The sequence below is a fragment of the Heterocephalus glaber genome, unplaced genomic scaffold (genome assembly GCF_053883595.1).
Source record: "Heterocephalus glaber isolate CG9 unplaced genomic scaffold, H.glaber_assembly_v1.0 deba00000546, whole genome shotgun sequence".
Taxonomy (NCBI): Eukaryota; Metazoa; Chordata; class Mammalia; order Rodentia; family Bathyergidae; genus Heterocephalus; species Heterocephalus glaber.
This window is the reverse complement of record NW_028258147.1, coordinates 31,434,337-31,557,590: the sequence shown is the minus strand read 5'-3', so window position 1 is coordinate 31,557,590 and position 123,254 is coordinate 31,434,337. Positions and strand designations below refer to the sequence as shown.

Genomic DNA, 123,254 nt, shown 5'->3' with positions numbered 1-123,254 from the left:
ACATGATAAACTAAGATGAGTTTTACCCTATTTACTGAATGTAAAGTGAGACTATCTGACCACAAAAATCACTGTAGCAAATGGACAATGTCTAAAAATGTAAGATTTATTAATAAAGTAATATAATTTCTATACAAATCTTAAGCAATACTACATTTCAATTTTGTGAAAGGTGAAAATAAAATATTCCTAACATTCTCTGACCATTAGATTCTAACAATTATCCAATTTCATGTATCCTGTCCTGCTGGAGGAATAACTAACACATTTTGGCTGGTTGAATGTTCAAGTGACATAGTGATAGCCCATTTTCTCATCACCTCCCATGGCTTTGGTGCCAACTCATACCCAGATAGATGACTTATCAGTCATAGTGCCAACCAGAGCTTCAAATTCATACACCCCTTGGCCTCCTTCCCTTGGTTTCCTCAAAACCAACTCCATTTCACCTTGCCTAAAACTGTACTCCTGTTGTGTTCCTCAATCCTGGTTCACATCCAGTATTATCTGTCACAATAACTAGTACCACTAATTGGACAAGAAAAACCCGTACATCTGATTGGCCCCCTTCAGTTCCTTAGCATGCAATTTCCAAAGTAGCAATGTACCAACAACTGGGGTCTATTTTACTTTCTGAGTAGCTCCTGAGTCCCCTCCCCACCCTAGTCAAACTTACCATTTCTCCAGCTGTATCTGTAATGGACTCCTGACCGGTCTATCCTCCCCAGTCTGTTTTCTCTATTGTTGTTAGCTTACTTGCATAAAAACCCTAAACATGACCACATAGCCATCTTTCATTCTTACAATCCTCTGGACTTCCTTTTTCTGCCTTAAATTCATGCAGAGGTTGGTCCTCGATACCTCTCAGGTTTCGCCTTCTCCCACACTTGACCACCATCCTTACCTCACCTCTGGACTCTGGCAACTGGACTCTGACGCAGCCCTGTGCTCACTGGGAACTCTTGTCCTTAAGGGATTTAGACACACTCTCTTAATTGCTTCAGACACTTTTTCTTTCTCTGAAACTGACGAATTTCTATTTAGGGTTCTTGCTTCAGCAGGAATTGCTTTAGGGAAGCTTCTCCGACCTTGCTGGTTAGGCCAGGTACCCCTGTGATAGGTTTTCAGAGCACCAACAACACGGCCTCATAGCAGTTGTTACAATTGCGGCTTGACAGTATTTGTGTGAAGTTTGATCAGCACCTGTCTCTCCTACTAGAATGTAAACTCCATGAGGGCAGAGCCTGTTTCTTGTCTGGCTCACTGCTGTATCCTGAGGGTACCGCCTCATTCATATTAACACATCAGACATGCAACAAATAACTAAATGGTAGGAGTGTTCTATGGAAATTTTCAAATGCAAATGTATCTTAGTATTTTTTGACTGTTTTATTTAACCACTCAATTGGTTAAAGTCAAGACATGGACAGTGACAGCTCAAATCTTGGACCATTGTCCAAAGGTCATATATCTCACTGACTTGCTGCATCTGTGCTGGGAGGTATTGGCCTTGATGTTACTTTCTAATTAATTGTCTTCTAAGTATTCTTTTACCCTCAAGTTTAGCTTAACATTTTAACTGCTGCTCTCTTCTACCAAGACAGTAAGAGTTCCATGAAGAAAACAAACATTAAGGTAGACATAAAGATATGAAGTTTTTAATGATATTTGAACTTAAATAAATGTTTAAGGAACTTTCACTTTCCTTACTGCAGATGGTACCTGTAATCACAGATCAGCAATTCCTTACTGCTCTATGCCCAGTAATACATACTATTTAGCCTCCAATGTCCAAGGTAAGAGGTGATGGACGAAAATATAAACACAGAAGTTCAGTAGAAAATGGCCTTATCCATGTCAATGTTTTCAAGAATCATGGTTCAGTTCTAAGGAACTGGTTTATAGACTTTGGACTTGAGGGACGATGACAAATCTTGCAGCTTCAGGAATATCAGAAGGACATTGAACATAGATCTTTCTTTAAAGATAGGTAGTCAGGGCCAGGGATTTAGCTCAGTGGTTCCACCACCTGCCCTGCAAGCACAAGGACCTGAGCTTGATCCCCGGTACCAAAAAAACCCCAAACAAACAAACAGGTGGTCATTTCTATGGGTGACTATAGTTTGGAGGAAAGAAAAGTCACAAACTTTTAGGGGATATCTGGAATATAAAATGCAGAAAACCACTATCTTTTTTTTAGGGCAATGGCTCACAGGGACAACTGAAAAAGGGTTTTTTGTTGTTTTTTTAAAATTTGTTTGTTTTGTGGGACTAGAGATTGATCCTAGAGTCTTTTCTCTGAGCTACATCCCCAGCCCTTTTCAAATTTTTTATTTTGAGGCAGAGTCTTACTAAATCACTAAATTGGGCTCAAACTTGTGATCTTCCTGCCTCAGTGTTTCTGACTGCTGGGATTACAGGGATGTGCCACCATGCCCTCCTGAAAAGGTGTTTTAAATTTACTTTTGGGACACAAAAATCACTATGCAGCCATTCTCCCACTTTGAGTGTGTATAATTGGGACAGAAATCCTCAGCAAGTGGCAGAATTCTCACTTTTTTTTAACCCATAAAGGAAGGATTAGGTATTAGTGACCATTAAGGGGAAAGTATTTGGACTCTCCCCCCTTCAAAATAGTAACTCAGAGGCAAGGTTTTTCTTTTTTTTTTCCCTGAAGGATTTGTAGAGATTAAAGCTATTATTGATTTGTGGGATGCTGGAGAATGATTTCATCCCTGTTAAACTCCTCAATATAATCAGTGCAAAAACCAATGCTAAATCCAAATGTGTTTTCCAGCCCTCAGCACAGCTCTTTACCAGAATAGATGAGTTAAAGTTCTGAGTGGCAGCTCCCTGTTTGTAACCATGCATGACCTTGTTCTCGCTCATTTCGATGACCAGAAAATTTGACTTCACTTAGCAGAGGCTGTGGTTTGTCAACTCTGTCTCTGTGTCACAACTTAGTCTTCTGGACCTGAAAGACCTTTACTTCCTTCTAGGATCTGACCTGGACATGGTACACTTACAACTTCAAGCTGAGCACTCCTGGAGAACAGCAAATGGCAATGCCCTACCTGACTTGGAAAGGAGTAAGAGTTAGATCTTTAAGAAATACAAGATTGACTTCCTCTGTTAAGTTCCAGCAAGAAGTGGGGAGAGGGGCTCTAAAACCAAAGACATAGAGTATCCCCCCAAATGGAAGGCAAGGTGATGCACACATTAAACACGGGGATTACTTTCAGATTTTGGAATCTGGTAGCATTTGTGTGACCTCTGACACAATTAATAGGTAACAAAGAAATTTAATTGGACCTCTGAACAATTAACAGGCAGTACAGCAATTTTCTCAGACCAGAGCAGGAGAAGGTTTTCTAGCTGGCCCAGCCTGCAATAAAAGCTGCCCTGCTAGCTGACCTGATGTATACTGCTCAAAGTGTCCACAGTTTATGAAATAGGCAAGCATTGCATGAGGAATCTCTGCTACACTTGGAACACAGAAGTTACCACTGCAGGGACCCCCACAGCACTGATTCATGTTGTTATTAGTGACTGTTCTCTCTGTTTAACAGCTCCTGACATGAATCTAAGGCAAATATCTGACTATGAAGTCAAGTGAACACACAACCCGAGATGCCCTGATGACTTGGATGTTATTGGTTCCACAATTCTTAACACTGGGTTTACTCTGAAACACTTGAAAAAGTGTGATACAAACAACAGGCTTTCCAGTCAGCAAGGATTAGATTATTTAAATGCATTGCTTACTTGAACACAGAAGCAAAGACAATTTATATATTCATTGGAAGCACTTATTAAAATCTTGTTGAATGAGGATACATGCAGAACCCTGATTCTAGCAACTAAAACATTCCTACTAAATAGGAGGCAATCAAATGCTTTCATTTCTGCAGTAAATTTTACCAGACATTAGGCTTCATTAATATTTATTTTAAAGATCATCTTTTATTGTAACAAATATAAAGTCATCAATGTCTTACAAATTGTCAAAAATGTTTTAAGTACAAAAAAATACATTAGTAAAATGAAAGTTATGCTGTATTATTTGGTACATACTTAATACTGTCAACATGCACACCAGATGCCAGAAGAATTCATGCATTTTGGGGAAAGAAAAGAAATACACATCACTGCAGTATTGTCTGGTTATAAATTCATTGCCTCGGTCAGTTTCCTTTCTTCAGGGATACCATTTACCTGCAATGTGGAGGAACGAATATGAGCATGAGTTAGGTAGGCCACAGATATTTTCAGGTGCTGCACAAAACAAATTGTGGCAATGAGAAATTTTCCATCTCCTTAACATAATTTAAAATAATTACATGGCACATTTTCTGTACTTTTTTAAAGAAGTGGAAAAATTCCTAAATTAGTCCTTCCTTCTTGAACCAATGCTGCAATGTTTTATATTTCTCAAAAGGTATGGCCTGAAACTTTCTTCCACAGTAAACAAATAGAAGAAGGTTGACTGCAGGCTGTATGACCATATCTTTTAATCATGGCTTTTAAGAAATACCATGTGGGTTGGAATGGTAGAGAGAAAAAATGAGAAAACCTGAAGAGCATTAAACCTAGAGGTTTGGGCCTCATCCAAAAGGCTATATTACTATCAGCTTTTAACTGCTGTATTATCCCAGCTAGTTTTCAAGCCCAGGAATATAACTCCAATAGCTTTTGTACTTCTTAAACTTTATATAAGAATTTCTTTTAAACTACATGAAACAAACTTTAAAATCTAGACTCCCTTGATAACGTCCACATAGGCTGCTACAAATAAAATTACTTGCCCTCTGAGAGACAAACTCTGTGTCTATCTCCATGAAGAAAATTTTGACACTAGCATAGTGCTTGGAGGGACATGAATAAAGCCAGTACTGTTTCATGATAATCATGCGCAAATGGAGCCGCCTCATTATGGCACTAGAATAACCAAGGGAAAAGAATGGAGCAACTCAACTGTATGCATGAAAATACATAAATGGCACTGAATCTGAACAGCCAGAAAAGAATAATTTAGAAATGGAGAAACAAACTTCATTTTTCCATTTAAATGAATAGAGTGAGAATAAAGAATGCAACTGCCCATTTAGCATCCCTCTCTGGGAGGCATGACTCTACTTAGCTAGAAATGTGTGAGATGCAAAAATAAAGCAATCTTTCATAATTACACAAAATGCTAGGGTGGTCTCTATACCTTCAGCACGCAAGGTACTGGAGATTCGATGATAAAACAAGAGGAACGACAAAACAACCAAGAGAGACTACACTTTAGTTAACAACATGATCTAAATTGCAGAAAAATGAAAGAAAACAAGAAAGTAACAAGCTATCACACTAACTAAAAAGGAGATCAAAGTTTTCCTGACTCAAGCAAAATGCCTGTTCCCCAAAACCTGTTTTAGGAAAATAATTTAGAAAATCAAGTGGAACAGCCTAAAATTTCCCCAGGGAAAGTGTTTGGCTTTTATTTGTTCAAAGCATAAATTCTCCTTGTATTTGTAAAAGCTCCCTATTACTTACATGAAACACTAACAAGTTGATTTGCTAAAAGTGTGTGGGACTATAAAACATATCATTCTTTAATATCATCTTTACTATCATCTATGCAAGTTTTCTATTCCTCCTAGTCTATAAATATGTAAAATCTAGGTTTTCTAAATATTAAAAAAAATTAGTATTTTTTCTAGGAATTGTTTTCTTCTGACTCACTCCAATCCCTATACAATCAAGAATCAGGAGACAGATATCCCAGGAGAGATAGAAGTCTATGATATTATTAAGGAAGAAATTAATACCTATTGTAAGGATATTCTTCAAACGTTTTTCTCTTTAAAAAAGAGTAGCCATGAAATCAGTGGTAGTAAAGATTCATTTTTTTCTCTGTTGGTGACACAGGTTTTAACAAAGTTTGTTTCTTCATCACTCTCTTGAAAGCTTACAAAGTAGCACCAACACATCAATATATTGAACAGTCTTGCTGAATCACGTTAGCATTTAATTAAAACAAGTAATCAAAATGGGGGGGGGAATTCAGACAAACATTATCTCATAATTAAAATCTGATGAGAAATTTTATTATACTTGCCTCAAATCTTTGAAAAGTTGTCAAACGAAAATCTCCTTAAATTCCCGAAAGCAGTAATAGAGAAGATAATTTTTGAATCAAAACATTCAATACATTTCTATATGTGCCTGACGGTTTTAAAGAGACTTTCTTAATAGCTTCCCTGACACAATGCCACTATTCATACTTAGAATTCCACACCCAACTTACATTTTTTAAAACTTCTCTTGCTTTTCCAAAAGAGCTACAAAGGCCTTACTGGTTGCCTGGCAATTAGAACTAGGAATCAACCACTAATTAGAAGACAATCATGAATAAGTAATCTACTCAGTACTGAAATGAATGAAATAATTGGCTGTGGAAAATTTTTAGGGACACTTGAAGTAAACTTAAAGAAAGCAAGTCTAAAGGAAATAGAATAGTCCAGGGAGAATTGTCCACCATCTTGTTGTTACTGGTCATGTTACAACAGCTTTTTAAAGCAGCTTTAAAACTAGGCCAACCATTTTTCATTTATCCCCCTGAAGCCTCAGTGATTAGTCACAATGGCTTCCTTTTGTAAGAGTCAGTTTCAAGCTGCTCACTTACTGAGACAAATCCTGGATGCATCCAAGCTAAAAATCTTTCATACCAAGGAGAAGAATAGGGAGCTCCACCGAAGGATGAGGGTTTTATTCAGTCTTCCTTAATTAGACAAGACCTACGTGGATGTTTTTGCTCTAAGATCATTTGCTCTGTGTTTATCATTCTGATGCCAATCTATGCAATAATCTAAGCTATTATTCTGAGGTTTTAGGTCTGATTAAAGAATGATACAACTGTTTTGCCTTACTTGGTGAAGCTAAACCTTCACAAATTATACAGGGCTATAGTTGTCTTTTAATCTGTTAGCATCATTCATAAACATCAGGTTAGTATTTTTAGTACTCACCTGTACTCTGCTGTTGGGGAATCTGAGTTTGATGCGGCAAGTTCCTAGAAACGATTAACATGGTTGAGTAACAGTGTGTTTACATAAATGTAAATAGAAAGCAGACATATTAGAATGAAAATCTGCAGATCATACAAGCCAGCACAACTCCTCCAGCCCTTCACAAGTTTACGGATGAGGAGACTGAGGTCTGAGGAAGATAAGAATTATATTTGCTAATGTTTATGGAATTCTCACTACATGCTATGTTCTAAACTACCTTGTAACAAGCCAAAGCGGTGGATATTATTTTTCCCATTTTACAGATGAGGAATAGCTTCAGAGGGCCAAAGCCATATAGCTAGGAAGCATATGATAAAGATGTGAACACAGTTATTCTAGAAATTATGTTCCCAACCTGCATACTTTCAGATCTAGGACCATAACATACAGGGAAGCTCATACTTTGTCACTTATCACGTCATAAGAGGCTTTTAAAGCACATTACCACCTTCTTTCACTCTCAGACCTGTGGTCTTTTTCATCATGTCAGGGAATGGCCATCCATCCACCCAACTGCACTGGTCAAAATGTGGAAATCATCCTTGATTCTTCCTCTCTTTCAATACCCACATTCAATCACTTGGGGATTTAAACCATTTCTCCTCAATCAACTGGACTCTCCCCTTCGTCACTACCTCCATTGCTGGCTTGGTTGAAGGTGTCCTCATTTCTCACCTGCATCCTTATACCTGACAGATTTATCTCCTCACAATTCTGCTCCCTTATAATCCACTCTGTGTGCTGCTGTCAGCATGCTCTTCTAAGACACAAATCTGATTATGTCATTCAAATAACATTTCAATATGCCCTTACAGCTATCTGCAAAATAAGTTTCACATGCATTCATGCTATTCAAGCTGATTGTTATTGTATTTCTCTGTGATTACTATTTAGTTACTCTAAAGTGCCTTATTAGTATGAACTATCCAATTTTTTCACTGTTTCCAACAGGAAGTGTATGATATTTTTGAATGAAAATGCAAAAAAGTGAAGGTATTTACAAAGACTTACAAAATACACATTATTCATTAACATGCAAAAATATCCACTTGGTGTTTCAAATTCTGATCTTAATATTACGTTATGGAAATGAACAATTTAGGTTCTGTGTGGCTAAAACTCTAGGAGTCAGCCCTTTGCTACAAAGGTTTGATACAAGCCAGGGATTCCCAAGTTTTACTTTTTCTTCAGTAATGAAATTCCTTTTAATCGAAATCCTCAGCCCAAATCTGATCTACAAAAGAGAAATGTGTGAGTTCCCTGGGTTGAAACAAGGGACTTAAGAATCCTGCCTGCTTTGTTTCCTATGTCCCACATGCTGGCCCCTAAGGCATGTTTAAGAAACTTCCAAGAAACGAGAGTCTGAAAATCACTGATCTGAGTCATTTCAGCCAGGCAAAGATTATGTTTCAAATGCAATGATCTAAAGCAAAAAACAGTGCAAGCTAGTTAAATACTATTTAAACTCAATCTCTAGTGTGTCTGAGTATTTAAGAAATCAGTTCTATTTTATACTACTAAGAAAACAACAAAATCAACTCTTATATGACCAACTATAAAATGTATTATAGATACATAGGAAGTAGAGAGAAATTCATATAATTCCCCAAATTATCTATTCTGTTGTTTCAAAAATATTTTAATATATATGCTAATTTGTTTCATTTATACTAGTAGTTTCACTTAGTTCATTGAAAAGACAGTCATGCTATTATCTGTTTCTTCTTTATAAGAGAGAATCTTTTTTTCGATGTCTTTTACTCTGAGTACTTTGAAGATAATGATACAGTGTATTAACTATTGTCATTCTTATTATTGTTATGACATTTTGTTTTAGTTTTCACAAAAAGTCAATTCTAATTCAATTTAAGGAAAGTAATAATTCATCCCAATGATCACATTCTTTTTTTGCTATTATGTATTAACCATACTTATCTTCATGTGGTCTAAGGGTGTACTGTATTTCTTTTGATCTGCTCCTTAGTATTTCACACAATGTATGCATATTGGTTTTGGTAATAAAAGTAAAAAGATGAATTTTGAAACTACACAGAGGAAATAAGTTCTAGATTTAAAAATGGAAAGACAAACACCTTTATTACAAAAGTCAAAATATATTTATGTCAGCATCTTGGGGTGGGATGGAAGATGCATTTTATTTTAATGACTCAGGTATATCTGATTTCAGTCTATTTTGCACTCTAACTGAATACAGCAGTTCTATGTATCCACACAGGCCATACACAACCACATTCTCCTCTGTCATCTCTAGCTCCACCTAGTCTACTAACAGATTTAATCATGTTTTGACGAAAAACAGGAGAAGAAGGAGGAGGAGGAGGCAGAAAACATACAATATCAATGTTCTCACATAGGCAGTAGTTGGTAAAACAAAGACACAGGTTTCTCAAAAGCCCTAGGCCAAGACTCTCCTACATTCAAGACAGCATCTGGATGAAACAGATGGGATCCTCTCTTGTTTTGTTCCTTCCAACACATCCTTCTGTGGAAGACTAGTTGAAAACCACTGACCAAAGTCAACCTATGTCCTGTCAATTCTTCTCTAGCCTCCAGTTTTTCCTCCTCCACTACACTGCCAAGCTTTCAAAATCATATTGGGCTTGGCTAGTTGATGGGAGATGGTTGTTTGAGAAAGTGTTGTACACACAGACTACTAAGAAACTTTAAAAAAGATGTGTGAGAAAGCAATTGTGTACATTACATTGATGTGGTGACTTAAAAGTACCTATAGAACATATGTGGTTGGCTAAGTTTGAACAATGCACATACATTCCTTTTGTTTTCAATTGAAACTTTAGAAGAGTTATATCAAACATGATTGTGTGTACAAAAGAGTGCTCAACAAAAAAAAGTTGAGATTCTACTTCCCCCAAGTCTTCAAGGTGTGTACACAAAGCTCTTAATTTTGTGGCTGCCCGAACGTGTGACTGTCTGTGAGCCAGTGAACATTAGAGTATAATAATTCTATGATGGACGTATTTGAACTTGCATATTCTCTTAAGAGTTAGAGTGGTACCTCATAGGAGTACTGCTACCGGAACACTGGAAATACCAAACTATACTTGAATTAAGATGCAGAAAATGCAGAAAGAGAGTGGGGGGTTGACTTCAAATAGAGACTTTATAATCCCTCAAAGAAAGGACCATTATTAAGTCATAAAACTACTTAAAATAATTAAGTTATTAATGGACTAACTGAAAGGTTATAATGTGTAAACTGTGCCATTACATAGAAAGTTAAGAAAACTGTAATTTTCTAAATTACTAGCAATAATTATTTTCTGATTTTATTGCCATTAATTACAAGCATTTAAGTAGAACATTGTATAAATTAGTCATTGCACAAACCTCATTCTTTGAGAAAGCAAAGGCAATAACTTGCAAATTAAGAAATAAGTGATTTGGGGAGTATACAATTATTTGTTATTTGTAAAACTCTTTCAAGGTAATTTGACATTCTTGGATACCCTGTAGAGTAATTTATGAGTAAGGTGGATGATAACCATCTGATTATATTGTTACTTGCTTGAAGATTTGAAAGCAAACTGATTTGCATAAAGCCACAGAATGTATGGCAGAGCAGAAGGAAAATGATATTAGTTAGGAAGAATACCAAAATTTTTTTTTTAACATAGGATGGAGATATTTAACAATAATAAATAGTAATAATATTTCAGGAATTTCCCATTATTATAGTAAAACTGATATTGCCACAACTTTTTTCTCTAAAAACTATGATTTGGACCTTTAAATAGTTTGTTTTTGAACCCAAGGACTCATATATGCTAGACAAGAACGCTCCCACTATATGCTACATTCTCAGCCCTTTTAAAATTTTTATTTTGATAATAAGATTTCTCTATCAATGCCCAGGCTGGCTCTGAACTTGTAGTCTTCCTGCCTCAGTCTTCCTCCCTAGTAGCTGGGATTATAGGTATGCGATACCATGCCCAGCTGGGACCTACAACTAATTTTGCTGAGGAATCAGGTCATTATTTGCCAGAAGGAAAGGAGGAAGGACAGAGAGAGGGTCACAAAAAATTGGAAATATCATAATTTTAAATTTCAAATCTTTAATTTTCCTTATAATCAATGTAGTGCTCTGCGTGCTATCAAAAGGGAAAGGAGCCATTTTACCTTGAACTGCACAAAGCCAAAGAAAATCTATCACAGCTTTAAATCAAAGCAATTAAACTTATAGAACCAAAATCCATAAAGCAATATTATACCTATCACCTACCTTGCTGGATAAAAAATAAATTTTAAAAGTTAATGGCTCTGAAACAACCTTGGCTGATTGACAGTTCTTGTCAGCAAGAAGCCACTATTTTGGTCCCCCAAAACAGTTTCTGCAAACTGATACTTTTATTAAGCTTTAATTCCTTATTTATGGAATTTTATCTTAAAGTTAGTTCTCATTATTACCAAAGGGAAGACAAAAGAAAAATACTTAAATAAAAGTCAAAATGATTAGTTATTATCTTTAATTAGAAGATTTAATTCTACTTTTGTACTTGTTAGTTTGCAAAAGATTAAGCAAAACCTACTTCCTGCTTTAAAGGACATCTAATTATCCTGGATTAGGTATTATGTTTAGTATAATGAATAAGGAAAAATTTTGAATAGCCAATTAAAATCTTCATGGAAAATGTGTGGGTCACTTTCCCGCAGTATTCATTACTTAAGGGTCCCTATAAAGATCCTTGCTACTAACAAAAAAAATCAGCCAGTGTATATATTGTTTTAAGAAAACAATAATAAGGAGACAGAATTTCCCCCTAAAAGGCAACACAATTCCTCACAAATTTAACAACGCATTGATTTTTTAGGAAATTGAATATTTGGGATCCTCTTGTCAATGTCTTTTCACCAATGCATAAAATTACAGACTACACTTTCCAAGTGATTTTTAGCTTTCCAACATTTAGCATTTTTCTCTCCCATTGAAATAATGCTTTCTTTTTTAAATTCATTAAGCTTATTGGTACATTTTAGGTATACAATATGATGACGAGGCAATGCCTTCTGATTAGCACTAATTTCTTTTTCTTTCTTTTTGCTGGTACCAGAAATTGAACTCAGGACCTTACACTTGCCAGACAGGTGTGGCGCCACTGAGCTACATCACTGGTGAGCACTAATTTCTTCACATCTTTAGGAAGTTCAAGGAGGTGTGGAAAAGTGTACCCCTCATCAGAAATGCCAGATATTCTAGATATTCCCCATCTTAAAATGTTAAGTCCTTTAAATCAGGGATTCTCAACAGTTTTTCTGTTTTTCTCTCTCCCATAACATGCTCTTCTACCATCCTCTAAAACCCCACATTCAGGGCCTTAGGATCTGCACTGGGTGTGCTCCACAGTGACATTGACGTAGAACGCAGTTTGGGAACAACTACATTAGACTCTCAACTTTAGAACTTAAAACTCTATGACTTGAATGTTTTTCATTTAAATAATCGCAAAAGTTTATCTCTGAGGTACACCTACCAAATCTGCGATGGGTTTTTCATGTTAAACCTTGTGTCACTAATATAATCCCCAAACACAGCAATGATTCTTTGGGAAAAGGCCATTTACATTTAAGAATATTCTAAAATATGATTTATAGAGATAAACTGCAATAAAGGAATTGCCTTAGAGAAGAAAAATTTCTTCCTACTATCAATGTTAATATTTATTCACTGAGCTACAAAGACAGAAGTAAGTACATAGAATAAAGACTGACTAGGTAAGGGAATGGGGGGCAGTCCACAGAACCTACAGAAGCCTACAGCTTCCAATGCTATCCAGGTCATTGCACATGAGGAAGGTCTAAGAAACTGTTCAGACCAGAGGAAACTAGGGACACGTGATGATGATTATGTCCTAGACAGAATCTTGGAACAGAAAAATAATATGTTATAAAAACTAGTGACATCAAAGTCTGAGTCTAGGTAATGGTAATGACCAACACAGCATTCTTCATGGTGACCATGTACACACACAGGAACTTACCAATAGTATCTGAGGACTCCCCATAGTATCTCTGTAAATTTCTTGTACCTCTAAAATCATTTCAAAATTCAAAAATACTTATTAAAGAATACATTAGCAAAGATCAAATTATGCTGACCTTACATTTTTAGACTATGTGACATTAACAGCCTGTTTATATTGTCTGTGATTTGAAAAGCAAAATGAATGGTGTACAAAAGGTATTCTCCCTCCTTTTGGAGCAAGGGTTATGCCTGCCAGTTCTACACTGGCTTCTCTTTCTGTATTTATTTTGCTTGTAGGTTGTATCAGAGATGCATCTGAGGTCAATGACTGCACTATCAATCCCTGAGAAGGTATCAGTATAGGTAAATAATCTTATCTCAGTGCTGACCTAATTTAGCTTTGTCTCTTATCAGGATCTCAAATTTATTATCTACAAATGATTAAACTTTTTTTTTTTACTGGATAATTTATGGTGCCAGTCTGGAGCTCTGTGAAGCATTCTCCCAAAAAGAAAACAGACAGTGTAACTAGTAACAGTGGTAGTCCCTCATTATACAGCAGCTGAAAGTTCTCTATACTTCTGAGGTGGATTGACTCGTTTAAAAGACCAAACTAACTTCTATGCAGCTTTGAAGGAAATCTTTCAACCTTCATGAGTCTTACTTAGGAGCCCACATAAATGTTTAACCACGTTCTTATACTTGAATGTTTCTGGTGTCAAGTCTGAAGAATAAACATGAAGTCCATAGCTGGGCAATTATTTATGAATGATAAACTCAGTACATGTAGTATGAATATGTGAAGATGAAATACATATCCTTTAGGATGGGTTAATTATAGTTACAAAGCAACACTATCTAAGTATATACCTGATAATAAAGTATTGTAATGCCTCATCAAATATAATATCTCATTTTAAATGTGAAAAGTTCAGTTCTATCCAAAAGACCAAAATATTTATATGTGTCTACTGGGAGCTGAAATAAAACTTTAAAACAACAACAACAACAACTATATTTTTCAGTGAAAGTGTAAAAGCTGAACTTGCATAAAGGGTAGCTATGATGAACCTGATACAATAAATTCCCTATTATCTGGCATGGTTGGAAAATGAGGTTAATCACATATTCTGGCTTATAGGGAGTTACCATAGAGACCATGCACATATTATCCATTTCCAAGAATAAAAGAAAGATAATATACACTCAACACTGAAACAACACCAAATGTAATTTAATTTTCCTCTGATGAGTCAGATGTACTTGATGATCCTGCAGTGCCTCAGAATAATCACTGTGAACATCATCAATTACCCATGAAACCTATTTCTATAGTTGTGCTAGTTAATGGAGCTTCTCCATTAGCAGGAATCTGAATAATAGGAAGGTTTTCTGGACTTAAAAAACACATATATGTTGAAATTGTTGCAAGTTCAACATTGCATTTGCAAATAGGTCTGATCAACATAATGACAGATTTGATGGGGTTATGGAGGGGCCAGAAAGATGCATTTGAGTGTAAACTAGAGAGAAAATTTTATTTTGTTTGTATGTTAGTAGCAACACTGCAAAATGCTAACCTCAGGGAATCAAAACAATTTTTCAGGAGCTATTCTTACTTTCAATATATATGGTTAGAAAGAGTTATCTTAAACAATGACAGGTTTTTTTCCTCCCTTAAACTTCACCAGCAATAGTTTTACTGACAAACACATTCAATTTCTCCCACTTACTATAACAGCTTTGTATTCTAACTTTATAGCATTGTTATTTTGTCAATAGAAGCATTTCTCAAACTCTGTTCTCTGAAAAGTTAGCTATTCTGACCTTTTCCCAGGGATTCAAAAAATATATCAACACGCAAGATGCTCCAAAGAACTCTTGAATCTTAAAAAACATACAAACAAAACCTGGTTTCCAAGTATATTTGACTATTTCATTTTTGAAGAATACTTATAAACAGTTCACTGGTACACTAAACAATACAAGAGATGCTGGTCTTAAAGTAAAATTCCTTTTCATTTTGAAGGTGAATGACAAGGTCACTCATAATTTTCATCTCAAAAAGGAAGGAAAGTTTGCTAAATTGTGCACTATTATAATATTCTTAAAATTTTCCTGATGCATCTCATCAGTATCTACTAAATAACCCAGGTCTTATGATGACTCACAACAGTTGGGTCACTGACCATCAGAGAGCACAGAAATTCATGTTTTCCATTCACTACAACTAAACTCTGTGAAACTTAAATATTTTTATCTCTGGTATAATATTCCAAACGCAAATTTTAAATATATATAATTTCCCTTTACCACTGAAAGGTTCTAGATGAATTACACGCATGTGCACGCACACACTCACACACACACACACTTCTGGCCTATGCAATCCTAAGAAAATGATGTTAGAGCGCTTTAGGAGAATACTTATAATATTTTGGGATTTTGAAAGTATTTTCAGCAAATTTGTCTAAGCTGATAGCTTACACTACTCATCTCAATTATTGCTTAATTTTCAAATTACCACATACATTTTATTTTATTTATTCACTTATTTTCAGTTGTTTTTAATTACTCACTATGTAGTTCAGGCTGGTTTTGAACTCACAGTGATCTTCTTGCCCCAGCCTCCCTAATGCTGGATTTACAGAACGCATGGGCCGCATGCCCAGCAGACCACATATATTTTACCTAATGACATAATAAGCACTCTCAATAGGAAGCGCTTTGTATACAGCATGTTTCCCAGTTCTGTTTTGTTTTTCTGTAGTGCTAGGGATGGAACCCAGGGCCTTGCATATGCAAGTGATCTACCAATAAGCTATACTCACAGCCCCTCCAGATTAGAGTTTTAATTAGTATTTACTTTTATATCACATTTTAAAATATGCGCATGCATCTCTGTGTTGAGAGAGAGAGAGAGATTTTCTTGCATAGCCATTTCATTTACTTTGAAAATGAGGACTTCAAAAGTAATTTTATGACTTCCAGTGCTTAAAAGAAAAAAAAAAGAACCATGTTCTTAAAAGTAAATGACAGTTTTATCCAATATTTCATGTATCGCAATTTAGCTTCTAGGCATATAGGTTCCTCAACCTCTTGCCCTATCCTTAAGCATTACAAAGTCCTCCTCCAGGCCTTCTAACCACAGTTTTCCAGCAGTAGAGAAGGCTGCACCAATAAAATACATCTTTGTAGCCCAAATTGGAACTGCGCATTTCGATACACGAGCAGATCATACAAAAATTAAAAACCCTCTGTCCTGAAAAAAATTTTATTACATAGATCTGTGACAGCTAAAAGAGGTTAACAAAAACAAATAATTCTAATGACATCTCCAAAAAATTATGATTGCTGTGCTTTAGTATATGTTTCTCTTTTCACAATTAACTCATCCCCAAACAAACATATAGGGTGGTTTATTATCAGTGTCACTTTCTTAAATATTAAGGCAAATGTGGTCTTGTTTGGATTAGTGAAGGAAAAAAAAAAGAATTTCCCAACAATAATTCTACTGTCTTTGTGTCAGGCCAGTGGGGTAAGGAGCTACATTATCAATTACCTAGTAGGATTTTTCTCTTCTAGTTATAAACATGCAAACAAAAGTAACAACAATCAAAAGCTGAGTCTTTACAGACATGGATTAAACTATGCATGCACAATACTAATCTTGGCTATGAGTGGATACTTACTGCTGTGTCTGCATCAGTGGCATGTTGGTGCCATCATAGGTGTCTGTGTGCAGAGGCGGAATGATTTCCCCAGTCACCGGGTGGAACACAGGCAGTGTTGACAGGGGCCATGCTATCTCTCTGTTCTTGGACATATCTCGGAGCTCCTTGGTAGATTTCTGAATAGCACTGTGATGGACCAGCTGAATGCTACACCAAAGAGAAATAAATAACATACACTTCAGATCGTGGATTAGCCTAATGGGTCATCAATTTGAAAAAAATGTTAAATTCTTTTTCTTTTAATATCATAAGACATTATTGCACTTTGGGCATTCTATAAACTATCTCAGGAAGACATCTGTCTCCCATACTTTTAACATAGCAGAACTGAAAATTCAAAACTAGTTTTGAAGTATGTAAGCCTCAAATTAAACTAAGCTATGAAGCACTGTGCTAATATTACAGCCCTAAGAAACAAATTAGTTTTCTATTTATTTTCTATGATTAAGATAAAACTACCATGCTTTTATATTGTTGCTTTTTGTGGGGCATATTTATAAATACTCACAGAAGTTTCATTTAATGGTAGGTTATTACTGTAGATTCAGGAAAACTGGTATGAAAGTTCTTTTCATCTGTTCTCTGGTTTATAAAAATGCAGATTGGGAAATCACATAATACAAATGGCAAGTTAATATTCTGAATCTGAAATATTTTAGGTTTAATTTTTATCTAGGTAAGGTTCATTTTCAAACCCTTTTTAGTTTTAGTTTCGATCCCTCCTACATGACTCTATTTAGAAAGCAGCTTTCACATTTATGAAATAAACTATGAAAGATGATGAATGAAAAAAAAGCATGACAAACATGTAAAGAGCATCATGGGCAACTGAGAAATGAAAAAATGATAAATAACAGGAAAGAAGACACTTACTCTGGTGTTTGCATGTTTCTCTTTTCCCTAGAAACAAAACAAAATTTATGAATTAAATAATAGCATTGATATTTGGAACATTAAGACTCTATGCTCATGGGACATTGCATGATGTGGAAATGCTGATGCTGTTCCTGTCAAACACAACTAGGTAGCATCTGCCACCAGGTTCATGGTATTACTTGGATGAGTACACACACAGCGATGGAATACGGATGAGAGTACACACAAAAAAATGGAAAAAAATGGAGCTTAAAATCAAGCTCTTGATTGAAATAAATTTCATGACATAATGAAATAAGGCTACATGTAAAAATGGAAGAATTTGTTACTTGCTGCTTTATTAATTTTTTATCCTTTGCTTTGTTACTCTGACTTCCAGATAATCTCAGGAGATTACCTTAATTGACATAGATGTCCTGAAAGTACTAACTATTCATGAAGCAAAGACTCATTACTCAAATTATACCTTATTTTCATTAATTTACTCCTAAGTTTTTTTTTAAATATATTTTAAGCATTTAGATTGTGACACCCTGTTTGACAGCAGAATGATTCCAGGAAGAATTCTGACCATCACTTCTGGTAAAACTGACTAGGACAATTTGTTTATTTAAAGTGCAATTACCATGTCAATAGATTCCACAGTCTGCTCACACAAGGTGGCTTGTGCAACCAAAGTATCTAGCCTCAATTATTCCTGGGACCGTTTTTTCCAGCATGGATTTACATCTAGCCTTAATAATATTTGAATAAAGTAATTATGGTCCCTAATTTGATTTTTTAGATTCAAAACTATTTTAATTCATTTTAAAGGAATAAAGTACTGCAGTTGGACTTGAACACAATTTCAATTCATTTATGAAGTGTTTTATGAACTAAATGAAACTTTGCTTTTAATGGAATCATTTGTGTTGTTATCTTAGCAGGCTCTCTAATTCTTTATTAGTGTTTGAAAGTACTCACACTCCTTCCCGTCGGCAGCACATGATATAAGCAAGTATTAGAAAGAGGACCAGTGCTACTGCCGAGGGCACAGCCAGTGTAATTAGGAAATCCGTGTAATAGTCTCTGCTTTTCAAAGAATCAGAAGGGGGTTTGTACTCTCCACCATCAGGTAAAATCCCCTCTCCTCGGATCACTTCCTGATAGGTGGAAACTTGCTTTGTTTTATCAACCTGATACAAGAGAAGATAATTACACATTAAATTAATAGCTGCAAACATTATGAGATTTTAAGATCTTGATACAACAAAACATTCTTTGAAAAATTCCCTTAGAAATCCATCTTTTCTGATTGCTTTATCACTTTAAGTTTGCAATTATTTATTGGAGCTAGGGAAAGTTAATGAATGAAAGTAACAAAAGTCATTCTACTTTTGGCTATTTTCCATGTCTTCCCTACACTATAGATAATTTACACATGTACACATACATACATAATATAGGTACGTATATAGTTTTTGTCTTCTTCCAAAATAGGAGTCTTTCATATTGCTATGTAAATTTCCTGTTTCCCAGTGATAAACCTGTGGTATGATGTTAACAAGCCACAGACCGGCTGATAAACAGGTACGCAGGTATGGTTACTAAAGTTAGTAAAAGTGGAAAAAGAGAAGAAGCAAAAAAGGACAATTTCAAAATGTCCTAGTCCTCATCTTTCTGCCATCCAACTGACAGAAGTAATATTTGGAAAAGATAGCTGATGGAACATGGAAACCATTCAATGCTACAGTTTTGCTGAATTCTATCTCATGATGAAAAATGCATACTCGGACTATGTCAATTTACTTCCAAGTTAACTGAACTACTTTCATGGCCAGGCATGGTGCTGCATTCTTATAATCCCAGTACTTGGGAGGCTAAGGCTGGGGGATCGCCATGAGTTCAAGGCCAGCCTGGGCTACATAGTGAGTTTGAGGCCAGCCCGAACTACATAGTGAGACTCTGTCTCTGAAAAACAAAACAAAACAAAAAGTTGAACTGCTTTCATGAGTTGCATTTAGGTACTCAGGTTTTTATTAAAAGACACTAAAAACGTTATCATAGTTACACTTGTGGTCATAAATGTGTTACATCTGTTGTCATGTGCAATTTGTTACATTTGCCAACAAAAGTGTGCAAGGAAGCATTATGTGTGGCATTAGTCAATATTATCTCCCAGAAAACTCCACTTGAAGTATTATTCAATGCCAGTAAAACCTTGACTTTTCGGCCAAGGAACTGATATTCTATTCTTTTTTTTTTTTTTTTTTGGTACCGGGGATCGAACTCAGGTCCTTGAGCTTGCAAGGCAGGTGGTGAAACCACTGAGCTAAATCCCCAGCAAGGAATTGATATTCTACGTCTTTTAAAGAACTGAATGACTGATGAATTTTCTTTTTTCATTCCAGACATTAGAAGGTTTAATGATCTTATACTTTTTTGGGGTAGAAAGAATTTAGGTCTCAATTTTTCCCTTTTTAGTATGTTACTTACATTTATTATGCCACCCTATCTCAAGCCCCCTGCAATCTTTTGTGGTAGGAGGTAGCATACAAATACATACATGTAAAATTTAAAAATGAAAAATTCCAGCTTGTCCATTGGTAACGCCTTACAACAAAAACTAAAATCTTCAAAGCATAAGTCATTTTTAAACTTCTAGAAATTAGATAGCATTCTCAAACATAAATGCATGTTTCAGTACAAGCACAAGTGAAATGGCGTCCATCAGGCCTACCACCTCCTGATTCCGAATCACCTAGATAGAGGGTTCTATTTAAGCTACAGTTGTTGCTGCTCCTTCACACCCTTGTAAGATTAGCACCATAACTGAAATTGTGAGCTTCATACATTCAACTACAATGCGCATACAGTACAACAGAATAATTTTACTTGATCTCAAAAGACAAAGAAAGGGCACTATTTTTCAAAGATGCAAAGGATGGGAGAAGAGTCCAGGGCACAAGGCCAGAGCAGCACTAAGTGCTGCAGCCTGAATACAGTGTTCTCCAACACTGGATCCTGGAAAGCTGCCTGCAGTTGGCTGGAAGACATGAAGTGACAGTTGTGTTTATGCGTCAATAACTTTGTTCAAATGTCACCCTTAAACTTAGATCTAATACACTCACTACCAATCATAGAAAGTTGACTGAAGTTAAATCTAAAGGTCACTATAGAATTAAAACAACTTTCCTATTTTTCAGATATCAATATCAAAATATATACAGGGATATGTATTTAAAATATTAAACATAAATATTTAAAAATATTACATACATCTATCTTACCTATATATGAAATCTCACATTTTCCTATTTTAGCATATAAATTAAAAAGTGTTTTAGAAAAAATGTAATGCCTATGAATTTATTCTTAAGACTACAAGATACTAATACCTCACTAGGAATTAGTTCTTGTCCCTTGAATTTTTCCTACAAGTGATGTTTGAAGGACATTTATGGTTTATATTGAGATGCACATTATTGTTCTCCATTCTCACCTTCTAAAGTGAGAGACTGGCTGCACATTTCAGAAGAGGCTTTCTGCACACTGACTCCTCATCTGTGCTGATTTAACAGCACCTGCGTGTCCAACAGGCTCATTTGGACCACCTACCAAGCTAATCCAGCTCCAGCCACTAATCCAGGGTAGAGTGAGTACAAAGGTTAGAGATACTCTTTCCTAAATGAAGGCGCCATCGATGAAGTAACCGAATCTGTAAAGTTGAGGAAGTGCACTGCAGTTAACAAAGTAAATTGGGGCTTTTTCCTAAAAGCAATTCAGGATTCAGTCCAATGTTATGTCCTGCCACACCACTCCAAATTACATTTGCAAAAACAAAATAAAGCAGAAACTCACCAGTGAAATTTTGCACCAATCAATGTAAAATTGAGTACGAAACTTTTTATCACAGGTTATTACAGGCTCCATTTCTTGGCTGCATCTCAATTGATTCTGTGGATTTTCAACTTCTCGTAAACAAGAAGAAAATGGGACATCGGCACCAACCATGACATAAACACTGTAAAAATGTGAAACTCTCAAGTTATCCTTTAAGAGATTGAAAAAACAATCTAACCTGAAAGCAAGGTTTATTATTTTGATTTAAGGGATTAGCTAGAATCATCCCTGAGGTAGGGACCTGGTTTTAAAAGCAGTGATTCATGTAGGGGGCTTCCTTTCCTTCCTTCTCTCATTCAACCAATATTTACTTAGTTCCTAAGTGCCCCAGACACTCTCTTTAGTCTATGTTAATTTCTGAAAAATTTTTTCATCCTTTTTAATTCAGTCATGTGTCATATTCTGTTATTATATTTAGTAGACTACTTACATTTAAAAATATTACTAAGGGAAATTGGAGGACAATTCTGTTGTTAAAAGAATAATAATTATAAGTAAGATATCTTCACTCGATTTCAATACAAGATTCTAAAATTACACTGTTGGAGATACAGAGCTCTAGGTAAGCACTGTTATTCAACCCAAGAGTTCTGTGGGTCACTTTTTCTAGTACCCAAACTACTATGTACTTGGTCTGTCACTAGAAGACCTCTCAAGACCCTTAACTTCCTTTCATCAAGGAAGTTAGAGGAAAACTATTTTTTGTTAATCACAAACAAAAAAAATAAAATTTCTATTCTTGATTTGTAACAGCAAATATGAGGAACTCTCTTTAATTTACTGAAAGATTTCATAATAAAACAAAAGGTAATGACGGCAGCATTTAAATAATCTTAGAACAGCTTGAGAAGATGGGACTCTCACTAGCCTTTCAAAAGAAAAGAGAAAACCAGAAATTAATCTAAATATTATTTCTTAAGGTCATCTTATAACTACTTATAAAATGAAATAAGACCCTTAAAATTCCAGCTGTCTTCTTTGCAGATATTAATAAACTGCTCCTGAAATTCATATGAAAATTCAAGAAACCCAGAATGGCCAAAACAGAAAAAAAATGAATAAAAATAAATTTGGATGATTCCCAATTTCTGATTTGAAAATTTAGGCAAAAGTGTGATAGCCAAGATGGTGTAATACTGGCATACAGATAGATAGATCAACAGACAATTATTATCTGACAATTATTATCTGATAAATAGAAAATTATTGTCTGATTATTGTCAGAGATACCAAGAAAATTTTGAAATACATCAGAATATTCTGTTCTTAACAAAGTCTGCCCTCAAGAGAAATTGACCAAAGCCCAGCATGAAAGGGTCTTATCAGAGGCTAAATGAATTGGGGAAGGGAAATACCCAACTCTAGCCAGCTCTGTCCTTCACCATCTTGTCCCACATAAAGGGTGGTTCACATGAAAAACACATCTGATGTTCACAGCTCAGAGGCACAGGGTCACTAAAAGACCGAGTAGTAATCATGTGGCTGGAGAACACTTGCTCTACCCCCACACTTGACCATTGCCTTACCATGAGCAGTTCTAATTTATAGCAGTTCCTTGTACCCAGTATTAGTCTAGATATCAAGAAAAAATTACAAGACATATCAACAGTTTAAAAAAATGGTCCAAAGAGACTGAACAAGTATCAGATTCAAAGATATCAGGGATAATATGCAAAAGGCTCTAATGAATAAGGTAGATTTGTCTAAAAACATTCTTTAGAGAGACAGAAAATGATATAGGTCAGAAACTTAGATCTTCAGAAAGAAAACTGGAATATGGGAGAAAAAACAAGGAAAAGTAAAGTGAAAAATTTTTCTTATTCTTAATTGATCTAATAGATAACAGTTTATTCAAAATAATAACAGCAATAATATATGCATTTAGGTATACCTAAATATTTATTTGAATATATATATATATATATATATATATATATGCAAAATGAACAACAGCAATGATACAAGCGACCAGAGGAAAAAAATGGATTATTTTGTTTTCACAAAGTACTCACACCACCTGTAAAGTGGTTTGGTGGTGCTTGAAAGTGGCTTTCAATTAGTTTTATGTGTATATGAAAATTCTGAGGCAAAACTAAAATAGGATAAAAAAAGAAGTACAATTAATATGGGAGGAAAGAAAATGAAATCACATAAATGCCCAATTAAAATCAGAAAAGGTAAGAAAAAGAAGGGAAAATGAAAAATTAACAAAATACAAGAGTAACAAGTAGAAAACAGTTAACAAATATGGTAGATGGCAATTTAGTTATAGCAATAATAACTTTAAACAGCAATGGTCTAAATTAACCAATTAAAAAGGCAAAGACTATAAGATTTAAAAACTAAGTTATTTTCTACAAGGAACCTACTTTAAATATAAAAATACTGGATAAAAGTAAATGTATGAAGTGAGATGTGATGTGCCAACACTAATAAGAAGAAAGTAGAAATAGGGCTGGGGATGGAACTCAGTGGTAGAGCACATGCTTAGCATGTGTGACGTCCTGGGTTCATCCCTAGCATCAAAAGCAAAACAAAGCCAAAACCAAAAAGCAGAAATATCTATATTAATTTCAAGCACAGCATACTTCACAGCAAGGAAAATTGTGAGGGATGAAGATATACTAATCAAAGGATCAATTCTCCAAGAATATAAAACAATACTTAACACACATGAGCTTAATAACAAGAGTATCAAAATACTCAAGGCAACAACTGGTAAAACTGCAAGGAGAAATGGATGAATCCACTATTATATCTAGAGATTTCAGGAACCTTCAATCAGAAATGGACACATCCAGCACATGGAAAGTCAGTAAAGACAGTTAAACTTAACAATATCACCAATTAGTTTAATAAAAACCACTTGACCTCTGCATCCAATAATAGCAGTAAACATTACTCTCAAGCTCATACAGAGCATTCACCAACAGTCTGGGCCATAAAACACCTTAACAAATTTAAAAGAATAGAAATCATGCAAAGTCTGTTCTCAGACCACAATGTAACTTACTAAAAATCAATATCAAAAGATAACAAAAAATCCAAAATACATGGACATTAAACAATATACTTCTAATTAATGCATAGGTCAAAAAAGAATTCTGAAGCAAAATTTAAAATATTTTGGATTAAATGACAATAAAATTGTAACATCAAAATTTGTGGGATGCAGCAAATGTATTGTTTAGAGGGAAATTTATGGTATTGAATGCATATATTAGAAAAGAAGAATCGCTTCTCAGCCTTTTGGCTAAGATCAAGTGTAGAAAAGAAGAAAGACTTACAATCAATTATCTAAGCTTCACTTTGAAAAATCAGAGAAAGTACAGCAAGTTACTGTAAATCCAAAGTACAGAGAAGTAAAGAAACAATAAAAAGTAGAGGAGAAATTGATGATATTAAAAATGAATGGTCAATAAATAAAAAATCAAAGTAATGTAAAGCTGATTCTTTGAAAAATATCAATAAAACTGATAAGTCAAGCTAATTAAAAAGAGAAAAAGAAATCAGAAAGTATCAGGGCTAGATGGATTCACTACTACATATTAAGAAATGATGCCAATTCTGTACAATCTCTCTCAGAAGATAAAAGTCAAGAGAGTGTTTTCTCTACCGTTCTATAAAGCCTGCACCTTAAGACTAAAATGAGATGAAGACATTATGGAAAAGAAGACCAATATCTTTAATAAAAACAGGTGCAAAAATTCTCAACAAAATATTAGCAAATCAAATTCAACAATAAAAGAAATTACAAATGATAACCAACTCAGATTTATCCCAGTTATGGGGGGTTAGTTCAACAGTTGAAAATGAATTAATATAATTTATCATATCAATGAGATAAAGAAGAGAACAATCACAAGTTCTTTTTAAATGATGCAGAGAGGCATCTGACAAAATCCAACACTCATGTATGATTAACTAGGAATAGAGAACTTCTTCAACTTACAGGTCATCTACAAAACTCTAGAGCTAACATTATACTAAATGGTGAGAAACCCAGAGCTTTCCCACAAATATCAAGAACAAGTCAAGAATATCATCTCTCATTACTACTTTTCAATATCATACATGAAGTCCTACCTAATGTAATAAGAGAAGTAAAGGACATAAAAGGTATACAGATTTGGGAGGAAGATATAAAACTGTACTTGTTCAACAGATGATATGATCCAAAAGAATGGCCAAAAAAATCTCTTAGAACTAATAACCCATTATAGTAACGTTGCAGGATATAAAAAGTTAATATATATTTTCACTTGTTTTCCTACATACCTGGATGAACAGGTAGAACTTGAAATTGAAAAAACTATACCATTTACATTTGTATCCCCCAAAAGGAAATATTTAAATATAAATCTAATAAAAATATATGAAGAACCCTTTAAGAAATCATATAAAAACAAAAAAATCTGACTTTAAAATGGGTCAAAGATGTTATCAGATACATCAAGGAAAATATGCAGATAGTATATGAAAGATAGCAGCATATGAAAGGATGCTCCACATATCATCAGAGAGATGCAAACCAGAACAATGAGGTACCACTGCACTCCTATAAAAATGGCTGAAAATCCAGAACACTGTCAACACAGAATGCTGCTAGCAAGGATATAGAGAAATAGGAACTTTCCTTCACTGCTGATGGGAATACAATATGGTTCGGCCACTTGGGAAGACAGCTTGGTAGATTCTTACAAAACAAAACATACTTTCTTTATGGTCCAGCTATCCTTCTCCTTAGTATTTACTCAAACAAGCTGAAAACACAGGCATCTGTAGCAATTTTATTCATTATTGTCAAAACTTAAGGGCCACCAAGATGTCCTTCAGTAAGTAAATAAAAAACTGTGGTATGTTCAAAAAAATAAGATATTATTCAGCATCAACAAGGAATAAGCTCTCAAGCCATGAAAAGATATGGCAGAAACAAACACATATTACTAAGTGAAAGAAGCTAATCTGAAAAGGATACTTACTGCATCATTCCAGTTATATTGACATTTTGGATAAAACAAACTATGGAGACAATAATAAGATTAATGGTTGCCTGGGACAGAAGTAAAAGGGGATTAAGAGATGAAGCAGAGATGATATTTAGGGCAGTGAAATTACTCTGTATAACACTGCAATGGTATATACATGCCATGACATGTTTGTGCAAAACCACACAAGAGTGAGATCTAATATAAACTGAGCATTAGGGTGATGAGATGACAATGCACATTCATCACTGGTAAGACACACACCATGCTGGTGGAGGATGCTGACGATAGGGGGATCATGCACGTGTGGGGACAGTGGGGATATGGGAAATCTTTGCACTTCCTGCTCAATTTTTCTATGAGTCTAAAACTTCTTTAAAAATAATTTACTTAAAAATATATTTCAAAGACTTAAATCTAATTAGTAAAATATTAAACTACAAGAAGAAAACAGGAATAAATCATTGTGAACTTGAATAAGGCAATGATTTCTTAAATATGGCATCAAAAGCTTTGGCAGTAACAGGAAAATATAGATAAACTGAGTTTTATCAAAATTAAATAATTTATGCTTAAAGAAACAACATCAAGAAAGTGAAGATAATTTACAGAATGGGAGAGAATGCCTGCAAATTCTATATCTGATAAGGGACTTGTATTTGAATATACAAAGAATCTTAGAACTTAAAAAAAACCCAGATAATCCAACTTAAAATGGCAAAGGATCTGAACAGACACATCTCCAAAGAAGACACACAAATGTCCAATGTGTATATGAAAAGTTGCTGCACATTAGCCATCACTAAAACAGAAATCAAAACCACAATGAGATACCACTTTACTCCCACTAAGATGGTTATTATAAAAAGACAGATAGTAGCTAGTGCTGTTAGGGATGTGAAGGAATCAGAACCTTCCTACTCTGTTGGTGAGAATGTAAAGTGGAATAACAGTTTTGGAAAACAGTCTGGCAGGTCCATACAGTGTTACCATATCACCTAGAAACTCCATTTCTAGGGATATAATTGAGACAAATGAAAATATATATGTATGCAAAAACTTACACAAGAATGTCCATAGCAATATCATTCATAAGAGTCAAAAAGCAGAGACAATCTAAATGCTCTTATGAATGAATGCATAAACAAAAGGTAGCTTCTATACATACAAGAGAATATTACTCAGCAATAAAAAGAAACGAAATACTGATTTATTCTATAACATGGATGAAGCTTGAAACATTATACAGTGGACCCTCAAGTTACAACCTGCCTGACATATGAACAACTTGGGTTAATTAGGTTAGTGGAAGACTCATCTACCTCTTGTTATCTGTAGCGTGTCCCCAGGTAAACATCCAGATCTCAGATGTATGGACTTATAGTCAACTTGAGCTACAACCAACCCTCGGGAATTAATCGAGTTTGTAAGTCAAGGGTCCACTGTACTAAATGAAAGAAGCCAATCATAATGAGCACCATATTGCATGACTCCATTTTTATGAAATGTGCAGAATAGGAAAGCTTTCTAGAGACAGCATGCAGATTAGTTGTTGCCGAAGGTTGAGGTTTGTGCTAAGTGACTGCTAATGGATGGGTACAGAGGTAGGGGTGGAGAGTTATGAGGTGATAAAAATGTACTAAAACTGATTAGATAGTGGCTGTACAACTTTGTAAATTCCCTAAAATCCAAAATATTATACCTTTCAACCAGGTATATAAATTATACCTTAATAAAGCAGTTATTTTAAAAAATGAAATAAAAGTGTAGCACAAAAATTCAAGCTACAACAATGTGAGTATGAGGTTACAGTCAAGCCTGAGATGACAACTGTCTTTCAGAATACATAAATTCCTTGGCTTTTTCCATCAAATTTAGACTAGGACATATGCTTCCTTTGAAGGAACAGTTTTGAAAATGATGGTACTAAAATTTTAAAAATTTTAAAACCATGGATAAAGTATTTAAGTGAGCAGTGAATATAAATAATATAATATAATCCATTTTAAGCAAGTTATTACTTATAAGTTTCAAATAAAGCCAATTTTATCCCTTTATTAATTGCCTGGCTAACACTATATTTTTTCTTGATGAGTGTGAAATATACTGTAGAGACAAAAGAATGTTTCTTACAACTGTTAATAGCCCTCTTAAATATGACAGTGATTTGCATAGTAAGATTTTAAATTAATTCATTTAAAGATAGCATAAATGGGCATAAGAGTACTGGGTGTTTTGAAATTTTTTCCCTCAAATTATAAAAGCAATATAAAAACATTACAGAAAACTTGGGACATAAAACCAGAACTCATTTATATTACCTAGATAACCATTTTAATTTTCAAATGTACCTTACAGAATATTTTTCAAATGCATATATTGTAGCTTAATTGCAATCATCTCTAAAATGTAATTTTGTATCCTGCTTTTTCACTTAATGCATCATAAGCATTTTCCATATTGTAGTCTTTGTAATTATAGTTTTACAGCAATATAATTTTCTAAGTACAAATGATTTATTCAGCAGTTATTTCAGAGTTGGATGCATAGTTGCTTCCAATTTTTGATGTTATAAATAATATTGCAAAGACTACTTCTGTGCATATTCCTTAATGTTAAAAGAGATGCCTAGAAGTGGAAACATCCTTGTAACAGTTGACACATACTGCCAAGTTACTTCCATCTCTACTTGGATGATCCATAAACTTCTCCAAGTAACTATGTTTTGAACTCTCCTCATTATCACCCCACCTTCACCTGTTCTACCTTCTGTCTCCTTCTCCTCAGTTACTGGCAGTTCCAGATGCTCAAGTCACAAACTCGAGCACCACCATTTTTGCCTCCCCTCCTTCTCTCCATGTTTCAGTCCATCAGCAATCTCTGACATTTGTCCTGAAAGAACTCTCATACACATGTGTCCGCTTTGCTCCATTCACTCACTGCTCCAGCTCCAGTTTCAGTCACCATCATCTTCTACAGGGCGTGAAGCAACACCCCTTACTATACCTGAACCCTGTCTTTGCCATTGTCCTCAGAGCCTATTTGGTGGATGAAGGAATGGATCAAAATGAATAGCACTATACCAGTTAAAAACAGAGTGCAAATATTATGCTCAAGAGCAGCAGACATTGTTTTTCTTTTGAGGTTAAAAAAAAGGGTAGTATTATTTTGTAAAATCAGTAAGTTTGAGTATGTTGGCTTTTTAAAGCATGTAATTTTATATGAGACCATATGCAATAATAACTGTCTGCTACATAAGCTAAAATTATGTATTTCATAATGTTTTCCTTTTAGCCATGAGATACTATTTATATATAATGAATTTAAAATTTTTACACAGCAAAATGAAGATGACCTTTACCTTTTCAACCTTAACATGTTTTCAAAATTTCAATTTGTGTAAACAGTTGAGACAGGAGTATAATAACAAGCACAGGTCTCTCGATGAATGTTAATAAAACATAGTCTTCCAAAATGTTAGAAATTGGTGTGCACTAGATAGAATTGTTTCCTGCGAAGAATTTTTTTTCATCCAATTTGAACAATTCCATCTCTCTTCTTTGAGGCAGCATGTCTTCATGGAGGTCTTTAAACATATAATATGAAGGACCAAGTGACTGGCAAATAATTCAAAACTCTGCCTTTTGTCAGCAGCAATAAGATAAACAAATTCAGTGACTATGTTTTCCCTATTTGTGACTCATGAATATATTTTATTTTTTATTTTGGGTGCATACGAGATACAAGACAGTCTGAGAAGAATGTGTCCATGTATGTTACATGTTGCCTGGTATTATAAATAACATTTGAGCTCTCAAAAAAGACAGCACCACACTTCCCACCTGTTGTTTCATTCCTCTTCTTTTTTCTGCAGATATCTCCAGTTAATCCATTAAAGATAAGATAAAAATAAAGAATTAAAGATTTATGAGATGATAACAAAACATATATCATCAAATAAACAATGACAAAGTAACCAAAAAAATCGATGGGATCAATAATTCTGTTGTATCCAAATCAAAATAGAAAAAACACCAAAACTGTAAAAAGGTATCATAGTTCTCATTACTGAAGCAAGGGATGTGACTTTCCTACAGATGTAAAAGTTTTAGGGGCTTTAAATTCTGTAAGAATTTACTCATCTGTTTATTCCTCTCACTCCTGCTGTCAGGTCCCCTAAAATTCCAATATGTAGGACCATGCAACATCCCCTCCATTCAGCCTTTCCTTTATTCTACATGTGCAGTCTCTCTAAAATAGTACCAACCATTTTCTGCAAAGGCCTCTAATGCTTCAGGATAAAAGCCACACGACTTCTGATATACAAGGTCTTACATGGTCTGGTCTCTGCGCCCTTCATAACTATCACTTCTGGATTCCTTTCCCCCAGTTCCACGCTAAGTAGCTTTTTAAATCCACCATGTTCTATATTCTGCTAAGCATGAGCTCTCCCTAGAGCTCCCTTTTCTCATTTTCTCAGCAGGCTAATTTGAACTCACATTTTCATCTCATATCAGGATCCACTTCCTCTTCAAACCCTGTTCATCCATGGATGTGAAGTGAGGGAGGAGTCCTTTCTGCTAATCCTTTCAGCTGTACTCACAACACTGCTTGTAATTATCCAATTACTTGCCTAGATTGTGAGCATAAATTTTATTTTTTAAATTGCTGCACCCTAGAAACAAACACAATCTTCTTCCATAAAAAATACTTAATGTTAAACAACGTATAATAGATATCAAACACAGATGTGCATGTATTCATCTTTTTACACATAAAAAAATGAACTGATGAGAGTTTCAAACTTTTATTTTAATGGCATTTTCAAAAATTTCTATCTTCTACCTCAAAAAAACTAGGACCAGAGGTTCCATTTGACCCAACTATTCCCCTGCTGGGGATCTTCCCCAAAGAATTAAAAGAATCATACCACAGTGATATATGTGCACCCATGTTCATAGCAGCACAGTTTGTAATAGCTAAAGCTTGGAAACAGCCCAAGTGCCCATCAACTGGAGACTGGATAAAGAAGACGCGGGTTTTAAAAAAATAAAATAGAGTACTACTCAGCCATAAAGAATGAAAAACTAGAGACATTTATAGCTAAATAGATGCACATTGAGGGCATACTCTTAAGTGAAATACATAGGACACACGTGTGTAAATACCAAATAGTTTCTCTAGTGTGAGAAACTGAAAGCGTAAATAAGGATCAAAATGTATAATAGATAATGTGAAATAGAAAGAAAAGGCCCAAAGGGGAAGGGAAAGTGGGAGGGGTAGCAGAAAGGAATAAATATGAGAAAAGAAAAAAAGGAAACAAAGTATTTTTAAACAGGGAGATGTGGAGGGGGTGAAGGGAGGGCAGGGGAATGGGAAAAAAATAAGAACCAAGATACATTATGTAAATTCCCAATAGTGAATGTCATCATACTGTATAACTAAAATGTACCAATAACCTTAATGAATTAAAAAATTTTCTATCTCCTATCACCACTATTTCTTAGAAGAAGGGATAGATGAACCAAGATACTGGAGGGACATTATTTAATAAAGAGTAATCCTGTAAGTTATCAAAGATGAGGACAATTTCAGAACTGGCCCAGGAGAATCACTTTGGATAAGAACAATATTTGCAGCCAATGGCTTACATTCTTCTCCTCCAGCATCTTTTCACTGAGGTCTTGATATAGGGCAAAAAATCAGATAATTGACGAGAGGGACTATTTGAGAAGTCCTCAAAACTAAAGACATACTAAGATTCTCTATTGCTGGTTGAGGCTAGATCCAAAGTCTTTGGTAACTAGAGGAAACAGTGGTTGCTCTGACAATCTCTTATGAAAAGTGAGCATATTCTTTATCCTCACACCTCATCATTCCCTTCATAGCCACCATTTACACCACATCATTCAGCCAGGGTTGGCTGCTATGAGACGCCTTTGTTGAAATATGAACCTGCTCTTCTTTCCACCCGTTTTATCCCAGGCTAAATACATCCCTAAGTCTGGCTCAGTGTCAGGAGCAAAAGCATCACAAGGACCATGTCCACAGGCAGTACAGTTGCACTGGAGTTACAAATCTGGCAAGTGAAAATGAGTCTTTTCGGAGGGCTCAGCTGTCCTTTGCAGAAGCTTACTCACTTTGAAGTAAATCTTTATAATTGTTTTCTCTTTGATTTAGGAAAAGTTAGAAACCTGTCAGTCAGTTCTGCTCATCAAGAAGGTTGAGAAGCTGGGATGTTGCAGGGTGGGTCCTCAATGACTGATATTTCATGGTGCTTTAGGCCACAGAAGGGCACAGTTTTGCATAGGTCTACCATGGAGAGCTACACCTAGTCATCTGCCATTTATTTGACTACATACACTAAATATAAACAATCTGCAGGTAATAAATAGATCGTGGCTGCCACAACAAAGGAGATAACTTCATGGAGATCTTTTTTCTCTGAATCTAGACCAGGACTTGTGCTAAGTATTAAGCAGAACACAATGATTACATGCTTAGTTAGTACTTCTGAAGTATAGAAATGTTTGTTTGTTTGGTTGGTTTTTGGTACCGGGGATTGAACAGAAATGTGTTTTTAAATAAAATTTCACAAAAGCAAGGAATGCAATTCCTTGGTTATCTCTAACCCTATCTTTTCTTTCTTTTTTTCTTTTCTTTTTTTGGTACCAGGGATTGAACTCAGGACCTTGTGCTTGCAAGGCAGGTGGCGGCACCACTGAGCTCTCCCGGCCCAACTCTTATCTTTTCATTTTTAAATGGATTTATAGCCCATAATATTTGTAAAAGAAAATACAGAGGAAAAAAGTATATTAAGTGAATTAAAATGAAGATATACATGGTGAAAGGGAAAAGAAAGTGACAAAGGTGATGAAGCATGGGGTTTATTTCCAAATTTAAGGCAACAAGACTAACATAATTGTTTTGTTACTATGATCTTATATGACAACAAAAGAAAACATGCAAAATTATGTCTGGGGATAAACTTTTCTTATAAGTCAAAGCAGGATCTTCTTTCATTGGGGCTTGCATAGGGCCTCTGGAGTAATAGAGTTGGCACTGGGTACAATTTATAGAAATGCAATTTTAAAAGACTTCTCATAAGAATATTTTGCAAAGGTTAAGGCTTAACACTAAATGAAAACTCACGGAAAGCATTTCAAGTTGGGAAGGGATCTGAGAGACAAGAGTCTAAATAAATGCCACAGGACTGACTCTTGCAAATAGCTGACAGCATATGCTGCCCTCCAGCAGGTGTTGAGGGTCAGTCAGCTAATGACTGAATTCTCAACAAGTGCATGGAGGGCAAAAATTATGTTCTTAATTTAGAGTCACATGCTCAGGCCCAGCCTTAGGCTTAAAGAATAAGAATCTCTAATGGTTATCAGAGACTACCAACCCATCCATATTTGTAATGCTCTTCTGCTGATTCTCAGGATGGCTGTACAGTGATTTCTCGGTTATCAAATAGCTCCAAGCTCAAAACTCCCACTACTTGAACAGCAAAGTTCAAAAATCTGCTCAGTGTTCATAATTTTGCTCAATAATCGAATTGAAAATTCAACTTGAAAAACTTGTACAGACCAAACTTGTTGTGTGTCTTGTCTCTCCCCAGACACAAAGGGGTGACGCTTCAGTCTAACCGCCACTCTCACCCAGACAACATACAGTGCTTGTGTCAGTGCATTAAAACATGGGTCATTGTGCTTTTTTTGTGCTTTATTTGTGTATAAGATCATAACCACAGCTCCAAAGAAAGCTCGTGATACTGGCAGTAAAGCTAAGAGGAAAACTCTGATAACTATGATACAGTTAAAGAAAGATTTCACTGGGAAAATTTCATTGTGAAATTTGTTCAAGTCCTGGAAAAAAGAATTTAAAAGTGTAATTTGGGGGGTTTTGAACTAATTATTTGGTTTTCCAGTATTTCTTATGGAAAACCTATGTTCAGTTCTTGAACTTTTCAGTGTTCGAACATGAATTTGGACTGAATTGAGTTTGACAAAGGAGTATCACTGCAGTTGGAAACCACTGCTTTAGGTCAGAGTTTGGTTTATGGAGTTGCTTAGTTCAACTTAGTGTAGTTCAGGTTCTAAAAGTGGAGTCGGCACTACTCATGAGTCCAGTAGGAAGTAAAACTATGAAAAACTCCACTAGTGGCTGGTTTTTGTACTGCTTCTTCCAACACCTGTTGGTGGTTGTTTAACAATTGTCATGGAACACAGTAAGAAAACTCTTGAAAAGTTTCATATTTGAAGAATGTTGTCAGAATTCCCCTGTTAATCCTGTTCTGTAGTTCCACTTTTTTAAATTACTTGGTGGGAAAGAGACCCATATTGTAACCCTGAAGTGAAAATTTAAGCTCTAGAATTATGTTTTCACATAGAGAGCCAACTAGCCCATAAAGAAGAGATAAACCAACTATTTTCCTCAAAGCACTTCTAGGTGTGCTTGACTGACTTCAAAATTCACTGCTGTCATGCAGAAGATAAAACTTAATTCTGAAAATTTTGAGTTGGACTTTATAGATCATTGCTTTTCCCCATCTCCCTTCTGCCTACTCCCTTAGACTTCATTTATGTGTACTTCTGATCTTTTCTGTTATTTTCAACAAAGTTCTCCTTTAAAGCTACCCTGAAATCTAATTCTTACTAATCCAGGTACCCTAGTTAATTTCAGATATCTTCTGTACAAAAGCGTTACCAGGAGGACTATGGACAACGGAGGAGTTAGAAAGGGGAAATGCTGTGCCAAATGTGATTTATTCCACAGACGGTGTGCTACAGGATGGGAGGAAAAGCAATCCTGTACCAATCCACAGATGAGAAATTAAAGGTGAAAGTTCAACTTGATATTAACACTGATGCTTTCAATTTACCCAGGCAGGAATGTTCCCTGACTTCTAAGGACACAAGCCATACTTCATATTTGCACTGTGTGAAAACTGACATATTCCTTTCAAATGCATTTAGTCTTTACAATAACCCTGAGAGAATATTACCCCCAATGGAACAGAAGAGGAAATTGAGGCACAGAGGGGTCACGCATTTGCCAATGTCACCCAGCTTGTGAGTGACAAGACCAGGCTTTAGGGTCTCGTGTCACAGGAACAGGTTTCAAATTCACTCCAGCCATCAGTCACCGACACATGGTGGAAAGAATGTTAAAGATGAAGAAATACTTTCCTAGAATAAAATTACAGCAGTCGGTGCATCCTTCTACAGCTGATAACTTGGGCATCAATTTCCATCAAAATTCATGACCCTAAATAATCAGCTTTATGGAAGGTACAGAAAACTTAGTGCTATAATTTAGGATCCTCATACTGATCTACAATTAGATTTCACAGGACCTAGGACCTGAGAGTTAAAGAATCATTAACACAAGTCTCTGTCAATATAGAAAATTGCTAGTATGTTCATATCTTTATTGTATGTTTCTTATTAAAAAGAAAAATGCAATAGGCTACTTTCCAACTATAATAAGTTTGATAATTTCATCGTATTAAACATGGATAAAAATCCATATTTAAGGCAATTTCATAAAAGTGTGCTTACCCTTCCTTCATGTCATTAATGGGAAGCGGCACCCTTCCACCCCTGTCTAGGGCTGACGTGATGTTGATGGCATTCAGGCGCTCTGGCTGCCACACATTTTTAACTGCGCCCAGGAAGTCTCCAAGAACCTCACTGGCCAACATTTCTTCCACATTCATATTTTTAACGAAGAATTCTGCTTGATATGGCAACGGGAAGTCTAATTTGGGTAAAACAAAAAGGGATATGCATACCTTTAATGAAGTAGGGTTTTTTTAAACAAAAGAACAATTTGAGATTTGTCAAGTTCTGTCATAATCCTATCAGGAGGCAGCAATATGATACCAATCTGTTCTCTATATCCACTGGCTGCCTATTCTCAGATTATACTGACTGTGAACCTAAAATTTTAAAAAAATTGTGTCTATACTGAACACATACAGAATTTTTCCTGTCATTATTTCCTAAACAACACATTATAACAACTATTTACATAGCGTTTGAATTGTATGAGGGAGAGGTAACATAGAGGTGATGCAAACAGGAGGAAGTGTACAGGTTATGAACAAATCTCGGTCATTTTCTATGAGGAACCTGAGAACCCCTACAGACTGTGGGGTAACCCCCCACAGGGCCCACAAATCAAGGCCTGTGAATACAGAGGAAAGATTGCATTAACTTTAAAGTCTTTCTATATAACAGATGATGGACCTACAAAGACAGGCTACATAAGACACAGAATGCTACTATAATACAGTAAAATCCAGCAGAGCACTTTATAATTACAGGGTATGGCAAAAAAAAACCCCTTAAATCTGTATTTTAAATTCATTATATTATTAATATTGTTTGGAGCAAGGTAAAGCATTACTTTTTTTCTACAGCAAATATTGATTATATATCCAATAAGAATTCTAAAGATCAGAGCAATTTTATTTTGACCATTCTATAGTTGAATATCCTAGAAAATTATAAAGTTTTCATGCAATTCTATATCTCACATCCTTATAAATTTAGTTAGCTTTCTGCTCAAGTCTCATCAAAATTCTCCTTTGAACATTTCTAAGTTAATGTTTTAAATCAACCCAAAAACTGACTCTCGATGTAAGAGACTCTCAGTAAATATAAAAGTACTTGCTTCTAAACTGTTACTCTTTAATTACTAACCATATTTGGTAGAGTGATTGCTCTATTAAGATAAAAAAAAACTAGCTTTCTCTTTATTTAATACTACTTTTTAATAATAAAGATTAAGTTTTAAGAAACATCTATAATGAAGCAGGTCTGATAAGACACAGGTGAATTATAACATTTAATTCTCAAAGAGGAAAGCAAACAGGTCCTTATATATTTCCTATATTTCAAGATAGGAAGTTTATCTTTAGAGAGGTCCAGGAACTTACCTCATACAATTTTTCTCTAAAGGAGACTAACAAATTCTCAGCAGTGTTCTAAAATGCAGTAAGAATTTATACAATATTAATATTTTAATTCATTACATTAATATGAAATGGTCAATTATCTGAATTGTTTATAAGGACAAGAAAACATCTCTGGACTGTACACAGATGTAAAGTCCCTAGTAGTAATTTTACTATGCATAGCCTCTGATTTATTTCAACAAAATCCATGAATCTATAAAGGCTTTACTCCTAACAAATAAACAAAAAGTAAAAATTACATGACAAGCACCTGAAATATGATCTTACTTTTTTTTTTTTTTTGGTACAGGGGATTGAACTCTGCACCTTGCGCTTTTGAGGCAGGCGCCAGAACCACTGAGCTAAATCCCCAGCCCTGATCTTACTTTTTTGAAGCCTTTCTGATATTAAAGACCTTTGGGTGCCAGAGAAACTCTGGATTCAAAGCTTTTAGTAGTTGTCTGGAATGTGTCAACTCTTCCTGAAGATTTAGCTCTTCAAGCTCTTGTTACAGAAAGTTCTTTACTTCTCTCCTACACTGTCATCTATTCTGTTTATGATTTTGTTAGATTTGCTCAATGCATAGCCCATCTGCAGTATTCTCCAATATGATCCATTGATTCTTTCATGCAGAGCAGTGTCCCATTTATGCAGATATATTCCCTCTTTTATCCAGATAAATAGTAGCTTAATCATAAGACATTTTCCTCAAACCTAGAAATAGTCATGCAGAAATGAATTACAAAGAAGAGTTTCTTGGCAATAAATAATGTAATATTTATAATTAATAACAAATGTAATTTTTGAATATGTCAGGCGTCTGTAATCATTCATTTCATTCAATGATTTTACATCTAGTTTTCCAAAAGAGCATGTACAGCTTTTAAAAATTATTAATGCTACTTTTTAGAAAACTGTTATTCGGCTTTTCCTGATCCACATTACCCAGCTTTGTGGCTTCCTTCCTGAGACAGGCCATAAAGCCTGTCACTGCACTCTGTCCCACAGGAACTGGGCCATGCAGCTGCCTGCTCAATCCTGGGCCAGGAGCTGCTGCCAGGCCTCCCAAAGATGAGTCACAGCAGCTTTCTAACTCTGGGGAAATCCCATGCTTGCTATATTTGGAAGACACAGAGGCCAAGAGAACAGTAGGCCAACAGATTGGTGGCAGGCCTCTGAGGCACTAAACCCAATTTAGAGAATCTCTTTACCCTCCTCGAGCTCCACGCTGTGTGAGTCTACATGACCAATTTCCCATTCGGTCTCAGAACAGGAGACAGTTGGGCAGGGAATTGGACTGTGCACAATTACCCTGATTTACAACTTTGTTATTTCTTTCTCTAAACCTTATCTGAGACAAACAGCATGAGTGAAGGCCATGTTCAAAGACGTTCATCCTAGCGTGCATATATATTCTGTCTAGACCAGCAAGGACACATGCATGACCTTTAAATTCAGTGGTTTTCCAACAGTTTGGGGTCACTGTGCCCCTTATAAAGGGCAGTGGAGGAGCTCTGCCTAACATGAAGGTGAAGGTTTCCAAAACTCATCTAGTGTCCATCCCTCACAGCATAGTTTCAAACCCCTGACTCAGACAAACAGTCCCTAACACCAATTCTTGGCTATCTATCAGTCTTCCATTAGCATCGCTTGATCATGGGTTCCTTTATGTCAATAACAACACCTACCAAAAGCCCCCGTGTACTCTACTTCTACAACACTGAGACCAGTCTGGAGAAGAAGGAAGGGCAAAGTGTAGACCAGGCTATAATGATTTCCATATGGGCAAAGCAATCTGAGTCCCTCTGACAGCACAAGGGCAAGGTCCAATGGCCTAAGCCCACTACAATTAACTGCATACCTCGTGATTAATAGCCAAGGAGAAAGAAAAAGACTTTACCACTATTCTGCTCATAAGGGTATTCCAACCCTAGAGTCAGCTTAGATTGGATACAAGCACCCAATCACAACTGTAATCAAGACCAAAACGTCTCCTTGATCCAAACATGAATAGCTGCTTAAAGCCTCTGGGAAGTGAAAAAGTGTACAAGGAGTCTTCCATCCAAGCCCACAGAAATGGTCCTTGGACCTGTTTTTAGTATGTGAAGATCACCTCAAATTTCTAACTAGTGCATCTGTTATCTGCAGTTGATATTTCACTGGAAAGAATTCACTTAAGGGAGTTCAGGTCTCCCAGCCGTCTCTCCATGAATGGATTACCAAACTTACTGAATTGTCATAAATTCCACATTAGTAGATTTTGATTAAATTTTTATGCTTTGCTTGCTTGATTTTAATTTTACTAACAAACAAAAGCAAAAAATATCCTATTGTAATTATTTTAATATTTTCAGAGGAAAACATATCTGTACCAATTCCTCTCCTGTCACTTTCACAAATGGTATCAAGGTATAGAAAGGATTCTTCTATGATTTGTTAACTTAACTAGTTTTTAGTACTACGTATTTTTCCCAGTCAATTGCTAAAAGAGGGTCAAAACATTTGAGAATGTAACTCTTCGAATATTTTCCTTGTCCCTAACCTTCAAAATTCTTAGGAAGTCACTTATAATTTGAGGATGTGTAATTCTGAATTGCTCATGGACATTAACAATTGCACCTCATTAGATAATTTAGCAAGAAAATTGTGTCCCAAATTACAGTTTATCCTCACATAACTAGAATCTATGGTAAATTTTTAAATAAAATAAAACTAGCTAGCCACTACTGATCGTGTACTCTGTGATCTGTGTTAAGCACATTTCAAAACTTTACTCACAGAATCCTTACTACAGACTCACGAGAGAGAGGGTCTTCTTAATATCATTCTACAGATGACAAAACCAAGAATTAGAGAAATCCACGGTCCATCTGTTCACCCCCACCAGTTCGTCACCATAACACACCATGATATTTTATAACAAATTAGATATTGCTTAGTTTCTTTCCTACATTTTACTATTTCATCAGCTGTATTAGGTATGTGATGCTTTAAAATCCTTAACTATATTTTAGAGCTGCAAAATATAATGAAATAGTTCTTATAAATAAGGAGATTATCATCAACATATTTTTCCATACCTACCTTCTGCTGACATTATATTAATTATCAAATTATGCCTTGCAGTCTCAAAGGTTCGCCTATTGTAGGCAGTTATCTATTAGAAAAGGAAAATCATATTAAAGAATAAAATGTTACTTTTAAAGTGAAATTCATTAACAACAAAAATGAAAACAAATGGTTCTTTCCATTTTCATTATTTGTTGATACACTTTAAAAAATGTTCCTTTTCTGGGCAATAAAACCTCAGGGTTTTTAGCAACATTATATGAAAATAAATAATTAGTTAGGTCTATATAACATGCTGAAACAAAAAGTTAAATGCAGGAAGATCCTTTCATAGAAGGCTATTAAGCACATGTAGTAATGTGGATGCATCATTAGTAAATGAATTAACCATTATGAATTACTTACCAGTGCCATTCTAAGATTTAAAAAAAAACTAAACTATTTATTTTTGTACTTTGAAATGGAGTTTAAGGATTACAGTGGAAAGTACACTTTATTTTTATTTATTTACTATATGTATTTTTTATTAGTACATGTTGGCAGTATGTAAAGATTATATTCCTTCTGTGGAGGTGTTACATGTACATAATTTCTTTTTTCATCTCCTTTCCCTCCCTTCTCTTTGCTTCACTCCCTTTCTTGATGCCTTTCCCATTTGAAAAAGTTCTATCTCCCTACTTCCTGCTATCTATCTTTTATCTTACTCTTTATTTATAATTAGGGTTTCTTTGATTTATTTCACACAACATTATGGTGTCAAGGTGTATCCATTTTCCTACAAATGACTCAAGTTTATCTTTCTTTATGTCAAAGTAGTACTCCATTGTGTGTAAATACCGTATTTTCTTTATCCATTCATCTGCCAATGGTCATATAGGCTGTTTCCAAGATTTATCTGTTATGAACTGTGCTGCTATAAACATGTGTGTATCACTGTAATATGATGTATTTAACTCTTAAGAACTCAAAAAATTAGGCCCCTTCAAAATAAAAGACCCAATCAAAAGTGGGCAAGTAAAATAATAGACACTTTTCAGAAGAAGTACAAATGGCCAATAAATACATAAAGAAATGCTCAACATTTTTGGCCATTAGAGAAATGCAAATTTAAACAACACTGAGATTCCCTTTTACCCAAGAAAGAATGGCCATTGTCAAATCAAATAATAGCAAATGCTGGCAAGACTACAGGAAAAAGAAACCGTTTTATATTTTTAGTGGGGATGTAAACTTGGTACAACCGCTATGGAAATCAGTATGAGATTCCTCAAAAACTAAAACTAGAAATTCCATCTGACCCATCTATTCCCCTTCTAGCTATCTTCCCAGAAAATACACTTTATGTACTTATATATGTATGTATGTATGTATGTATGTATGTATGTATTTCAGTACGGGGATCAAACTTGGGACCTTGCACTTGCCAGGCAGGCATGGCACCACTGAGCAACATCCCTGGCCCAGAAAGTACACTTTAAAATAAGCAAATTTTCCTGTTCTTTGCATTTTAGTACAAAATTTTAGTATACACCAATCAGTCCAAAAAATGTCGGGCCGGGGTTTAGCTCAGTGACACGGCACTTGCCTCGAAAGCGCAAGATCTTGTTTGATTCCCTGTATCAGAAAAAAAAAAAAGTCATAAATAATCCTTTGGAAATAATACCTTGCTTACAATAAGAACAAAGCAGTAAGGATCATAACCTATAAAGCTTATGGCACAGGCTCAAAACAACAATCAACCCTTTCCTAAAATGAGATATTAGTAAGCATTTCCAGAGCTAAGGAACTCCTCTCAACGTCAACTCAGAAATGGCCACTGCAAACGACAAATAAAGCAAAGGATAACAACAGGATAGGGCTTCAAAAATCAAGAAACAATTAATTTAGGACAGATATGAAATCATTCAGACACATCCGTAGTACCTCGAAAAAACAACTGATTGTGTCAAAGTCTTAGAGTCCCAGCACTAGCCTCTGGCAGTGATTGGAGCTGCAGTTGACACAGACAAAAGAGTAGGATAAAATGCCTCAAACTGAAAAGAAATAGCTGCATTTAAAAATAAATATCAAAGGCTTTTATACACAACATATGAGCTTCAAAAGAAATAAATTACAATCATCAGTACTACTGAGAGAACTAGAAGAATCAGAATTTTGGACTAAGTTATTCCAAACTTGCACAATATTTAAAAGTATGTATATTCTGCAAAGAATATTATTGCTCAAAATGAAAAGAACTCTCTCCACAATTTGTCAAATTTCCACTAAATTTAATCACTTCCTTGCTGCTGTTGGGACACATATTCAGTTAAGTTCACACTGAACTAAAATTAAGACTAGTCACTAAAGCAAACTAGGAAATATCATTTGAATGAAGTAAACAAAAAAATGTAAAATGGGTTTCAATTGGAACTATTCATGATTTTAAAAGTTTACTCTGCAAAGAAAGCCCGTCCATGTTCTCCATATCTTGAAACTTCAGCTCAGAAAATATAGGTATTTTCATACTTAATTGCAATACTTTTATGGATAACCTTCCCAAATTTATCACAAATTTCATTACCATTAGTTCCACAAATTCTAATTAGTTTTAAAAAAATCACAGGCCACTAAAAGGAGTGAAGAATTTTTCATATTAGGAAGAATTTTATCTGAATTTATACCTAACGTTTAATTTTAACAGTTGTAATAGAATATATTCCTTCTATCATGTCCAAACAGATATTTAAGTGCTCTAATGACCTTAGTCAAATTTTACTTATTACAAAATATGAAGACCTTCAAGCAGGGGATAGGAGAGTATGCTTTACTTTTGAACCTCTAAGACAATGCCTGATATCTTTTAGATGTTTAAAATCTACATAGTTGAGATAAATATGTATTGAATGAATTAATCAGATTTATATGACTAAACAGTTCAAGATATATAAATTCTTTACTAAATTAAGAGAATGGCATTTTAATATACCTAAAATATTTGGCTGCAAAATGAGATATTTACAGATCAATCACTATAGTTTATAAAAGACCTGCTAAACTTTCACCATAATCTTCTTAGTATATTATGTGACATATACTATTCATAACACTATATATTAGTACTAAGGTATAGAACATAATGAACTTTCTTGAACCCATCTCAACACATATGTTTCTTCTCTCTTATCACTACTCCTGGCCTCTACCCAAGCAGAAGTAGTCATTGTGAATTTGGTGCTTAACATCGCATTCACATATGCTTAAAATATACTGTTTAGTTTCCTTGGTTTTGAGCTCTACTAAAATGGCAATCTGTATGTGAAGTCTCCTGGTACTCTCTAGTACTCTTATTTTTCCCCCAATATCGTGTATAAAGCATTTATCCATGATGCTGGGCATGCTTAAAGTCTTCGTTGCTCTTAACACTGGCTACATAAATACATTGTGATTTATTAATCTATTCTCTTCATGACAGAGTTTTGGGTCCCTACAATTTGGTGGATTTATGGTGTTTTGCTATACATTGCTTAATGTGCACAACTGTGTATGCCTCCAAGTAGGCGTCTGCAAGTGTTTTCTTTAGTTACATACCTAGAAGGAGGACTGCCAGCTCACAGAGTTCAGTCATATTCAATTACATAAGACAGTACTGTTTTCCAAAACAATTATGCCAAATCCCACATTTACCTGCAATAAATTTTACTAAATTCTAATTTTGGTCATAATTTGAATATTTCTCATTACTGATAAAAATAAGCATCTTTACAAGTTTCTTGGCAGTTGTACATCCTGTTTAGTGAAATGTCCTTTTCTTACTGAACGTCAAGATTTCATCTTTCACATATCCACATTGGCTACATGTACTATAAATATCCTCGTTCAGTTATGGGTTCATTTTTTATCATTTATTTTGATGCACAGAAGTTCACATATAACAGTAACATTTGTCTATCCTTTTTCTTAAATGAAAATATTTAGGTTTTATTTTAAAAATTCTTCCCTAACCTAAGGCCAGAAAGACATTCTTCTATATTTTAATATAGTAGTTTTAAAATTTGTTTTTCACATTTAATACTTAATCTACATAGATTTGAGTTTTGTGTTTGGTAGGAAATACCTAATTTTATGTTTTGTCATATGGCTCACCAATTATCTGAGCACCATTCAATAAACTTGACATTCTTTTTCCTCAATGACCTGTGGCCCCAACTCTACAGATACACCTCACTGTTCTTCACACAGATCTGTTTCTGGGCTCTCTCTTCTATTCTTCAGTTAATTTGGTCATGCCTGTATTAATGTGACCTTATGATAAATATAGTAGATTTATAATGGGAATAAATCTTGATATCCACAAGAAAAGAAACCCTTCCCCTTCTTTTTTTATTAGGACTCTCTTGGCTATTCCTGGCCTATAATCTTCCTCATATATTTTAGAATCAGCTTGTTAGTTCATGAAAAAAAAAACAGTGCAATTTTTATTGGAATTGTATTGAATGTATGTATCAGCTGCGGGAAAGTGATCCCTTCATGATATAGATTCTTCCTATTCTCAAATATCTTTTAATTTATGTTAAGTATCTTTAATAACAATAAAGTTTTTAAATTTTCCTATATACTTTCTGTTATATTTATTCCTACTACCTTATACTTTTTGTTATTATTAAAATATATGTATTTTTAAAAATACATGTATTTTATGGTGCTGGGTATCAAGGCAATACACACTTTTTAAAAGCATGTATATTCTCAATAGTTGTTATTCATATATAGAAGTGTAATAATTTTATATTGACCCTATAGCTCACTGCTGATCTTTCTTAAATTTATTAATAAAATCTATAGACTTTATATCATTAACTATTCAATTTCTTCCTTTCAAGTTCTCAGAGACTTAATTTCTTGTTCTTTTTTTACTGTTCTGGCCTTCAACTTTCAATATATTCTGTAATAGACATAGTGAAGGAAGTCATTCTTGCTTTGTTCCTGAATTTAAGTGAAATTTCTCTAACGTTTTCACATTAAGAATGATGTTTGCTATTATTTTTTGGTTAACCCTATCAGTTTAAGGAAGTTCATTTCTACTTCTACTTTAATAATATTTATTTTTTCTTTTCAAAGGGAGGTAGTGAATATTATTAAACACTTTCTCTATAACTATCAAGACAGGCTTTTTTCTTGTTTAATCTGGTAACATGGTAAATTTGACTCACATGTTTTGTTTATAACTTTTACTGTACATTTAAAAATTAATTTAATAATAATTAAAAATAAGTTTCTTATTTTTTAATATATTCTCTTATGTCTACATACCTTAAGGAAGCAAATTGATAGAATTCATTGAAAAATCATGTTAATGGATCAATTCCAAATAAACAAAAACTCTCTTGGCCAACATGGACACTCATATCCACAGTCCAGGGCTTGCTTATTAAAACTTTGGAGAAAAATTTAAGCAGGTAATGTCCTGGATATTCATACCTGGTAGAAAATATATACTTGGGACTTCTATAAGCTCCCAGCAATTCATCTGGCAGTTCCTATATTGCTGCCTTCATCCTTACCAGTAAGTGTTGTATGGAATTGAACACTTAATTCAGAATCTAAGATCCTGGAGGCATCAGAGCCTATAACTATGGTAGTACTCTCTTGCCACTAATTGCCATTAAAATTCTGATTTTTTGGATAGGATAAACAGTGAAGCACTTGTACTTTTTATATACATTCATTTTTTAAAGTATTAATGTGCATGAAAGGTTCAATGTGATCATTGCTTTTATTATTGCTGCTTTAATTTCTAATGTATGTTTTAATTTCTAATTTCCAGGTATGACATTAGGTATTGGTAAAAACATGATGAATTAAAACACTACCAACACTTTCAGGATAAAGGCTAAACACATCAGCATGACTTATGGAGACCTCAAAGTTTTGCCTTTGCCAACATCAACAACTCTGGGAATTATCATTTGCCAGTGAGGTGCATTCTACCCTTTAGCCATGCATGTAGTTCTTAGAAACCATGTAATTGTCTATACTTCCAAGATTTTTTAATGGTTCTAGGCACTGAACCTAGGGCCTTGTACCATGCTACATGAGTGCTCTACCACTGAACTAAGCCCATCCCGATCTCCAAGACTTTGATGTGCTGTTTCCTTTGTCCAAGAATGCCTTCCTTCCACCTAGTGAATGCATTCCTCACTACCTTCTTGGAGCAGCTATTACAGCATTGGCAAAGAATTTTTTGTATCCCAGTGCCCAAACCCCTGGACTATATGCCATGGAAGAACTCACTTGTTATTTATTTTTTCAAACCTAAGCACTTTTCACAATGATTAGCACAGAAAACGTCTGCTGAAAAACTATATTTCAATGAATGTGAAATCTGAATTATAAATACAGAGCAAAGAAGTATTTCTAAGCTTGTATCTATTTTCTTAAATAAAATTCAACTAGAGCAATCTAGTTCTTTTAAATGCCATTTAACATTTTCACTAAGTTATTATTTTTGGTTTATTAGCACATGTATGTAGTACATAATGTTTACATTCCTTGTGGGAAGTTGGTACACGTACATAACACATCTTAATTTCTTTTCTCATCCCCTTCCCTTCCCTTCTTCCCCTTTTCATCCATCTCTTGATCTGTCTTTATTTTTATTTTCACTAGACTATAATTTTTATAATAGTAACCAAAACAAAAAGCTTTATAAAGGAATAGAAAGGAATGTTACATTTTTAAATGTTAACTAGTTTTCATGCACAAAATACTAATAACAATTATTGCCATATAACTTTAACAATTTAAACTTGAATTAAAATTTTATATTTCATATGTATATATTTAATTTAGCTGTTTTTAAATAAATTACCTCAATGATTGTTGGTTTTCCCACATTTTCAGCAGCTGGAGACCCATATAAGACTCCATCACTATATGGTGTCCTTTGGATATATCGAAGCCATCCTGGTCGGTCTGGGTAACCCATTAAATTTGTGTTGAATGTTATGGGATCATTACTAATTTCACCTAGATAAGAAACACAGAATTAAGAACTAAGACAGTTATTTTCACACATGTTGCTTTGGCAGTTTCAATCAAAACATTCTGTCTAAAAATGTTTTTACATTTAGACTAAACTAAATACACAAACAAGAAATCTATTTGGAAATTTTAGATTAGGGCCTCATGTAATGAAAAATTCTTTGGGTTGTTTGTATAGAAATCAGATCAATAAAAGAAAGCAGATTCGTACAATTTTTTTGGAACTTTTTTAGGAAAAGCACTTCAGAGAAGACCAGTTCTGCCAGTGAGACAATTATCTTTCAGAAAATTCTCCAAATCTCCATCAATCATATTGATGAAACCATATTTTTGAGAAGCATTCCTTTCATGAAATTCCAAATACTATTAAACTAATATGAAATGATATCTAAAAAGTTATAAAGGTATAATCATAACAAAAATAATATAATTTTAAAACATTAGAGAATAGAATAAAAAGATGTTATAAATCTAAAACAATTGTAATAATGACAACATTTACCAGTAATAAGCATTAATAACAGTATGATTGATTAGCACGTGCCTGGACATGTGTTAAGTCCTTCACTAGCACTATATCATCCTATTTTCAAACATATCTATGAAAATGGTGCTCTTATTAGCTCTCATTTAATTGGTGGAAAATAGTAATTTTCCATATTAAATAACTTTTCCATGATCATAGAAGAGATGAAACTAGAATTTAATCCTGGTTGACTCCAGAAACTATGTTTTTAACTAAATGTTTTCTTCTCAAGCTTTAGAGCTAGTGCTCAAAAGGTTTAGCCATAGAGTTTTACAAACATGGAATGTCTCATAATAAAATATTTTCAAAATAATTGATGAAAACAGTATCTTTTTGTCTTGCTATCTATTAAGAATGTCTACCTGTATTCAGATATGTTATTCATCACACAAAAAATATTCATATTAATTCTAATGTTAAAAATGTGCTCTCACAAAACAATTTTCAGAAAAGTCACTTTTATTTGTTACTTAAGAGTAATAACTCAATATGTTTGTTCTTGCTATTCTTTCTATATCTTCATCAATATGATGGCACTTGTGATAATTCAAAATAACATTCAAACCAAGAGTGAATTAAACAAGACTTCATAACTGCTAGTAGCTTGAAGGAAAATATTAATCTCTATTATATTATTATGAAGTTTATAAAATTATCTCATATTATAAAAGCTTTCTTAAGAAACCTTACTTAATGCTATATTTCATGCTTTTCAACTATATATATATATATATATATATATATATTGTTTTCCAAAACTCAATGTACTAAGTAAAAATCTAAGTTGTAATTGAAAAATCATAATTGCAAAGCTGTATTTATGTGAATATAGGTAGATCATTTGATAGGTAAGATCACTTAAGACTGAGAACCTAGAAATATGCCTTTTTAAAAAATTAAAAAATTAATTCCTTCTGTTATTAAATTTCTAAGCTTAAAATGAGAAATATACTATAACCAATAACTTATGAAGTATTCTGACCATTTTAAATAATGTTAATATTTGTTTATATACCACCTAAATTATGCACATTAAACAAGAACAAATAGTAAATTGACCACCTTTTTCTCCACAGAGAACATACCAGGTTTTGGGTAAGGTGGAAATTCCCCCTTAAAATATTCTCTTTCCAAAACATGAACAAAGAGGACACCTGCAGACGGGTACACATTCCAGTCAGAGTGCACCTTCGAGAAAATAGTGTACACTGAAAACAAAAGGGGAAGACAAAGAGACAGGTAAGCGATGAGATGGCTCCTCACAATGCAGCTTAGACCTTAGTATTTCACTATCTAGAAATTCCTGAGAAAACAAAGCAACATGCAAGAGAACTGTTAATATTGTAAGAGGAGGTAATTTTAGGACAAAACATGGGGAAAGTCTTGGTTAGAAATTTTTCAAATACGATGTAAATAAAATGACACACATTTAATATTTTTAATTTCTTTTAAAGAATGAAGACATCTGTAATATCATTTTGGTAATTTCTTTTTATTTCAAATAAGTATTACCAACAAAACATACCCTTGGAACTGGCCAACTGTACAATTACTACAGTTTTTTTTTTTCTTTAAGTACATGCAGTAATTTTTAAATGGTGAGAATGTAGACTGTACTAATTGTTTTGTAGACAAAGCAAGTCAGTATTCCATATAATACCATAAAAATACACAAGGGAACTCTTATGTGTACTTCTGAAAAAGCTTTGGACACTGTTTCCAAGCATTTATTCTTTATATCTCTCATAGAAATAATGTATTCCATTTCCCTTGATCTTGACATTTAATAATTCAAACAGTATGATCGATTATATTAGGCTACCTCCTAAATGAGCATTAACAATTATCCAATACAATTCAGTACAAATAATTTCTTTAAGTGAACCAGGGCCAATTTAATGATTTACAATTACTTACAAATAAGACATGAGTACAGGAAAATGGCCAAATTGGTCTGATTAGTTTGCAACTATTGTTTTTCTTCTGATATTGTCATCTCCACCAACACATTACTGCTATTACCCTTGTCACCTCTGCGGGTGGTTTCTATCTTCTGGATTGGCTAGGAGCTGCAATTTTTAGACAGATAAACCCTATCAGGCCCATTCTTTCTCTCAGTCACTGATGGATGTGTAATGTGGCAATTAACCTCAGGACCCCTACGCTGATCATGCCAAGCTCACGACTTATTAAAACCCTGAATAGCAAGGCCATGGATGGTAGTAAATTTTTCAGTATTAAAAATAGAAACTCTCACAAAATGTTTCTTTATCTGTGAAAACTTGTCCTTACAGTTCTGTGGATGGCTGCCAAAAAGGGCAAACTGAATTAAAATATTTGGTTTGTAGCTTCACATATCCACAATTTGACTACTAAAAACACAACTTCAAAGGCCTTGTAAGAGAAGAAAGGAAGCTGCAAGTTAGGTTTAACTAGGGGTGTAGGGAGACCCTTTCCTGACTTGCTTTGCATTAATACTCATTAGAAGTTTCCCACAGTTTTTATAGTGCCCAGTGCCTGACTTCTACCCAAGGATTATTTACTCACCTGTGAGAATGATTCTATTTCAAATGACAATGACTGAATCATAGAAAAAATCATAACAATGAGAATTTGACTTTTTTTTTTTAACCAGTTCAGTACCACAACATGTCCTAAATGCTAAATGCAATGGGGCATGTGATGACAAGAGACTTTGTCCCTGCTTTCCAAGGGTTCACCATCCAGTTTAGGGGAGCAACATTTACTTAACTAGACATTATCCTGGAGGTAGAAATTGCTCCGGCAATACCTGTAAGAATGGGAGGAGCAGTCAGTCAACATTGGAAAGATCTTGAAAAGATTTACAGGAGTAGAACTTAATCTGGCTCTTAAAGTACTAGTAGGTTTCTAGATCTCAGAGATGAGTAATTCAGACCTTCATCAGGCTGTGAGGTCCTTTCCAGGAAGTGAAGTAAGCCATGGATGCCAGACCTCGGCGCTTGTTTTAGGGGGAAGCAAAACTAAGAAGAAAAGCAGAATCAAATTATGGAGAGTTTCAAGCTCCTTCTGAGAAGTTATTTCATTCTATCTTAAAGGTGTTTCAATTCCCAATCACAATCCTACATCCAAAGTGTAGGAATATTTCAAATAATCTATAAGGATCTCACTAAATGTCTTTAACTTACTCTTTCTAGATATTTAAAACATCTTGTGGTGCAATATTTTTATTTATCTCATCATTTTCTCACACCTAGAAGAATGTCAAATATATTTGAATAATTTCACCAATGCCTATAGAATGGATGAAAATATTCTAATACAAAGCATTGTAGAAATAAACACCAGTCTCATGCTAGCAGACAAAATAGGTGTAATATTTAAGGTCTATGGAGCACGAGTACTATCTTCCATTTATGTCATTAACTATTAATAGTCCCGCTGAGGTTTTGCTATGAAGAAATAAAGGTTGTTCGTGGTTAATATTGAAATGATTTTGTTTTCTTTACAGCCCTCCACAGGGCCTGAAGGAGAAGCATTAAAGGGTTCCTGTCTTTCCATATCACCTCACTTCAAGGACCACCACAGAAGATCTCAGATTCTGCCTTCAAAAAAAATGTCTGCAATCTACAAAGTCAAGCCACAATTTACCGTGGCCTCCTGGGTTTTAAGATGATATGCACATTTCCTTGTTCGTGTATACTCAATTGCCTTTCTGCAGTCCACTGAACCACATACTTGCCGGTCAGTTACCTTGGCAACTCCACAGTAAAGCCTGCTTCAATTTTAAGTGTAGTACACCATTCACTTTGAGAGAAACATGATACAGATGTATGACATATTCATCATTCAGAAATAGAAAATGACTAATCCACTATGTTTTGTTTGTGAAAATAATACTTCCTTTCTGTAGCATCAGTTTAAATTATGGGTACCCACACAACATTTTAGAGAAGAACCTTTTCCTTTCCCCTTTCCCATTTGTGACTTCAAAACATAGCCCTTCGTAGGGGCTATTTAGGGAGTCTCTCTACACCTATGTTTACTTTCAAAAACATCAAATGACACAGAATTTGAAGCTCTAGGCTCTTGCTCTAAACATAAGCTATATCAATAATGCTGATAGGATCTATACCAATACTCACAGAGCCTATTAATAACAGTTAACACATATCACACTCACATATGCCTAGGTGGTATTCATAAGCAATAAGCTTGAAAAATATTGTTTTTCCTTCAGAACAAATCTTGAAAATCAAATTTAAATGACCTAGAAATCCATACCACTAAGATCCAATAATCTCTGAAATATACATGTGTATGGTGCCATGCTAATCCTGCTGAGGTCACAGGGTCTGGCAACTCTGTGTGTCGCATAGTTCCACAATCTTCTACAGCTGCAAATCCATTACCTCCGCAAACACATGCCAGCAGATGAAATGAAACCAGAAGCTAGTGTGTGTGTCTAAATCCATGCAAATCTGTCACCACTAATGAGAAAAACAAACTAAAAGTCTAACCCATGCAGGATCAAAAAATCATCTTCAAACAACAAGGATAGCTAGATTTGCAAGGATTAAAATCTTCTTTAAACAAATTGTCATGAGTTGTAGAGTTTCTGTAAGGAAAATTACATGTCTGAGTAGAAAAGAGCCAAAAGGTATGTCAGTAACTAGCCAGAGTCAGTATTTCACTCTAAGTTCCGATGCCTCTCATCACTGTGCTACCAAAGTCTTGTCCACATAACTATGTTTTAGTCATAGAGTATAGAAACTCCAGCCCATTTCAACAACTGTATTATTATGTGACAGTGCAGAGCCAAGAATCAAATGACAGATTATGATAGCCATAGCAATAAAGTGGACATCATGCTAGCCAAACTGTATCCTCGCTTCCCTTCCTAAGAGTCTGTTGGAAATTTTCTCTCCCCATGATGAAAACATAAGGACTCCATTTGTGTGCTTACGTACAATTGTTTAAAAACAAAGCAAATATCGATATATTTAGTAAAAATTAAAATTTGAAAGTGTTATGACAGTGCATTGCTAATGAATCTCTGACATCTAACTTTACAATTATCACATAATTACTCTTTTTTTTTTTTTTTTTTGGTACCAGGGATCGAACTTGGGTCCTTGAGCTTGCAAGGCAGGTGGCGGCAACACTAAGCTAAATCCCCAGCCCTACATGATTACTCTTCATGGCATATGTACAGCCACAGACAGACAGACACAGACACAGACACAGACACAGACACACACACACACACACACACAGTCCCTTCTATATAAAAGATCCAAGAACACCTACGTCTTTTTCTGTATAACTAAGAACAAGTATGTGATCGTAAAGATAAAATAGCTGCAAAAGTTTCAGCTAGATTTAAATCTTAAATCTCTTTTGAAATCTTTTAGAAGAAAGTCATACATTATTGTCAAAATTCAAGTCCAGGTGGCCTTTATTAGGTAATGATTATGTGTATTTCTCTTTTATATGTGTTTTATCAACAAATTGGTCACTTTAATAGAGATATATTTATATTATCTTTTTCTAATTTTTAAGGTTTACAAGGATATGTCAAAATCTGTTTATCAGGAAGCCCATGGCAATGAATCATTCAGGAGGGCTGAAAAAGTACCCAGTGGTTGATCCTTTTTCATGAGTATAAGATCATCATTTCGCACATCAATTATAACACTCTGCTGTATTATATAGAGATGCCCTCATGGACTATTTGGCTGTCTTGTCATTTACCAATCACACTACAGGGTTCCAGTCAGCAAATGCTTTTTAAAGTTGTGTGTTTTATAGGTTTTCTGTTTTCTCCTCTGCAGACATGCTGTCAGCTGTCACTTCTCATCGCCATCAGTGTGTTTGCTATCGCCGCTTCTCCAGCCCCTCTAATTTGCTGTTATTAATCTGCTACAGGTTTAGAAATAAGACTACCAAGTGAGGTGGGATTGTGCACTGAAGTAAAGAGCAAATATGTGCTGTTTTAATGCACATAGTACTTGGCTCGATGTGAAAAACAGGAGCCTGCATTTGCTGCATTTATTTTGGCTGCCCAGAGACTCTTGAACGGTGTTTTTCCAGGCTCTTAGTCAACACAGTACACTTCTGAATAGGTGATCTCTCTATAATTATGACAAGGCATTACTTGAGGCAAGAGCAGCACAACGTCTGCATGTTAGATACTTTCAAAAATAAACCAGTGTATAATTGAAAGTCTTCATTCAATCCATATGCTGTATTATGAAAATGTGAGTGTGAAATCATAATGGACATAATGTGTTGTATGAAATAATTTCTTACATATTTCATATGTGAGAAATACACTACATAACTTAAGGAGGTCTATGGGTTAAGCAATTTACTACCTTCAGCAATAGCTAAAGCATCCTAGGAATAATATAACACACCACAATAAGTAACTCACAAATAAGAAATTAAAGACTGCTTTAAAAAATATTGCAATTTTGTCAATTTAGCTCTCGTGCAGTCTTACGATTTAAATTATTTATTGGGAATCATCACAAAGGTGCTTTGAGTACAAGTCACTCGGGTGAAATATGTATTTGCCAACTGCTCGCAGCATTGCCTTAATGGTTAAGTATTATCAGGAAAACATTTTGCACAAGAAATCTGAACACTTTCAAATACATTTGGGATACTAAGTACTGAATAGCCACCTATCTCGTATAGCTTTTAAAATACATTTTTACCTAAGCAACTTGGCATGATTGTCCTAATAATTAAAATTGTGAGTGCTGATATGAAAAATAAGGCCTTTTGACTTTTATTTTCCATGTCTAACAGACAAAAGCTCCGTGGGGAGTCCAAGCTCCTGCATGCCTAGCACCCTAAGAGGTCCCTGCCCGTTCCTTGGAACTGATCGCCAGAGACGAACGCTCTCGGCTCTCGCTGCATCAAGATCGCTCATTTCAGCTTTGCAGAGCCTACACGTTTACGGACTCCTTCCTGAGTTAGTTTTTAATATGTTATTACTACAGTCAAATTGAAGTTTAACTATTAAAGTAGAAAACCGCTGAAGACAAACATTTTTAGAGATTTCAATATCCAGCCAGATACACAATCAGTTGTTGTTTTCTTCACTAAGCTCTATCTTGTGCTGTGTTAATCCAACTTCATAAATCCTGGATTTGACTCAAAAGCTTTGCTCAGTAGCCTGCCCTTCACCTCTGGGTTTACTCAGCATCAGAGGACTGTAGGCGGTTCCCTTGGAGGTGGGCAGCTGTTGGTTGGGTGGCAGTCGGATATTCTACACCTAGGTTACAGAATTCATCACGAGGACAGATGAGCTTGCCTTGGTAAATTTCGTTTCTCTTCAACCGAGGTAGAAAAGAAAAGCTAGTGCTTGGATCTTTTTCTACGGAAAAGCAAAAGGGTTTCTTCATGAGATGTTTTTCCCGACTAACATTATTTATTTTAGTTTTCCAAAGTGGGATTAAATATCCAATCATTATATTAACACGTGCGTGTATACACCCACGGCTAGGCCATTTTAGAATGTGAATTTTGAAGAAGAATTTGAAAATATTTTTCTAAGGGAAGTATATAAATATGAAAACTTATTTCTATTTAAATTATTCCAACAGTAAATTTTAAAAAATTTAACTTTCCTATCCCCACCTCAGAGGAAAAAAGAGAATTCACATTTAGGGTTCTCTTTATGACTTTTGGAACCATTTAATATATGTTGAGCTAGACTGATGTCAAATGTGTTGATGTGAGCCAATCAAATTGCTCAGAATCCTATTTACAAAGGAGATGCTATCCCATTGTTTTAGCAAAAAATTAGAATATCATTTAAAATACAAGTTACATAAAAATGAACTGCTCAATATATTTTACTTTATACATGCTCTTTTAATCAATTGTGCTCCCTTAAATATGTCTAAAAGACTGAATGGGATTCTTGGTCAAAAAGAGCACAAAGAACATTTGGCATCTGAGATGTCATTTTAGGTGGCCTTGCTATACAAGCTACCAGTAGTTGTTATTACAATTTTAAAAGGTGAAACAATTTTCTTCATACTATTTTAATAATACAGAACTGTAACATAAGCATTAAGTAGGATAAGGAAACCAAAAAGAAAGAAGAATTTAAAAGATGAAATCAGGAGAAACTGAGGAAATAAGAGAATATAACAACCTGAACTAGTTACCTCAGTAGCTTCAAGACTAACTGTTCATTTCAATTTTGAGAACTACAGTTATCTGTCAAGTCCGAAGGAGAAAATCAGTTTGAAACCTAATGGGAACCCATAGTTTAAAATAAGAAGAGAGTAGTACCTTTTGGAGATGCTAGAGGATGCAGTACCTTTCACCAAGAACAGCACCAAAATACTGTGGATGACTCAGCTGGACCTAATAGCTGGCTAGACAGGACCCTTGTCAAATCAAACAGGAACAGATGGGAAACTGGGAGTAGGGGCAGAAATTCTAGGGATCAGAGTTAAAGGGAGGACACAGAAGGAAATGGAAAGGATGACAGTAATTTAGTGCAAAATGGTGGCAAGTCCAGAGAAAGTGTCTTTGGAGATCTTCTGGGGAGCTCCAAGAGCCAGGGCGGGTTCCAAGTCCTTTGGAAATGACCGAGGAAGAACACAGTATAGATCACAGCAGTGAAGAACACCTGGCACTCATAACTAGAAAAAAGAACCTTAGTTTAAAAAAAAGAACATTAGAAAACAGAAAGAGATGTGCCAAAGAAGCTGTAGGCCCTGGACTGGAAAGGTACCAGAGAGATAAGGGAAATCAGGAGTGATTTTTTTGAAGGAATGAGGAAAAATCCACTGGAAATGTCTACTGAGGGTATGAGGTAAAGAATTATAAGCCTTAGGCTCTGGAATAAGCCCATCTAGTACTTTCTGAAACAAATGTTTGTGATCTTTTCATGGGAAGTTATCATTATATAGCTCTATGCCTTCCTCTAGATATTGGCAATAAAAACTTCTTTAAAATCACATAGAAGTGTGTGAGTTTGGTTCAAAGACAGCAGGGAAGAAGAACTACAGGGAACTTTGTCTCAAAATGAAAGATATCTTGAGGTAGAAGGTTCCAGCTGAACGATATAATTTGCTACCAGCTATTAAAAAAGTTAGTGACCCCTAACTTCGGAAATATGAAGAAAATGAGGTAAGTCAAAAATCACTTCTACACATATTCAGCAGGTTTTATCTTACAGTGAGGCTACTTTAGCATATAAAATTACTGTTCTTTTAAAAGTATTTTAACATTATCATTGTCTTTATAGATACTTTGGTTGTTCCAAAGTTATAAAAGCCAAGCTAAGGGCCAGGGATTTAGCTCAGTGCCACAGCGCCTGCCTCACAAGCACAAGACCCTAAGTTTGATCCCCTGTATGGAAAAAAAAAAAAGCCAAGCTACTATGTGGCTAATGTTCATGAATATAAATACTCAATATTGGGAGCCAGGACTATAAATTTAGCCATATAATTAAGAAGGAATATTGAGTCAAAGTTCATAATGATAATATTTTGAAAACAACTTGTATTTTTATTATTAAGGGTTTTTTTCTCCTTAATAAAATGCATTATTTCAAAGATCACAGGATAATACTGATGAACAGAGTTACAAGTTGTAAGAAAAATTTAGAAGTATCAACCTCTCATTCAAGGGTCAAGTCATATTTCCACTAGAAAACAAGTGTCAACTAACTATTGAATAACAAAGCATCAATTTGATTTCACAACAAAAATCATCCAAAATTAGACATGATATTTTATGGTCATTTTTCTAAGTTAAGATAAGCACTTTTTAAAATGATATATATTAATTTTACTTAATATTTTCCAATGTTATAAGTAAATCATTATAATAACCACACAAGGACAATTTTTAGAAGTAGTAATCTAGTCACTGGATAAGGGGCAACATAGGTTAAAACAGGAATAATTTTGTGTTGAAAAAAGGGCAAAAGCTATAGCAAAGGAAAATAACAGATTAAGAACATACAGGATCAGAAGTTTTAGAAGATTAGATAAACAAAACTTCATTTTTTCAGGTTGACTTTAAAAAGAAAAAATCACACACAACTAAAAAAGCAAAAGGAATATTGGAAGGGAACATTTACTTGAATCCCAAAGGAGATTTACAGTTGCAACCTAAACTCACCGTCTTTCCTCCCAGCAGTCATTTTTCTGCTGATTACAAAATTGTGGGCCTGTTTGGTCTTTCGGTTAACTGTTCCATTTATGCCATCGGCACAGCTTAATAAGAAAGCTTTTCAGAATAAAACAAATGCACAAAAAATGAAATTAATGTCAAATTAAAATGACCATCACAGATCACCTATTATCAACCAGGATCAGATTACTTCCAGCCAAGCTAGCTGTTAACTCCAGCCAGCAAACATTTGTTGCATGCCAATACAATGAATATATGAGGATAATAGGAAAATGAGACACAGTCATCCCCCAAGGAGCTTACAACCTATGAGCACTAGTAATTTATGAGCAAGTATTATATAATAAAATAACACACATAAGCCTAAGTGCTGCAAGAACACTGAAGGGAGAGAAATAGTTTCTGGCTAGGAATGTTGCATTAAATAAATTCACAGTTGAGTTGAAAACATTACATTAGCAGCAAGGAGTAGGATTAGAGTTAGGGATACTAAACCAGGGGCTATCATAAAAGTGTAGGATCATAGTCAAGTTGAATCAAAAGAAAATAAAATGTAGTACCAGTTACAAGACACCATGGAGGTAATACTGACAATACTTTTTCAACTGATTGGATGAAGGGCTAAAGGAGAATCAAAGATGGCTTTGAATTTATCTAAGAAGGTATAGGACAATGATAATTAGGAAGCCCAGAAGAGAGGTCAAGTTCAGGAGAAAGATAGTGAATTTACTGTAGGATATGTTAAATTTAGGGAGCCAGCAGGACATCAGGGTAAATCCAGTTAAGAAGAAGATAGAAATAGACCTTTGTTCATAAGAAAATATGATGGAGCATTTGATGCAGATTTGAATTTCTTCTCTGGAAAATGAGCATGGAAGCCAAAGTCCCAGTACAGTTTCTTAAAGATAATATGTCCCTAGGTAACACATACTAGGGCCTCATGTACAAAGTGATCTGGAGCATACATATACACAATCATGTTGTTGACCAATTCATCTATCCTGTTCCTCTTCATCCAAACTGCCAATCATTCTGCTAACTCTCCAGTTTTCCATCCTTACCTTTCAGATTTGATATATTTGGCTACCATTTTTTTGACATTAGCTCTCTATCTCCTTCTCCCTTCCTTTGATCATTTTAGGTAAGTTCCATCTGGGTTCAGTACAGCCTCCAAACCCACTAGGGTCTACCTCAAAGAACTGTCCCAGCTCCTAATGAGTAAGAAAGCATGCACAAAAGCAGGACAGACAGTAACACCGAAGAACATGTTAATCAACCCACTTGTATATCAAAAGCGGAGAATGATTCAGCAAAGAAAGAAGGAAGACATGGTCAGAGAGGTTGGACAATATGCGTCTAAAGTGTCATGTCAAAGTAAGGGGGATGTCAGGGATGTCAAGAAGGACAGCATAATAAACTTACTTCAAAAAAAAAGGACAATGAGGATAAAGGCTTAGAAAACTGCAAAAAAAGGACAATGAGGATGAAGGCTTAGAAAAGACTGCTTGGAAAAGTGAGAAGTTACTGGTGACTCCTTGAAAGTGGGGTTCCAATAAAGTGGTGAAAGTAGAAGCCAAATTTCAAAGGTCAAGATGTGGATGTCGGGAACACAGTTAATCTTTTTAAGAGTGCTGGGCAGAAAAGGAAAGCAAAGAGATCAAATGATACACTGAGGAGGAGAGAAGGGGTAGTTATTTCACTAGGGGGAAATTTAGATTTTTGTATATATGCCAAGGAAAAGATGTGAAAAGAAGGAAAGAGACTAAAGTTAAAGAAAAGGGCCATTATTGATGGGCCAAAAAAAGAGAGGAATGGATAGAACTAAGTATGTACAGTACGAATAAAGAAAATGCGTCATGAATTAGAAAGGACAAGACAGAAACATTTACTGTGATACAGCAAAGTTAATGTCAAAGAAGTCCCCTCCTTCACAAATCAGAGTTGATGTATTCCCTTTTCAAACTAAATTTCTAGCAAAAATTTAAACTTAAACTTCTAAGAAATAACAAGTTCCCCTCTAAAATGAAAAAGAAATACATTTCAAAACCCAGGTTATTAAAAACACATAAGCAAACAAATAAAACTTCAGGTGATTATTTCAGTGATAATGGGGAGGGCAAATTAACACCCCAGCACCCCAAGAAATAAGGTCCTTAGTTGGTATTCAATTTTCTAAACTACATAAACTAAGTATACCATTTCTACTACTGAATGACCAATCTTACGAATGACTTGACTAATAAATGGTTGATTTACTTAATAACTGAAATCATGTACTTCTAAATCTAGATGAAAAATACACTAAGTATTTCCTAATAATTTAAGCTAAAACATGGGAAATGTTAATAATGTTTTATGGCACAATACTTTTTTCCCAGGAGTCTCCTCATCACTAGGATCTAAAGGCAACATGCTAGATATTTATGAATCACCTGGGCAATTCCTGAAAAATACATATTCACCTGTACCCCAAAAATACATAATAAATGTACATGCATTCATGACTCCACCATAGAGAGCTCAGGTATGTGGGTTACGCAGTATCATTAACTGATTCTCCTACACAACTATGAGCTCTAGAAGACTGAGAAAAGACCTGCAGAGCCCAAAAGAATATGAGATATTTGTCTGATTGATTTATATATACTAAAGAGGGCTGACTTTTGAACTCAAAACCCCCTACCCTCCATCCTTCCAACCGGTTTGCACATAGAGTTGACTTGCAAAAACATGCAAATCACTGCTGGACAGTGGAAAGTCCAACCTAGAAAGATAATAAACAGGTGGCCAAGTTCTTGTCCATGATTTTCCAAGGAACAATGTATATGTGGATCTGACGATTAACATTTGGACTAATTGCTTTGCACCACTAGATCCTGACCAAGGTACATTCATACATGTTGTCTAATTTAATCCTGATGAAACCAGAGAATCTATTAGCATGTTTGGAGGTTATAAGGGCTTAATTGTAAGGCAAAACGGAGTAAATACTGAAAACAAGCAGACACTCTCTTGAATGGTCCACTTCTGTGTGGATTGAGTAGTTATCACAAAGAAAGAATGCACCAAGGACAAAACAGATCCTCTTTTGTTCTTTCCCTTGTTCTAGCATAGCAGTTATCAGACCATGTTTTGCATAAGAATTATTGTTCAGAGCCATATATACAAAACTATACACATTGTATGTTTTGGATAACTTAGAGGAATTACTAGAGTAACTTTAAATGTACAGAATTTTTTTCTTACACTCTTGCTTTTAGAACTTGACTAACACTCCTAAGATTTAAGGTCATTGCATGTCCTTGGCTGGTGAACTAATATGTAATTGCTCATATTTTCCAGGTCCCATATAAGGACAGTCAGGTTGGCTTTTATAGGATTCAAAAAGCTAATCTAATGGTGTCTCAATTGTTTAAAAAAGGGCTGAGTAAAATAATTTAAACACATCTCCATAGATTTAGCTCTATTTTAAGGACAGTGTGTCTTTGAGCATATCCATTTTTTATAAGTTCACATTGGTTCATATAAAGTCTGATTTTAACTACAGAAAACTGAAGCCGTATACATCTAAATTAAAAAATAACTTTTTATGGCCCTACTCTACAGGCAATGTCATTGAAGGCAAGACACAATGCCACAGATAATGCAGCTGCTTAAACATTGAAGTCCTACTCCTTGTGAGAGAAATCTCAGCAAGATGAAAATAACTATTTATTTTTAACTGGGTATCCAAGAAAATGGGTGTACTCAAGTAACTTCCTGAACAGAAAATGACTGTAACCTGTACACTCACAAGTAGAGAGAGTCACTGAAAAAGGTATTTTGTTGATTTATTTTCATTAGAAAAGGACCAACACATTTTTTTCCTGTGAGAATCAATTTTCTTAAGATGGGAAAATGTGACTCAATTTTAAAAATATTGTTCATATGCACAATATTTCACAATTAAGTCTGATGTGTAAAGAAACGTCAGTGTAGAAACTGGTTCTTGGACTAGCAAAGTTATTGGACAAGTCTCAGAAATCTTAAAAGAAAGAGAGAGAACTCCACTGTGTTCACCAGGTTTGTGATAATCTCTGCCATAGTCATTCCTGGTTTGAGTTCTGCCTTAATTTACAAATATAAAAGTAAAGAATATCATTTCATCCTCTATTTGCCTAGCCCAAAGTAAGACAACATTCATACAACCGGCTAGGATGTCACTGCACAAAATATAAGCAACTGATCAATGCTTCCCCTCCAAAATAATCAAAGTCTGAATTAATTTAAAGGTGTCTGACATGCCCTCAAATTCTCTAGAAACCATATAGCTTTAAAAGTTTTAGTCTTAAGATTCTGTGATTCATTTTGAGTCTCATAGCAGCACGATTCCATTTCATCTGGCTTGGAGCAGGCACTCTCTGAGAGGATGTTACTTCTTCCCAAGACTGAGTAATTTGTAGACTGCAGGAAGATGAGGTTGCTATTTAATAAAAGCAGTTGAAGAGCTTTGAATAGTGACTGATTGCTGATGAGCTCATCAGAATGTCAAGGGATAGAAAATAATAAGTAATAACTTCCCCGGACTTCACTGTCCAAGTAAACAGCAGGACATGCCAAATAAAATTTAATCTGATTAACACACTTACCTTAGAACCACACTGTCAAGTCTGTCTTTGTCCACTGATTCATTTGTCTCTTTTCATATTCCAGTCTCAGGGAAATCGAAGACTTTCTCTACAGAAGTTGGGTATGTAGCTTACATTCCCCACATCTTACCACCTTCCCCCCCGCCCCCCATCACAAAGTAGCTGAGTTGCTAGTTTTTTTCTTCCTTTCCTTTAGGCGATTCTTAACACTTTTTAAATTGCTTCTTATATTAAAAGTATTTTCATATGCTTCTCTACAAAAAAAGTTAACCATTAATTCTCACCATTAGCTACCATGTTTTGAGTGCTAAGTATAAATAACTACAGCAAAGGTTTTACACATACTAATTTCATCCTTAACCTAAACTATGTGAAATATTAGTATTAGTTCCATTTTACAATGAAGAAAGGTCTTAGGAAATTATGTAACTTATCATTAGTCATATGTTAATTAAGTGGTAGAGTTGGACTTTTAATCCATTTTGTGGCTAACTACATAGTCTATACCAACACACAAAAATTCTACCTCCAAATAGTTAAATAGGAAAGTAATTTGAGGTATTATTATAACTAGATTTCAACTTTAACTTACTTTTCTCTCGAGAAATAATAAATTACCCCTGACTTGTGGATTAGAAATAGCTGGCAACAAGGCAATGCCTCTGCTATGCAGGAGAAATTAATCCCATGAACAGTGTGCACCAAAACAAAAACAAAACAACAATTCACTGAGAGAGAAAAATGAAAATGTTAGTGAGAACTTACAAGGGGAAAACAGCTTTGCTGAAAATTCTCTACCATAACCTCTGCAAGAGACCCCTATAAGAAGTATCCTAGCAAGACTAAACCAAGAAAGCCAAAAAATACATCCTCCAAGCTGGGTTAAACAGAAAAGCCTGGCAGGGCAGAATATAAGCAATTATTTCATACCATTGAATATTATTGGAATTTTATAATTTTTTAGTACAAGCTAAAAGATTAGGTAAGATATAAAGTGAAATAAAATTGGAGTACAGAACAACAGTGTTAATATTTGGATAGAAATAGAATGTCTACTTCAGACCCCAGTTCCTGCCCCTTGGGCAAGATGGTCCATGTTTCTAGGCCTCAGCTTCCATACCTGATAGGAATAGCATAGGACCTATCTGACAGAGGCATCGTGAGTATTAAATGAAATGATATTTTTAAACCTTTGTAAGAGTGTTTAGCATGTAATATATCCTTAAAACATAGAACTATTTTTATTTTACATTTACTTTTCAATTAATTCAAAGAAAAATTTGGACTTCTATTAATGCGATTTTTAAAAATAAATCTTCAAAAGAAAAAAATTATCACTACTGCTGGCATTATATGCATTCTCATTTTTTCCGTGATCATGACACACTAAAAATTATATTTCAATGGCAGAATGGACTAACCACTGGGAGCTGTTGGGGCAACGTCAACAGCCCTGCGGCTCCAATCTTACCAGACTATATACTGTGTGGCCACCTGAAGGGCTAAGAAGACAGCATCCCAGAGAGTTCTTCCCAGCACTGATGCAGGCAGACTGGCAGAGAGCTACAATATAATTCTTCTGAAGAAAGCCAGATATAACGAGAAATGCATTTAATTGATATCATCTCTTTGATACTTGTAAAATCTTAGGTATTTATTGAAAGGAAGTAATACAACAAAAGCAAAAAAAAATGCCATTTGCAGAAGATTCAACTTTGCATTAAACATAATACCAAAATTAGCTGGAAAATTAAATATCTAAAATAAGAAGTACTGGTTTGGCAAAATAGTTATTAAATCTAGTAGTTATAGGGAAGTCACATTTCCCTTGCTACTTTGTTCAAATAGGCTGTGAAGAAAAGTTTGAGTGTCACCTCCTAGAAACAGTACTATCACAGAAATACCGAACGAAAAAGCAGCGCCGGAGGGACCTTTAACAAAGGGGTATATAACATACGCAGCAGTTCCTACATCATTACAATTTAATGTGGTCATCTGCAAAATGCAGGACCATTCTAAAATTAATAGAATTAGTGAAAAGCAGAACACAACACTGTAAACACCCTGTGAAATCTAGTGTAATAGTGCAATCTAGTGGAAAAGGATTAAAAGGCAAAGTGTACATACAAGCTATTGGGGTAGGGAAGTAAAGCTGCAGGAAAACATTCTGCTCAAAATGAAAACATAATAATGCTTACACGATCTTTCCAATCAAGAAATGTTTAAAAGAGAAATATTCTCATATTGGGTGTTTGCTTTAAATTGTCATTAACTTACTTTATTACAGGAGCCATACATTCTAACTGTGATACCATTCCAACAGTTCAACCCTGAAAGGTAGAAACTATACAAGTGCTCTTGCGTCTCCATTGCTATTGCACTGATACCACTGCCTGGGGCTTGCATACTTGATACTCTTTCATCCTTCTGTACTCAATGAATATGCAACAGATATTTTTGTACATACAAACACCCATATACCACGCTCTTCTGTATGCAATGTGATTCACACTTTTTTCGCTTAGAATGTATCTTGAACCTGTATATATAATACCACATTAAACTTGCATAGCTTTCCGTTGTGTTTCAAACATCATTTATTTGCTATCACCTTGAACTCAGCCTGACCAGACCAGGACTTGTGATCTTTCTTTTACAATCTAACCCTCTTCCAGCACTATTAGACTGCAAATGGGTTATATCCACCTTGACACAGATGACAGAAATCCCCAAATTATCCTTAACATAGCACCCTGACCAACTCTTCACAAAATTCAGTCCAACAGTTTCTTTTGTTGATTTTATCTCCTCTAAATATCACTCCTATTTTCACTGTCTTGTCATCACGGTAGTCCACAACATCACGGCATGGATCCTAGAATACCGCAGCCTTCTAACGGTCAGCTGCGATCTATTCAGACCCTGCAATCTTGTCTTTACAAAGCAGCTAAAGTATGCTTTTTGAAATGCAAATCTGTTTTTGTCCTGTTTAAACCCTTCAGAAGATTTCCTGTTGGTCTGAGTATAAAGATGAAACTCTCTAAGCTGGTCTGCCAGGTCCACAAGATTTGCTCCCTCATAAGTCTCTAGCTATGTTTCGTACTACCCTTGTCCTTCTCTTTCTGGCCCAGCCTTCCTGGACTTCTCTCAGCATTTCTATTCCATATGTGCTGTCTGACCTGGGCCCTCGGCAGAGCTCTTCTTTTGTCTCAAATATACCTTCCCCCTTCACATCACTAACATTTATTCAGCTTCACTTCTGACTACTTCCTCGTAAAACTCCGCCCAAATCTGGACAAATCCTCTATTCAGACATTCTAGTAATATTTGTAGAACTTAGCATAAGAGTACTATTATATATGTGATCATTTGGTTCATCTTCACAAAGATTAATCTTGAATAAATTATTTGATTAATTGTCATTAACCCCACTAGTACAAAAAGTTCTATGATGGCCAAGACCATGCATTCCCCACCACCTAACACAGCATCTCAAAATCACTCAACACTCCAGAGCCAGGAGAACTCAACATTCCAAAAAAAGAAAAGAATTATTAATTTATAAGGATGACTAAGTTTTTTTCTAGTTTTTCATTATCATCAATATTAAAATAAATAGTCTTATCTTTTAGCACTTTCAATGGGGTATCTGTAAGTTAAATTTCTAAAAGGAAAAATAATAATAATGCTAGACCAAAAAAAATGTATATTTCAGACTCTGATATCATGTAGCAACATGATCTGTTTCCATCTCTACTACACTAGTCTTTGATTAGAATCAACTGGGAAACTACCAGAAAATGAAAGATGTTAAAGGTGCTACACTGATTAAATATTTCATAGGAGAGAAAAGCCCAGGTCATTTTACCTTATAGTAAGAAACACTAATGTGCTACAGAGGAAAAACTAAGAACCGTGAGGCTAACTTTTTCTTTTCCTTTCAGCGGTAAAGAGCAACTATATTTCAGGACTATTGCTGCAGAAATAGGGAATAAAACATTTCACTTTAACTTCTATAGGAAAATTAACTGTGGTCTCCTCTTTCAAATTTGCAGGGAACCCCAAATCTCCACAATAATCAAAGCGGTGCGTGGATGAATAAGTGAAAAGCTAAAGAATGGGAAAGAATTACACAGAAGCTGCCTAACTCCTAAACATTTTTTAAATGAGCAGCTTCATTTATCAGAAAAGAGGCTGTCCTTCTATGTCACAACAGATGCCGCAGTGATTCCCGTGGTACAGGCTGCCAAAGATCCATTCTAAAAATCTGATTAGTCTACGGTAATTAGAAAGTGAAATGTGCTAAAGATAAGTGATTTATAAATAATACAATGCATTCAAACCACTATTGCATACATACTGCATGAAAAGTGTTAGACGCAAAATTCTACCAGAGTGACCGAGGAAGAGAGGACTTTAGCTTTTACTAACATATTCATGTTTCATATTCATGCCAGCAACAAATGTTTTGACACTACCAACTTGTTTCCCGAGATAATTTCTGTAAGTTTTAAGACTCAAACATTGGGGGTTATCACTTCCCCAGCAGAAATGTGGGCACCGCATCCCAGGCATTGCTCATTGCTGCCAACAGGTCAGGTGAATGGTTGTGAAGCCAGAGCCGCACCTTTGTGGGCCTCGGAAATATGAGCTCAGCCCAAGGATGCTCGTGGCACCTCTAGCAGCAGGGAAGCAAGCCATCACCAGTTGTTTTGTGCAGCATTACAACCCCACAAAAGTGCACAGCACTTTTACAAGAAATAGAATAAAAGGAGAAGAAAGTTGTTCCACATTTAAAAGTATACTTCTCACAGTCAGAATGACAGTGACTCTATTTCTGACCTAATCACTGCAGTGGAAGAGAAAGTTCTGACTGTACAGGAATGAAAGCAGCATGCAAATGTTGGTTAGAAAAGATGAGAGAAGCATTGTCTCTCTTTTCTTCACCTCTCTCATGGGGTCCCCCATCCTGTGCAGGGCACCAGGGCATGAAAACGGTAAACAGTTTCTAAGGTGTTAGAAGTGCTGCACTGAAGAGGGGTCCAGAAGAGCACCCCTACATCTTCCGCAAATTCATTTTGAACAGTTGCGTTTTCAAAGTCAGATGTCTCAATCAAAATAAACAATCAACAGGCAGATGGGTAAACAAGCATGAAAGATCTGCCCAAGACTGAGAACATACTAGGGAGGTGGGTAGGAAACCAGGCTAACCTGACATGGAGTGAAGTTAAAGAATAGGCGTAGAAGACACTTATGACAGGAAGTTTGAAAACCCAAACTGTAAGTATTGCAAAGAGAGAAAGTACAAGGGGATGGGGCAGTTACTGAAGGGACGACTCTCCCATATTTCCCCCTAGGGGAGAGGCAGCTGAGGGCTAAGCTGTCCCAGGCTGGCTGCCAGCATCTTGCCTGCTCCCTGGTAAGCCCTGGACATCCCGGCATCCACGGCCACTCTGCCTGAGAAGCCTGCTCCAAAAGACAAGAAACACTAGAAAAGAATAACTCTTGGAAGCAAGCTAAAACCAGGGCACTGTGCATGGAGGACAATTTCTTGTATTTTCTTCTCTGATTTTCGTGTTTGAAATGGAATGAGAGACAGAGGAGAAAAGTGTTAAATTACCCGTTGAGGCTATTTTCAAAAGATTAACTTGCAACGCAAAGGACCATGTTTTTTAGACAGTTTATGTTTCCATCACAAGTACCTATGTCCACTACACTAAAATGTTACCATGGCCTTCAAATTAAATGTTGCAAAAAAGGTGACTATTTCTGGTATCTTAAAAGACTAGAACAAGTAGAGTTGATTTTTGTGTTCAGCTGCACTAACTGTTAGAAAGGTCTTGGGTTGAAATTTATCTGTGCCTTTCACCCAATGATGCAGGTTCTGCTTTGCCAAGCAAACAGAAGGGAGTTCATGTCTACTTTTACTCTGCTGAAGCTAAACATTTTCAGGCCCTTCGAGGATCCCTCCTAGGACAGAACCATCAGACCTCTCACCATCCCCAGACTGTCCTGGAAATTGTCTAATTTGTCAGTGTCTCTCTTCAAATGTGTCAGGTAGAAATGGACACAATCCTACAAGTGTGGTTGATGAGAGCAAGGCACTATTAATTTTTGTGATATATGAACACTATACTCTTACCAGAACCTAACTCAAATTTTTTTTTTATAACCACATCATGCCGCTGGTTCATATTAACATTTTTCCTAAAGAACTGACACCATACAATATACTTCCTTCCTTTCTCACCGATGAATTATAATGCATTTATTGTATAAAGTATCTTTTTGCTTTCAGCATAGCATTGCACCCTATTTAAACAGTGTTTAAATTCTGTTATCTATTTGTAACAGCTATGCCTTGTCCAGTCATCCATGAATTTTAAAGCAAGCCTCCTAGATCATCCACAAAATGATTCATGCAAATGTTAAAGAAGAGATTACCCAGGGCAAAGGCTTGTGACCCTGCCAGGGTTACTCCCTAACTGTAACCCAGTAACCCACGCCTGATCGGCACTGGCTCCAGCCCGCTCCGCTCACACAGCAATCCTGCTAATTGCTCTACACGCCATCTCACACCCAAGAGCAGCCTGCAGCCTTGAAAAATGCTTTCCCGAGAGCAATATTCACTTATCTTTCAAAACAAAGCATAAAAGGTCTACACATATTAAAATTATAGTAATATTAAAATATGCATGCACACGGAGCAAAGCCCAGAAGGGAAGGAGAATCATTGAAAATGTTATAGTGTCAGGCTGTGGAGATGTGGGGAGAAAGGTGGTTTTTGGTTTTTTTTTTCTTTTAATTGCATATCATCTTTAATACAGTTATATTGTTTTAAAAAATAAAACAGAATTATGTAGAGAGAATTCAGCTTAAAAGCAATCTGTGTAAAATAGCTTTAAAAGCATTGAGACTATCTGTTGCTATCACCTGAAAACTAAGTAGAAAAACAGTCATTTGAAATGACTTGTTGATACCTAGAAATGCTGGGTTCTGTTTTTCTTTAAATTTTGCACTGCTGGCTTACACTTAATATTTCTGGAAATTGGGGAGACAGCAGATTGGAGAACTGTATCCTAACTTTAGATAATGTCTGCATTATAGTTTGTGTGTGTGTGTGTGTGTGTCTGTCTGTCTTCCTGTTTCTGTTGCAAATGTTAGTAAAGTATGGAAAGAAAAGTCATCATGCTGCTATATCTATGAAGCTCTGGACTGAAAGAAGGCACAGTATAAAGTCTCTCCTTCCAGCCCAAGAATCTCTAACAGACATGAACCCGTATCATCGATTCACCTACAGTCCTTTTTATACTAAGAGTAGGAGGTAGGATAAATGATAGAATATGCATTTAGCTGTTGAGAACAGAAATATGGAAAGGTAAGTTGTTGTTTTTTAAAGGAGCAAGTAGCGAAAGTGTGGATAACTAGTAGAAAAGAAAAGAAAAGAGGCTAGTTATTTTGGGGAAAATGCGATCTGTAAATACTACACTTATCAAAATCATAAATGATCTGAATATTTGACCTCAGAATTTTTTAACAAGCCAGGATTTCTTCACTGCTTCAGTATGTTCCTTAAAGGGTGATTTTCATCAATGGAAAGCTAGTGTTAGAAACTAGATCTATGTTTATCTTTACCTCTTTGTGGTTATCTCTAACTAGTTTTTATTGTGCTGTTTTCTGTCTCAATGTCTTTGAGACAAGTGAAAATTCCACTTTGCTTAGAAATATAATTTGCCCACCATACTAGAAGTTATACTAAGTACATGAGGTATAGCAACAACTGTTGTTACATTTGTGGCAAAATCTTATAAAAATGGATAAAATGAGCAATACAAAGTCCAGTTACTATTCAACAACTAAAAATGCTACTGAGTTTAGATATATAGTTGTGTACTATACTAGAAATTAAGTCAAATACAGGTAATAAATCAGCAGATTCATAGATCCATAGCATACTGTCATCAAAAAAATGTATAAAATGTCCAAAAAGAAAGTCTAGTTATTATATGACATACAAAAATTCTAGTTTGTTTTGAAATACAATTTCCTCACTCCCACATAACTTAACCTAAATACATGAGGTAAATCAACAACTTCATAGATATGTGGCAAATTGTTATAAATCAGGTAAAATGTCTAAATAGAAAATCTAGTTATTATTTGACAACCTCACTTTGTTTCAAAATACAATTTTTCCACCATAATAGCAGTTAAAATTATAGGTGGTAAAGCAACAGCTTGATAGATCCAAAGCAAACTCTTATAAAAATGGATAAAATATCCAAATACAAAGGTCAACTATTATTTAAAGGTAAATAATGTATACTAACACATCTTTCGCTTTGCATTTAACCTTGTGTAAAATGGATAAGAAACAGTCAACATCAGGAAGCAACATAGAAGAAAATCATCCAAAATTCATTGAGATACTAAATATCAAAACAATGTCTAAAGCTCTCCTGTACAGTGATATTAGTTGGGGTTTTTATTGGTTTTTGAAGAGTTTTGTTGTTGTTGTAATATCTAAAGTATTAATGCTGTTATTTTTAATATTGTTTTGTTGTTTTAGGTAACAAGAAAGTTTTACACAAACTACCTATTGATGCTGCTTTTTCCCTCGGAAAATTAAATTTCTAAGAAAAATGAAAAATTTTATATGTAGAGGAATATTTTATAACAGTGAAATATACCAAAATGATAACTATGTATGCATTACAACGGTGAGATCAGAGGAAATTCTATTCTGTTTTCTGAATTTAAATATGTAGGTACTAAGGTTGTTCATTTGAAATTTTAATTAGAAAAATTAAATTTATGGTGTATCCTTTAAAGAAAATTCTTCAAATGTAATATTATTTTATATGTAAAAGCTATTTAGGAAGCAAGAGGAAAATTAATTTGATCCTGTTTTTAATTTTTAGAAAGTATACCTATGACCTTAAAAAATATGTATTCTTTTGATTCCTATGTAAGAATACAGAAAGTATGAAAAAGCTCACTCTAATATTTACAGTCATTATTGCAGCGTGAGGAGGTTACCGGGGCTCTGGATTTTCTTTACATTTTTCTCCCTCTGTATTTTAAGACAATGATATGAATTGTTTTACAGTGAGAAAAATACTAATAATGCCTTGTTTATTTTTTTACCCCAAAAGTTCTGGGTAACATTTTGAAACAAAAAAAATCAAACTCATTCAAACTTCAAAAGTCTTGGATGGATTTTTAAACTTAAATTTTCCTTACTTTTCATCTATACTAGTTTTTAATCTCACTGTTTTTAGAAAAAAGTTCTATCCATTAACAACTAGGTAAAGTAACTGTGCATTAAAAATACAACTGCTAAGTATCGGACAGTCTAGCAGTCATCAGAACAGTACTCTACCAAATATATGAAATCCTAGAATTATTATATCTTGCAGAGAAGGGTATATACATGCATAGATTGAATTAGGAGACACTTTTTAAAAAAAAAGTATATTGTGTTCACCCAACTTCCTAGACAAATTTCTTTCATTGTTGGAAATGTATACACTTTATTCATATTTCTGATGGTCAAGATTTTATTTCTAATAAAAAGTAAGGTCTCAGTAAATGAACTGATTTCTAGAAAGGGTTGCTTTTTAAGCGTGGTCTCATCCACTTTGTCATGTACAATGGGCCAAATTCTTATTCATCCTCTAAGTATAAAATAAGCTGTAGCAATGTTAATGAAATATACTCAATTTTAGTCTTCAAAGACGAATACATTTCATCTGTTTCCGAAATCTAACTCAGTTGTAGACAATTTGATTTTCCCTTTTAACTTAAACTTCTTTCACTAAGATTAGCAACAGATTGTCAGTTTTCTTAGCGCCTAACACTCTGGGGGGATTACAAGGGAATCCGTGTTAAGGTTTTATTTAGCATCCTTCCTCATTAGTATTTTAGGGCTTTGTAACTAACTGTAATTTTTCCTAGGGCAAAAAATATGTTTATATGTATAAATTCTGGCAAATATTGGGGGACAAAAACCTCCCCAACCCATTTCAAAGAATTTATGCATTTACCACGACTAAAATCCATTCATTCACCCTACAAGATTTAGCAAAATGTAATGTTGCAGAGAGGGCGAGCTCTCTGCGGAAACCTGGCAGTCACCACCAAAAATTCGTGGCTGGGAGCCTTTAGAGCTCCCCAAGCAAGCTGGAAGCATCCTCAGCTGTTTTCCATTGGTTTTGCTTTCTCAAAATAACACCCTTGCTGGGGCAATCGGTGCTGTTTGCAGCACCTCCGGCCCCTAGCCGGGGTTGACCCTGACCTGAATGTACTGCGCGGCTCCCAGCGTTTCAAGATTCCGCTTCTCCCTTCCGTAAAGCCTAAGGAAAATAGGATTTCAGCCACGGAGAAATGCGCTTAAGAAGAAGGAAGAATCAGGTCTTTTAAATGTCACATTTTAGCCTTCCGTCTCGATCAGATTCAAGAAAAGGAGAAAGATGTGTTTGTGTAGACAAGGACGCTGATTGACACCCGTTTTCCTTGGCCACCATCTAGGCCAAGGAGCCTCAAGCGCGGGGTACTGCGCCCCACCCTGCGCAAAAGAATGGGGATCGACCCCCAGGTTGTTGCTGCTGGAATAGAGAGAAATCCACCACGGGGGCTGGGCGTGGGAAGGGGTGCCGGGAAAAGGAGCCAGAGACGAAATTTTTGTGCCGCTAAACAGGGAAGGGCTGCAGGGGCGCGGAGAAAATGAAAAGGCCGGGGTCAAGCCTGGGGAGGGCTCGACGGAGCCGGGAAGTGGGATGTGGGGTGTTCTGGAGGAGGGGTGCAATGGGGCACCAAGAGGGGCTAGCGCCCAAAGGGCGCGCCTGGGTACCCGAACCGGGAGGGGGAGGGGAGGCGGCGGCCTGGGGGGCCCCAGACCTCCACGGCGCGCGCAGGCCACTAACCTGTCAGTAAGAATGTGCCAGTGGTCGCGGGGCTCATCCTTCTTGTCCCCCGACCCTGCCTCGTCCAAGCACAGGGGTCTCCCAGCTCCCACCACCGGGGCAATTGCATTCTCGGCCTGGCTAGGCCGGCTGTCCTCGATTCTCCCCTCCCCTCCTTTTCTTTCCACCCAGCTTGGCCAGTTCAACATCAGCATCCAGCAACAACCCCCCTTCTTGATCCCTTGCTCCCTCTAGCGGCGGGCCAGTGCAGCGTGGCCACCCCCTCCACCCCATCCCCCCATCCCGCCCCCGCACCCCCTCCGCCCCCCTAGCCCGCGGAGCACGCTGGGATTTGGCGCCCCCCTCCTCTGTTCAGCCTATGTAAGGATCGCGGTCTGCGCTCAGGGTACACGCGCTTCAACTTAGGTTGGTGTGTGTCGAAGAAACCTGAAGGCGACCAGCAGAGAAGTCCACCGAGCCTCGCGGAAGGTCCGCTGAGCGGCTCCGTCCGCTCTCTGGGCGGCGGAGCACCCAGCAGGTCCCACGCCTGGCCAGGTGTGGGACTCATCCTCCCTGTCTTCGCAGAGGAGTCCTCGAGTGGTGAGTATGCGGTGAGGATTTTTTTTTTAATTTTTAAGATCACATTCATTACCCGTTTTTATCAGAAGCGACGGGAGATGGACTAGCGCCCCTGGATATCTCCACGCAAACCTTGTCACGCCTTCACTGGCTGAACCCCAAAATTGAGGAAACCAAGCCTTCGAGGCTTTGGTTTCCAGGACTCAAGTACAGAGAGGCTGTAGACAGATATGATCTGTGGACAGTAATGAGCTGCAGACGCACCTGAGCTACAGACCAATTTGCTCTTCAAATGCGCTACCAAGTGACATGTGCTACAAACCAATTGGCGCTTTTATGCGCTACAAACTGCTAACCGCTTCAGTTGCGCTACAAACTGATGCTCTATGCACTATAAACTGATGTGCGCTTCGTGCTCTGCAAACTGATGGGCGCTTCACGCGCTGCATACTGATGTGCGCTTCATGCGATACGAACTGATGGGGGCTTCCATGCGCTACAGGCTGGTGCTTCATGCGCTACAAACCTGTACGAATTGCAGCGACAGAGGAGCTGCACACCAAAGACTGATTTGCGCCTTGAACGCGCTACAAATTCTGAGCTGCAGAAGATCAGCTCTAAGAAGGTGCTGCCAAAATGATACGATTGATTCGTCCTACAACAGCGCTTCATGAGCTGTAAGGCACATGCACTGCAAAGGTACACGAGCTGCAGAACAATTTACACCTCAGATGCGCTACAAAATGGGAATTGCTGCAGAGGTAGATGAGTTTCACAGTGTTTTGCTCTACATATAAACCAAATAGAGGGACAGGAGCTGCAGAGTACAATGACCCTGGATTCTTAAGAGGGGAACCTGCACCCTTTCACCTTTTGGAATGGCTCCCATTCTGTAAGCGGGATCTCTGCATGATGGTGCTGTTAGACAAAATGGAGCCCCGGGCGAAAATTAGTGTTTAACATTCTGCCCACACCATTTCTGCTACAGCAGTGGAATGGAGGGGCACTGACTTTTGGTGATGGCAGGCAGATTGGGCTGCCTGCCTAGTTGTGCTTGATTGAAGTAGCGGTGTCGTTGTCTTGGTAGCGCAAATTGGCAGCCAGCAACAGTTTGTGAAAACTGTCGGTTTGCTGAATGTGGGGGGCGGGCGATCTTGAGGTGATTGCTCTTGCTGCATGAAATGAATCTGGATGTTGGAAGCTGCTGGGAGGGGTTTGGGGAGAGGGGACCCTGGCAGAGGCGTGCAGAGACTCTGCAGCCAGTCTCAGACCTGCCCCCCCCCCCCGTCCGAGCTAGCCCGCCTGCTCTGCAGTAACTGCACAGAGCACCCTAGCGCCTCCTTCCGAGAGCGGAGCACCTTATTCTGAGCGCCTCCCTCCTTTGCTCTCAGCGCCTACTTAGAACTCGCGCGCCTCCGCGGCAGCGCGCCTCCTAGAGCCCCTCCCCAAGGCTAGTCTCCTCTGAGGCGCAGGCCCAAACCCCGCCTCCCTCTGAGCCCGCCTCCTCTGAGGTGGCCTGCCCAGACCCTGCCTCTCCTCCCAAAGCCCACCTCCTCTGAGTGAGGCATACACCCCCCCGCCAGCCTGCCTGTGCCTGCGCACTGTGGGCCTCCAGCCCCGCCCCGCCCATCAGCCCTCCTGCTCTGAGCCTGGCTGGCCAGCCCTGCCCCTCTGCTGTTTCTCTGCTGCGTGGTTTTTGCTTTTTGTCCACTAGTGTCTAATATAAGGATAATCAATAAGAAACTTAACAACAATAGTAATTATAACTGGCATTCATAAGCACGTTTAATAAGTGCTGTGCGGTATTAAATAACATAGTCCTATGTTTGAAATTCCCGATAGTAGATTATGATGGGAACTTCTAAACTGACATTGCTTGTGCCTTAAGGTAGTTTAACCCAATGCTTTTATTACAATTAAAGAACAAAAATTTTTAAATGTCTTCACATTCAGCTTTTCAGGGGGACACCAGTGGACCTGCTGGAATCAGATACTTTGGTGAATACAAAACATGGGGTAAAATGAACTGTATTTCTAGGAGTTTTAAGCTGTGGACTGGTGCTTCTGGCTTGGCCTCTGAGGGAGGATGAGAAGTCTTTGTGCCTGCGAGGCTGTTTTTTCCTTGGCAGCTCTAGGAATTAGCGCTGGCTGGCCTGGCTAACCTGGCTACGTATAATAAATTGTACGTGGCCCTCAGTGGGCGTTCGTTAGCTGTGTTAAATGACCAGAGTCCCTTGGTTTATTTGTTATGTTGCTTAGTGTCTGCAGGTCTTTTTCGTTTTCTTCTTCCTGTTTCATATGATACTTTGATGTCCTGGATTGTGTTGCTGCCTTATCTCACTCACATCTAAAAGTTTCTGTTAAAAAAAAAGTATGTATTTTGAACTGCAATAATGTAAGCTGTAATTATAAAACCAATATTAATTTAAATTATTCCAAGTAATTAGCTTTTTTCATAAAAGGCTGATTATTTAAGTTATTCCAAATAATTAGCTTTTTTCATAGAAAGCTAATTATTTGTTATTCCAGGTAATTAGCTTTTTTCATAAAAAGCTACTTAAATTTTGGGCAAGTAGGTTATTAATGGTACATATTGGCATTTAAAATTTGTATGAGGTAACCTGGTTACATTATAAAATACAGATTGTTTTAGCTGGCATAATTAAACATCTGTATAATTTAGATGTACCATATAAAAATATTACTAACTGAATGAAGAAATTTTAAAACCTGGCTCTACATATTAAAAACTATGAGGCAAGATTTTGTTACGGGGAGAAATGGGGTCTTTAGCTCTCATGACTACCACTCTGCTAATTGTTCCCCTTCCAAAATATACAATCTATGGAAAATAATGTACTTATAATTACAGCTTTAATTAAGCCTGCTTCCTCTTTGGGAATTTTGTATTTGCATATTCAAGAGGTTCAAAATATTGGTAAAAATGCATATCAATAGAATTTGCACTTTATAATACTCAAAAAATTTGAACATTTGAAAATTTCAAACAACTAATTGTTGCTTAATAGTGTTTCATTCTCTAATGAGACGTTTATATATGGTGTTTTTTGGCTACTGTTACTCCTTGGTGTGTTTGGGGAATAAAAGTTTTTAGAAGTCATTGTGAAGAGTCAATAATTAATCAAATTCTAAACAGACTAAAAATGAAACGTTTGTCTTATGTAAAGATGACATCTGCCCCAGGCCGTTTATGCAGTGTGACCTCTCCTCAGGAATGGGACCTCTTGACCCCACCTTTCTAACCCAGTCCCTATAAGGGAGAATTTAAGGAGCCAGAGTTTTATAAATGGAATTAACTCAAAGTGCTCTTTTGATCCCATTAACTCGTCCTGCTCCTGCTGTTGTTTAAACATTTTTATACTTACACCCACTGTTAACCCACTGCCCCATATCCACTTACTTTTAAAGTGTTTCAACTACTGTATTCTGCTTTGAACTTGAGTCCCATCCTAAAATTGCAAATTGTTTGATATTGGTAAAGGTCAGAGGTCTTAAACTGGTGACCTGGAAGGCCACATAAGGCCTTGAATTTGTGTAAGCAGCACTGTTTTAAAATTAAAAAAACAAAACAAAACTGAATGTCTTCGGGTAGGAGGGGCATACATACTCATGTTATATACTTCAGCCCCACCCTATATTTTAACTTCAACTTCTTCTCACTTTTAAATTACCTTCCTCTATAATAAAGGTATTTGAATTTTAACCCCTGTTGACTTTTTTATTTCCCTAAACAATATATTGATTGCTTGCTGATGTCTTAATGTAATTTCTGTCCCATCCTTGTTTTTTATAGATGTTGCTAAAGCCCACCCGGTGTCTGTGATTGTCAAGGAGGCTGTTAGCCTTCCTGATCTCCATCAGGCTGCATGGGGCCATGCTGTGAATGCTCTTTAAGAACTCTTGTCTCTGTTTTGAAAGTGTTAAAGTCTAGATGACAGAAGTGGCACATTAGTCACCTGAACTATGCTTATGAGTTCTTTAGTGGGACACTAAAACTCTTAATTTGATAAATAAAATTTACATTATGCTGTAAGTTTATATTGCTATGGTCACCAATACAGTATCTTTAAAGAGTTGGAGATGAGACTGTCACAGATTATGATGTGTTTATTGTGTCTCCTGATTTTTTTTTAAGGTTGAATATTTTTATCTTGAATGTCAATTATTTATTGTTTTCATACCATAATTTACTAAAACAATTAAGTAGGAGGTTTAAAACTATTAAAATGGCATACTAATCCTTGACCTTTAAGGAACTGGCTTGCTGTATGGCCACCTCATAGGGGTCCTCCAGGGGACCATAGCAACAGAGGGAAAATTGCTACAGGTGCTGAGCAGGGAGAGGGGAGGGGTCAAGGAGCAGGAGGAGTATTGAGAAAGGCTGATAAGCACAGTCATCATTTTTTTTTCTTAAATTCTTTTATTGGTACATTGTAGGTATACAACACAATTACATTTCTCATTGGGAATTGTACCTTTACATAATGCATCTTGGTTCTTATTTTTTCCCCATTCCTAGCCCTCCCTTCACCACCTCCACCCTTCCCTATTTACAAAGACTTTATTTCCAATTCTCAGCATTTTTCCTTTCCCTTCTTTCCTTTCCCCTGCCCCTCCCACTACCCCTACCCCTTTGGACCTTGGATCTTTTCTTCCTATTTTGCATGATCGGTTATTCATTCTAATCATTGGTACATTTTAGGTATACAATATAATGACATTCATCATTGGAAATTTGCACCTTTACATAATCTCTCTTGGTTCTTAATTTTCACCCTTGCCCAGCCCTCCCTTCAACCCCTCCAGTCCTCCCTATTTACAAAGATTTTGTTCCTATTTTTCCATTTTCTCATATTAATCCCATTCCCTTCTATCCTTTCCCCTAGCCCTCCCGCTTCCTTCCCCTTTGCCCCTTTTCTTCCTATTTCACATTATCTATTATACATTTTAGTCCTTATTTACACTTTCAGTTTCTCACACCAGAGAAACTATTGGGTATTTATACATGTGTGTCCTATTTACTTCACTTAAGAGTATCGCCTCAATGTGCATCCACTTAGCTATAAATGTCTCTAATTTCTCCTTTTTTATGGCTGAGTAGTACTCCCTTTTATTAAAAAAACCACATTCTCTTTATCCAGTCTCCAGGTGATGGGCGTTTGGGCTGTTTCCAAGTTTTAGCTATCACAATCTGTGCTGCTATGAACATGAGCGCACATATATCACTGTGGTATGATTCTTTTAATTCTTTGGGGAAGATCCCCAGCAGTGGAATAGTGGGGTCAAATGTGACTTCCAGTCCTAGTTCTTTGAGGTATCTCCATACTGATTTCCACAGTGGTTGCACCAGTCTACACTCCCACCAGCAGTGGAGAAGGGTTCCTCTTTCCCCACAGCCCTGCCAGCATTTGTTATTGGTGGATTTCATGATAGCAGCCATTCTTTCTGGAGTGAGGTGGAATCTCAGTGTTGTTTTCATTTGCATCTCTCAAATGACCAGTGATGTTGAACATTTTTTCATGTATTTCTTTGCTATTCCTACTTCTTTGTCTGAGAAATGTCTGTTCATTTCAGATGCCCATTTTTGGATTGGGTCTTTTAATTTGGGAGGTCTGATCTTTTTAAGTTCTTTATAGATTCAACATAGTAGACCTTTGTCTGAGGAAAAGCAGGTGAAGATTTTTTCCCACATTGTGGGCTGTCTCTTCACATTGCTGGTGGTTTCTCTTGCTGTGCAGAAGCTTTTTATTAAGAAGAGATCCCATTTGTTGATTGTTTGTGCTAGTTCATGGGCAACTGAGGTTTTGTTCATAAAATCTTTTCCTACACTGATGTCTTCAAGGGTTCTACCTAACCTCTGTTCCAACTGGTTCACAGTTTCTATTTTAATATTTAGATCTTTAATCTATTTTGATTTTAGTTTAGTGCATGGTGAGAGATATAGGTCTACTTTTAATCTTTGGCAAATGGAAGCCCAATTTTTCCAGCCCCATTTATTAAAGAGGCTATCTTTCCTCCAGTGAGCATGTTTGGCTCCTTTATTGAAGATGAGATGGCTGTGTCTGGTGTTGTTTCTACATCTTCTAATCTCTTCCACTGATCCTCAAGTCTGTATCTTTGCCAGTACCATGCTGTTTTTATCACAGTAGCTTTGTAGTATAGTTGCAGGTTGGGGATTGTGATATCCCCTCCCATGTCTCTGTTACCTAGAATTGCTTTTGCTATTCTGGGTCTCTTCTTATTCCAAATGAATTTTTGGATTGTTTTTGCAAGGTCCATGAAGTATGGTGCTGGGATCTCAATTGGAATTGCCTTAAATCTATATAGCAGTTTTGAAAGTATGGGCATTTTCACTATATTAATCCTTCCTACCCAGGAGCAGGGGATATCTGTCCATTTTCTGATATCATCTTCAATCTCTCTTTTCAGAGTCCCACAGTTTTCAGAGAAGAGGTCTTTGATTTCTTTCATTAGGTTGATTCCTAGGTATTTCAGTTTTCTGGATGCTATTGTGAAAGGAATTATTTGCCCTAATTCTCTCTCAGTGTGTTTGTCATTCATGTAGAGGAAAGCTATTGATTTTTGTGTGTTGACCTTGTAACCAGCTACTTGACTGAATTTGGTTATTATGTCTAGAAGACTTTTGGTGGAGTTCTTGGGGTCTTCTATATAGAGTATCATGTCATCTGCAAATAATGACAATTTGACTTCTTCATTTCCTATCTTTATTCCTTTTATTTCTTTCTCTTGTCTAATTGCCGTGGCTAATGTTTCCAGAACTATATTGAACAAGAGTGGTGATAGTGGACATCCTTGTCTTGTTCGTGATTTTAGTGTGAAGGATTTCAGTTTTTGAGCATTTGGTATGATATTAGCTGTTGGTTTTTCATAGATGGCTTCTATCAGTTTGAGGTGGAGACCATCTATTCCAATTTTTTATAGGGTTTTTATCATAAATGCATGTTGAATTTTGTCAAATGGTTTTTCTGCGTCTATGGAGATAATCATATGGTTTTTGTTCTTGGCTCTATTGACATAGTGTATTACATTGTTTGATTTGTGTATGTTGAACCATCCCTGCATCCCTGGGATGAATCCCACTTGATCAGGGTGTATGATCTTCTTGATCTTCTGCATTCTGCTTGCCAGTATCTTATTAAGGATTTTTGCATCTATGTTGATTAGTGAGATTGGCCTATAGTTCTCTTTTTCAGTTGGGTCTTTCTCTGCTTTGGGGATCAAGGTGATGCTTGCTTCCAGGAATGAATTTGGAAGTATTGCTTCCCTTTCAATTTCATTGAAGAGTTTAAACAGTAGTGGCAGCAGTTCCTCTCTAAATATCTTGTAGAATTCAGCAGTGAAGCCATCAGGGCCTGGGCTTTTCTTAGTTGATAAGTTTTTTATTACAGTTTCAATTTCATTGGTTGATATTAGGTTGCTCAGAATTTTTAGGTCTTCTTCATTCAACTTTGGTAATTCATATGTATCTAGGAATCTGTCCATTTCTTTTGTGTTGTCCGTCTTATTGTTGTATAGGTTCTGGAAGTAGGTATTGATGATCCTCTGGATTTCTGCTGGGTCTGTTGTAATTTCACCCTTTTTATTCCTAATTGCATGGATTTGGGCCTTTTCTTTCCTTTTTCTGATAAGGTTGGCTAAGGGTTTGTCAATTTTGTTGATTTCGAAGAACCACTCTTGGCTTCATTGATTTCTTTGTATTGTTCTCTTAGTCTCCATTGCATTGATTTCTCCTCTGATCTTTATAATTTCCTCCCTTGTATGAGCTCTGGGGTTGTCCTGTTCTTCTTTTTCTAGAAGCTTGAGGTTCAGCACCAGGTTGTTTAATTGGGCTCGTTCTGTTTTCCTAATATGCATATTCACTGCTATGAATTTCCCTCATAAGACTGCTTTCATTGTGTCCCATAGATTCCAATATGTTGTATTTTCATTGTCATTTAATTGAAGGAACTGTCTGATTTCTTCTTTAATTTCCTCTGTGACCCATTGGTTATTCTGAAGTGTGTTGTTCAATTTCCACGTGTTTATGAAATTTTTTGAGTTTCTTTTGCTATGGATCTCTAATTTCATTGCAGTGTGGTCTGATAATATACAGGGGATAACTTCAATTCCTTTGCACTTACTTAAACATGTTCTATGTGTGAGTATGTGGTCTCTTTTTGAGAATGACCCATGTGCAGCTGAGAAGAATGTTTATTCTGATTTTGTGGGGTGGAAGACTCTGTAAACATCTGTTAAGTTCATTTGTTCAAGAGTTCGATTGAGTTCTAGTATTTCATTACTTATTTTATGTCTAGTTGATCTATCTATTTGTGACAGTGGGGTGTTGAGGTCCCCCACTACAATTGTATTAGTGCATATATGACTTTTCATGTCCATTAGTATTTGTTTTATATAGTTGGGTGCACTAGTGTTTGGTCCATAGATATTTATGATTATCATCTCTTCCTCTTGGAGGGATGTAGTGTCTTTCTTCGTCTCTCTTAATCATTGTTGCTTTGAAATCTACTTGATCTGCAAAGCGGATAGCTACTTCTGCTTTTTTCGGGTTCCTGTCGCATGAAGTATTGTTTTCCACCCTTTAACTTTCAGTCTCAGCGTTTCGTTTTGAATTAAGTATGTTTTGTGTATACAGCATATTGTTGGATTTTGCTTCTTGACCCATTCTGCCAGTCTATTTCTTTTGATTGGTAAATTGAGACCATTAACGTTAACAGTTATAACTGAAACATATTGACTTGTCATTGCCATGACTTTTTCTTTTTGTTGGGTTCACCCCCTTTACATTTAATTTCTTGTCATGCCAGATTGGTTCATTCTGTTTTGCTTCCTGGGGTTGTGATCCTCAATGTCTGTTCCTAGGATATTGTGTAAAATTCTTTGGAGTGCTGGTTTGGTATTCATGAAGTTCCTAAGGTGCTCTTTGTCATGAAAGTATCTTATTTCTCCATCCATTTTGAAAGAGAGTTTTGTAGGATACATCAATCTGGGTTGGAGGCTGTTTTCTTTTAGGGCTTGGAATATGTCACTCCAAGCTCTTCTTGCCTTGATGGTTTGTGTTGAGAAGTCTGCTGTGATTCTGATGGGCTTTCCTTTGTATGTGATTTGTTTCTTTTCTCTAACTGCTTGTAGAACTTTGTTCTTCTGTTGTGTTTCTGGAATCTTAACAATTATATGCCTATGTGTAGGGTTTTTTTTGATGAAGGCTATTTGGTGTCCTATATGCTTCACTTATCTGTATGTCAAGTTCTTTTCCCCTGCTTGGGAAGTTTTCTGCCATTACTTCTGCAAAGAGTTTTTTTTATGTCATTTGCCCTCTCTCCTGTTTCTTCATTGACTCTGATCAGTCTTATGTTATTCTTCTTTGCATCGTCTAGCAGCTGCTGGATTGATTTCTCATGTTCTCTTATAATTTTGAAGCAATTTTTCTTTTCCTGGTCATTAATTGCAGTCTTATCTTCTATATATGAAATTCTGTCCTCACATTGGCTCATTCTGCTGTGTAGACTCTCAGCGAAGTTTTTCATCTCCTGGAAATCTATTTGCATCTGTTTTATGGATTTCATTTGTTTCCTATTTTAGGATTCCATCATGTTCCTGAGCTCCTCTCTAGATTTATTAATCATGTCTTGCACTAGGGTCACAATTTCTCCTGTTATCTGAGAAATTATTTCTGATTTCATTTTTTCCAGATCCCCTTTTGTTGCCAGTTCAGTGGGTCCAGGTGGTTGAGTATCAGAGCATTCCATCTCATTTCCCTTTGGGGTTGCTGTAGGTGATCTGGAAGTCTGGTTTTGAGACTTATTTATGTGTTTTCTCATTTTGACTGGGGGGGTGGGGGAATGCTGTTGGCTCCTGCACGGATTACCTCCTCTGAGCTGGGAGAGGTGGGACAGGGGCCGGGAGCGGCTGTAGGGATGGTGACCCAAAAGCCCTTTCCTCTGGGCTGGGAGCAGGAGGACAGATGGTGGCCGGGAATCCCCTTCCTCTGGACCAGGATCAGTGGGATGGCGGCTCGGAAGCCCCTCCCTCTGGGCCGGGAGCAGTGGTACAGAAGGTGGCCCAAAAGTCCTTTCCTCTGGGCTGGGTGCAGCAGTAGGGATGGTGGCCGGGAAGCCCCTTCCTCTGGACCAGGAGCAGTGGGACAGCAGCTTAGAAGCCCCTACCTCTGTCCCGGGAGCAGCGGAACTCAGTACCATGGTCTGGTGGTCCGGTGTCCTCTGCATCTTTGTAGTGTGGAACCAGGTGGTTGTACAGAGCAGCTGGGGGCGGGGGTGTCCAGTGGATTGTTGCTTTGGCGCAGGCTGATTCGGCATGTTCCGCATGACTGACAACCTCAGTAGGGTGTGCGCAGACCTGCCTGTCTGCAGCGGGCTGATTCGGCGTTTTCCACGTGACTCCCACAATCATCATTTTTGATTATCACTTTGTTTTTAAATTTTCCTAAGTCTCTAATTAACAAATGTTTACCTTTTTGGCTTGATGTAATTTATTTAGTGCTCATCTTGGCTTGACAGGTCAGAGAGAAGCAAGTTATACTGTATTTTAAACTTTTACTTATTTAAAAGTTTTAAACTAAACTTTTAAAACCCAGATATACTTTAAACTTTTAAAACTTTGATATACTATGCCTTTAAACTTTTGTTGAACTTTTTAAATTATAAAGATTAAAACTTTTTAAAAGTTTAGAACTAATGAAAGAACTTTTAAAACTTTTGAAAGTTTGAAACTTTTGAAAGTTTGGAATTTTTCAAAAGAAATTTTAAAACTTGAAAGTTTACAGCTTTTGAAAAGTTTAAAACTTTTGAAAGTTTACAACTTTTGAAACGTTTAAAACTTTTAAATTAGAAAGCTTGTTAAACTTTCTAATTTAAAAGTTTTAAGACTGTCCATAACGTTAATTATATAGTTAACTTTTTATGTTTTTAAATTTTCCAGATTTGAGATTTGAGGTCACTGAAAAATTTTAAATGATTACATCATTCTAAGTGCATTTAACCCTATTTTCAGAAAGAACACAGGCAGACATTTTATTATGATTTACTGCCATCATTCATACTTAGAATACTGACCTCCCCTCCACCTCCACACATAGCAATAAGTGCAGCCCTACCTCACCTACCCAAACCTTTAGGTGGGGCTCTGCTAACAAATCTTGATTAAAAAGAAGGGATTGCAAACTGGTGACTTATAGGACAAATAAAGCCTTGGATTTCTTTGACTAATATGATATTTTTAAAATATATTAAAAAATATCTTTAGGTATGGATGACCTGCTTGCTATAATTGTAGCCCCTCCCTGTTTACACAGAAAGTTATTTCTGTCTTTTAGTTGATAACTTTATTAATATCAGCTAACAGTTATTGGACATTTACTGTGCAATTTATCTACATTATTTAATTAAGTCACAATCAATATGAGGTATACTATTATTGGGCATCTTTGAAAAATAAGTCCCATTTTACAGCTCAGCTCTTCCTGGGAGGCATCGATATTTGTTGAAGGGTCTGCATAGTGAGGGTGAAACTGGCAGACATTGTTGCTGTTCGGTGCCATTTGTGTCTCATAGACAGTTCTCTTTGGAAAGTTAAATTATGGTCAGAAAAGTAATTAATAATTTTAATAATTACTAAAAAGTAATTAGTAATTAATCTTGTGGTTTTTGTGGTAGTGGCTGTTGTTTGATCAGGTAATTAGTGACTTTTCTGTGGAGGTAGCCCTGAGTTGTGCCAGGTGGCCAGAGTGCATCCCCTTTCTCAGGACTGATGAATATAGGCACTGTGATTTCAATATCTCCTTTTTCTGGTATATTATTGGTTGGAATATTAGCTACTGTTTTGCCTAATTTCTCTAATAGCAAAGGTTACATTTTGACATTATTTTGCCTAATTTATTTGGCATCCATCTTTGTGCTGGAAGTTTTTTTGCTCTGTTCCCTTGATTAAAAACCACTTGTTTGCCATGTCTCCGCATTATTTTATAGTCTGCACAGGTAAACATGCTGATGGCAAAGTTTATGTATTATTGAATTATAATGAACAGGTCACTTTTGAGGAGGAATAGGTCATTTGGACAGCCAGACTGATGTGCTTTATTGTCTATCGTCCTGATTGGTAACTTCATTCTCCTCTGTTGTGAGGGTGTGTTTTATTTGTTCACTAGTTATTAGTATGAGCCAGTAGAGCAAGGGGATATTTTAAATACCACATGTTCTTTGCATTGTGCCACTTTGAATGTACATACTGAAGGTATACTCTTGTGTCTATTTACAGAAACAAGAGGGTTTTGAAAACCAAGAGGAGGAGGGGTGGAAGAGGGGGCCGCAATCCCGGCCTCCAACCCCAGAGGAGTGAAGCAACACCAACATCTGGGAGGTCACCTCCCACCCCAAGAGTTCCCATGGGCCCGGCTGACTGCCCACCACCTCCCCCTCCACCTCCCCCCAACAACAACAACAACAACAACAACAACAACTCCAAACCTAGTGGCCACAAGAGTCCCTGTGTGCCCAACATGACCGAACGCAGGCGGGATGAGCTCTCTGAAGAGATCAACAACTTGAGAGAGAAGGTCATCCGGCAGTCCAAGGAGAACAGCAACCTCCAGAACCAGGTGCAGAAACTCACAGAGGAGAACAGCACTCTCCGCGAGCAGGTGGAACCTACCCCTCAGGATAACCAGGATGACATTGAGCTGCAAGGTGCTGCAGCAGCTGCTGTCCCGTCGTCCACCCCAACTGAAGAAGAGTGCCCAGAAGACTTTCCTGACAAGTTTGACGGCAACCCAGACACGCTGTCTCCTTTCATGTCCCAGTGCCAGATCTTCATGGAGAAGGGCACCAGAGATTTCTCAGTTGATCGTATCCGTGTCTGCTTTGTGACAAGCATGTTGACCGGTCGTGCTGCCCGCTGGGCTTCTGCAAAGCTGGAGCGATCCAACCATCTGATGCACAATTATCCAGCCTTCATGATGGAAATGAAGCATGTCTTCGAAGACCCCCAGAGGCGTGAGGCTGCCAAACGCAAGATCAGACGTCTGCGCCAGGGAATGGGGTCTGTCATTGACTATTCCAACGCTTTCCAGATGATTGCCCAGGACCTCGATTGGAATGAGCCTGCGCTGATTGACCAGTACCACGAGGGCCTCAGTGACCACATTCAGGAGGAGCTGTCTCACCTCGAGGTTGCCAAGTCCCTGTCCGCCCTGATCGGCCAGTGCATTCACATTGAGAGGAGGCTGGCCAGAGCCGCTGCTGCCCGCAAGCCCCGCTCCCCTCCCCGGGCACTGGTCCTGTCCCACCAGCACCAGGTCGATCCCACCGAGCCCATTGGAGGCGCCCGCATGCGCCTCACCCAGGAGGAGAAGGAAAGGCGCCGCAAGCTCAACCTCTGCCTCTACTGTGGAAATGGAGGGCACTACGCCGACAACTGTCCTGCCAAGGCGTCCAAGTCTTCACCGGCGGGAAACTCCCCGGCCCCGCTGTAGAGGGACCATCAGCGACCGGGCCAGAAATCATTAGGTCCCAAGATGATTCTCTGTCACCACATTTACAAGTAATGCTCCAGATCCATCTCCCAGGCAGACACACCCTGTTTGTCAGAGCCATGGTCGATTCGGGTGCTTCTGGCAACTTCATCGATCATGAATATGTTGCCCAAAACAGAATTCCCCTGCGAGTCAAGGACTGGCCAATACTTGTGGAAGCAATTGATGGGCGCCCCATAGCATCAGGCCCAATTGTCCATGAAACTCACAACCTGATAGTCGACCTGGGAGATCACCGAGAGGTGCTGTCCTTCGATGTGACCCAGTCTCCATTCTTTCCCATTGTCCTGGGGGTTCGCTGGCTGAGCATACATGACCCCAACATCACCTGGAGCACTCGGTCTATCGTGTTCGACTCCGAATACTGCCGATACCACTGCCGGATGTATTCGTCAATACCTCTGTCACTGCCACCAGCAGCACCCCACCGGTCACTTTATTACCCAGTGGATGGGTACAGAGTTTACCAACCAGTGAGATACTACTGCGTCCAGAATGTGTACACTCCAGTAGATGAGCATGTCTACCCAGATCACCGGCTGGTTGATCCCCACATCGAGATGATCCCTGGAGCACACAGCATTCCCAGCGGACATTTGTATTCATTGTCCGAAACCGAGATGGCAGCTCTCCGTGACTTTGTGGCCAGAAACGTGAAGGATGGCCTGATCACCCCAACAATTGCACCAAATGGAGCCCAGGTTCTCCAGGTGAAGAGGGGATGGAAGCTGCAGGTATCTTATGATTGCCGAGGTCCAAACAATTTCACCATCCAGCATCAGTATCCTTGCCTGTCTATTCCAAATTTAGATGACCAAGCACACCTAGCAACATATACCGAATATGTTCCTGAAATTCCTGGATACCAGTCATACCCTGCATATGCCACCTGCCCTACCTATCCAGTAGGATATGCGTGGTACCCAGTGGGACGAGATAGTCAAGGAAGAGCTCTCTACCTACCTGTCATGATCACTTGGAATCCACACTGGTACCGTCAACCTCCAGTACCCCAGTATCCGCCCCCACAGCCACCACCCCCACCACCACCTCCCCCACCACCTCCCTCTTACAGTACCTTGTAAATACCTGTCATGTTCTTCAAGGTCTCCACCCTCAAAGTTTATTCCTGTGCAGTTTCTCAATCAGTGACTGTGTGCAAAATTGAGCTACTGTATCTTAAGGTCACCTGAGGCACATCCTCTCTGAAAGGCTACGGAAGGTCAGGGCAATCTTGCTTGAATTGGCACACATCCTAAAGTATCGACCCTCAGTAATTCTGAGAGCAACAGAATACCAACAAGTTGTCTCTCAGTTTTCAACCTTGACTGCCAATTAATATGTTTACTGTTGCCTGGAGTTTACCTGGATAAACCTCTGTCACAATCTAAATTATAGGCTGCCAATTTCTTTACAGAGAAGCTGATGCACACACAGGAAATGCTGATTTTTTTGTGGAGGTAGAGACAGGAAGGAGGATGTGATCTTTCTTACAGTTTCGGTCCTCTACAGTATTGAAGACCAACGCCTTATAAAGGAAGCCACAATTAACTGGTGCAGTGTGGAAATGCTTCCATGATTCTCTTGCTGCACCCATAGGAACTTCACCATCTTCAAAGTCCACTTTCATGGTTCCTTAATTCTCAAGGAGCAGCACCTGGACTGGTTCTCCTAGGAGCAGGTAAAACCCCTGCAACATGGAACACCTTAGGCCTGAAAAAGAAGTGCTCTCTTAGACAGACTTGCATGTTAAAGAGCGTGCCTTCACATCCTGGTGCAAATCACATGTACCCAAGATCTCTGGCTTTGACACAACATCTTAGCATCACCATGCTAGTAATAGCTCCCATACGGTTTTAACCATCCTGTACCTAATTCTTAAAAGGTACTGATACTTCAGAAAGAATTTTCACGAGTGCTGTCAATTGGCTGAATTTTTGAAGCATCTGTCTGTGACTCTTTGCCATATGCATCTGGGCATTCCATTCCTTCATCAGATGAAGCATTAGGATGTATAGAGAGCGGACATGATTTAGCACCCAAACCTGTGCATGGGAGCAATTAGAGCACTGGGCACTGCCTAAATGACCAGAGGCTGACATGAAACTGCCAATGGATGAAAGGCCTCAGAAACCAACTCACATGACTCAGTCCAGTGATACTTCTGGTGTCTCCTGGATGGTTTTTGCTCACCAGGGACTACCTGACTTCTTTTAGTCTGTTCCCTTGCTACTACCTTGACCCATTTGTCTAATCTCTCTTTCTTTAATTCTTTACTACTGCCATTAATCCTGCTGCAGGATCTGTGTCACCTTCTGCCTGGTCGCTGAGACTCCATGCTGCTGTCATGCATGGAAGAAGTCTTGAGGAAGCACGTGTTTCAACACATACAGTCTCCAATTGCCAAATCAATTTGAGCAGTAGGAAATCACATGCTTTACATTTCTAATTGCCTGCCATGGAGAGAAGTCTTCATGGTGAAGTTTCCTCTTCCATCAGCATCACCTTTCACACCCTTATGACCACTCCCCTTATCCTTGCATGTTTTATCATTCTTTACCAGTGTTTTAAAGTGGTGACTATGCTTTCAGAAATTTCCATTGAATTACAAAGTACTATTCAATTTTTACTTAAACTAAGTAAAGATAACATAGAATATTTCCCCACTGTGAACTTCTTACAGCACTGTGAATGAGAAGCTTGTCAAAACTGAAGTGTTTGTAAAATAGCTTATCTTGTTGATCCTCCATCTTCAATTTCAATATCATAAAAAATCAATACTACCAATTGGGCCTTTAAAAATCACAAAAGAATAGAAACATTCAAAGAAGAAATCTAGTTTGATATTTAATTCAAAACAACTTTTCCTTGCTTTCTTCAGTGGAATCAGAAAGCTTGTCAATCACTTGTGTGTTTTAGAGTAATTACTTTGGAAATGGTGCATTTGTGCTTCTGGACTATCGTGAAGCGTCAGTTCAGTTTACCTCAGAATCTCACTCCAGCCTCCATCCATTTGAAGTCAAGTCGTTTTGTGTCAGATTTACAGTTATCAATTGATCTTCGAGCTGCAGAGTGCCCAGAAAAGGGCAGTTACCTGCAGCCCTGGCATGTGCACACGGACATTTGCCATCACTGCAAGCAGAAGTCTGGAGAAGTTGGCCAAGGACAGGACAGTCGGGGAGAGCATGCTGATGTGGGTTCTCAGCTCACAAAGTCCCTGACACATATTGGACTGTTTGCTAAAGCTTGTGGTTAACTTTCAGCAGTGTGTGCTATGCTTTCTATCTATACTATCTATAAATGTTAGGTGTTAAGGATAAGTAATCTTAAATTAATTCTATAGTATTGAAATTTGTGTAAGTTTCCTTTCTCACAACTGATTTGTTTTTGTTGATCAAATTTATATTTGGATAAGTTTCCTTTCTCTCACCTGACTTGTTTATGCTGATCAAAGTTATGTTAATTGACTCTTTTAAGAATTTCTTTTGGCATTTCCAACAAAAATGCCTTTTTTCATAAAAAAGAAAAAAATGTTAGAAAGGGAGCAGAATGAAACAGAAAGGAGATAGATAAGACAATTGAATCAAGTAGAAAAAAGATCATAGTTGCTAGTTGAGCCTGAAGTGAAGTAGCTGAGGATGTTGGAACAGGAAGTTTACATACCTTTTTGAAGAGTCAATTTAGTTTGAGCCAGGAGGTATTTGTCTTGGGTGTTAGTAGTTTGATTAAATCATGTGAAGAAATACAGTGAGCTTGCACAACATAAGAGGAGTACATCTCTGTGGTGCAGCCTGGAATTCTGTTCAAGTTTGCAGGTACCTCTTGGACTCCTGAATTGATCCAGCTGTCATCCACCACAGACACCGTACGTCAGACTAGTTCCAAGATTGGCAACAGAGAACAACCTTCTGGAAAGACCTGAGCAATCATGGAGGACCATCTGAGGAAAGAAGAGCCCAGTGGGAACCATGTTACATTTGATGGCACTGAAAGTTCTTTGTTGTTTCAGATTGTAGAACACTGTTGTATTGGTCTGTGAAACATCGCATTGTTTTAATTTCTTTATGTTATCAGTTTAAGTAATTGGGGATATATATTTAAGCATAAGTATTTTAGAGTGGGAGGGACTATTAAGTAATCTTAAGTGGGTGGGGTTATTTAGATAGTTAGGATAGTATTATGTATTAGATATCTCTCTAAGTGGACACATGTACTTTCCTATGACCCTTTACCCTGTAATTGTTACCTTTAAGATTCAAATAAATTCAGAAGGCACTGCAGGGAGTTCAACCTATTGAGAGTTAATTGGACATGGATAAAACCTTATGGAAAGTTCAAAGATGATTAGATGAATAATTGAGTAAAGGCCCTAGGTATTAACTCTGGGGATCAGATTGTTAGCAAAACCTTGAGAGTTACAGGATGGATAGGTACCCTTTGAGAAATTGTTGCCGGACTGAATTTGATTACAGTAGATGGTAAATATTCCTGGAAGTTGTAGCAGAGTGATGAATAACGACCCTTGTTTCTGCCCCTGTCAGCAGCCCTCCCTCCTTCCCTAACCCTGCACTTCCTACCCCCAATCCCTACCCCTTCTTCAAACTATATTGCTGTATTCTCTTTATATTTCTCTGTATTTACTAACATTGTATTGATCTTATAACAATTCAATAAAGATTTAGTGGTTAGTGCAAATTGTGTCCTGATCATTTCAGCATCCACCAGCATCAAGGGCATGGGGTGGGGATAGGGAGGATGAAGGAAGGTGGAGTGGTGGGGGGGGTGAGATGAGAGGATGACTGGGTAGGAGTAGGGATGAGGGAAGATGAGAGGAGAAGAGGAAAGTTGGGAAGGGTGGAGTTAGGTGAGTTTGGCATGGGGGTGATCTATAAAGAACACATTAATCACACAGCCCAATATCACATATACAGAGTACCCTAGGAAATCAACATATTCCAGTTGCAGCACATCAACATAATAATAAACCAATAGTCATTCCAATGACAACAGATTTTAATACAAATATTGCTTGGACTACTTGAGTTTTACTCAAAGGAGTAAGGAAGGTGGGACAGTTATAAAAGTTGTGGGGAGAGGGAGATTGGAAGAAGGGGAAGTGGGGGGAATGAAGTATGGGAAGAAAGGGTGGGAAAGATGGGAATGGGGTTGAGTTGAGGATGAGGTGGTGTATGAAGAACACATCAATCACACGACTCACTATCAAAGCCAAATATTGACATATAATAAATAACACAACAAACATTTAATATAAAAATTACTTAGCATATTACTGAGACTTATCAATAGGCGTAGGGGAGGAGGATAGTGGGAGAATAAAAGGGAGATTGTGGAGAACTGAAGGTGGGAAGGGAGTGCAGGAGGCTGGGATGTGGTGAAGGTGGAGTATAATGGAGACAGGGTGTCAACCCAGAACTCAGTATCAGTGTTATACCCAGAACACCCCAGTTGATTCCAGCTACAAAAATAACATAAAATAAAGTCACAATTAACAGTGACTCTGGTGACATAACAAACTTTATTTTTATTCCCAGTATGGCTTGGCATACTTAAGATTTATTAATAAGAGGGGGTAGGAAGACAGGGAAGAATGCAGGGAAGAGTGAGGTAGGAAGAAGAAAGGAGGGGCTGGGAAGAGGGGATGAGGAGGGTGGGAGCGGGGGTGACTTGGGATGGGGGACGCTATGCTGTATAAAGAACACTTCAGTGGGACGTTGGATCATTTGTGTAACTAGAAACCCCAGGAATCAGCTAATATTTCCTACCAGCAAAACATGAACTTAGAAAGGAAGCAACCAATTAATAGTGACTTGAGTGACACAATCAGCTTGATTTCTAATATGAATATTACTTAGATGAATTGAGACTTATTAATTGGAGTGGCAAAGGAGGGACTATGGGAAGAGTAGGGGCCAATGGGAGGAAGAGGGAGAATGGCAGAGTGGGGGATGGGAAGTGGGGGATGGGAAAGGGGTGCGTTTGGGATAGAGGTGACATACAAAAACACACCGATCACACAACGCAGTATCAATTATATTCCCAGAATACCCCAGGAAATCAACTAATTCACTTCAGCTGCAAAATTTTAAACATATATAATAAAACCAATCAATAGTGACACCGCTGACATAACAAGCTTTATTTCTAGTATCCATATTATTTCAAATGCTTGAGATCTATTAATTGGAGTGGAGGGAGATTGGGAGGATGAGGGATGAGAATGGGGATGACAAGGGTGGGGTTGGAGATGGTGTCCAAGAACACCCCGCATTATAAGGGCTGTAGCCGGAATAGCCCAGGAAAGCAACCAATACATTCCAGCTGCAAAGCATTAACATGTGTACTAATAAAGCAATCAATTAATAGTGTGACTCCAGTGACATAACAAAACACACACATCGATCACAGCTCAATATCAAGGATATGCCCAGAATATCCCAGGCAATCCATTAATTTATTCCAGGTGCAAAACATTTACATAGATAATAATAAAAGTGCCTATTAATAGCACCTCCAGTGACATAATACATTTTACTTTTAATATCAATTTTACTTTGAATACTTGAGATTTATTATTAGGAGTAGGGAGGGTAGGTTATAGGGACCAGGGGAACAGACAGTGGGTGGAAAGTGTGCAGTACAGGTGGGTCTGGGATGGGAGTGGTGTATAAGGAACACATCAGTCACACAACCTAGTATAAGCTGTATACACAGAATACCACAGGAACCCAACCAGTACATTCCAGCTGCAAACATTAACCTAGGTACCAATAAAGCCATCACTTAATATTGACATGCTGGTGACATAATATAACAAACTGTATTATTTATTTATTTATTTATTTTTGGTACCGGGATCGAACTCTGGTCCTTGCGCTTGTGCAGCAGGCCGCGAAACCACTGAGCTAAATCCCCAGGCACAAACTATTTTGAATATCAATATTACCTAGAATTCTTGAGATTTGTAATTCAGGAGGGGAGGAGGGGAGAGTAGGGAGGAAGTGGTGAGGGTCAAAAGTGTAAATGGGGGAATGGGAAAAGGTGGTACGGAGGGTGGGTGTGGGAGTGACTTTGAATGGAAGGCTGTTAGATAAGGATCACGTCAATCACAGTCCAGTGTCAATGGCGTGCTGATTCCAGGAAGTCGACTAATATGCTCCAGATGCAGAACATTTCCCTATAAAATAGAGCCACTAATTAATAGCAGTTTCAAACATTTTATAACCAATCTTATTTTTGTATCAATAGTACTTGGAATATTTGAGATTTATTAATTTTTGTGATAAGGAAGGAAGAGTAGGGAGAGGAATGGAAGAGAGTAGGAAGAATGGAGGAGTGAGGAGGGCAGGGGGTGGGAAGAGAAGATGGGTCAGAAAGGCAAGATTGGGGGTGACTTTGGGGTGGGAGTGACATGTAAAGATCACACGAATCATATAACCTAGAATCAATTGTCCAGAATACCTCAGGAAATCATCTAAATTATTCCATCTGCAGAATGTTAACCTCCGTAATAAAGCCATCAATTAGTGCTGATTCCGATGACATATTAAACTTTATTATCAATATTACTTAGAATAGTTGAGATTTATTAATTATAATGGGAGGATGGAGCAATGGGGAGGGTGGGGAACACGGGAGTCAGGAGGTGAGAAGGGAAAGGGAGATGGGAGGAGAAGTAGGAATGGTGGGAATCTAGTGAGTATGGGATGAGGCGAGGTTTATAAATGACACATCAATCACACAGCTCAATGTCAATGATATTCTAAGGCAGCGCTAAGAAATCAACTAATATATTCCAGCTGCAAAAGGATAACGTATAAATAAAGTCACTGATTAATGGCCACTCCAGTAACATAACCTCTATTTTTACATCAGTGTTACTTGGAATAGTTGAGAATTACTAATTGGAGTGTATGAGGGGGAGAGAGGAGGGGTCTGGAAATGTAGAGGAATGGGGAGGGTGGGAGATGGGATGAGAAAGTGGGAATGGGGGTGATTTGGGGGTGTGAGGTGGTGTATAGAGAGCACATCAGTTCCGAAAGCCAATATCACTTATATACCCAGAATACCCCTGGAAATCAATTAATATATTCCAGCTATAAAATATGAACACATAAAATAAGATTACCTGTTAATAGTGTCTCCCATAACATAATAAAATAAACTTTTTAAATGTGAATTTTGCTTGCTACCCCGGAGATTTATTGATAAGACTGAAGAGGATGGGACACTGTGAGCATGAAGGGGAAGGAGGGTTGGGAGGAAGGCGGTCAATGAACAGAGAGGGTGGTGCACCAGGCACGGGGGTGAGTCTGAGATGGAGGCAGTGGGTAAAGATGACCTCAAACACAACCCAGTATCAATAATATACTTCAACTATTTCAGGAAATCAACTAATTCATTACACCTGCAAAACTTGAACATATAAAGTCAGCCAACAGTGAGGACTCCAGTCCAATACGGACTCTAGTGATATAATGGACCAAACTATTTCTATTATTAATTTTTCTTGGAGTACTCAAGATTTATTAACAGAACGAGGGAGAGTGAGAAATTGGAGAGGATGGGGAAATAGAAAGAGGTATGTGCCAGATGGGACATGTTGGGAGGGGCAAAGCAATATTATAGTGAATGTGTCACTACACAATCCAGTAGCAATATGTCCAGAGCACCCCAGGAGCCACTTATTCCCACTGTAAAACTTTACCATATAAAGTAGTCACAGATTAATAGCTATTCCAGTGACATGATAAACTTTACTTTTAGTAACAATTTTGCTTGGAACTTGGAGATTTACTATTACTATGGAAAGATGCAGAACATTAGTGAGGGCAAAAAGGAAGACATATTAAATACATCAAAGACATCTGGGAAGCTAACATCAGGTTTATTTTTACACCAATTAATACTAAAATAAATCAGCATGACAGTGATATTCATCTGAATAAAATGTGGTCAGTGGAGTCATAAGACATACATTCTATGAGATTTTGATTACAATGACATCTGAGTTATAGAGTAACAAGTTGCACACAGAAAATCTGAAGAGTTTCTGTTTGCCAGTTTCAAAGACTTGCTAGGTTCATATGACATCGTCAAATGTCATAACCACCAAATGGTTATCAGGAAGGTAGTAATTAAAAGGAAAAGTACAGGACCTGTGATGAAACCTGAAGCAGGCAAGCTGAATAGCTGTCCACCAGCCCAGCCCAGCTCTCTCAGACTCCATGGTGTGCAGGGTGGAGGTGGTGGGTGAGGTTTTGAGATGTTAGGAGTGCAGCTTCTTGGCCAAGAACCACTTTGCTATCAAATGCCTGCTTGAGGGTTTACTTATAATTTAAATAATATGGTGCAATAGTGGTAAGCCAAATCACTTGGAAAGAAAATAGAAATATTCTCCTTCTTGTTTTCTTACACCTAGACTGCTTCCCATCCAGACCCATGATTTTTTAGGTTTCTTTCTTTTTTATTTTATTAATACAGGGTTTTTTTGTTTGTTTTTTTGGTACCGGGGATCGAATTCAGGTCCTTGTGCTTGCTCAGCAGGCGGCGAAACCACTGAGCTAAATCCCAGGCCCTATTAATACACTTTTTCAGTACACAATAATTTTATTCTGTGAGTGGTACATGTACATAACACATCTTTTTACTTCCTCTTTTTTCCCTTCCTTCTCCTTCCATCACTTGGTCCCTTTCATAATTCACATGATTGTTTGAAAATTAATTTTATTGATACAGTTTTGACATACATAATGATCACATCCATCACAGGGAATTTGTACCTGTACATAATATATCTTAATTCTTTTTTCCCCATTCTCTTCCCTTCTCTTCAATCCTTCTCTTCTTTAAAAAAAAACTTTGTTTTATTGTTTTCCTTCTATCCTTTTTTATTTTTAAATTCTTATTCTTATTCCCCTATCCCCTTCCCTTATTCCCATTCCCATTTGAACATTTTCTTAATATCTATCATCCGTTTTGGTCCTTATTTACCCTTTGAGTTTCTTACACAAGAGAAACAATGCAGTAGTTAAAAATGTGTATCTCATTTATTTCACTTAAAAGTATGTCCTCAGGGTGCATCCATTTACCTAAAAATGTTTCAAATTTATCCTTCTATATCCTTTTATACAGACATAAGAACCACATTTTCTCTATCCATTCATCCATTGGTGGGCATCTGGGCTGTTTCCAAGATTTAGCTATTACAACTTGTGCTGTTATAAACACAAGTATGCATATGTCACTACGAGAAATGCTTTTAGGAAGATACCTAGAAGGGGAATATGTGGGTCAAGTGGAACCTCCTAGTTTCAGTTTTTTGAGGAATTTCTATGCTGATTTCTATACCGGTTGTACCAATTTACACTCTCACCAACAGTAGAGAAGGTTTCTTTTTCCTCACATTCTCGTCAGCCTTTGTTATTGGTTGATTTCTTGATAATAGCCACTCTTTCTGGAATGAGATGGAATGTTAATTTGCACTTCTTGAATGACCAGTGATGTTTAACATTTTTCATATGTTTATTTGCTGTTTATACTTCTTCATCTGAGAAATGTCTATTCATTTCAGATGTTTATTTTTGGATTGGATCTTTAAATTTGAGGGGTCTGATTTTTTTTTTTTTGAGTTCTTTATATATTCTAGATGTTAGTCCTTTGCTGAGGGACAGCTGGTAAAAAAAATTTTCTCATTCTATAAGTTCTCTCTTCTCTCTGTTGGTGGTTTCTTTTGCTGTGTAAGAGCTTTATAACATGGTGAGATCCAGTTGTTGATTCTTTGTAATATTTTCTGTATAATCAGGGTTTTGTTCATAAAGTCTTTGCCTACAGCTATGTCTTAAAGAGTTTTACTTATTCTATCTTCCAGTAGATTTAGTGTTTCAGTTTTAATATTTAGATCTTTGATCCATTTTGATTTTAGTTTAGTGCAAGGTGACAGATACGGATCTAGGTTTTATCTTCAGTATGTGGAAAGCTACTTTTCCCAGAGCCGTTTATTAAAGAGGCTTTCTTCCAGTGAAGATGTTTGGCCCCTTTGTCAAAGATAAGGTGGCTGAGTGTAGCTGGAGTTGTTTCTGCATCTTCAATTCTGTACAATTGATCTTCAGGCCTGTTTTTTTTTAAAAAAAAAAAAAAACAACTTTCTGCCAGTACCATGCTATTTTTTATCATGGTAGCTTTGTAGTATAATTTCAAGTTGGGGATTCTGATGCCCCCAGCTTTGCCTTTGTTGCCCAGAATTGCTTTTGCTATTCTAGGTCTCTTCTGGTTCCAAAAAATTTTAAGATTATTTTTTCTAGTTTATGAGGTATGCTACTGTATTTTGATCAGGATTGCATTAAATCTGTATGACAGTTTTGGTAGTATGGCCATTTTCACTCTATTGATTCTGCCTATCCAAGAACAATGGATAGCCTTCCATTTTCTGATATTCAGAGTACTGTAGTTTTCTTTTTTCTTTTCTTTTCTTTTTTTTCTTTCTTTCTTTTTTTTTTTTTTTTTGGTACACGGATTGAATTTAGGACCTTGCACTTGCAAGGCAGGTGTGGTGCCACTGAGCTGAATCCCAGGCCCAGAGTACTGTAGTTTTCAACATAAAGATCTTTTACTTCATTAGATTGATTCCTAAGTCTTTCATTTTTCTTCTTGTTATTGTGAAAGGTGTTGTTTCCCTAATTACTTTCTCAGTGAGTTTCTTATCTATGTACGGGAATGTTACCTATTTTTCAGTGTTTGTATCCTGCTATACTACTGAATTTGGTTATTAAATCTAAGAATCATTTGGAGAAGTTTTTGGGGTCTTCTGTGTAGAGTATCATGCCATTTGCAATTTTCTTTCCTATCCTTATTGCTTTTACTTCTTTCTCTTGTCTAATTGTTCTGGCTAATGTTTCCAGAACTATATTGAATGGGAGTGGTGATAGTGGGTGTCCTTGTCTTGTTCCTAATTAAAATGAAAGCTTTCAGTTTTTGACCATTTAGTATGATGTTGGCTGTTGATTTATCATAGATGGATTTTATCAGATTGAGATAACAAACTTTTATTCCAATGTTCTGTAGGGTTTTTATTATGAATGGGTCTTGGACTTTGTCAAATGCTTTTTCCGAATCTTTTGAGATGATAATGTGGTTTTTGTACTTGGTTCTGTTAATATAGTGTATTACATTTATTGATTTGCATATTTTGAACCACTTCTGCATCCCTGGGATGAATCCTATTTGGCCATAGTGTATAATCTTCTGGATGATTTGTTGCATTCTGTGTGCCAGGATCTTATTGAGGATTTTTCCATCTATGTTCATTAAGGAAATTGGCCTGTAATTCTCTTTACTGTTTGAATCCTTCTCTCATTTTGGTATCAGGGAAATGTTTGCCTCCAGGAATATTTGGGAGTATTGCTTCCCTTTCATTTTCATTAAAGAGCTGGAGGAGTAATGGCATTAGATCTTGTCTAGATTTCTTCTAAAATTCAGAAATGAATCCATCAGGACCTGGGATTTTCTGTCGGTAGGTTTTAAATTACATTTTCAGTTTCATTGACTGATATCAGAATATTTAGAATTTTTACAACTTTTTAAAATTCAGCTTTCACAATTCATATGTATCTAAGAATCTGTCCATTTCTTCTGTGTTTTCCATCTTATTAGAGTTGAGTTTCTCAAAGTAACTATTGACGATCTTCTGGATTTCTGCAGGATCCATTGTGATTTTTGCCCTTTTAAATCCTAATAGTATGAATTTGAGCTTTTTCTTTCTTTTTTTTTTTTTGATAATGTTGGCTAAGGGTTTGTCTATTTTATTTAATCTTTCAAAGAATCAACCCTTTGGTTCATTGATTTTTTTATATTGCATTCTTAGTCTCAATTGCATTAATTTCTGCTCTGATCTTTATAGTTTCCTCTCTCATATGTGCTTTTAACTTGCTTTTTTGAGAAGTCTGAGGTTCACCACTGGGTTAGTTATTTGAGCTCACTCTATTTATTGGATGTGGGAATCCAGCACTGTAAATTTCCCTTGCAGGGCAGCTTTCATTGTGTTCTATAAATTCCGGTATATTATAGTAGTATCATTTAATTGCAGAAACTGTCTAATTTCTTCTTTAATTTCATCTGTGACCCATTGGTTTGTTCAGGAGGGTATTATTTAATTTCCATCTGTTCATGTAGTTTTTGTGGTTTCTTCTGCTATTAACTTCCAATTTCATTGTACTATGATCTGATAATGTGCATGAAATAATTTCAATTCCTTTGTATTTACTTAAGAATATTCTATGACCTAGTATGTGGTCTATTTTGGAGAATGTCACGTGTAAGAAGAATGTGTATTCTGTTGTTGCTGGGTGGAACACTCTGTAGATATCTACTAAGTCTGTTTGTTCAAAGGTTCATTCAGCTCTGATATTTCTTTATTGATTTTTTTGTCTAGTTAATCTGTCTATTTGTGATGACGGGGTATTGAGGCCCCACATTACGATTGTATTAGTGCTTATCTGATTTTTCATATACATTAATGTTTGTTTTATATAGTTGGGTGTGCCAGTATTTGGTACATATATATTTATGATTGTTATCTCTTCTTCTTGGATTGTTCCCTTAACAAGTATGTTGTGACATTTTTTGTCACTTCTGAACAGTCTTGGCTTGAAATCTGCTTTGTCTGCAAATAGAATAGTATTCCTGCTTTTTTCCACATTCCAGTTGCATAGAGTATTGTTTTCCATTTTTTTACTTTCATTCTATGTATTTCTTTTGCAGTTAAATGTGTTTCTTGTATGCAGCATATTGTTAGATCTTGTTTCTTGATCCATTCTGCCAATCCGTTTCTTTTGGTTAGTGAATTGAGACCATTTACATTAATGGTTATACTGATATGTATTGACTCCTTGTCATATTATTTTCCTTTTGTTGGTTCCTTTTCTTTCCTTTTAGTTTAATTGCTTGCCTTGCATGGTGTATTCATTCTGTTGGGATTCATGGAACTGTTGTCTTCATTGTCTTTTTCTAGGATATCCTTCAGAACTCTTTGGAGTTCTGTTTTGGGTGTCATGAATTTCTTCATGTGTTCTTTATCATGGAAGTATCTTGTTTCTCCAAAATTTAGAAAGATAATTTTGCAGGGCACCAGTCTGGCTTGGAGGTTGTTTTCTTTTAGGGCTTGAAATACTTCATTCCAAGCTCTCCTTGAGTTAAGGGTTTGTGTTGAGAAGTCTGTTGTGATTCTGATCGGTTTTTTTTTTTTTTTTTGTAGGTAATTTGTTTCTTTTCTCGAACAGTTTTTAATATTCTGTTCTTCTGTTGAATTTCTGGAATTTTGACTATTATATGCTTTGGTGTAGTTTTTCTTTTCTGATCATGGCTATTTGGAGTTCTGTGTGCCTCACTTATCTGTATATTAACTTCTTTTTCTATTCTTGGAAGTTTTCTACTATTACTTCGGTGAACAGATTTTTTTATGTCCTTTATGGTATCTTCTGATTTTCATTGATTCCAGTTAATCTTATGTTATTCTTTGCATCATCTAGCAGCTGTTGGGTTGATTTTTTGTGGCCCCTTACTATTTTTAAGAAGTCTTCCTTTTGATGATCACTAACTGCAAACCTGTCTTCTAGACCTGACAATCTATCTTCACATTTGGTTGATTCTGCTGTGTATATTTTTAATGAATTTTTAATCTCCTGGATATCTGTTAGAATCTGTTTTATGGAATGTAGCTCTTTCCTGTGTTGGACATTCATGGTTTCCATCACTTTCCTAAGCTCCTCTATTTTGTCTTTATCTGTACCTACTCTAGATTTACTAATGATGTTTTTCATTGTGGTCATCACCTCTTTAGTTATTTGTGTAATTATTTCTGATTTGTTTTTTTCCAGAGAACTATGGGAAGTAAGAATTTGTTGCTGTGGGAAGATAAACAAAATAATAGTAACAACAATAACTTACATAGTTTTAGATTCATAATTATAAGGAACACACAACAAAATGGGAAAGTATTCAGTAGCTGAATGTGGTGTTAGGAGATGGGCCCTGGTTGGAGTTCAGCCACTGGGAGCATAACTTCAAAGTACGTATTCTTGTTCCCAGATCCTGTTCTCTCTTGATTTCTTGCTTTCTCACTTTCTCTGTCTCCTAGCCACCAAGATATGAGCAGATTCCCACCAACAGGGCCTTCCACCATACTGTTTCTGTCTTGGGGCCATCCAAACATGGACTGAACCCACTAAAACTGTGATCCAAACAAACTTCTCCTTTATATTCCAGGTATCTGATATTTTGTCCCAGAAATGGGAATGTAACCAATACAATGTGCATACAAATATATTTTATTAGTTATTATAAGTTGCTCTGCAACTTGTTTTTTTATTTAACTATAAGTTAAAACCACTTTCTAATAGATTATATAGAGGTCAATTTGATTTAGGAGCAAAATGTGAAAAACACATACACAATGTTCTTTACTGTTTCTATTTATATTAGTGTCTAGCATATAATTCCAAATAATGCTGCATCATCAGTATTACTGTGGTATTGAATCTTACAGTGACAAGGGGTAGAGCAGAGGTCACAATGCTATAACAGCCCTTGCACCTTCTTAAAATTTATTGTACAGGGCCGGGCATTTAGCTCAGTGGTTTCGCCGCTTGCTGTGAAAGCACAAGGACACGAGTTCGATCCCCGGTACCAAAAAAAAAAAATTATTGTGCAAGTTTACAACCTAAAATATAGTCTAAGAGTGGTAGATTTCTTATAAATTCCAAAACTGGTATTATCAATCTAATTCATTTTTACCAATTCAATAGACAGAAATATAACCCAATTGCTCTTTTCTATTTATTTCTTTGATTATTGAAGAATCGAATTTCTCCTCTTGTTAACCTTTTGTATTTCTTCTTTGTAAAGCCTGATGTGCTTTTTTATTAGTTCTTTAATAATCTCTGTGCTTTAAAATGAGCTCAGAAGATATTTTTTAAATTTTCAAATATTGATAACTGACTTTTCTAGGAAATATTTCATTGGTATGTTAGAAATATTTATTTAAGGTTAGCTCACTTTTTGGTCATCATTCATTTACCAGACCTGTGGGATCCATGGTTTCTCTGAAGAAAAAAAAACAAACACATCGAAATTCACATACAGGTAAATTTGTGTAGCTGGATGGAAAAATATTACCTTTTATTTTCACTGAACTCTGGTATATATAATTTCCTTCAATAATGGATATAGAAAAAAACTACAGTAGCAACAAAATATCCTGGTATTGATTACCAATAAAATTATAAATTTTAATTTTAAATCCCAATTTTTGCAAGTATTTAAAAATATTTTCACTCATTACTGCTTTGAAATTATTGCAATTATTAAAGATGCTGTTTATTTTTTGCCCAAAATAGTTATACCAGAAAGTATATTCTTTCTTATATTCTTTCTTATATTCATTTTACAGATAGAGTTCCTATAATATTTGACAATGCTTCTGATTTTTACTACTGTCAGGCAAAAGGAAGTGCTTTACATCATCATTTAACACATTCATGTCTAGTACTTAGATCAAAACTATTCCTAAAGTGTTGAAATCCATTTTGTCAACAGCTATAATACTCAACTTTATCAGAAAAAGGTATCTGAATTATCATATTTAAAATTTTTGATAAAGGAATCAGGGCAGAATGTGGCTTCTAGTGAGATTTTTAGGCTTCTAAGAGGACAAGTCTTGGGTGCTTATTGAGGCATAAGTTGTAAATTTTCAGAAATAATCACAAGAACAAAAACTCCTTTTTGAACACTGTCTCAGTCCATTTGGCTACTATAACAAAATACCCTGGATACTTTATAAGCAACATAAATTTACTATTCAGTTTTGGAAGCTGGGAAGTCTAAGATCTAGGCACCAGTAGATTCAGAATCTGGTGAGGTTCACTCTAATTCAAAGAAGGTACCTTTGAGCTGCATACTCACACGGCAGGCCCCCTTAAAGCCTACTTTATAAAAACTAATCCCATTCATGAGAGTGGAGCCTGAAAGACTTAATCAACTGCCAGAGTTTCTTACCATTCATTACTATTGCTTTGAAGGTTAGGTTTCAACTTAGGAATTTTAGGAGGAACCAACATTCAAACTATAACAAACACTACAGAAGACATTTGAATTTGCATATACACATTTAAAATTATATGAATTAATTAAACCTTTCATTTAAAGGTCTCAAGTAGATCATTGTCCAAAAATGATCAGTATTCTACTTTCAACTTCTGAGATCAACTATTTAAATTCTACATATGAGTGAGATTATGTGGTACTTATCTTTCTGTGCCTGGTTTATTTCACTTAACCTAATGTTTCCAGTTCCATCCATGTTATCACAACTGACAGGATTTTATTCTTTCCATGGTTGAATATCATTCAACTGTATAGATATTTTCTTTATCCATTCATCAGTTGATAAACACCTATACTGTTTCCATTTCTTGGCTAGTATGAATTTTGCTGCAGTGACATGCAAAGGCAGATGTCTCTTCAATATACTGATTTCATTTCCTTTGGGGATGTACCCAGTGATGAGATAGCTGGATCACATGGTAGTTCTACTTTTAATATTTTGAGGAACTTCCATACTGATTTGAACTGTGGTAATTTACATTTCCACCAGCAATTTGCATGTTTTCCCTTTTCTCCATGTTCTTGCCAATACTTATCTTTTGCTTTGTTTTGTTTTGCAATAACTGTTATTACTGGAGTGAGGTGATATCTCTATTGTGGTTTTGATTTATGTTTCCCTAATGATTAGTGGTGCTGAGCATTTTTTTGTATTCCTGGTGGCCATTTGTATGTCTTCTTTTTAGAAATGTCTATTTATGGCTATCACCCTTTTTTTTTTTTTCTTTTGGTACCAGGGATCAAACTCAGGTCCTTGTGCTTGCGCAGCAGGCAGCAAAACCACTGAGCTAAATCCCCAGCCCTATCACCCATTTTTAATTGAGCTACTTGTTATCAGAGATTCCTGCAGCAGATTCCAATCTCCTGCTCAGTGCTGTGACGCATGGTGAGAAGACATAGAGACAGAATTAAAGAGACAGATATGGGGAGCCAGGAAGATCAGTGCTTGTGCAGAGTCTTGAACAAGCAAAGGCTCTGAACACCCAGAGCCATTGATATTTATTGGTGACATCATAATTAGACTGAGATAAAGGGGCTACATGGAATTGCTATGAATGTGTTGCTGATGCAAGCAAGGCTTATAAAGGAAAAGACAAAGCATTCTTGAATTAGGAACAGAACAGACAAAATATAGGCTCTGGTTAATAGTTAACCTTGTCTTTTTGGTAAAGAAGGTTTTAAGTTTGGGAATGGAATTTGGGTGTCACTCTGACCTTAGCATGTAGGCTTTGCCAGACTGACTTCTATAAACAAGGCAATTGTGGGGTTAACTTTTTACAGCCTTCATTGCTTACAGCCTGCTTTGGGCACAATTAATGGGGTGATCTACAACAATTTGCTTATTTTATTTTTAATTTTTGCTATTGAATTTTCTAGATACCAATCCCTTGTATATATACAGTTTTCTTCCATTCTATAGGTTGTATCTTCACTTTGTTAATTGTTTCCTTTGTTGAGTCTCATTTATATGATATCATCTGCTGATTGCTTTTAGTATAAATTACTTCCCTTTTTCTAGTTTCCTGAGCTTAGACTATTTATTTTTTATAAAATAGGTATTTAGTACTATAAATTTCCTTCTAAATACTGCTTTTGCTATATCTCATTAACATTGCAAAGTTGTATTTTTGTTTTCATTTAATTAAAATATTTTAAAATTTTTCATAGGCTTCTTTGTTCATCCAGGTGTTACTTAGGATTATGTTGTTTAGTTTACAAATTTTGAGAATTTTCCAATTATTTTTATTTTGTTGATTTGGTGTAATTACCTTGGTGTCTGGGAGCATACTTTATATGATTTCTATTCTTTAAAAAAAATTTTAAGGTGTGTTTTGTGATCCAGATTTTGGTCTACCTTACTGTATATTCTATATGAGCTTGAGAAAAAATGTATATTTAGCTGTTATTAGACTATTGTATAAATGTCAGTTAGATGATTGTTAGTGCCATTCTGAACAATTATACCCTTACTAATTTTCATCCTCCTAAATCTATGAAATACTAACTCTCTGTTAGTAGATGAAGTTTTCACACATAAAAATATATTTATCTATTTCTCCTTATAGTTCTATCAGCATTTGCTTCATATATTTTTGAGATCTATTGTTCACTGCACAAATAATAACAGTTACATCTTCTTAGGGAGTTTGTAAATATAACATTATGTATGGTATATCTTTATCTTAAGATATTTTCATTTCTTAAGTCTATCTTTTTTTCTGAAATTAATAGAGCTACTCTTGCTTTCTTTTAATTAGTGTTAGCATAGTAGAATTTGCTCCATTCCTTTACTTCTAATCTGTCTTTATATTTAAAGTGGCCTATAGTTTTTTATCCATTCTTATGATGTCTGTCTTTTAGTTAGTGTGCTTAGATAATTCATATTTAAAGTGGTTATTGATATAATTTGGTAAATATCTACTTTGTTTATAACTTTTCTTTTCATTTCACTTTTTTCCTGCTTCTTTTTCTGACTTCCATTGAGCATTTTATGTTTCTGTTTTAGCTCGTTTTTAGCAAATCAAACATACTTATTTGTAAAAATAATTTAGCAAGGGCAGGGGATTTAGCTCAGTGGTTCCACCACCTGCCTCACAAGCGCAAGGACCTGAGTTCGATCCCTGGTAAATAATAATAATAATAATAATTATTATTATTATTATTTAGTGATTTCCCTGAAGCTTGCAATATAAGTTTTTAGCTAATAAAATTTAACCTACAAATAACAATGGAAAGAGGAAAACAAATGTTTGGATTTTACTTTGGTGAGCCTCAAAGGTGAGAAATTCCCAAAATTTCAGATGGATATTTGACATTACTGAGTAGGCAAAAAGAATGACAAGTGTCTACCACATATTTTTTTTCTTCTTTTAATTTGTTGATTAATTTATCAAGAAAAACTATTCCTTAACTCACATATTCATGTTACATAGTTCAGGAACACAAATCAATGACAAACGTCTAAGGAATTTAATCCAAAGAAACTTCATATCACTTTATTTCATTTGCACTTTGAAAGATACCAACCTTCTTCATCGTTGCAAAATCTTTCCTGGAATCATAATTTGCATTGAATTCTGTATGTGGTTTTTTTCTTACTTCAGCCATTGCAAACTTAGGGAGAGCTATACTCCCAAGGAAAGAAAGAATGCTCCAACAGTATTGAAATTGCAGACTCTTGGCCCCAGAGCCCTGCATCTAAGGTTTCATCAAAACACCAGAAATTATGGTAGTTATTTTCCTCAACATTTTATATTTTTCTTAACTGTTTTTTCCACCTATTTGCTTAGTGCCCCAAAGTGAATATGTTACTACTCTTCAGTCCTACAATTCAGTTCTTTTTCAAAAGTATTTTGGCATTGGGCTGGGGATTTAGCTCAGTGGCACCCCACCTGCTTTGCAAGCACAAAGTCCTGAGTTCAATCCCCTGTACCAAAAAAAGAAAGAAAGAAAGAAAGAAAATATTATGGCATCATGCTTTTGATTTCCAAGAATCCTCTTTTCTAAAAGCTTCACTTTTGCATACAATAACATCTCAAATCTATGAGTTATAAATTTTTTATATTTTTTTTCCATATTTGCATATCCATTTGGTATTTCCCTTATTTATTTCTCAAAATGAATTTTTTGGGGGCTGGGGATTTAGCTCAGTGGTTCTGCCTCACAAGCGCAAGGTCCCAAAAGCATTTTTTCTTGCTTATAAATGAAGGACTTGTTTCACAAGTATATGTGTCCTGGGGTTCCTTGGCCATCTTCAAGCTTTTCTTCTTACATATAACCACCTCTCAATAGGGAAAAGTAACTTAAGGGCTCCATCAGATCAGTGTGGAGAGTAAAAGTTTACAGTAATAGATATACAATCCACTGACCTTCCTCAAAACTGTGGTCCAACTCATCTCAGTAGACAGATGCATGTCCTTGTTTTCATCATTTAAAATCTGAGGGTCAAATTATACATTTTCACCCTACTTCAGCCCCAGAACTCATGGAAAGTCTTCATTTCCATGTGTTAGAACTTACAGTTTAATTTTTCTGATGGGATTTAGCCTGTGTGCTCAACAACATTCAAATTGTGACTGTCCAAACAGCAGCAAAATTGTTCAGTGGGTCTGCTCACTCTTTGGCTGATGGCTCCCATTCAGAAGCTAGCTGACTATGCTTTACATTCCTCTGAGGGTTTTATCAGTCATCCTGTATATTTCAGGAAATTTTAAAATTTTAAGTATGACAATGGTATTCTGTTTTGTGCCTGGTGCTGTTAGAGACTTGTTCTTTCTCTTATATCATTCCTGTTTTTCAAAGTGACTTTATAGGTGAAAGGAAAGAATGTTTGTCCATTTGGTAGTGTGAGTACATTTACTGTATTTTCCCACCACATATGGGTGAATAAACTAATGGTTAAAATCAGAATTATCAGGCTAGCTTAGACTAAATAAAATAAAGATGCACCAGTCTGGCTGAAAAATTCACTTTTTCTTTTTTTTTCTTTTTTTTAAAATTCACTTTTTCACTGATAAAGAATTTGTGTTCATGCTAATAGAATCTTGGGCTTGTATCTATATCATAATACTTTAAAAAATACTACTTGATGTTTGTACAATTTATTTCAGTCAGTATTTCAGCTAAGAAATTATTTTGTTAGCTTTCTTTCTAAGTTCTAAAATATTATCATAAGACATAAATATAAGTAAATATTTTCCTGTGAAGATACTAATATGGCTATTATTGAAGCAGAAATATGAGCAATAGTGATGGATTTGCATTTTCTAAATACTCTACAATAAACATGCATGTATTTAAAAGGGGAATATTTAAAAAGATATCTATTTGCTTTGCTTTTCTTCCAGGTTGCTAGACAAATATCATACCTCTAGCTATATAAATAATCATATTTTAAAGTAGTAAATTTAAGATATAGAAAGTCTAAAAGCATGAACAGACTTACATATACTGTTTGTATAAACATTCTGTGTGTGTGCATTTTTCTATCAGTAGCTAACTTTCAAAACAGCATATCACTGATATGACTCATTGGAATCAGTGTAAAATAGAAAGCGCTACAGATAAAAGTTTTTTCCTTCAGACTACCTAGGACTGTTTGGCAGTAGTATATAAAGGCAGAACAAAGTTGTAAAAATTATTAGAAATTAATCCTGTCAGCACACTTTAGAGAACTATAATTTTGTTACAAACGTGCAACAAAAGAATCAATGTTAACTATTCATTTAACAATAACATTTATTATGCAGAAGAAATAATACATTACCAGTATTACAAAATGAGATCTCTTCTAAGTTTTTGAGCCTAACATGACAAATACAGAGCTTTGTGGACTCCAATATAATTTGGCTTACAACTTTAATCTTTTTAAAGTCTTCATAAATTATATGTAAATTCTTCTTAAGTTATGTATAAATTGTATTTTTAATATTTGAGACTTTTCCAATTCAGGTACCTACAAGCAAGGACAAAAAGTGGCTTGAATTGTGAAAATGGTATCAGAATGCATTTTCTGAATCTGGAAAAAATAGAGAACAGGGTATTAACATTTTTTGTTTTCTATGGAAAAAACAGGCAAAACTGAAAGCAGGCAAAAAGTTGGGCACCGCAACCCTTCAGTGTCACACTCGGGTTACAGCCACTCAAGAATTATCTAAAGAAATGGTTCTCAAATTTCCGAGTGCAATCACAGGCCATTGGGCCAAACCGGTTTCTGGTTCCAGTAGATCTGGCATGGAACCTGAGAATGTTCATTTCTAACACATTCCCAAGTGACACATATGCTAGTAGTCTAGGAGTTACCACTTCAGAATTGCAGATAGAAGACTCTACCTAGACTTAGTGGGTGTATTAAAGTTCCCATGCATTAATTTATAGGCTTTTATTTAATAAAAATGTAAATAATTTCTGCCAGAGAAATAGGCAACCATTTGCCCTACAAGACATTGCTATGTTAGTTAATCATCTTATTGAAACACTTCCCTCTGGGTGAGGGCATGTGTGCACACAGGTACATGGATGTTCAGTAGCTTTCCAAATACTCCTTGAACTGCTTTAAACATCTTACTGGTTCCATTACAAATAAGTGAGTTCAATAACATTTGTTACCCAAGTTCATAAGAGAGCCATGATTTTACTTTGTGAAAATTATACTGTAAAACATTCGAATCATTTTTATGGAGTTTTAATGCTTTTCTGGATATTATAATTTTCATCAAGTATTGCACAAAGTATCCAGGTAACATATTTTAAATGAAAAAAGCACTTTTTTATGAAATTCATTACTTTGAAAAATCTTTGTTATTTCAACAGACTTCCTTTCCTTGATTTAATTTATGTGTTTACATGTTTTAAAAACTTTATTGAGAACTTGTATTATATGATGATTTTCTCTTTAGTTTCTTTTAGTTTAGTTTAATTTTTTCTTTTATTTTATTGAAAAGTCTTGGAAAGAATAATTTTTATATGAGCATGTAGAAATATACAACATTGCTATGTATATTCTTCATAAAAAATTGGGTAACATCTATATTAAGTAGTGAAACACACATATATACACACACACATTTTAACATAGACAAAAAATAACAACATGGAAGTCAGCAGATTTTACTTCCAAGAATTACATAAATGGATGGGGGATTCATAACTACAAGTTCAACTCCTAACTTATTAATAATTTTTCCTAGATCTTGGGGGAATCACTAAACTTTTTTATTCTGTTGCAACTTTTGTCAAATATTATGTTTGCAGGGGTATGATATAGTAATTTAGCGAACATGTAGGCAATGTTAATAAGTTAGTTGGTCTAGTAAAATAAATGCTCTTAAAAATATAAATCTTCAAAATTATGATGAGTTATGATTTAATGCACATTAGCATGGCTATTACCAAAAAATCAAGTGTTAGCAAGAGATGGAGAAATTGGAACCCTTGTACATAGCTGGTAGGAATAAAAAATGGCACAGCTGCTGCAGGAAATGGTATGATGGTTCCTTAAAAGATTAAAAATAAAATTATGATGTGATCCAGAAATCCCACTTCTGGATGTGCATTTGATCCAGTCAAAAGTTGAAGGCCTGGAGCTCACTATAGAGTCCCATGAGAGTCCATATTAGGAAGCTGAAGAGTTTGTGCTGAAAGTCTGAGAGTCTACCCTGGAAGCCTGGAGATGAATGTCCAAAGGCAATGGCAAAGACTGGAGCTACTCCAAAGAAGCAAAAACCAAGACTTCCTTCATAACCAGGGTTATGGAGCACCTGGTAACTAACAAAACGTAACCAGTTTTGCAACAGAAAGTCTTATTTTCCCTCATGGTAAATGTAAGATTGTTATTCAAGCTTTGGCAAAACCAGTTAAGAAATTCTGTTTAAAATTATGAAGCTACTAATTTCCCAGTTTCTATGGTAAGCACTTTTCTGGAGTAAATGTGTAAAAAAACTGTAAAACTATGAATGGGCTTTCTTCCAGAAATAAGTTCCACAGCACAGAGCTGAGAGTGGTCTGTGCTTTGATCAACCTTAAAATGAATTGACACTTGTGATCTTTCTGTCATAATGACAATATGTTTCCCCAGTGAACTAAAACATGTAGTGAAAATGAGAAGAAATAGTCAAAAGGGGATTTAACTTCAAAAAGGGTAAATACTATTTAAAACTGACATGCTAATGAACAAGAGCTAAAGAACTGTGTAAGTAGTTCACTTGGGAATGTGTAAGTTACACACATAGAATTCCTTTTCCATAGTAACTCTAGATGATATCCCCAGTACAACAGGAAATAGAAAGAGAGGATATTTTTGCCGTCTTGATGTAGAATGAATGAAGTACATGAAGTTTTTGGTAAATAACTAGGCTTCACCAGACTGTTTCTGTCCCTTTATCCAGAACTCTGTGCCATCCTGCTCCTCTCCTTCCGATACTCTAGCAAATCTCTCATTTAACAATCTGTCTTGAATATTCCTAAAAAGACAAATATTTGATTATAGGTTATTAGGTGTTTATTCACGATAGGGAATATAGCACAGGAAGGATGATCTCAAGGTGGCATTTATGACATCAAAACAGGTTGATAAAAGGGGCATGATGAGAAGGGAGTCTATAGTGAGCCTGACATTATGCTCCTGAAGCTCTCTTCTTTTTTTTTTTTTTTCACCTGAGGCAAGGCTCTACTGGGGAAGGAGCTGCCCAGCTACCTCAAACAATGGCGAGAGAGCATGCAGCTATCTTCTTATAAAGCTGTACAGTTAATCCTCCCCAGGAAGATAATTTTCCTATTTTGTATTGTGCTTAAAAACACAGAAAATTTACCATCTTAACAACTTTTAAGTGTATAGCTCAGAAATGTCCCGTATATTCGCAACTGCAGCAGTAGGGCAAAGTCCCAGCTCTGGGGATCCCAACAGCCTAGCGATATGTCCCAGTGGTAAGAGGTGGAAGGGAGCTTTACTTGGCAATGCCATGCTGGGAAGCACAGGTAAATAGGTTCAAGATCACCTTCCGGGGTTGACAGAAACTTTGAGGTTTTATAAAAAAAGAGGAACAAAGACAAAGTTTGGGAGTTTGCATAGCTGGGAATTTGCATAGCTGGCAGGTCAATGATCCTGGTCAGTAGTGGTCGGGCTCACTGATTTTTCAAGACTGGTTCTGTGAGGTTCAGAGAGAGCCATCATCACTTGGGAGAAGGGGTATTCAATTCCCACCTGAGATAATGCCTCCTGCTCTGAGGGGCAGTCTCAATTCCAATCATAGGATAATGACTCTTGCTTGGGGGTGAAGGGAGAAGTGAATATTCCTAGTGGCTGCTTATGCAATTGGTTCTTAAAGTGATAGGACTGGCAGTGTGTGTGACTGAAAATTACAGAGGACTGGAAAATGCTGTAGTCAGAAAAGCAATTATGGATTGATACAAGCTTCCATCAAAATATACTCTTTATAAGAAGACTACCAATATTAATAGTTTTTCTTCCAGGAGACTAACATGCATAGAGTGTGCTTACTGACTGTCTATGGTAGGTCAGGGACATGACTTTTACTACTTCATGAAATTCTCTCAACTGTCCTATAAATAAAGTACTGATTTTTTTTCTTTTTAACAGGGAAGAAACTGAGTTACTAAAAAGTAAATAACTTGCCCGAAGTGAATAGCTAGTTAGTAATGAGGTTAGACTTTGAACTTCAAAAATTTGATTTGAAAGCTCGCATTTTTATCATGTTAAACTGTGTCCTATCTAGTAGAATCATATCAATAAGCCTTAAGACACTTTGAGCTTTGTTCTGTCTTTTCTCAGAAAACATCAATCACCAAATGTCAACTATAAAGAACATTTATCAGTATTTAGACTCAAAAATGTTTACACTAAGCTTGTTTTTTCCTCTCTTTTTGAAATGGCATCTTCAGTAGGAAACAGAAGCATTTTTAGGGTCTTCAGTGGGAAACTAGGCTGTTATCTAAGCTCAGCATTACTGTTATTTGATTCTTTAAGTTTTCTGTTATTTTCCTGGTCTTTGAACTATTTTATAGTTCTTGTAAGTTGTAAATTACTAATAGCAATGCAAATTTTTGTCCACAATTATGGCTGAATTTCATCTGCAAGAAATTAAACTGATTTTTCCCTTCTTTTTATGGACTAAGCCAGTTTTACAACGACTTAGAAACTAATGCCTGCATACTTACTACTTATTTAGATGTGATTCTTGAACTTTTATTTGAATCAATTGTAATATCAATGATTTCTGCATTAATTAACAAGTTAAATGCAATCTTTGACAGGCATGATATTTGTGAGTCATGATTATACTCACTTTTATTCTTCCAAACCACTTTTTCTGGTCTTCTAATCATCTCCATGGTATTTTAAAGTCATCTTTTACTTCCCTTTTGTCTTATCTGGAGCCTCATCATCTCATCAGCACTGTCAGGTCTAGCTGGTGGGTAAGTGTTTGTGGAATACATTCGTGAACATTCAGTTTTAGGATCAAAACAGTAATTGTCAAGAATGAGAACAGCTGGATGTGAAACACTGGTGAGATGCCAAGACTCTATAAAGGCTGCTCTTAAAAAATGTTTCTCATATGAAGTTTCAATGATACTTCTTTCTTCTGATAATAATTTTAATGCACTATGCACATTCCTTACATTAGCAATAATATAACTGCTCTTGCACCCCGAGTTGAAGTGACTTTGGAGTAGCTTGATGCCCAATATCTCTATTGTCTTTTATTTCTTTAGGGGTCACTCAGTGACTCTGAATAATTTGCTTGTCACCTAAGCTTATAGTGTTAGAGTAGTCAAATGAACAGAATTCTACCAGTGAAACCCGATTCTGTTATCAAGCTTGCAAAATAAGAAACAGCTGAGTGGATTACTAGCCTTCATTCAGAAAATTATCACTGAACTATTACATAATTATACCGCCCAGCATTTTCCAGTTTTTTTAACTTAGAAAGTCTGCAAGTTTTTGAAAATCATTTTGTCCATTTTTGTATTGTATGTAGTAAAAACTGAATTTAAGAGAAATGTTTTCTTTTACATTAGCATATCAACAAACAATATAGATAACATTTATCCAAAATAGTATTTTAGTATCTTAAAATATTTAAAATTTTAGTATCTAATAATATATACTATATAAGAATAAATTCAGACTCCTTCCTATTCAACAAGAAAATAATGCTGCTTAACTTCCTTTAAATTATGTAATACAAAGGCTGCTTTGTCAAAAATAATATTTTAAATATGTTTTATTTTAGGACTGAGTAAATCTTAAAAATGCATTGATATGTAACTAAATGTTGTGCCTCAAAAGAAGCAACAATAGTTTTCATGTCCCGTGAAATTTTAACATATTCTGAAAAATCTCAACTAGTTTGTTTTTTTCTTTTTTGTATTTATGATTCTTGTTGTTTTGCATTGAAAAGGCAAAAAGTAGTGCTTTCAGGGTATTCTGAAGATCTTTAACAAATAAAAAAATTGCTGTGCAGTATGATTCTTATTTTTAATACATGGCTTATACATTATGTTTTCTCATTTTAACATAAGTTTTTGAAGTTCTTTTTTTGAATAACTGCTGAAGAGTACAGTTTCTGAACCTGTTGAAGAAGTTTTGTATTATAACCATGAAAAAAATGGAACTGTAGTGAAATGTAGTTTAATGTAGTGAAATGGATAAGCTAGATTTTTGTCACAGTAATTAACAATATCCAAATCAAGGAGAGTAAACTTCCCCATATTAGAAATGGATACCTACCATTTCATAAGAAGTCTATCAGTGTTTCTCTTGGATGAGGTCTATTATGGAAAATAAGTTCATTAGTAAACTTCTTGAGCTGTCAACCTACTTTGCAAAATGTATAAACTCAGAAATTTTTACAGAATATTTTATCTGTATAAATTGATTCTGTAGTTTAATGGTTCTCATGAATTTTTGTATTAATGATGATCTAATTAAAAGATGCATGTATGTCAAAATAACCTAAAATATTTCTAGCATATTTAGTTTATGGTAGCACATGTTTCAGCATACATGCATTAAAATTGGAATTGTATAGAGTTTAGTATGGCCTCTAAGCAAGTATGGCACTTAAATTCATGAGGCATTACTTTTGTTTTTCAACAAGTAGTGTTGAAATAACTACATATCCACATAAAAAAAAAAAATGAAGTTGGATCTTTACCTTATGCCACATACAAAAATTAACTTCTTGAATCAAAGCTCTAAATTTAAGAGCTAAAACTTTAATACTCTCAGAAGAAAAAATGGAGGAAGTTTTCATCATATTGGATTTGGCATAGTTGCATGTAAGCAATGACAAATTATAGCTTAATCACACATAAATGAAAGTGATCACAATATTTAATAATAAACATAGATGAAAGTAAGAAAATTATAAGAAACTTTGGCTTTTCTGCAGTGATGAACTCTTTTAAAAATAATCAATTAAATAATAAAATCACCAGAAATTATTCTGGCAATACATGGAATTTCTACTAAATCTGCAGATTGCATAGAAGGTAAAACTAATCTTTCATTTCCCTTGCTAACAGCAGACCAAATATTTCAAGAACAATTTACATTTCAACAAAGTCTTTGGCAATAAAGGATATTAAAACATATTTATAAATAAAAATAAAAATTAAGTAAACTTTACCAATGTTTCAACAAATTTTATCTTTTTCCCCACAGTCTGATTTTATAAAGTATCACAAATAAAATTCATTTTTCTCAAATATTCGTCAAATTCTTATGTACACCCAGGTTTTATCCTTCACTGTGTTCTTTAATATTCTGGAACAAACTTTAATACTCTAGAAAAAAATCTACTCTAAGGCTGGGGATTTAGTTTAGTGGCACCACACACTGCGCCTGCCTCACAAGCACGAAGTCATGAGTTTGATTTCTGGTAATCTGTTTTCCCTTGGTAACCATACCAGACTGCCTCCTGGTTGTCAGGGCTATTTTTTATGGCTTCATTTTTTCTTAATTTGTTGAGATTTCTTGCATTAACTATAAAATGGTCTGTTTGGAGAGTTGTGCCATCATGATTTGAATCTTCTTTCTGTAATATCTGTCTTTATCCCAGATAATATTCCTTGTTTCGAGGTCTACATTATATGGTATCCACATAGCTTCTCCAAGGTTCTTCTGATTACTGTTTACATTGTATGTTCTGAGTTATTATGATCTATGTATGGTGGAGATAGTGATGAATTGCAAAGGAGTGTAAGGGAATTTAGGAGATGAAAATATTCAGTATCTTGACTGGCAATACTATGATGAGAGGTATGTATACACCTTGTAAATCTCGTCAAATTGTAAACTTAAATTGAGTGCATCTTTTGGCACAAAAATTATATCTCAATTAAAGAGAGAAAAATAATTTGAAAATCTCCAAGTATGTGCAAGTTAATATACTCACAAAAACCCCTGTGAATCAGAGAGATGACAAGTGAAAAATAATCAAAATACATCATAGGAAAACATGCAAGATGCAGCTACAGCAACATTTATTGAGACATTTATTTATTAAACATTTATTTAATGTTTATATTATACATGAAGAAACCAACTTTGATCAATGTTTCTACCTCTGAAACCTAAAAGCAAAAATTAAGCCCAAATAAAATCAAAAGAAAGAAACAATGAGATCACAGGAAATCACTAAAATAAAAAATGATACATAATAGAGAAAGTCAACAATTTGTTCTTTAAAAATATTAATACAATTGGCAGACATGGTGGTACACACCTGTAAACTCAGCACTCAGGAGGCTGAGGCAGGAGGATTGTCATGAGCTTGAGGCCAGCCCGGGCTACACAGGGAGCTCAAGGCCTGGCTGAGCTACATAAAGAGATACTGTCTCAAAAAACCAAATAAATAGATACAGTGTTAATATAACTGATAAGCTATTGGATATTTGTTTTCTTCTGGGATATGAGCAACTTACTAAAGAAAATTGGATTATCTCAGTATTATAAATAATGTTATTTATTATAAATAATGTTATTTAGTTTTGGATATTGTCAATAAAACTATGGATATATGTCTTTATTAATAACTTTAGGTAAAATTTTGAAGGATGCATAAAAGTTCTGTGTATAAACAGTGAAGGTAAGAACATTCTGACTATTCACAAAATTAAATCAAATTATCAGCAAGTACCAGGTAAGGCAGCACATGACTGCAGTAATCCCAGCTATACAGGAGGCTAAGACAGGAGGATCACAAGTTCCAGACCAGGCTGCATAACTTAGTGAGTCTCAGTCTCAAAATTTAAAATAAAAATGACTGTTGATGTAGCTCAGTAGTAGAACTCTTCCCTAGCATGTGCAAGGCCCTAGGTTTAATCCCAAGTTATATATATATGACCAAAACTTGGAAATAAAACTAAGAGAGTACAGATCATTCTTTCAATGTCATACTGGGTCATTTAATAAAAACACCTAATGATATTTAATTAAGAAAATTAAACTAGCTCTTTTACTTGTATTTTACCTTGCTCTTTACTCTGTGATTAGAGCCTGCTTGTGAAATTCATGTTATCTAGTAGATTTCTGTGTGACAGATAACTCCCAGAATTATCTTGGGTTTTGTTTGTTTTTTATTGTAAAGTAACCAGTTTCTATCTAGCCTAGCAATTTTATCCTAATATTTCTTTATTCAACTGTCTTCTATATACAGTAGATAGCTTCACAGAATACTTTTTGAATTATCTTTAAGTGTTGATGTTAGGAGACAATTCTTCTTGGATATCTTACATTTTTACATTTCTTGTAAACAAAAGTACTGACTTCCTTTACTCTGAGTTATCTTTTTAAGTCTTGAAAGGTAATAGTATTTCTTTCCAGAGCAAAGTGCAGGTTTGTTCAGAGCCTTTGGAAGAGATCCTTAGGTCTTCCTCCAGGCCAGGGGCCAGATATGTTTAGTGTGTATGCTAAAATATTTGATTACCTAAACTCAGACCTCCTCTCCTAGAATGCAACCCACTGCATGTGCATATGTCACTTGGCTGCCTTCCTATCACTGTGTGGACATTTTGGTCTGGAGAACTAGTGCCAAATACTGTGCTTCTGCTCACACTGCTCACTGTGGCACGAATAATAAATTTCTTTTTGCCTCTGACCCAGAAGTCTCACATTTTCTATGAACATCCATGAAACTTTGGAAGGTAACTTTTTAATTTGCAAATAGGGTAAAATCTGAGATCCTTCACAGTTCTTGATAGTTTTATTATTTAAAAAGCTGAAGAAACTTCTGGTGGGTCATTCTGTATTTGCATGGGTTGTATCTCAATTCTTTGAAAATTGTATTTCAACAAGCTCCTGGGTCATCCACAAAGATACCAAGTGGACTTACCTACTCTCAGGAAGTGATCTGAATGAGCTGTTTAAATGTAGCCAAGTCTGTTCTTGCTTTCTAGAGTGCTTCCCACCCAACTGTAGAACCTTACCTTTGCTAACTCACTCTTTCTCTAGTTAGTGTGTTTTCTTTTTTCTTTTTTTTGTCCTTTCTTCTTTCCGCTTCATTTTTGTTTTTCTCTCTATTTCTAGACAAGTTGATTAGTTGGCCTTTGTCATGACCAAGTAGGGGTTTGGCTAAGTCATTTTCTACAACCAAGAGGGGGAACTAGTGGTCTAATAGACTGGTCTTGACTGCATAGTCAGGTGAGTACCTTATGTATACAAAATGTCTTTTGTACGTGGCCATTACATATTTCCTTCATGATTCTAACATTAAATGGCAGTCTGTTTTCTGGTTTATCTCTGTAGTTATCTCTGTAAGTGTAGAAGGATTTACTCTCTGTTAGCTGACAAACAGCAGAGAATACTGTATGGCTTTTCTATTTGACTATTTGTGCCCTTATATCAGATAAGAAAGTCTTTTCTTGCCCACTGGAAAGAAGACTAGCTCTTTGATTTTTGGACTGTGGAGTCTTTGCACCATGTGTTTACTTTTACTTGTGGCTTAAATTGTAAGATTAAGGATATAAGCTCCATGGTTCAATGTTGAGGAAATTCTTTCACCGCTTGCTGGATGATACCAAATATTTTCTAACCTCCAGACAGAATTAATAAAGCAGGTATCTAAGTCTTACAGAAGAAAAGAGCTCTCCTAGTTAGTTTATACAAGTTAATAAGTTATCTTATAAATCTAGACTTTCTAGAAATTAAAGAAACTAAATTTTAATATAGTGTGTTTGTCTTTTCAAAATCTCTTTCTGGAAAACTTAGTTCAGGAGCATTCTTATATAAGAATTTAAATCCACATAATCAAGATGAAACATTGAACAAATAAAATTGGATTCATAATTTAAATTTAATTAAACCAGAATTTCTCTTCTTTGGCACTGTAGATATCTTTGGCCAGAAAACAGGAATTAAAATTATACTCTTTTAACACATTACTCATTATGTTTTCATTTAAACCTATTTTATTTTTTAATCCTAAAATAATTGTGGAAAGAAAAAAAGTTTACTGGACTAATGAAATAAATGTAGGAAATCTTAAACATTTAAATAATGAAAAATTAAACTGGTACTAAAATATTTTACGAAAAATTTTTCATAATAATAAAATTAATAAGGTGATAAGAATATTGATTTTAAACTAAAATTAAATTACTTTGATTTGTGAAAAACTGACTTTTAAAAAGAACATCATTTGATACTTTAAATACAAATAAATCTCAGTAATAAAATATAATTTTAAAAACTGGAATTTTGGCAGTACCTCTAAGTGCTGAGTTTTGCCTTATATCTAGGAACCAAGTTCATTATTTTAATCTCCCAATGAACTTTTCTTCTGACTCACACTTTTGGCAAGGGAAAACATACAAAGAAACACAAAGAATTTAATATTTCCTCTGTCTTATTTTTGGAAATTTTTGACTGTTTATCTTCACTAGATACTTTCAAAGTTTACACATAATTACAGAGCAATGCTCATGAACAAAATAATTTCCAGATTCCCATAGAGAAGAAGGAAAGAAAGGAGGAAGAAAAGAAAGAGAAGAAAGAAAGAAGATGCAAGAGGAAGCCAGTTTAAAACAGGTACAAAATAATCACTGCAAAAGGCTAATTACACAAGTTATGCAAGGAGAGTTAGATGAAAGAAAATTTGAATTTGCACATATACACACAAAGAGAAAAAGCAATCTAGTTGATTTAAACACTCAGTAGGTTTGTGATCGTTAAAAAGCTGTTACTTGGGCTAGGGATTTAGCTCAGTGGTTCTGGTGCCTGCCTTGCAAGTGCAAGGTCCTGAGTTCGATCCCCAATACCAAAAGAAGAAAGAAAAAAAGTTGTTACTTAATAATTGTCAAAGTAAGAAACTTTGTAAGGAAGGAGAGGTAGAAGTCTCCTATTTTTAGTGATTTCACATTTGGACAGACAAGTCAGAGAATCTGCTCCTAAGATTTTCTTCCCATTTATTCTAATTTGTCCCTCCAATGATTCATCTTGTTCATGTCAAAAATTCCCCATAGTGGTCACAGTTACTCAAATTAGCTTTGGTGAAATTAAGTTAGCCAGAGAAATACACACATGAATGAAAGCACGTTTGGCCCAATTGCCAAAAAGACCTCATACCAACTGCAACCCTTGGCAAGAACTTGGTCAATCAGCAGGTCTTACAGCCTTGATGAGGCATCTTGGTCTAAGCAAAAGAAACATCACTAAATAGTTATCAAACAAACAAAGGCAAGACTACGTAGCTTTGTGCCGTAAGGATAACTGGTAAAATGAGAGCTCCTGAACTTATCAGGACTAGGCGACACAGTGAAAGACACATTTATTGAACTGAAACTGATCAGATAGTCAAAGGATTCCTAAAGAAGGAATCTTCATTCCCAGGACACAAAATAAACTCAGTTAAAATGATTTCAAAAAATATATTGGACCTCAGACTCAATATAGGGAAAGACCCCTGAACATGAGTTTCAAGAAGCATATATATATATATATATATATATATATATATATTCAAGAAGCATATATATATTCCCCAAGATGAGTAATTATCATGCAACACAAACATATAATATATAGGGGGAGGGGAGGCAGAGAGTGGGTTTCCAAGCAAAAGGTCTTGAGCTGCGCGGCAGCTGGGAAGTCTCAGTCAGATCTAATGACCTCCAAGATTGTCAGCTATCCGTTCCCTAAAATGCCATCTAATAAAACCTGTTAATTAAGCAAAGTTAGGTTTTTCAGATGTACTGTAACAAGGTAGAACACACCTTGCAAATCAATACCTCAGAAGAGAGATTTCCAGGAATAATATGAGGTGTAGGACAAGTCTTTCACGGAATCAACCTAAATAAAAGAAACAATTGGAAAGATTCTCTAAAGAATAATGCTATTCACTTGGGAATAGCAGATCTTCAAAATGGGAGAACAGTGTCACAGAGACTGTGGGTACATTTATGGTGGTTGAAGCAAGAAATTTTTAAAAACAAAAATGAGAAGGAGTACATAACCATTGTGAAAAAACAATCCTTGTTCTAGGGATTAATAGGCATTGTGGCACCAGTCCAAGGCTGAAGAGACAGTTGCTGAATAGATGTCCTTGTACAAGTACTTTTGTAGGAGGGTGTGGAGGCCTTCTAATGAGTTTGTGCTTCTGGCAG

At 36.0% G+C, this 123,254-nt stretch overlaps 2 protein-coding genes and 1 pseudogene across 9 annotated transcripts; 2 read left to right on the top strand and 1 right to left on the bottom strand.

Annotated features, from left to right (window-relative positions):
- Positions 1-3,927: 3,927 nt before the first annotated feature.
- On the bottom strand, positions 3,928-74,040 carry Sgce (sarcoglycan epsilon). Of its 7 annotated transcripts, XM_004862695.3 has the most exons (13): positions 73,817-74,014; positions 58,252-58,359; positions 49,200-49,322; positions 47,416-47,573; positions 40,581-40,653; positions 36,097-36,295; positions 21,507-21,669; positions 18,630-18,841; positions 17,664-17,690; positions 16,749-16,937; positions 7,014-7,057; positions 6,104-6,138; positions 3,928-4,215 (listed from the first exon to the last, which is right to left on the bottom strand). In XM_004862695.3, exons 1-13 carry the CDS (start codon positions 73,923-73,925, stop codon positions 4,165-4,167), a joined length of 1,491 nt encoding a protein of 496 aa, XP_004862752.1. In that variant the 5' UTR covers positions 73,926-74,014; the 3' UTR covers positions 3,928-4,164. The 7 variants fall into 7 exon arrangements, with proteins under 7 accessions (XP_004862752.1, XP_004862755.1, XP_004862753.1 ...); XM_004862698.3 differs by lacking the exon at positions 58,252-58,359 and having other exon boundaries at positions 73,817-74,040; XM_004862696.3 differs by lacking the exon at positions 17,664-17,690 and having other exon boundaries at positions 73,817-74,016.
- Positions 74,041-74,203: 163 nt separating this feature from the next.
- On the top strand, positions 74,204-92,654 carry Peg10 (paternally expressed 10). Of its 2 annotated transcripts, none has more exon segments than NM_001291216.1 (2): positions 74,204-74,406; positions 86,687-92,654. In NM_001291216.1, coding segments are annotated over 2 exon segments (2,364 nt in total). In that variant the 5' UTR covers positions 74,204-74,401; the 3' UTR covers positions 89,045-92,654.
- A 23,985-nt stretch (positions 92,655-116,639) lies between these two features.
- Positions 116,640-116,740, top strand: LOC147829665 (U6 spliceosomal RNA; annotated as a pseudogene).
- Positions 116,741-123,254: the final 6,514 nt, after the last annotated feature.

What these genes read in the sequence shown, in the direction of transcription:
- Sgce (XM_004862695.3), bottom strand. Translation starts at nt 73,925, where the DNA reads ATGCAATTGCCCCGGTGGTGGGAGCTGGGAGACCCCTGTGCTTGGACG. An exon ending in TGGCACATTCTTACTGACAG is followed by an intron (nt 58,360 to 73,816) that starts GTTAGTGGCCTG and finishes TATTCTGAAAAG; the next exon opens with CTTTCTTATTAAGCTGTGCC. An exon ending in AGAAACATGCAAACACCAGA is followed by an intron (nt 16,938 to 17,663) that starts GTAAGTGTCTTC and finishes TCTTTGGTGTAG; the next exon opens with CATTCAGCTGGTCCATCACA.